The sequence below is a fragment of the Manacus vitellinus genome, unplaced genomic scaffold (genome assembly GCF_001715985.3).
Source record: "Manacus vitellinus isolate BGI_N305 unplaced genomic scaffold, ASM171598v3 scaffold_15_pilon, whole genome shotgun sequence".
Classification (NCBI taxonomy): Eukaryota; Metazoa; Chordata; class Aves; order Passeriformes; family Pipridae; genus Manacus; species Manacus vitellinus.
In genome coordinates this window covers 1069910-1201518 of record NW_021939122.1, presented here as the reverse complement: position 1 = coordinate 1201518, position 131609 = coordinate 1069910, and the positions used below count along the sequence as shown (strand labels likewise).

The following is a 131609-nucleotide window of genomic DNA, read 5'->3' as shown; positions in this document are numbered from 1 at the left end:
AAACATTTTCCAAAATACATACAAAGAGTTTTATAAGAGTTCACATTGTTCTGATGCTCTGTCTTGCTGGCAGCAGCTTTAAATTGAATAGATGGAAAAAAAGTAATTTCCTTGTGTAACAGCAACTATCCAGTGGCCAGAAGCAAGGAGGACACACATGTAAGGGAAGGAGCTACAAGGGTCATAGTCTCAGGCTTGTCTTTTCTTCCTGGCCTTGACATTGTCCTGTAGCAAGTTCTTCAACAAACAGCTCTTTTTATGGTTCTTTCTCCATCCCTGTTAATCTTCTTCACAGTTACAGACAAACATATTTGCTGTTTTTCATACTTCCTTCTAATTAGGCAAGGTTTTTAACAGAGTTACATCACTGTAAATCTCAAAGTCCTCCTTAGATTTCCATGTTTGAGTGAAAAAATATTAAAAGGCTTAAAGACTGCAAATAGTTATTTTACATGAAAGTAAAAGCGATAAATAATTCAAAAGTGGAATTCAAGCAATGGTCACATGCTGGATGCACTCAGCAATTGCTGGGAATAACAGTAATCACCAAGGGTCTTGAAAATGCCTGTAGAGTTTTTCTCCTTCAATCCTAAAAAGCTTACATTTATATTTTATTTTCTATTCTTTGTATTCTGCTTCTTTGTTTTTCACATGCATCATTATACAAAAAAGAAAGAGAAGAGTTTTCTTATTTTTTTCTCTTCAATTAAAAAAAAAATGACAAAATAGGGGGCAGAAATGGGTTTTTATTTACTTTATTTACTTTGTTTCTCTGGCCTTCTGCTTGTAGGGTGCATCTTAAGGAAATAACAGTATTTTTTCTTCAGGTTTTCATTTGTAAGGTATTCCTCAAGATTTACCTGATATTACTTTTTTCTGTCTAAAAAATTTTCTTCAATTTTCTTCCCTTCTCTGCCCTTCTCACAGAGAGAGGGAAAGATGCTGATTTATTCTGGAACAGTTATCAAAGAGCACCAAACCTATGCATCAGTACAGTGAAACTGAATAAAAAAAGCTCTAGTGCACTTTAAAAGGGAGACATGAGCTGAAAGGTAATGAAGGATACTTCACTGGTAATAAGAAACCCACTCTGGGGACCTCATGCATATAACAAAAGACCAGTTAAAGAATAGAGTGCCCTAAAATGGGTGGATATACAGGACAGGACTACAGGATGAGTCAGTCTCTGCTATGTCACCTTAATCCACAAATGTTGCTGGTATCATGGAATAAAAAAAAGAGAGATTTTGAAAATAGAGGCTACGAAAGGCCTGGTTGAGTAAAACAGTCAGGCCACAGCAACTCAAGGCAGGATGCCAAGCTGGGGTGAGACCCTTCCCTACAAAGCTTTGTACCAGTCATATCACCAGTTGTCAATGAAGAAAAAAAGAAAGGAACAGCTTCTAAAATAAAAGCCACTTCTGTGGCTAAGATCCTCTATGATATAACATTTTTGCTCTCCCTTTCAGCTTGATTTGCTAAATAAATGAATAATTGGATTGTGAAACGTGGCAGAAGAATATTAAAGGCTATTAGCATGTGAAATGAGCTGTCTGCTGGTGTAGTTCTAACCCTGTGTAGTGCAAATCTATGTAATTCATACGGGACTGATGGATAATTAGCCCTCAGTGCTGCCAGAAGTCTCTGATGTGTGAAAAATTAGACAAACTTTCAATAAGCTTTCTTCTGCCACTTCCTCCCCAGTCACACCAATATGTTCCAGTTACACACACATAGATGTGTCACAAGGTTGAAAACCAGTTCAAAGGCAGACTAAGTAAGGCAGCAATCCAAGCAGCTTCCTGTATTGCTGGCTATTAGCCTCCCTCTGGCCTGAGCTCCACTTTCTACATTCTGTTGGGAAAAGCTCTGGAGATCTGTGAACAGATTGTGCTGCATCAGCTTATCCAGATAAAACATAGAAAAGTTAAAGTTCTCACTTTGTCTGTGCTGCTTGGCATAAGTCTAGCAAAGCTTACCCCTTCACACTCAGCCAGTGCAGCTGAGTTTAGTTTGGAGATGAAGCTAAGACTCACACAATGAAGCAGAATAAGAAACATCATGGTAGAGCCCTTTCACAGCTCTGAATGTGTCAAGGTATGGGAGCCATGCCTGGACCCAAGGGTATCCAGACTCAAAATCTCCACTTTGACTTGGTTCCTTGTTGCCAGGTTCCCCTTTTTCTTCCTTTCATGTTGAGGCCAAGGCAGGCAGGAATCCAGTGATGCCCCACAAAATCTGGATAGCACGTTGTACTTTTGTATAACAACTGGTTTAGTGCTTCATAAAGTTCTGTACAGATTTTAAAAAAAAAATTGCAAAATTTATTACCAAATAAAATATCTTTTCTTTTTCCTATAGAAATATTTTTTTCTAGCTTCTTTAGACTAGGGAAGCTAGAGCCAAAGGACACACACTCTTCAACTCCAGTTCTTTACTGTGAGAATAATACTTATTCAGATTAAAATAAAAGTTTCCATTTTCTAGACTGTGGCAAAATCTGTGTGACAAATGTTCCTGCTGATAGATTCTGTTGCTATGCCATCTAAAGAGACCACACTGCAGCTCTTCACATTCTACCATCTCCCAACAATACTTTCAACTATGCTCTTATTGCAATAGAAAGAGCTCTTGGGTCTCTACAGAGCAGAGTTGATAAGAAGACATTCAGATGTACATGCTGTTCCCAAACTCCCACTTTTCCCTGCAGTACAAATACATAATCTAGTACTGCCTAAAGTCCCTTGGAATCCATAAACTACTCACTGTATAGACAGTGCTGTTTTATCTTTTTCTGGGTTAGTATTTTGCATTCTACTTAAGTCTTCAAGAATTCAGTGTGTAAAAGCAATAAAATACAAACTGCTTACAGAGAAAACAGGGTGACAAATTCAAACAGGTGCAATTTACATGAACCAAAAGCACCTTACAAAATATTAATTGATCAAGAAGGAGACCATGACAAATTACAAAGTTTCTAGAGAAACTGAAAATCAAAGAGGAAGACAATTTACTCTGTAAAGTAAGATAAAGAGCTAGCAGAATAGCTGGTTTCACATTGACCTCCCTGGTTTCTATTTCACATTTTTTTGTTGATATATGTGCAAGTATACATATATATATACATATGCATATACATACACATATGTATATACATATATACATTAGCAAAGAAGCTGAGATTTTCCAGATTCAGAGGGATAATGTTCATTTATTTTATTCTTCTAATCTCTTGCACTGTGTAAACATTTGCTATTGGAATATCTGGAAGAAAAATCTCCAACAAGACAGTAATATGTCAAAGTCACAGGAAACTTTGTAATCCCTAACATTGGTATATATTTTGTGGTATATCTAAGGACTCTCTCATCTTATATGAACTTTTTACTTATCTGAGCTTGAAGAAAATGAGAAGAAATAAAAGAGCAACAAAGGAATGAGAAAGGTTTCAACTGCATTTGCAGCCTATTGGGAGATCCTAATTGCCCTAAGGGCTGCTGGTCCCTTCCTCTTGGCATTGGTATTCAAATGGCTGCATGAGCCAGGGTGTATTTGATAGCTACCCAGCACTGTACTATTGCCACACTTTAAGATTTATGGAGTCTGTCACCATCCACAAGTTGATGATCCCTTTTTATTTGGATACACTGGGCTCTTCTCATTAGAGATGATATATTTTAACACTTGTGATAGTAGTAGGTAGCTTTATATTTCTTTCTTCCTGGAATACAGTTGCTTTGGGAGTTAGTTTCTTCGCCTGAACTTGCAAGATTTAGTACAATTCACGTTCTCGACATTTTGTTGGGCATATAAGTTATGAATCTGATCCTGCACATGACAGAAATACAGATTTGCTGAGCTACAGGGTGATCAGAGTAGATCAAAAGTTGCACCATTCCACCAACCTATCATCATTTTGCTTTAGTCCCTTTAGTTTGGCTGAAAATTATTCTTTTCCACTTTTAACTCATAAGGCAAGTATACAGTAAGTTACTGGGGAACAGCTTATGGGAGGGAATATCTGTGAGCATCCAACACTCTTGTGCTTGTGCCAGTCATCTTGTTTTACATTCCCTGCAGCTCCTTTTCAAGCATTAGGCTAGTACTGTAGGTTAATGCACACATTCACCCAGCTGAGTTCTAGCCATGTAGCTGCTGCAGACCGATTCAGCCAGAAAACATGCCCAGGAAGCTAAATCAATATTCAGGCAGTGAGCCCACACTGAGCTCCAGTCTGCCACAGCTCTGCTGATAGCTGTATTTCACTTGTCAAGTTTAAAGGCAGCTTCTTAGCCTGTGTGTTAGGTGCAGTGGTGGCAGTGCTGAAATGCTCTCAGGGACATACTGAGCACAGAAGGACAGGATTGTTTCAGGTAACCATGCAAGAGATGTCCATATCCTTCAGAAAGAGTCACACAACATCTATTCCTTGCCTATGGCACAGGTCACAGAACAGCAGCATGAAGGTACTGTAGTAGGAATGTTTTAATCATAATGTGCCTTAGGAAGGGAACAGGAGGGGTCAAGAGAAATCACAACTAGAACTTAATGAGTAAAACTTGTAAATTACCTTAGGTAGTGATTGTCCAGAGAGGGAGGGGGAAGCCTACAGTGGAACTTAGCCTCATCTGGGACCTCCTCACCTTGATTGAAGAAAATTACTTGAAATAAAGGGTGGGCTCTCACCTGAAAATGAGAGTACAGGTTACTACGAAAGAAATTTGAGTTTGATGTCTAGCTTCTTAGTTCCTGGGGCTGAAAGTGTTTGACAATTTTCTGGGAAATTGCATCCACAGCTCTCTGCCAAGATGATTTGGAATGGAGCAAAACCTTGATGAGACCCAGGACCCCCATTTATTCCAGTTCTGACACAGTTATATTTAGCATAGATATGCTATCTTAAAAATAATAACAAAAAAAAAAATTCTAAACTACTTGCCAAATAAAGTTTGTGCCCATATATGTGATTCTGTGTCATAACAGCTCAGGCTCTGCTCCGTGTCTTAAATGGAGCTCATGTGATATCAGTTATAAATGGGAACTGCGAGAGCAAGTGACATAGTGTATCTGAGAAGGAGTTATAAAAAAATATGCTAATTCTTGGAAGATTCTTGGAAGGAAATTTGAGTATGTTGATGGAACTCTACAGAAAATAACATATTCCTCCACAAAGAGCTCCCTGTTGCCAAGAACCTCTTTTTACCCACCTTAAATGATTACTTTATGTAAATGCAGAACTGGTATGTATTTTTACAAAAGAAAGAAAATTCTATCTTAGCTGCTGCACAAGCTCTTGGGGATGCAGAATCTTTAATCAGCCATTGTGTTATGCAGCCTTTCAGATGTCTCTTTATCTCCCAAATTCTGATGACTGAAACATGTTTAGAACAAGAACAGCTATAATTGTAAAGACTTGTGCCTTTTTGAAAAGTCATGGCTAATGATAGTTTTTTAAAATGAGCTTTGCAGCACTCTGTATCCTCTAGAGGGCTGGTGGGAGGAAGGGATTACAAGAGTTCATGGTAGCTCCTGCTAGTTCCTCACTCTGCCTCCGAAATCTCTTTTATGGCTTTCTGAAACTAGCTGTTGTGGAAAAAATACATGGAGAACTGAAGCCCTTTGTGCATTTATCTGTTGCACCTTAACCTATTTGTAAAAATAGTATGCTTTGGAACCTGCTTGACTAAATAGTTCCTGTGTTCCCTACCTTGACTGAAAATAGAAAAATGGCCAAAATATTTCAGTTCAAACAGTTTTGTTCAGGAAATGATAAATAATCAGTCAGATTTTTTTTCAAGAATGCTGATTTTACACAGGTTGGTTTGGTTTTATATGAAAATGGAATACAGTTTGTTATTAATTTTAATGTCTTTCTAAAGCATTGTTCTAGTGTTTCATACTGCCTGAAGTGTGTGTTCTTCAACTTTTTTTCTCCCCCATGAGCTATGATTCCTTACTACATGTCTATGCAATGGTCAAGACTCCCTATCAAGAGGAGACTATGGTGTGCAACTACAGATTTAATTTATCCAGTACCAGCTGTACAAAACCCACACTAATCCATTTCAAGATGGAAATAGAGCTGTTTTCATTCACAATGTCAGATATATTATTTCCTGTGGTTTTCATTAACACTCACAATGCAAATTTGGTCATTGTTCATATACCAGTTGAGATGTAGTGTGGTAAAATCATTCCTTATGGATGCTGTGATATGCAACCTAATTCATGTGATACACTTTTGGTTCTTTCATAAACTACTCAAAATCTTTAAACACGCTAAAGACCAATGACAATGTTAATGAACTAAAGCACAAGTCCAAACAATTCCATTGGTAAAATTATGGTAGCAGCTTCTCTCTCTGTCTTTTTTGGGGCTTCCAAATTGCAGAATTGATCCAGGGCCATTACTATTACCTCTAGACACCTTACATGATGCAGCACTGAGAGAGTGAAATATGAAATAATGAAAATGAAATCCAGAAATTGATAAAAATCCCAACAACAATCTTGTTTTAACAGCTAACATATTTCTGCCAGAAATTAAGCCTCCCCCGCTTTTTCCCTATGAAGATACTGATAATTGATGTCAGAGCAACACAGTGAACATGCATTTCTATTACCTAAAATATTTGACCAGAAATTCTTCCTGCTCCTTTTTAACTCAATAAACATCAGGGGAAAATACACTAGTTTGGTTTTTTTTTGTTAATGCTAGTCAAATGAAGATGAAGAATAACATAAACTGCAAACACAGAATAGGGAATAATCCCCCCATGTCAATTAAATGAACAGTGTATGGAAAAATGTTAGTGAGTTTACTATTCATTTTACAACATTTCAGCTTGAATAGTATATCTGGGAAAGCTTCCTATGTCTACAAGAGGTTTTTCCAGAAGAGAACATTTATTATAGTTGTCTTGGCAACATGAGCTCCATGGAAATAGAAATCAGAGCTTTTTTTTTTTACAAAGGTTTTGTTTTCAAACTCTGAAATAAAACAGAAGAAAAATGAGGCAACTGGGTGAGCAGAACTTTATTATCTGCTCTCCTTTAAATGCATGAAATGACCAGATCCATTACATGTTAAAGTATTCCACCTTCCTTTGTGCTGATGAAACCTTCAGCGAGGTACAGTCTTAAACAGGAGTCAGGAGCATGGAGAAAGCTGTAAGCAAGCTGCACACATTAAAACAGGGAACAAGATAATAAGCTTAGAGAAAGAAGACCCTTGACCAAGTCAGAAGGAATTCAGAGTGGGAAGTAGGAGACTGAAAGAACCCATGATTGTGATTTTTCAAAACCTAAAATGTTGTTATAAAAAGAACAGTTATAAAACAGTTTTAACAGTTATAAAAAGAACAGTTCCACATGGCCATCAGGATCCCAGCCCTGAGAAGCAATGCAGGGAAAAATTCAGCTGAAGCGGAGCGAAATTTTAAGTTGTTAATTAATGTCTTTAAACAAGGTGACAAGTTGCCTAGAAAATCTCCCAATATAATTAGAAATTTTTAAGCACAGACTAAATATGATATTTTGATTATTTGTTCTTTTACAGTCATAAAGAAATTGCTTCAAAGGTTTACAGAATTGTAAAACATTCTGTCCCATCCCATCACATTTTTTTACTGGAAAACCAACAATCCCTTCCTATTATATACTGGATGAGCCTTGCATGAAGCAGGGTGTTTACAGTGCTGCCATCCATGTGCCAGATAAATAGGATACAGCTCCACCTGAGCAGGCACACAGCCTCTCCTAGAGAAGGTGCTGCTGTTGCCATTGCCTTCATATAAACATTTATTGAGAATCATGAACTTCAAACTGGGAATCAAAGTCTCATAACCTTTCTTCTCCTGTTATTTTAAGTAAAAGTCTCATCTAGCAGCAATTGAAAGGGAGAGCAGAGATGATGTGTGACCCTGAGGTAGCTGAGCCTTCAAGAGCTGCCCCTACTCCCATCAGCAGTTGTGGTCCAATACCACAAAGAGGTAGCTGAAACATTTCTAGCTACACAGCATATAAACCTAATTTCAACAGGAGACAGGCACTGAAGTGGCTGAAAGACAAATTCATTGACCATTTCAAGACAATTTTGTCTGCACTATCCAAGACCTCAGCCCTGCCATGTCATGCAAAGACCTTATTTCCTGTTCAACTTTCTGGACAGCAGCAGTAGTATATTTCTAGCTTGGCACCAATCTAACAAGGAAAAATATTTTTTCTTCTTCAGTCAGCAATCACTAGGAAAATGACACAGGAAAGAATCAACTAAAATGCACCTGACACCGACCAGAAATCAACCAAATATGACAGGATAAATGTCATTTTTGTGATCTTTTTGATGCTGTTACATTTAAAACTAAACTGTGATCTGAAAGGAACAAAAAGGAGTAGTCGAGGACTGAAGTTACTCTAACCCAGTGAGAATTTCAGAAATTTCAGTAGCAGTTTTTTCATAACTTTTGTCCTTTCTTGATCTCATAAACTAATCTCATTATAGCTAATGTTCTCAAAACACTCTCAAGGACAATGACAGATGAAACTTAACACAGAAGCAGCATGTCTGGATAGAAATCACTCAGTGTCCCATTAAAACATTTCTGTTCTGTCTCAAACACTCAAAACCTTCTGATCCTCAGGAACTCTTAACTTATTTCTGTAAAGATTAAAAAAAAAAAAGGAAAAAAAATCAGTGTCTCCCTGCACTTTTCTTTATTGATCTTTCTCCTTTACCACCTGTTAACCTACAATGTAACAAATCACCTCTATGTTGTAGGGCAGACATGCAATGCACACCTGTGATGTTGAAGCTTGCTCTTGTCTTCATTTCAGATGCAGTGAGGGACAGTAACAGCAGCTACAGGAAATGTTTTGGCTTTTCACTTGTGCTACACATCACACAGAACTGACGTGCAAAGGGAAAACCACTCCAAAACACAACCCACTCGGCAGAACAAAGTCCAAGTATAAAGATGCAAAGGACATAAGGGCACTTACTGAACCTCTGTGAGGCAACAAAGGCTTCTCCTACTTGAAAGTATTTTTTCAGGAAGCTGCTATACTTTAAGACCATCCACTGACGCAGGTCTGACTGTTGTCTACTCACTGGTTGAGAATTTGCCTTGGCTAACCTTGTTATATTTAATCTTTCTTGAGGCAGCTGTTATATTTCATTCTTCTGTGCTGCCCATTGCTAAAGTATCTATGAAACTTAAAATTTGAGATGTACTTGTCTTCAATGCATCCCAGTGAAACAAAAATAAAGTACAATTTTTCCCATTTTATTCCTGGTAACAGAGACAAGAGTTATTTAATACTGTACCTAGAATCCCAGGAAAACTGGCAGAGTGAGGAAAAGAGCTCCACTCTTCCAAATTTCCATCTGACATGTGAAATCTCACTTCATATAATGTTTTTTCTCTTTTTTTCTCTTATTTACTACACAGATTTACAGTCTCTGAGTGACTCTTTATAGCAACAGTAACAGTGCAGGGGAAATAAAACCTAAGATACATTTAGATCTCAATATCCAAAATGGCAGCATGATGACAGATAAGCACAGAAGAGAATGAGAAATAGAAGCACTTGCTCTCTATTTCAATCTCCTTTCATTTGATGCTTGCTGATGATGACACTGTGGATGAAATCATTATATTTCTGGTGCAGAACCTCCAGCTGGAGACTCAGAGCTGTAGGCTTAAGAAAGAAAGAAAAAAAGTGATGTTGTCCACTATTCTTCTGATTGTCAAGAGATACTCCTGCTTTACTAATGGAATCCAGTACAAGCTTGTTGGAGGAATTGCCATGCATGGGAAGATAAAGCAACTAACAAAAGAACTTTAACTTTACTCCAAACTTCATTCTAGCTGTTAAAAAGGTGTGCAAAATGTGAATGATTTCTGGAGCATCAAAACAGCTACATGCATATGAAACCAAATCCTATACTGATATTAAGGTTGTGATGTAAGCATGAGCTAGTATGAGAATATCTAAATAGAAGAGGTAGAAAAAGAAAATAAGATGTAACAAGATGGTTATACACATTCCCTTTGTCTGGCTGCAGTCTTTCTCAAATTATTATACCTCAGAAACCTTAACTATTATTGATAATACTTTTTTTTCTTTCAGAATTCATTTAAACATCACACCACAATATAGGACATAACAACTCAGGTGTTACAGCTAAAAAATGTCATCAGCAGGGCTGTTATCATAATGCTGATACTTATCATCAAAGTGGAATAAAGATTGTATTAGTTAGTATTTAGTGTTATGCAAGCACACTAGTTTTGTGATTAAAGTAGTGTCTTCTAAAGGTTTTGTGCTTTTACCAAGTGACAACTTATTCTTGAAGGCATTTGCAAAGTATAACGTGGTGTGACAGTTATAATCCTGGAATGAAAATGTAAAAGATGCTACACTCCAGGTGGGGAAATGGCCTGTTAAGTGATTTCTCCATTCTTTCTTTTTCTGATTTTTCTCTATAAAGCTCTTTCCTTTGGTCTTAGGATTTCTATAAACCTCACTGATTTTCAAGTGTTGGCATATTAAGAGACTTTTAACAATTCTTTACATTGACTAATTGACCTTCTCTCCAAGTGACTGCTTTAAAAGCAGGGGCTATGTTCATCTAGAATTCAACATGTTGTAGTGTAGAGTTGAGATTTTGTTTAGTCTGTTAACCCAAGAAATGCTACCTAACATAAAGAGCTCTGACAAAAAACCCTCTATTCCTGGCATCTACAGAACTAGATTGTCAGAACTAGGGAACAGGGTTAGAATGAATAAATGCTTTTCTCAGGTCTCCACATGTAAGGTATGAATGATAGCATTCAGTTTATCTCATAGCAACAGTAGTAAGACAAATTAATGTTAACACACAGCTGCGATATTTTAAAGACGAGTCCATAGAAAAGACCATGAGGTAAGGGGATATGGTGCCACTTTGCCATCACAATGAGGTAACAGTAAAGGTGCAGTAAATGTTATAAGGAAAAAATATTTCCTAAATGATTTTTCATTACTGCTTGTCTATTGGGGAAGGTCAGCATGAAAATAAGCAATTTCTATGATAAACTGATTTTGGACAGGTCTGTTGGCTGATCTGTTTCAAGACAACAATAAGATTCACAGAATGCAAGTCCTTCCTGGCAACAGCCTGGTCTCAAAAACCACACCACTGGCAAACTTCTAGGCATAAAGGAGTCACACTGAAATTTTACTCAAAAGAGCCAAAGCAGGAATGAACTCCTATGGAAAATGCATAGAATTAGTAGAGCAAGAACATTCCATATTAAGGTTAACGTGAAACCTTGTTTCCCTGTACAGCTGTGTTGAGCCAGCACATCAATGCAGCCTGTCAAATACTTTGTCAAAACAGGTGATGCTGTTACAGGTCTGATACACATTTCTGCAGGAGTGGCTTTCAAGAACTGTTCTGTTGGAGCCACATCAAACTAAGGTTTTCAAACCTATTAAAGATATTACTTCTCAATGTGGTGAATTAACAAGGTATGGGAGGGATCTAACTTTTTAACCTCAATCATTTTGGTTGCAAAGACATTAGTTAAGAAAATCATAGAAATTATATTTAATGATAGAACACCCCTCTCCTCCTTCCTCCCTCACTTTCCCCTAGTCCTGATCAGAATTAGTTTTGCTCCACCAAGCTTATGAAGTTAGTGCTCATACAGACAGTAGTCCTGGCAAATAGCTTCAGAATTATTACAGAAAGTTTACAAGCCTTGACCATCACTGTTCTGGATCCTTCAGGAGGAGTGGTACCTAATGCCACAACAAAACTTTCTTTCTTGATTTCAGAAGAATGCAGGATCACACCTACTGGGATTAAGGGTTTCCTGCTAATTATACTACATATTATGTAGCATAAAATGAATTAGAGGGACTGTTAATGCTCTGTACAACACTGGTGTCTTTGAATGTGAAATGAACTCAAAATTAAAACTAAAATTTTCAAATCCTAACAGCATTCCAAAATTCTAATGTATTCCTATATACTGCAAACTATGCAACATTTATTCCTTATGTTTGTAATACATACCATATTCTGATACATTCTAAATACAATGAATACATAATATAGCTCATAATGGGAAGTTTTGCTTACCAGATAGGATTCTATCTTGATAAAAACCCCACACTACTATGCATAAAAATCTCTTGTTAAAACACTGTTGGAATAATAATGTACACACACAAAAAAATACCCCTTAGCATAAGTGCTTTTCTTATTACAGCTAATGGCAAACCCTCGTTGATTACAACCGGAGTTCTTTTGAGAGAGCTTTTCTGCTTACTTTTACTGCAGGCCAAATTATACCTCTGTAATCTCTGGAACCCTTAGTATTTTCCATTGCCACATCAACAGCTGCCAGCCTTTTCTCAAGTGCCTGAGTCTCTGCTGATGTCCCCAGCCAGCTCGCTCCATGGGGCCACATCTGAAATATACACATTCTGCTGTTTGAATTGCCATTTCCCTCCCATCTAATGACTAATCTCTGCAGGTATTTATACCAATCGAATGAAAGATGTACAGAACATGGATATTTAGGTGTAAATCTCTGCATACACTCATTTTTGGGATAATAAATCAATTTAATAAAGATCAGTGACAAGCCTGTTTTAGCTAAATCAAGATTAATTACTGAAATGCTAAATAATAATAAACCCACCAGTTGAAACTAGACAATGTTTGTTTTCAAACACGCTTTCTGTTAATTTGATTCCAATCTGTTTTGATTAGGTACCATGTAAGGGCATGGAAGTACAGCAGATGACTCTTTTCCACACATAGATAAACGATGCCATTTGTCATATTTTCTAATTAAAGATGATTAAATTATGGCTCATTATTCTTGCCTTCTATGAGTACGAAGAATGGGATTTTTTAGTTGGTTCACGTGGAGATACTGAATTCCAAAACTCCCTACCTGTCAGAATCAGTTGTTTTCCACAAGCACAGTTTCCCTCCTTTTCATGGTCACTTAGGGAAGACAGCCAAAATATTCTAGTTCATGTAACCAAATGCAGCTATACACAAAATAGCATGTATTTTTGAAATTGTAATGGACCCTGGAGGAAAAAAAAGATAAAATATTTTAAAAATCACTTCCCTTAGTGTGTTTCTAAATTGAAAGGCTTCCAAATAGAAATATACAAAAAAGATTTACACAAGTTTACAGGGAAACTACCATTTGAGATCTCATCCAAACTTCCATCTGATGGCTATAGATGTAGACAGACATCCTGTTTCAGACTGGGGTCTCAGATACCTGCTTTAAAGGAAGATGTAAGAAACTATCTACATGAATGGGAAGTTCTGAAGAAAAAGAAAAGCCTATAATGCTAATTGCTTTCCAGGCTCTGAAAAACCCTTGGCCATGAATTATTTCTCATTCAGTTAGCCCAATCAGAGAAAGGCGCTGATTATGATAAATTCCTCCTGTCTTGATGCAAGTTATTTTCTCCATTTCTGAGCTAAAGTTTGTGTGCTCTATTTATTTGTTATCCTGAGTGAAATAGCCAATATTTTGCTTTTTTTTTGCCAACAATTCAGCTTCTTTCATTTCTCTGAAGACGACAATAAGTTTGTTATTACAATGAAGTGACAAAATGTACAGTCCTTTTTCAGGCACAGGGTATCATTTATAGTGATGCTAGCTGGAGATGCCAAAGGTACCATTAACCAAAGAGGGGGAAAACTCAACAGAACTGCAAAGCAACTAGGAAGATACATTTTTTGTTATTATTATTTAGTCTCTTTTAATAAGATATGTGTTCAGTGAGCCGTGCCAGAACAAATACTATCACCAAACTTCAGCTACATCAGAAAAAATCTATTATCATCACAGTCACAGCTTTACCAATGAAGTCTGCAATAACAATGTACCTTGTACAAAGATTTGGTTTCTTAAGTTGTAACCAGACAAAGAGTTGAAGCTATTATCTGATTGATAAGGTTGCTGACACAAAATATGCAGACAATTATTTCAGCATGTTGATGACTATATTTCTCATATACATTATTTAAGCATGACAGTTGCTCTTTTCTTTTTGATGCCTAGGTGTGATTCTCATGAATATTATTATCAACTATGCGGAGCAGCATATAACCTTTTTGGATTCAGTTTGCAAAGGGTTGGACTCACACTGTTTTGTTATTATTATTTGTTATATATTCTGTACAAATTCATATTCACCTGCCTTGTTTTCTTCACATTCCATTAGGTGCTTCTGCAGAGCCTCAAAAACTGTGCTCGGTTCCCTGCTGTCTCATTGAAATAAGAACAAGAAGCCTTGGGGATACATGAGACAGGAAACCCACTTGTGGAGTTTACTAGCTAGACGAGGATGGCAGTAACGTTAGCACAAACCAAAGTGGACGTGTATGAAACCAGTAGGAGAAGGATTCTGTGGCCAGAACCAAAGTGGGATGAAAGTTTATCTCAAAAGCAGTTTTCATGTCAGAAATATTGCTTTGAGAAGTGGTCAATTAGATAAACACCCCTCAGTTCCTGTCAAAAAAAGCTTAAAGAAGTAAATTACTTCAGGAAACAATGGTCAATGTCTTGTTTCACAGTGGAATGCATATTTTAAATTATTTCATTACATTTGTTGCAGAAGTATTAACCTAAAAATGGTTATACTGGATAAGAGCAATAGCCAGACTCACTCACTCTCACCCATAGGGCAATTAGTGGGGGCTTGTGCAAGAGCACTGCCCAGGCAGGGCCTTCCTTCCCCAGGTATTTCTTGTCTAGAGACAATAGCTTAAAATCTGCTTGATTTGGAGGTGCATGCAGTTCACATTCAACAGTCATTGATGGATTCATGATCCAAAGATCCATCTGTAAAACCAAGTCTGCTCTTCATCCCCATAAATCCTGCAGCAATAAATAGCATAAATGTTACTTTTTTTGCTCTAAAAAAAAAAAATAGTTCTTTTGTTTGCTTGAAAAGTATCTTAGGATGGCTCTTATATCTACACACAGGCAGAATTAAACTGTTAGCTATGAATTACATGAGCTATACACATATATTTCTTTTTTCTTTTATATTGCTTTGCATTTCCCATCCTACACCCTGTAGTTGACTTTTGAGCTGATGTCTTTTTGAACATGAAAGTAAATAATCTCAGATCCTGGCACTCTTTACTCTTGACACTGGAAGATTTCTGCAAATAACACATCTTTTATGGTGTCTTCAGTTTAATATTTCTCCAATTAATGCATGGTTTAAAAAAAAAAAAAAAGAGTACTGCTGAAAGAACTTTTTTGATCACCTTCTCCCTGAATACGAATGCAACCAATATATTCAGTTTTTCAGCAATGGCTTTTATCTCCCCCGGTTGCTCTTTTTATACCTGGATCAACAGTCTGCTCCAAACAGCTCTCTCAAAATCTTCCTAAGTCCTGATGTGATAAAACCAGATTTTGTTACAAGTTTTCATATCTCTAACAGAATAATCCAGTTTTAGTTTAAACTAGCAATATTCATGGTTGCTTGCAAGGGAATAATGTCTACTGGGAAAGATTGTTTTTCAGGTTTTTTTAAAATTCTTAATTACTTCCTTTACATGGCTGTGCAATCATGTTGGCCTTTGAAGGTCATTAAAATAAAATAAAATTCTACTGCAGTGGGTTAGTTTCAAAATTTCTCCTTAAAAGAAATTCTCCTGTATAGAATATATCTGCTAGATCTTGAACTACTATATCTCACTTCAAAATGGCAAGTCACAGCACAGAATGGAATGCCATATCCCACATTATGCTCATCATGCCATTTATGTAAATGTCATAATGTGCTGTGAAACAGTGCATTGTTTTATTTTTAATAAATAAAACATTTCTTTAATGTGATACACGTTGACACCTCTTATCTGATTTATTGGATATTTGCGATAGAAGTCAACACCAAATACAATGAAACCATTTGATACGAGGAAGAAGAAAAACAGATAAGCATTCAGTGCACTAATTAGAGGAGCAGCTATTTTCTGGATATGTCTCTTAGCCTGGAATAATTTTTCTAGGATATTCAAAACAGATGCTCTTTTAATTAGAAGCAGAAAATCTGAGTTTCAGCTAGCAACACCCAAGAGTACGCCTGACTGTATTGGAGATAAAACACAAACTTTACGTAAGTCCTACCACCTTCTGTTATGTAAATGTCTACTTATGAATACATCTGCTAGATAGCATCAGCTCAGTCAGAGTATGTGCCTCTCCCTGTGGCTGCAACAGTCTCCCCTGAACAGAGGAGGGACTACTAATCAATAAAATAGCATGAGCTGCTGTTCTTGAACAACAGTGGTTGAGACCTGCAGCTTTTTAAACAATGGATCCTGGATTCTAGTGCCTGTGCTGTTTATATGCAATTTAGTTAGCTGTTGCTGTCTATGACTATATATAGAAACAGATTTATTACTATGGGTGTGTTACCAAGAGAGAAGATCCAGCCTGATAGGAGGAAAAATATTAATTCCACTCAGTTCAAAAACATCTCCTGTAGCCTCCTTATCCTTCTCTTTTCTTATAGTCACTACAGCAGTAATAGATGCCTGAGAAATACCTAAGCCAGAATAAACCTCAGTAGAGAACCCAAAATGAAATGTGACCTCTCAAAAATTTTAATTTTATGACAACAAAAATACAATGGCACCAAATTGCAAATGACAACTTCACAGACATAAAGAAACCAAACCCATATTATCACCATAGGTCATTCCATGTCTAAATGTGGACAACAAGAATGAGAAGGGAAAAGCACAGTCTTATTTACAAAACTGTCTCTTGAGGTTTGGGCAGCCATTCCAAAAATAATAGCCAGCAAGTCACAGTAAAAAGTATGGCCAGGACCTTAGCTATGTTTGGCCCTACATAAGGTAAAAGTTAAGTATAGCAGTTTTATTCCTTCACAGTGCAGGGTTGTCCATGACAACATAGTTACAACAATTCTTCTGCATTGTTTTGACTGCCTGAAGTTGCATTCTGTTCACCGCATTTCTAAAGGCAGAAATATCCTAATGTTTTAACCTTCCCCTGGTCCAAGTCTCGGTTGGAATCTGCAAGGTAAGTGTTCAAGAGGTACCCTGTTGGTTTAAGATGACACAGTCGATCATGAGACTTAACTAAGCTTAGTCAAGAGCCAGTATCTTAAAAACTGAGAGCCCTAGAATCACTGATGTCTACCAAAGACTGGCTAGCTCTGATAAAAGGGAAAGACAACTTCCTCTTAAGATCTTAGCTACTTTTTAGAATTAGAAGAGAAAAAAGATCTAATGGAATAGGTCTTTAATTGGCTCACCGGTGCTAATGAGACCTGCAGTAATTAGCTTGCTCAATACCTTCTCTCTGGATTTAAATAAAAAAGGTTGGGTGTTCAGGTTGTCCTGCCATATTGAGCATATGTACCATATCCAGACTAGCTTGCAGACCGTGGCCCTAAGCAGACCACAAGATATCTGAACTCAGACTGTAGCTGCTTGTTACTATAGAGAGGACAGTGTGGGAGGCAAGCTGTAGAGTTTTAAATAGGTCTTTAAGACCTAGAAAAAAAGCCTGAGTCAACTGCAGAGAACAGGGAGAGTGAAGGGAAGGAAAACTGATATAGTGAGATGCATAAGCAGATTGGCAAGACGTGTGACAGTTGGTGCTTTCCTTAGAGCTTCAGCTTTCAGAATTAAGGGTCTAAGGAGAGAGATTGATTTAATTTAATATTAGAGTACTTCTAGCTCTTGTCCAGGTCATTTCAACATTAAATTTGTAACAGCCTCTCTGAAATTACGCATTAGTGAAAACAGTGAATCCTTTAGAAAGGGGATAAAAGTTCAGGAGATGTGTCATTTATACAACTTAGCCATTGAGAAATAAAACTATCTTTTCATAAATATGGTCATGTTTTGAGTTTGACTACTTTGACAGAATAACATGGAAGTATCAAGGGAACCAGAAAGGTTGTGGAGAATAGAAAGCTAAATGGTAATAAGATAAGAAAATATGGTGTTTTCCTTCTATTGTAGCTGCCTTGATATGCAATATTTAAAAGCTAGCTTCAAATTGCATAATGTCATCCAAAGAGAATCTAGAAATCACAGTAGTTGGGGCTAGAAGTTGGAAGGTGCACTGTAGATGTGTTCTTCCCAAGGAATGATTTGATCTTTTCTAATGTAAAAATCTTTTTCTTTTAGAATTCGGAGAAATGAGTAGTGAATATATGCATGGTTGCCTGCTGATCACTAAGACAGCTCTAAGAATCCCGAAGCACTCTGTAAATACAAATGCTTTCTGTCACACACAGGAGTTGCAAAACCAGCCTTATAGCTACATTACAGAAGCTAAATGGTGGTCTGGGCACACCATATGACAAGCTCAAGGTCACAAAGGAAAGGAGGAGCAGATCTTGGAATAAACCAGAACAAGCCTATAATTCCTGGTCCCTCTTGGTTGGCATTCTTTCCTATTCCTATGCTCGAGTCTGATGACTGTACAGCACTGTAAATACCAGCCAGTCCTTCAGTACAGAAGGACAGGGTTTGCTTTAATGCTATTTTTAGTAAAGCAGATCCCACTTTTAAATCTGCAACGCCTTCATTTTCAATATCGTGATTATGTTTAATGTTCCATAGGAAGATGAGGGGATTAGTATGAATCAGAAAGCACAATGCAGCGTAGGCAGTACCACGCTGCCTTCTGAAACACCAGCACAGAGCAAGCAGGAGCTTCGGTGAGGGTTTTACACGGGTAAAAGGCATTAGGCAGCTGGACGTGTCAGCTGGGTGCCTCATCAGGCAGCTGGTATGAGTGGAAGGTCAAGAGCACATTTACTGTTTACTGAATTTGTAAATTACTAATTATTCAGCTCACTAAGCAAGGCAGGCTCATTGCCTGCGCGTGATATTCCCCCTCCCATCAAGGCTAAGCGCATATGGAAGAGTAGGAATTCTCAGCTATATTTTGATAGATGGAAGCCATTAAAGTGCCATAATAAAGGGCATAAAGAGCTATAATGGGTAGGTCACTAGTAAGCATAAGCACACTTCCATGTTTGTCAGAGAACAGGTGTAGGAGATAAAGTCCAGCTGAGCACTGAAAACAGCAGTTCTCTGTGTCCGCAGAGAGCTTGGGGGTTGCCTTGTTAACCAGAAGATGGTAAGAGGTGATGTCTGTGTCCATGGGGAGCAGTGGCTTAGGAGGAGTTAAAGAGGGGTCTTCACTCACATTCCACTGTGGGAGACAGAGACAGGAGCCTGACAGACACCATCTCGGAACTGGGGAGATTTCAGAGCTACCGGCCAGCAGAAACTGTGGGAACTACACCACAAGGAAGGAGACCACCAAGAAAGGAAGTAAGGAAATTGTCTGCAACATGAGGGTCAGAAAAAAAATTACATGGTGGGCCTTGAACCAAGAAAAGAGATTTGTTCTTGCTGTCCTGTCTGTCAGCAAGAGAGATAATTTTGGAAATAAGCTATTGGAGAACTTGTAAGAAAGAGACCTGAGATGGAATGGTCATCATGACTTGAAAAATGAACAAACTTTGATGTCTTAGTCCTCTTAGATTGGGGCAGTCAAAGATGGCTGACATAAGGCTGCTTGTGGTACCTTCAACTGAATAAACCCAAAAGAAAAGAAAGGAATCTTCAACTGAATAGACCCAAACCAAAGGAAAACTTGGGGAAAGCATATCTAGTTCTTAGCTTGAAGTCACTTACGTTAGCTAAGTGGCCAAATAGGCATGCCTTCCCCTCCAAAAGTGTATCCTTGTACAGAGAAATATCTGCCACAAGAAGAATCAAAATGTGATACTTCTGGAGTGAATAGGTTAAAACCTCCCCTACCCAGTCTTTGGTTGCTGCAATACCTACCAAGACACTTTATGAAAAGGGAAAAAAGATAAACCATTGCCTGTATTTGACTGCTCAGACATGATTAGGAGTGAAAATGAACAAGTTACCAGATCTTCCCAGACTAAGGACAAGGAGGGTCATACAGAAAGCTCAAGAATAGAGGAATTATAGCTAAAGTCAATGGAAATAAGGATCAAGTATAGCAGATTAATGAGACTGTGATTTCCAGATTAGAAAAACAGAAGCAAATACTCTAGATGGGAGGATGGACTTGAAAACAAACAAAATTTAAAAACCCTAAAATGCTTAATTTGGTATAAAGAAACAAGGCAGCAATGCAGATCAGTCATTAAATCCAACACAAAGACTATGAATAAACTGTACTACACCAAGACAGTTCCAAGTATGCCACTCAATGTATACGTATCCCTAGAAGCCAGGCTTTATAGGCAGTGGGAAGCAGGGGAAGTGAAGTAATGAATTGGTGACAGGAAAGTGAAGAGTATTCTGCTAGATATGGCAAAAAGAGATGGGTTTTGTGACGGCAACTTTTATTTTTTGATTCTGGCTCAGATAGTTCTGCATCAGAAAAGAAATATACACCTGAGATGAGGTGACTTTGAAATGACAACACTAAGTAGCTTTCTCTTTTTTTTTATTTTCCTTATATTTAGAGTTGGACTACTTTAGTAGAGACTTCCATGGAGACAGTTCAAGACTTTTTCATTCACAGTTTGATTTCCAGACCCTGCATTATCCTAAAATGCATGAAATTGCATCTGACATTTTGAAAGATCTGTTTCAAAAGTAAGAGGCACTATTGGCTTCTCAAAGCATTTCATGCAGCTCAATTCTTAGTGGACAGATCCTTTCACCAGGGTGCTGCCAAAGCATATCTCAAATCTTGCAACAAATAGAAAATACATATACATATACTGTTTTAGATTACACATGAAGCTGTTCCTCTAAGCCTTCTCAATATAATTTATGATACTAATGTGTATCTCAAGGTTTTTGTAGGTGCTGTTACAAGTTATCATCCCATGTCAATACCTGGTTTCCTACCATGGCACTGTGGTAGGTAACCCTGGTGAGGTTTGAACAGTGCTGCTTGTAAGGACATTTGAAAAACTCCATCAGTCATGATGACATGCTGAGTAGTACATACACAGTACCTGCAAACTGTTGTTCATAATCAGTGTTAGGATACTCACAGGGTTGCTGCACACAGGTCAGCAGGGCATTAACTCAGGATGGGAGCTGACTCTGAGTGACTTGGAGGAAGAGGAGGGAGGCAGTGGCTCACATTCTATCTAATTAGAGAAAAGCTTTATTTTAACTACTACTTTAAAAGTTGTCAGGTTATAAAAGAAATAACATTGCCAAAAAATGACTAAAGAGAACTATGGGACAAATTAAACTGGCAGAACTACTGTGTAATATAATGCAAAACAGCATCATAAGAGGCAGAAAGGCAGGCAACTATTTCCTATGTGCAAATATGTCTAGAAACTGCTTCTCCCTTCTTTTCATCTTCTCCCAATCAGAAAAGGGCTAGGGAAAAATCTAGACAGAGATGAACACCACAGTTACTAGGCAGTTTCCATATACCCCCTGAGTTTGAGCAGTGACTTGACTCCCTTGTGCACGTCACCTTTTTTCCTTATTGAAATATATTTCATCTCAGTTCATTTTTTGGGCTTAACAGAACAACCAAGAAGTGACACTTAAAAGTGAAAAGCAGATTTAGATATCCCCAAGCTGTTGAATAATGTGATTGTGGATCTTCAGTTGTTGGAAGGAGCAGCAAAATGTGATGTATTAAGTTGCAATGATTTTAGCACATCTTTTCAGCAAATTATACATGTGCTATAGTTTTCATCTGCTTTCTACAGAGGAAGATCAGTTCACTTCCATCACAGACTGGAAGTTTCTTTTGGAAAAGAATGGGCAATTCTTTTTGGTGAGCTTCAGAGTTTGTGTGAACTGCCGGTGACCCCCTTGGCTGTTCTGTCAGAGCCTCTGCGGCATTGCCTCTGTGCCTCACCCATCCCCACGCTGAGCTTCCAAAGGTCTCAGAAATCAACCGCAAAATAATTACTGCAGTGCTTGGCTCCAGCTCTAACTGGGAAAGTGCTAAGTCATCAGCTCTACAAGACATAAATTATCTGTTTTGGTCAGTCTCGATGCAAAAGTATAAAAGCCACAGCTTCTTGAAAGCACATCCAGGCATATCTTAAGTCCAGTCCAAACAAAATAAAAACACATGATGGAAATGTGTAATGCTTTCTCCAGTGGTTTGTGGTGCCTTTAGCACAATGGGGCAGATAAGGATGGCTTTGAGACTGAGCAGTGCTCATGGCATCCTGGGTATGTTGGTTATGGCCTAAACCTGATCTGAAAAGCAAAAAAGACTTTTACAGTGGAACTTTTCCATATTCTTAAAATAAAATAATCTTGAACATTTCCCTCTCCAGAGTTCCTTTCTTTATGCCTGACTGCAAGGTAAAAGTAACATCTAGACAGTAATACTGGTCCCAGAGATAAATGTACTAGAAAAAATATTTTGGTTATGAATTGCTCATGAACATTTTCTGATTTTAACACTAACTAATATTCTCTAAGTAATTTCTGCAATAAGTTTTTGGCCTAAAGACTGAGCAATTTAATTTTTTTTAAACCCTAGCCTTGCAAACCACTTAATAAATAGCTCATGTGAGCTGTTTCCATTACTTTGAGTGAAACCAGGCTCCTTTTGCAAATAGTTGTGTCTTAGAGTTCAACATTTGCCTTCTTTAAATACTTCTATTTGTTTAAGATTAGCTGTTTCACAAACATTCTTCAAACCTCTTTGCTAAAATACTGTTGAGAATACTGCTCATAGATAAAATTCTCCATTTTCTTAAAACAGAGACAAAATGTACTTTCAGTTACTTGTTGAACTGCGTTAACAGGATATTAATCAAACAATTTAAGGAAAATTTATCCAGTTACTGTGCAGAAGCCAGTACTATTGCATTTAAGTACCTCGCAATCTTATCCAGAAAATGATTCCATGCAGAAAGGATGTATCAATACTCCTATTTTATAGCCTAAGGGCAAAGCCTAGAGAGGCTAAACGACCTTCTAGGGATCACCCAGAACTTTCAACACAAAGGAAAACATAAACAGAGGCTCCACTGGAATACCTTTCCTTTCCTGAAGAAAAAGGAAAACTATTTTACTGAGTGATCCTTTCCAACCAGCACTGCTCAGTCACAGAGCACTGATGCTTGTCGGATTCTTTCAGGAATATTCCAGGCACGAGTCTTTGTTTTAGTCTCTCTGACACTTTGTCTAGTTTCTGAATCCCAGTGGTACTGAGGTAGGATGTATTTTGGCACATACACCGTGAAAAGTCCCAAACTATTGTGAAAGATTTATAGATAACTTTCTGTAAAAAATGCAAGAGACTTTACAAGTATCCCATTTACTTCTAACTTAGAAGTTAAAAAAATCACAAATGCTTTAGTTAGCTAAATATTTATAATAGCTTGTCTTTATGTATGCAAGGCATAATGCCTTCCAAGTGCTTTAACAAGCTAGAAATAGAGAAACATTGAAAGCTGAAAGAGCCATATTTGGGGTGAAAAATGGAAATTGTTTAAAAACACCACATTCAGTTAGAAGAGAAATGACACATTTTAATGTATGGGCTATTTTAAGTCAAGCAGGCGGTAAGGATTATAGCTAGAATTTGGCCAGAATATCAGGCCAGGATATCATACTTGCAGAAGAAAGCAGCTGTCAGTAATAAAAGTAAATAAGCAATAGGAGCCCTCCGAAGTAAGAGACATCTGCACCCATGGCCAGACTGGAGGCTGAGCTCAGGCATGACCTGGGTACAGCAATTTTGGTGCTTCTTCCTGCAATGCCCTGGGTTTCCTGGTGAGGAAGCATCCCCTGAAATAAACATCTACTGTCCAAAACTACCCAGAAGATGCCCAAGGCATATAATCTAATTGTGCTCATTTGTCTCAGGAAGTTCTTGGAACATGGATGCCCTTCCTTCACTGTAGGTTTTCCCTCACTCAAGTGGCAATGCTCACTTTTCTACCACTTGGATTTCTTCCCTGAGCACTGCAGCGCTTTGGCATCAGCCAGAACAACAGCAATGTCAACAGGTGAGAGCTGTGGGCACCTTCCAGCACACTCCTACAGCTTCTGCAGACATAAAACATCTTTGTGAGAAGTTCATGATGCTGGCAGATGCAGCCAAAAGATGTGTATTCTAGTGATGCTATGAGCTGTCAATATTGCCACCTGACAGCAGTTGGCAGTAAAGCTTATTGCTGCAGGCCTGACCTCAGCCCTCACTGCTTTGAGTACTCCAAAAATCAACTCCCACATCACTAAATGCTATTTTCTTTACTGGGGAAGACTGAATGGGGATACTTTTGCTCTGCAACCAATACATTTATCTGTACAGTCAAAACTTCGGGCAGAGAGACTCAATTAATCGCCTGAAGTGCTTGAAAATTTGTACTAAATACATTTATATTAATTTCATTAGTCAATTTTCTACAACTTATCTATTTATGTATTATGTGTGTCTGAAAAACGCAAAGTTTTACTCCCTATAAATCAGAAATTGCACTGTGGCACTTGTTTTTTCTCTGGTTTTAAAGTCTGTTTGCCAGAGGCTGTGTACTTGTTTGCTGAAATTTTGTAACAGACAGGCTGGTAGTAAGGCATTTTCACAAGCAATGAAAATGCATTTGACCATTCTTATGGGATCCCAAAGAACTCAAACCAGAAAGGCAGGGCAGGGAGGAGAGCAGGGAGAACCACTGCTTCTCTTACGTCACTTCACTGTTGAGACTCAACTGGATGCTTTTCTGTGACCGACATATAGCACTCTGTATTTTTGGGTCTCAATTGCTGTTTCAGCAGCTCCAGGCTACCTGCTTTCACCAGACAGACATGCTGTCTAAAAGTTGTTACATTAACATTTTCTTCCATGTATAGCAGTTCTGGAAATTTTCCTATCTGGGCTGCACAGAGGCCATGAATGAGATCACCACCTCTTTCCACAAGGTGTCATACAAACTTATGGACCAAAAGCTACAGCCTGTAGTCAACAAAACTGGCAAGTGGTGTTATTCCTCACCCAAGTGAGACAGAGAATGCTATTTCTTTGGGGGTGGGTCCACATAATCTAGATGGCCCAGGAAGAAAATGCACTGAAGAAGATATATATAATCTGGGGCAAAATTTCTCAAGCTGGGGTAGATTTATGCCTGTTCAAGGATATTATAGCTGTGATATTTTTTCCTTTCCATTCAACTCTGCTGAGATTTTCATGGGATAGCTAATGCCAAATGGGGCTGACTCACCTAGGACAATAAAAGGAAGTCTCCATTTCCCAGAAAGGGGAGACAATTTTCTGAGTCCCCACCTAGTATATTATCATACCTTCCTTCCTTATTTCTGCATCTTCCAACACCACAGTACATTGAATGCAACCTTGGCTTTGAATACCTTTTGCTAATCATGATACATATCAAGGGCTTTGAAAAGTATAGAAAACCAGTAACTGAGGTAACTGTTTCAAAACCACATGGCTGACAGGAGACTCTCCCATTATATAAATATGACATATATGTACAGCTATGAGTGAGCATTTCTTTGTAAGCACACACCTGACATATCCCTTGTGATCTTCATCCTAAACTAGCGTAGCTTCAGATGCATTTATTCATTTAAGCCTCAGTATATGCACTGAATCTCACTTAGTTAAAACAGAAAGGCAGCTACTATGCCAAAGGGAGATGTTCTGAACTGCTCTCAGCTGGGAGTCTCATTTTCTGCAGCTTACAGAAAGGCTTCTGGAAAGCTGCACATTAACGCAAAACACAAATGGTAACTGCACAGGGTACAAAGAGGCTGTTCTCACAAATGTCTCATCAATAAACATCATAAAAGACTTGCGTCAAGAAATAGTACTCCATCCACCAGTATACGCAAACCATAGTAAATAATGAAAACATAAATAGGAGAGCAATAAGGAAGGCAGGCAGGGAGTACAAATGATAGCGCTGAAACACAAATAAAGCAGCAAGGTTACTGGTGAAAACAGAGGATATTTTTTATATAGGAAATTGTGCATATCTTTCTGCTACCACAGAGATTAGTAATGGGGTGAAGAGTAAAGTGATTGGATTCATTCTTTTGTCAAGATGCTGGAGTTTAGAGAACCGAGTCCTTTGAGTTTGCAAAGGGTCACCTGGGAAAAATAAATTGAATTTATTTTTAATTGAAGCACTTGCAATGTGAATCAGAATTCAAGGACCTTTTCTTTCTGCAGTGTAACTCACTTCAAAATGCCTCTGTTCTTGAATGAGTGTATCAACACAGTCCATTTTGGTTTGTGCAAATTCACCTGACTAGATTAACTGTCTGAAGCACCTCCACACAGACAGACAGTAAATAAGGAAAAGAGATGCACCATAGACAAAGAAAAGAATAAGATGGGAGTACAAAGCTCATTTTATCTTGTGCTGCAGGCAAAGCTTGCTTCTAAAGGTGTCAGGTGAGTAAAAATGCAGTCCTTAATTCATCCAACAAATGTACAAACCACATCTGCACAGAAAATGAATAAGCTAGCATTCACACAAGAAGAGTATTAAGAAACTAAGGTAAAGATAAAAATTGGATCTATTTTTTCTTGAGTTCTTAAAGGACAGGCATTTTCTTTAATTAGAAGCAAGCATCCACATAACAAGTGCAACCTTGTCACTTCTAATAGCTGAAGCATAAGCATAAGCATAATCAGTCGTGGTGGAAATTCCAGATTGCATGCTCTCATCTCTTGACCTTGTTTCTCTCTATCTGTAATTAATACCTTTGTATTAGGGGGGCAATGACTTTGTAAGGAATGTCAATAAATACACACAGTCTAACATCTTCCATATTGTCACAATTGCCACAGACCACGTTTGTGTTTAAGGCTGCTGCACCCCGGCAGCTGTGCAGCCAGAGCTGCTCTTTCTGGACAGAAAGGACTGACCACAGGAGTTCAGTGAGCACACACCATTTGCAGGCACAGTGAGGAGAGCACGGGAGAGCTGCCCTGCATCATGCAGCTCCTGGTCATGGACTCGCTTCTGTGACTAATGAAAGGGGTGGGATGTTGCTACATAGTACCTGTTGGAAATGAAGGCTGTAATTTCAATGCATTTCATGCTAACTGGAGCAACCAAATGGCTGCACAGCAAAGACCAATCTCCTAGTACCAGATGGTGGTATATCTGAACAAACTCCATTAACAAACTAAGCACTCGTGGGCCAGACCTTTCTCCTTCACTTTGCTCCCTTCAGTCTGCAAGTTTCCCAAAAAGAAAAAGTAAGCAGTCACAAAAAAAAAAAAAAAAGAAAAAAAAGAAAAAAAAAAAAAAAAAAAAAAAAAAAAGAAAAAAAAAAAGAAAAAAAGTAAAATGTTTACATCTTGTTGGAGAAGGGGATTTATGTCTGTCTCTGCCCTTCATCAGGTTAAAACTAACTGATGACTCCTCCAGCTTTGGCTGGAGGCCATGGCAACATCAATTATGTGGGACTGCCCAGCTTTATACTTGAAGAAACTCATCTCTACCTCCAAAAAACCCCACAAACGTAGAACAAACCAAAACCCAACACAAAAACCTCCACAAATGCAACACCAAACACATAAAGAAAAGAACCCCCAACAAACCCACAAACCAAAGAGCACCAAATTTATCTTTCATCTGTCTCTTTGTATTTAAAAAAAAAAATGTTTGTGCCCTTACCCTCCCATTCCTAAACATCAACAACGGGCAGCAACAAGTTTTGCCTTTAAGCTGTGGAAGAAACTCTATTGCCTGCAATGGCACTAGAGCAAGAGCTCAAAGTCTATTCTGGAAGACCAGAAGAAATACGAACAGAATGATGTGAGGAGTAAACTCAGAGAAATGCTGATTGTGAGATACTAAAATGTTATTTCCTGGAGCAATTATTTGCCTCAGTGAGTGCACAGAAATCAGCCACACTTAAGGTACTACGACACTTCACACAGCATTGTGCAACAGTTCTCCAGTTAAGCTACATCCTTCTCCTCTTTATGGCATCATTTAGAGTATTTTATTAGCCATATTTTAACATCCCCCTCTTGATTTCTTAAAAATTGGTCTCTATTTGCCTCTCAGCTTTCTATCTGTGAAACAGGATACAACTTCCTATCTGTAAGGCATCTGTAAAAAAATATTAAGCTGCATGAAAAGGACTCTATAATCTTCTGGGATAAAACACAGACCCTTTCAAGAATCAAAAAACTCAAAAGAAAAAAACCTGCCCGTGCAATCCCATCTGGTGCTCTACCTCTCACAGATCACTTCACTGTTGAAAAGCTTGTTTTAATTATTTTCCTGTTTGAAGTAACAGCTTTCTGCCCCATTCCCTCTCTGTAATGCTAGACTTTGTACAAATACAAACAGGTAAGGCACCCATAAAATCCAGGTAATTAAAACAGTTTTACAGCACAGTCATAGTATCAAAGCAAATGAAAAAATAAGAGTGTAGCAAACAGGGGTTCTGGGGCCTCCAGCAGGGTGAAGAGAGAAGCAAGACACAGCCAGTGTCTCAGTCCCTTCAAAAACAGCAACCCAAAATGTACAGAGCAAGCACACAGCAGGCAGAGCTGGAGTGCAGCCACACTCTACTCGCACCAGGGCAAGACTGTTGCTTGTGCCCTTTGATGGCAGAGGTTAGCACTGCCAACAGGGCACAGATCACTTCAAAACCTGTACACAGAGGTGTCTGTAACTTGAATAAAGAAATTTAGAAGAGAAAGGTCATGGTCCAATGCATGGATCGCAAAAGGAAAGGACATGTAGCAACTTCTCAGGAGGCACTGGGATAATCTGCATACGCTGCATACAAGACAGCAACACATGGCAGAGGAGCTTGTTGACAACTTAATGATTGTATTACTTACTCCAGTGCCTAAACAAAAGAAAGATGCAACTCAGTAGTTTTATTAAGTAACAGGAAGTTCTGTAAGTCTAACTTTGGAGGCTAGTATCTAAAAACGTGCATCTTGTTAGTGGGAAATATGCTATTACCTTTGAATTCTGGATCTTTTAAAGCTCAAAGTTAATATAACTAGACAGTGGTATTTTGTACACTTGTGTCTTAGAGGGCTTCCTCCACCAATTTGTATGAATATACCTTAAAGGACTGAAGAGAGCTCTGAATATGTCATAAAAGGAAAATGCAACTCAAGGTGTATGTATGTTTCCATAACGAGAAAAGCACTGCTTCTGTGAAGGCTTATACAACAGTGACTTCTGCTGTGAAAACCTTGTCAAACCAGCATATCAGTTATTAAGGTTAAAATTTCCTGGTACTGCTCTTATTACTCAAAATACTGAATATGCTTAAAATAGAACTTAACAATATGCTTCTGACAGGATACTTGAAACATGAGAGGCCTCAGTTCCTGTTCTTGCTCCTATAGCAAGGGATAAGGTGTCTCTATTTTAGTGGGACAAGGATGGAGGCATAAAAATCAAACTGTTCACTAGTCCCAAAAGAAAACCAAAACTTTTTCATTATCATGAAATTGTGGACACAATTTTGAACACAGGTGGATTCAAAAGAGTTTACAGGACTTGCATCTGACATCTTGATCTGATGCCATTGCATCTTACCTGAGTTAAAAGTAGAGGCAATTTTGGTGAACCTCTGTTATGTCTGCATCCTAGGGACACTTAAAAGATTTTCCTTCCAAGGAAGAGTGCAACAACACCTTGGACAACTTTTGCCTCTAAGAAAAAAAACAGAACATAATAAACTAACAAGGCTTTGGAGGTTTGAGAAAGTAATTGTTTTTTTATTTTCTAAAAAATTGAGTGGTTTCAACTAAGAGCTTTACTTAAAATAAAAGAGCCCATGAATCCTCACAAATTTTAATACAGGGCTATCTTCTGGAAAAACAATTACTAATGAAGAAAAACCATCTGTTCCCCATAAATTAGAACTGGTTAAATGTTCACTGGAAAATATTTGACTAAACAAAAGAACTCTCTGCACCCCTCTATGTTTAAAGCCAATTTTCTTGCTTGTGTATTCACGAATAGGTGGAAAATAGCTCTGTGCACAGGCTATACGCATTAAGTTAGTCAGCATAAACTGTCACAAAGGCTTTCCATTTTAAGTCATACCTTTTATAAGTAGGACTTGACACTAAGCCAGTCAGCCTGATGCTCTCTCATGCTTTTTGCATACTTTAGAGACTAGATTATTATTGTCTGGTCTCAACAAAAGGTCTGTAGCCATACATGGCTTAGTATGCCTTCATCAATTTAGAGTGATTCTTACAAAATAGCCCATAATAGGTGTCTGAATTTAATGCACTAGAAATGTTGAATTTACAGATAAGAAATATCCTATACTTTTCAATCTCTTCAGAACCACCACTATTTGAATTCCCTCTGATGGTGCATTACAGACTGCAGCACACATCAGTTTAAGAATCAGTTACTTTGTTTTTTCATGCCATGCATGGAAGCTGTTGATTTACATCATCACTAGGGCTGCAAGTTCTCACCATTGATTCTGCCCATACTTTCTGTTTATGGAAGAAATGATCATAGAATACACATTATTTTGATTTTCATAAACCTATAGTGGTTTGTTTTCTTTTTTTGTTATTGAAGTGCTTTATGATTTACAAAAAAACCAAGAGAAGAATTTACTGCCAGACTTGTGACCTTGAGGAGGACAGTTTGAAACTCTGCTCCTAATCTTGCAAGAAAAACAATCAGTGCTATATACAGCATAAAATGACTGTAAATGAGATGTTCTAACTATAAAAATAAATAGAGTGTCAGAGATGTTTGATATATGAGTTTGCATCAAGGGAGCATTTCTCAAATTTTAAAAGAATAATTTGATAAATGCAGGTCATCTTCCATGTATTACCAAAGAAATAATTTTTAGTGCTTTTTTTTCATCTGTTGTAGCTTTTGTACTGACTGTATTAGCATACTGGGAATGGAAAGATTTATTCTCTCTCACATGCCAGAAATAATTTTTTTTCCTCTAATCATTACATTCTGTACTACACACAGTAAAAACTCCCAAACACAACTTTTAATGGTGAGTAATTATATAGTCTAACTCCTGTTTTCAGCAGCTGGCTTGAGATGTCTTTTAAAGGGTCCTTTCTTTTTCAGAAATTAATCAATATTTTCATGAAAATTGTGAGTGCCAAGATGAAACAGAATAACAGCTTTCCTTTTGATGAAACTTAACGCCTTATTTCAATGTTTATTAAATGAAGTATCCCCCTCCAGTGCTTTTACATTTTCCAAATATAGCTTTCAGGCTAATAACACCTTTTTAAGGCAGGTATATTAAAAATCAAAAGGCTAAATAACTTTGGGAGCATTGCAATTTTGGGTTTTTATGTGACCCATCAGCTTAATTCTAAACAATTTTGCCATTTTTCTAATTCATGTTGACTAACAAACCATGTATTGCTCATTTACTTATCTGTGGTACCACTGCTTTTCAGGACACATCCTTGTGGGTGTAGTACCTGAAGAATTAGACTTTTAAAAATACAAAACAAAACAAGAGAACAAAAGAGCACACTCACGAAACACAGGAATATATATATACACTGAAAGGAAAATCCCACATTGGATAGGTTAGTTGACCTAACTTTTTCTTTGCCCCCACTGAGGAATAGGACACTTCAGTTTGGAGTGACTATAGAACCACAACTTCTCACCATCAAGCTGGATGACTCAATGGGTTATGATGGAACAAACCTTTATTTGAATCAAAAACTACGTCCCATAAATAGCAGGGGATCGCAAAAAGTCATAAAGCTCAAATCATTGAAATAGTTGAGGATTACATCTAATAAAACAAAAGCTGAAAGTCCTCTGAATAATGAAGTACATACACTGCAGCAGAGAAGTTAAAACAGTATTTTTAAAGGAACAAGTATTAAGGTGCCACAAATGCTTTTGGTCTGGACACCAGATTTTTAAAAATAAGGGAGTTAGATGTTGAAAGTCTCATTATGAGAGCGCTGAGGACAAGAAAAAAAATTACTTTTCAACTCTGTCTTAATTGTTTCAAGAAAGGATTCTGTTTCTGAGTAGCTCCTGCTGCAAATAAAAGAACTGAAAAGGGCCCATGACTTGCAACATTAAACACTGGTTTGTTACTATTCATGTTCTTTCACCATATTGTGTATTACAGACTGCCTACATCTTCAAATGGCTGATAGTATTGAGAGTGTAAAATAAAAACTAGGGTTTAGGGCAAGAGTAGGCTGGAAAAAAATCAGGGAAATATGGCTACTTCTATCAAGTTCCAGAATTTCGGAACTCTTTATAAACTGGCTTCTCGTAACTTCAGTAATGTCCTGAGTTACAGCAAAACAGGTTAAAATTAGAATAATAATAGTTTATTTCTAGTGAAGGTCAGGCACCATTTGAGGATCTTAGTAATCTGCGGCAAGTCAATTCAGCTATACCTCTGCACACCTTACCAGTGCTGCGTTATCACAGAATCACAACAGAGCAGAGGGAAATGCAAATTAATTCAAAGATTGAAGCCTCTGTAAGTGAGCAGAGGTCATAAAATCTTAAGGCAGGTATGTGAACTTTCTCAAGTCATCTTCTGTTGCTTACCGAGTAGGTTCTTTTACAAATGTACTGCTGACACTGCTGGAAACATAGTAAGGCATCGCTTTCAGAAACTGCAGACATGGAAACCTTTCTAAAACATTCTCTGATATTGCAGGCTGCTGAATGCTGGAGTTGATCAACCACTGCTGTTCACGAGATCATCAACAGTGAGTAAAACAAGTGTCTAAAATCAAATCAGTAATTAACACACAACTGCATAGTACGCTTTATGAAACAGACTTTACATAATGCCCCCAAATACTTTAGCATTAGATAACAGGGCGAGGAAGGGAGAGATTAAGTTGCATCAGCAATGGAAAAAAATATCTTTGAGAGTTTAGACGTGCAAGTGAAGCATGAAGCAAGGAAATGGGGCAAACAGGAAGGTTGCACTCGATGGGAGACACGCCTTGAAAGAAGATTTATCTACTAATGATAATGAGATTATAAAGCAAAGGGAAACTAAAGCTGCAGATAACAGTAAAAGAAGGGGAAAGTTTGTGATTGTATCCCCAATATAGTTCTCACACTAACTAGAACCTCACTTCTATTCTGAGAAAAATTTCATGAAGCGCTTGCCAAAACTAGGCCTGTGTATGGTTACATAGCAGAGAATGGACAACTGAAAGGAAAAACACAGCAGCAACTGCTGATCAGAAATCCCACTTCAGCTCTGGAAGGCAGAGAACTGCCCTATGGAGCCAGGACTGTAAGCATCTCACTAAGGTTAACTCATGCAAAGACTGAAGCATTACAAGGTATCCCATGGAGGAGCACAGCTGTGGCCTGAAGCCAGGGCAGGCTTCCTTACTCCACACTGCCAGGAGACAGCTCTGATCACATCCTGTGCAGGACGACAGAGCAGTGTCAGCATCACTTAGGAATTCAAGTGTCTCTGGAAGCTCAAATCTTGCAGCCCTGAAAGAAACTCTGCCATGTAAGGCCAGGAGGAGGGAGGATATCCAATTCATTTTTACAACTTCGCTTGAATTATTTTGTAGCCGTAAAATGGTCACTCTGGCACAAAGTATGTGGTACCACCCTGAAAAATGAGTTCTAAATAATTAAACTGAAAATCAGTCAGAGCAGGTCCCAACAGATCACACTATAATTGCAGCTATTAACCACACATTTTTTATGACAGTGTAAGTCAGGGTATAAAAGTATGATAATTCATTTGAATTCTAGAAATACATTTGCAGTCAGAAGCTCTGAAAAGCCACACAGTTCAGCCAACCCCAGATATAAGTGATACATATTTGCCACCATGGGATCAACCTTACCGTTTGCTGAGGATATGCAGCTTCTATCACCTTCCTGGAATTCAGCTCCATGTGTTTGGTTCCTTCAGTAATTGCACTTACTCATCTTTGCATCACAAACCTACTTGTTACTATAATGCTGCAAGCAATTGCTGGTACTCTCAAATTGTATCTTCACAGCAGAGAACAATTTTCTACCTCTTACCTTAGGTTCTTTTGACTGACTTCACTGGAATTACCCTCTCAAAATGCTATAACTAACAGTTATTTTCATCACAGAACTATAAGACAATCACATTTAGTCTTCTTACACGTATCTGGACAAAAAAAAAATGCATTTTCAGCCTTTTATTGCTTACACTAGCCAAACAGACAAGTTTGAAACCTAATACCTTACGTTTATCACAGGTGGCCCACAAATACCATCTTAATTTGCTTAAAAAACCCAATAACTTGAGCATCGAAATGCTAAGCTAAAATGCTAAGCATCTGTGGACCAAGCAGATTTGGCAAATGAAGGAATTAAGATGATTTTAATTGATTGGTGTAATTGCTAATGAGATAAGATGAGTCTGCAGGAAAAGGAGGTCCAAGAGTTGCAAAAAAACCAGTCACTTACTCTGGAGATCAAAGTCACCATCTTCAGAAAGCTGATCATTCCCTGCCTTTGCAGGAAGGGCATAGGGAATATTACATAAGGAGCATCATTCACATTTGGACTGAAAAAAACTTCAAAAGAAAAGAAACTCATTGCAAATACAAGTGTGATTTTATCAACAGACAGATATTTTTTCAAGCTATTGAAAGAATTTAACGTTTTGACAGACTTGTTTCTAATTTTGGAGAAATATGCAGTATGTATGTGAATTAAGAGTAAACTATCTTTGTTTTAAGAAATTTTAATGTATCTTCAGGAAGATAGGAAGGACATGAAATCATAAGAAAGCCAAACTGGACACTGTAAGTGTAGTTTGGTGGGAAGGGGGTTGTTTTATGCATTGGGTATGGAGGGGGGAGTGTTGTTCCAGTTTGGGTTGTTTTTCTTAACTAGCAGTAGTAATATTCTAGCTCTTGGACACTCTTTATAGTGTGAACCAGTGAAGGAAAAGGGTCATAAAATCAAGATTCCATATCTTTGAAAGCTTCCACAGCCATTGGTGCTATTTTCTTCAATATGACAGACATAGAAAATATCCCAGTGAACACATTTAGCATATAATGTACTGTTACACAGCAGTGACAGATAATTCACCATCATATTAAATGACTAGGTTACATAGTACAAAGATTTTTGTGATTTGCTTCTTAAAACAATGATTAGATCTCTGCCATTTCCCCATTAACAGGTGCATTCTATAAAGGAAAAATAATTAAAACTGCTTAATTAAATGAGATCTAATGAAATCAGAAAAACTTTATTACATCTCTCCTCACTGTTTTTCAAATGAGTTAAGTAATAAGATGAAATAAATATTAAAAAAAAAAATGAAATATTTTCCATACTAGAAGTCTATATAACTTCCAAAACTGAAAATGTTTTGAATTTCTTTAGTTACAATATGCTGTCTATGCACAATTTGCTTCAAGAAAAGGCTCCATGTAGACAACTTTTAAATATAAAGTTACAGCATTTATCTAAAATCACAAATAATGTAAAAAACCCCCCACTCTTAGGAAAGTTTATAAGGAATTGTTTGTTAAAACAGAGTTGAACAATCCCAAGTTAAGCTAGTATGTTCACACCTATCACTTGATCACTGATCCTCTGTTCATCTGGTTTTTGGATTCATGCTTGCATCACTTGTGTTGTGCTAGCAAAAGCATCTCTTGGTATTCAAAGAGAGAAAAAAGGCAAATTAAATAGGTAAAAAGTTTGCTATCAAATATTATCAAAAATTTACTTTTGCAGTGAAGAACATCAAGACATTTTCTAAGCAAAATGACATAGATGGAATGTTGGAAAAAATAACTTCTAAAACAACCAAATGAATAAGAAACACTCATGGACAAAGCAGCCCAAGAAAACTTACAGGAAGAGGCCAAGCACCTTTTTTATGCTGTTCAGTTTCTACTGCAGTTCTGGAACCTTTATTAGTTGTTACACAATACCTAAGTCTGCTTTGCTGGGTATCTGTATTTTTCACAGTAGTCTCTTGAGTTTCCAAGCCAGTGCACATTTTTCCAATGTCAGTCTATTTTAATAGAAACTGTCCATTGTGAAATGGAGGCAAAGAATTGTAGAAATTACATGGAGCCTTAGACACAAGTCTAGAAAAGATTACAAGATTTTACTTTAACCACAAATACATCCCTCTCAGATTGAGCTGGGAAAGCTGTTCAAGACTGCTTAAGGCAATGCTTGCATTCGCTAAAAAGGATCATGATATGGCCTCCAAATTTGTCAGGCACTGAAAAAGAACCCTTGTCTGAGGTGGAGAAGTTGGCAGCTGTCAGAGTGTAATTCTGATCTGGCAAACACTTGCCCTGCAATTCAGGTCAATGTGAACAGAATGCAGAAGTTTGTAAGCAAGTAGATATTTGTCAGCATATTAACAACAGATCATACATACAGGCTGAAGTATCTTCAGCCACTTTATGTCAGTTTAGCTATGGAGAAATAAATTTAAAAGATGCTGATTTCTAGTTAACTGTTTACCTGCAGCCATCCATTCTAAATGGTGGCTTACAAGCATAAGGGCTGAATTCTCAACTTTGTGTTTCTAGCTTTATCATTTAGAACTATTTTAAAATACCCATATAACTACATTCTTTATTTAAAACATCTGGACAAAGCTACTTGTCCCAGAATAAGGGCCAAATCTAGCTCCAGTATGCAGTAATATAAAAGAAAATGGTATAGCAGGAAACTCCTGATGTGAGCTGAAGGAATCTTTGTAGTGTTCAATCATGACTTCAGTTCTGCTTCCTTGTGAAGTAGAAGATATGCAATGTATGGCTGTTACTGACCTGCCAAAACGTACCTATTCTCATTTCCTTCATCCTCTCTTAGAAGATGTTACCACAGTGGTTTTTTTCAAGAAAAAGAGATAAGGTGCAAGTCCTGTCTTATGACTGAAGGCTATTACTAGGTTTGCAGATTACAAGAAGACTGACAGTCCACCAATTAGGTTCATGTTGAAGCTCACTATTTGGCATCTGAGAATAAAGCAACAGATGAAGCAGAAAACTTAGTACACAATAATTACCTTCCCTCTAAGCTTTCAGGTAACTCAATGAACAGAAGAGGCTGGTCTGTCTGAAGTGTAAAAACTGAGTCAGAGCATTCTGCAATGTGTCTCTAAGCTAACATTCACATTTTTGCCTATGTTTCCCCCAGTTTCCAGTGACACTCTTGAAAATAACAGTGATAGACTCATTCTTCAGATAAAGCCTTCATCCAATCAATTGCATTTCCATCTGAAATCCTTAACACCTGGGCCAGAATGTAAAAGATGTTAACACAAACATCTAACTTCTTGTGTCCTGCAGTTTGTGAAGGTCTCTGGTATTTACGTATGCAAGGCTGGACAAAAGCACAAAACTGAAGCTTATTCCTCTCAAGGTGGGTACTTGAAAGTATGTGCACCAATTTTAGTCAGAAATTTAAACCTTATGTGAGGGATCAACTAAAAAGAGTCAAGAAGATCGAGAGCTAGATGCACCCATTACACACAAGTGAAGTTACAGAAATTGACCTTTATTTAGTAATCAGTTTCTTTAACTTTTTTTTTGATACAAAGTGACATTTTCATTTAGTACAGAAAAATCCATATCAGAACAGTACCTGTCTGTTTCAGTTGTACCACTGGAGTCTACTCTGATCTCAAACTTTAAAAAACAAACAAACAAAAAAATGAGATAAACAAAACCCAACTTCTGTCCCTCACCATGGGAAGCAGGTGGACTAGTAATTCATTGATACCATTTCATATTTATTAATTTATATATATAGTATTATAATAGTATGGTATAATACTATATAAAATACTATATATATATTAGATGTTTTTATAGTTCAAAATACTCTATATAGTTATAACTATATAAATACTATAAAGAGTATTTTGAACTATAATATAGCAACTGTAAAACAGAATTTAAATTTAGGACCAGATCTTTCTTTGAAGAACTGTACAATAAGAATCCCTTTTTTTAATTATAAAAGCTGCAAACAGAAGCAAAATTACAGCCTGTAGTGTAAAACTAGAAACTCTACATAATGAAATGTTAGAAACAGTGGCTGAGAAGCAGTTCTACTCAAATAATATTTTAAAAACAATTAAAATACAGTACCCAGGAAACATGGCACAAGAGACAGAAGAGACAGGTACAAAACCTGTGTTAGGAACACAGAGTCAGAAGTGCAAAAAACCAAAAAGGGAACCAATATAACAGAGTTTGGTACAACAGCTAAATAAGTATTGCAACCAAAACTAAACGATCACTTTTTTTTGACAGTGAAAACACTAACAATTTAGTACCTTTCTAAAGGCTTTTAGTCAAAGCCCTAAAACTGTGTCTGCTCTTAAATAAAAACAATCTATGTGAATGCTACACACTGAAGTACAAAGCTTAAGAATTACCCTGCAAAATTGCACCGACATAAGCTTTCCATATTTACAGTATCTAAAAGTGACAGAACACAGCATGCTAGGCCTAGTTTATGACTCTTCCCCACCAGTACTTAATCCAGGCCCAACAACCAAAAATTATTATTTCTCGACACAAGTTAAGCTTGGATTGTTCAGATACATTATGACATTTAAATATTAGATTCATGCATAAAACAAGAAACGATATCTTTGACAGACAAGCATCGACAGGATACAAACAGTGGTCTGCCCTGTGTAGGAGTGTACTTACTTTTGAGCTTACTCCCAAGACGTACCGACTCAATCCCACCTTATTACCTGGTTGTCAAGTCAACAATGTGCTTAGAAATGGTCAAAATCGTAACTAAGAGTCACATTGCCTATAAACTGACCGTTCATATTCAGAAATTTCACTCCATTTTGGAGAGCTACCTCATTAAGTGAAAGGACATAGAGTTAAAAAAAACAAAACAAAACAAAACAAAAAGACATTCAAGTAAACAGCAAGAACCAAATACTTTGAAAAGGTTTTTGTAAACTTGTCATTCTACAGGGTTTTGCAGCATTGTTAAATTCGTTACTCATGGACAAGTACACACAGGTCACAACTCCTCGTGACAATCTGTCATGTGTACACGTACGACGGTAAGAGACAAGCTCGGTGAAGTGATCTACCCCTTTCCCACATGCCTCATCAGGTCCTTGTGTGTTCAGTGTTATCATTCCCCTTCATGAAACAGAAATCACCTACGGATAACTTTATAAAGACAGAAATGAACAGAGTCCATTGGATAGAAAGTTAGTTGGTTATTTACATCTGCAAAGTAGTTTCACAGCGCAATAATCTACAGCGGGCCAGCTGGAATCCACAGGACTTTGTTTTGTTCTTGGTTGACAGTTGTCATAATCTGAGTGCAAATGCTTGAAAGGGCTCCTCCCTGGACAATGACTGGAGAAGAAGAAACACCACACACAAATGAGACTGGAACAAACAGTTATGACTAATTACAAAGAGCAGTCTTCTGCATTTATCTGCAAAGTGTTTATCAACAGATCAGAATTAAGCAACTCAATTCAGTATTTGACAGATGCATGACTCTACTAAAAAAAAAAATAAAATAAACAGAACAAAGAGGTCAAGCATTAAATACACAGTTTCTTCTGCTAGCTCTTAAAACAGTCCAGGGAAGTCACAGAACTAATGGCTGTAATCAACTAAGACAACTGTTCTGTAAGAGGCCTCCATGTACTATTTTCAGAGGCATCAGGTGGCAAAGTTTAAGTCTAAAGATGGTCAGAACCTGCTATAATAAACTTTCTCTGTTCCACATGTGGCGTTAAGAGTTTTATATTTACAGGGTAATATACATAGAGACTACAGCTGTAGCAACTAGACACTATTTACAAATATTAGAAGTAAATTATGAGGCAGCTCACAGATCATTGAGCTAAATAAAACAGCGGTCGTTGCTACTCCAGTTCTTATTGTCAACTACATTTAAGAAACAAAAGGCCAACAGCAAGCAACTCCCTGAAAATCAATTAAAAAGATAAACGAACACCTTTTATTCTACCCTTGCTAAACATAACAGTCATAAAAAGTAAAATGCCAACACTGACACAGGAGAGGAGAATGTATTCGCTTTAAGACTTAAAAAGTGAGGAACTTCATGACTCAAGAAATATGTCAGCAAAGCCTCTGGCCACAGCTACCATTAATGCTAAAAAAATATGGAAATGCTTACACAGCTTAAGAAATAATTTTCCTTAAAAGGAGAATTTGATGTAACATCAACTAATATTTGACTCTGCAATATATACTACAATTAATGATGTCAGGTGAGTTTGGATATAGAACACAGTAACTGACAAGGTCTATGGAAGGTGAAAGAGCAGGGAGGAAATGATTCAGACTACACACTGTGCTCACAATACAGGAAACAAAGCCAACTTCAAAGAGTCATCAATCAAAAAGTGTACTTCATGAAGTAGTCATGGAGCTCAGGTCAGAGAGCGTGTCCTACAGCTCCATGAGTAAGCTACCAGGTACAACACGCCTATCTACAGGTTTATTTTATGCACAACACTATAACTCCAACAAGCTTAAATGTCAATGCAGTTTGAACACCAATCCTCTCTGACTATCAGCATCTGGAAATGCTGATGACTGCTGGAGTCCACTGTACTTGGAACTAACAGAGGGAGGACCTTCCCACAGGGCATATGAGAAGATACACGTAAGACTCTCTTTCACTGACTGCCACTTCCACTATCAGGGTAAAATTAAAATGCCACAAATGACTAAACAAGAAGCAGAAGATAACATATGGGGATGCAATCTGGCCACGTGCATGTCAAATTCTGTGAAGGTTTAGTACATACCATGTAAAAAACATTCATATGGCTATTACAAACAGGTAAGTGATTTTGTTGAGAACGCACACAGGATGCACTGAGAGAGCTCCATACTACATTGACCCCCTTTCCCTCTCCTACCCTTGGCAGTTATGCCTCAAAATATTTCTGTAAGAAACCCAGGGGATGAAAAGTTCAATTTTGGCTTAGTTTAGTGTGTCATTTTGGTTTTCTTTTTAAGTTTTGTTGCCATACACATCAAGATGCTTAGAATTTTATCCCCACTGTTTGAATGTATGTGGAACCAAATGAAAATACACTCTGAAACGAGCAGAGACAGTCTTCAAACACCGTTTTCCTTCTCTGGTAAAAATACAGTATTAACTACAAACTAATACTGATTTCATACATTTTATGAAGTTAAAAAGGCTTCTAAAGTTGAATTTAATTATTCCAAATCACAATGCATGCTCAAGAAATGTTGGACAATTTTTTTGCTTTCTTGAAACATTTAAAGTATGTCTCACAAATCACAAAATCACAGAATGGTTGGGGTTGAAAGGGATCGTTGGAAATCATCATTTGTTAATTTAAACTACAGCGTTCCTCTGTTGTTTTGTTTGATTTTTAAAATTACAAAAAAACCCTTATATTCCTTTCATGATATAAAACTGGCATTACTGTGTCAAATTATCTTGACCATACTTCTAATACTACTGACTAATCATAAAACATTTTCAGAATCTCTTCAGGTCATAAGATTCATAACATTCAAAACAAAACTATGTAGAAGCAGAGAATAATACTTCTAACTTGACATTTCATCTCATAGTAAAACAAAACAACAGAACATGAGTTTGCCAAAAGGGAAGGTAGAATGAAAAAAAATCAAGTGCTTATTGAAAGAATGTAGGATCTTTTGAATTACAGTGTAATTGGGTTAAATCACCACTGTGCTCCTAGTGAAAGTTTGATTAAATACTAACCTGTAAAATACTTGTTATACTCTTGTTCTATTTTTTGAGCTGTCTCAAATTGTTCTTTGGAATGTTTTTGTGTAACTTTGTCCCTCAGGAAGATTGGGTCTTTCTGCTCTCTGAAAAAGGAAAAAAAAAAGGAGAAAAAAAGAGAAACACCTTGTATAAGAGTAATTTTTTTTTAAAATGGACTTGAAAAGATTCCCTCCAGTTGGGTGAATACAAAGCCTAATTCACGTGCAAGTAGACTCCTAGGCCCAGAGTGCCATCTACCGAGTTTCAGCAGTATCAGCAGTCATCAGGATCATTTCAGTGCTAATGAATTTATTTGCTGTCAGACCAAGACAGTAATTCTTTAAAGTTTCAGACACTGAGAGGTGGTTGTAGAAGAAAGAATATAATTTTTTCCAGTTCATGTGAATCATCATCTCATATACACTTTACTACTCCCTACACAAAGCTGGGCACAAGTACCACTCTTTTAAGGGCTTGTGAAATATCAAACATCAAGCAAATAAAATATTTCTGTTATCATATATATAACACACTTTTGAGATGCCTCTTTTTCTATTAGAGAAGCTCTTGAAACACAAAAAAACATAGAGAAATTTACAAATGGTAAAAAAAATATTTTAATTATGATCAAGGTTTGTAACACCCTCCTCCAAATGTGACTTAGGGCACCCAGTAGGGAATTCTGTTTAAAAGGAAGCAGAATTTATATTCAACTACTAAGGTCATAAGATACATACTGAAACAATATAAACATAGTTTCTTATAGCAGTGAGAAAATCAGCACAATTTAAGTCTACAAATAATTTAAAAAAATTTACTAAACTAACCTATCGCTGCTGTGGGGCATTTCAGAGAATGCCAACAGAACCTGTGCTATATGAAAAATGCTGTTTGGAAAAACCTTTGGTGCTCACAACAGGTGGAGAAATGTACCACTGCAACTTATATTGATGGCTGCTAGTTTGATCACTCTCTGTCACTTTGAAAAAAAAAAAAAAAAAGGGAACAGCTGTAAAGGTCACCATTCCATTTCTAATGGGGGTCAAGACATGACAGTTCCATTCATCATTCAAGTGCCCAATCCTACAGTGGTGATGAAATACATCTAATGCTCTATGTTTTTCTTCCGCTTTAAAGTGGTGATACTTATCTTCTTTATTAAATAGATAGTAATCAAATTTACATACAGATCAAGAATATAAGAAGTCTTCAATTTTAAAAATGAAGATAGCACAAGTATAAGATCTCTTAGCAAAAGTGTCTTAATATTCACGTGGGGAGATTATGTCACTTCTTGCCAAATCAACCTATCAAAACATGTGAAGGTTTACTCAGACATCAGAGGAGGGACTGGGGTTTGTAACTCCCGTGTTCTGTTCCTGGCTACATTCAAGCAGAAAACTGACAATTACTGAAAGACATGGCTTGAGAAAACTACAATATACACACTATGTGCAAAAGGGGACTTCTTTTGCTTTTTTCACTGGAGAATGAAGGTGGGAAAGCCGAGGTTGTGAGGCCAAGGTATACCCTTGGCCCTGCTGAGAGGACAAAGAACAGCTTTGTCATCGTCACCACTAAACCCTCAATGGATCTGCCCCATATCTGCCTTACAGTTTACTACAAAAGGGAGCAGGAAAGATCTGAATCCCGCTAGGAGTACGTTCAGTTTAGTCTACACGGATTTCTTGAGAAGATTCACTTAATTGTCATGCAGCCCAAATGGAGTTATGACCATATACCTCATAGTGGTTTTCATGAGGATTAATTTCCCCATTTTAAAGAGATTTAAGATGACTTGGATGAAATAAACAATAAAGGTAAAACAAGCTTATTTTAAGCTAAAATAAACATCCCTGAACTACACCCCTCACAGACTTACTTGATTTGTTTAGCATTTTTGTAGCGAATAAAAATTACAATAGGGTAGATATGAACACTGTGGAGCCGTTCGATGGCATGAGGAGCGATGTCAAGCAGACAATGACAATCCTAAGATCAAATGTAAATGCAAAACACTCATTCAGTTAAAGAGCACAAGCACACATGCAAATACCCCATTTCTCCCCCTACTTAAATCATAGCAACCCAACAGAATTTGGCTATTCATTTACCACCTTGGCACTATCGAGCAATTTGTACCCAAAGGATTTATAACAAAAGACAGAAGATGAAAAACTGCAAGAAATTCCATTCATAATACCAAAAGCATGCATTGATAGAAAAAAAAGTAGTTGAAGAACTAATGAAATGAAAACTAAAACTGAAATATATGCAATATATATTTTGTCAAGTTTAAACACTCCTATTAATTTTCTCTTTCAAAAATCATAAGCAAACACAAGTGTTAATAGGACTTTCTGTGTGGTTTGATTGGAAACTGTAAGGAATGTGCAGACTTAAGGTAATATCTATCTCCAGGATTATTAGGATGTTTATTTCTATACGACTGCATTAAACTGAATAGTTAAAAAAAATTAAATCCTTGTTTGGCGAGGGTAGAGGGTGGAATTTAAGACAATGATTTCTAACTTTATTAAATAATACTGTAGAAAAACGTGGACATTTCTAGTTTCTATAAAGGTGAGTTTGCATAAAATAATCTTTAAACAGTTACATGCCAAAGTGAGGTAAGTTTTATTTTATTCAGTGGCCTGGGGAAGAATTCCCTAAATGTCTTAATAGATGGCAATAATAAGTTAATTTCCACCCCCCAACATAGTCTGACTTCATATTGTAAACTGTACAAAGAACTACAGCATTAAAATTGACTCACCTTTTCTGTTATCTCTTTTATTGAGGCTACAGTTGTCACATCAAAATGTCCACTCCTCCGTTTATAATCAATAAACAGACAATCCTTCACACCTCGTTCAATGGCTTGCTGGGAAGCTTTCATAACCTCTGTTTCATAGAACCAAAAGAGATCCACCTTCATCATTACTATTCCTTAGGCACAGAACAAAGCTAAGAAAAAACACTGTCTGCAAATTCAGATTCTTGGGAGTTTTATCCATTTTGGTTTTATCATTTAGTTAATTTATATAGAGGTTACTGTCATGTATTCCAGGCATGAATAAATTGGTTATATTTGCATACTTACCAAGAGGACATCTACGAAACTTTCCCGGGCATTCTTTGATCAACATGTCTTTCACAGCATCAATTAAAGGTCCTAGAATAAGGACAGGCCTAGGAGAAGTACAGTCCACTTTCTGAACACGCTGATATGCCAAACTTGCAGAATCTACACACACAGAAGAGATTTACTTGTAGAAGTATAAATTATTTTCCTGGAATTCCTCAAATAAGCAGAAGCACCCTAAAAGTAATTATGAGAACATCTCCCTTGCAAGGGCTAAAGGCCTTGACAAGTACAAAAAGTGTTCAGTCATTATTGCAATTTTTCCACTTAATGGCTTAAAATAGACATTTTTCTAATTGAACCTGGTGTTCCATTAGAAAAATTGAACTCCCCACCTTCATACAGACTAAAACCAATCATCCTGGAACGTGTAAACAATACACAATATTTGGTGTCTCTGGCTTGACTTGTCGAGCTCTTAAAAAGACGTAAGCATTGCAATCAACATGATTTTTGTAAAGGAGTGAAGAAATAGAAGTGTAGATTTTTTTGAATGATGTGCAGAATTTCTCTCTAGACTAAGCAACCTGGACAGAAATAAAATAATTGAAAGGAAGATCAAAACTATGCTTCAAAAAGAATCTCCCTCTCCAAATGAAATAGTATGCCAATAGGTCTAGGAATAAACTACCAAAAAATTATTTTGAAACACTCTGGCTTGTAATTTAATAGAAAAAACCATGTTATTAAAAGTAATAATCACCATTTGTATTCAGAGCAACCAGAAAGTAACATTATTTGTTGTGTTGTGCTGCAGTTGATTAAAAATGAAAGAGAAGGAAAGGAACTGCCTCCCAAGTGTAACAAAGGTACTTGCCATCCAAGAAAGGAATTGAGTCTGTACTGATTGTATCAAGAGCCAGTAAATCTTTTCCATCTTTGGAACCACTTCGCTTGTGTTTATGCTTTCTTCTGAAGAATGACCTCCGTGCTGCTGCTGACAATGTCTTAGATGAACTGTTTTCATCTTTAGCCTCAGACATGCTGTGTCTCCTGTAGAATTCCTGATCCATCCTATAATGAGACAGACCAAATGGATGGTATTTAAACTTATATTTTTAAATTTTTTTGACAGTATCACTGCTGCTTTTGGGACATGAAAAATGAAATGCTTCTCTCAAGCCTTGGCCTGAGTATCATCATAGAAACTCAATCCAAAACAAACAATAACATAAACCAAATAAAAAGCATCCGAAAACTTCACACTGCCACAATTTCCTCAGAATTCTTGTAAATAGCAGAATGGCAAAGAGGGTGATCACTCTGATACAGGTAGGGCAAAATTCTCAAGGGCAGAAGTGGTAGTATGCACCTATTTGCCAATAAAGGCAGCCTCGCATAGAAGTGAAGATCCCATTCTTTCTGTGGAGCTGCATGTTATGCTCATCCTCACAAATAATTCATTAGCAATACAAAATAACAGTTTTGTGCAGTCTGATTTTATATCATCACAAATATTTTGGCCACATAACAATATAGTTAATTCAATGTTATTAAAATATGCATACTTAAAGTGATATCTAAGAACTACTATCTCCCAGAAAGAACAGAAGCAAACAAATATTTTAAATCACATCTCTCTAGTCGGACTTTTAAAGGCAAATACTTTTTAAAGATAAATACTGTAACCGAGGTTACTTACATATATTTACTTGGAATCTGTCCTCTTTCCAGCTTCTGAGCATTCTCATCTAGCTGCCAAGCCATCCAGCAACCAAAATTTCCCTGTGGTAGAGTATCATCCACATACAAAATGTCATCCTTTTTAAAGCTTAAATCCTGTTCCACCTCTGCCAGACGGTCATAAAGTGCTCTGGAAAGGAAGACATAAATAGGCTCTACAACCGGTCTCCATCAACTCAAGGGAAGAACACACATACCTTTTTTGAAAAGTTAACAGATCAGTGGCACGTTCTACATTTCAAGAACAAACAAGTTTACAGCAAAACATGCAGACTTACTATAAGACAGATTGTGTCCTCACCACCAAAGACTAGTTAGGACAAATGGGTAAACTTCAAATTTTAAAAAATGTGGCAGAACTGATGTACCACCTATCTCGTGGTGGTCAGCACACTATCCTAACAGCCTTATGCTGTCATTACCAGTCATGCTCAAATACCTGATGTAGAATCCATCTCCAGGAAGCTCTTTTATTTTATTAAACTCTTCTATTCTGTATTGAGTCTTTATTTTGATGTTTTCTCCAGGTTTCAACATTTCAAGATAAGCTTCTTCTGCTGTTTTATTTCGCATATCAATGGACCCATACTGCAAAACACAAAACAGAAACCCCTGGGTGTGAAATTGTATCTTAACAAGCAATAAAACCAGGTGAGCTTGAAAAACATGCAAAATTACTTCGTTTTTCTCACTGGTAGGCTCTATATACAAGTAAATCTTGTCACTTAACTCTAGTACAGTTTGCACCTTAAGATGTCTAGCAGGAGACTGAGACATTACATTGGAAAACAAAAACTGAAGTGCACACAGCAGACATGCACAGTGAGAGTGCCTGCACTTCTTGAAAAAGTTTTCCAAGTGTAAGCTGAAAATTGTAAAATTCACACTGAAAAAAATTTAATATTTTTAGGAAAAGCAAGTGGTCTGAAGGAAGTCATAAACATGATCACAAAGCAAAATCTCCATCTCGGTAGTAGAGGTGCAATGGGAGAGTCTCAGTACTCAGTTGCATCTGAAAAGCTCATAAATACATATGTGTTTATCATCTTAGCAGTCCTGACAAGTAAATGAATATTCAGATGCAGAAAGCAGAGTCAAAGACACATGATATGGTTTTCCCTAAAGTCTCATTAGAATTTCACAGTAATAAGATTATTATTATTCTCTGTTTTGCAATATCTTTCATATCCTTGCCTTTCCCTATGTACAGCAATTGGATTCAAAGACTCCTATTTAGATGAAGGGAGGAGATGTTTATAATTCCAAGTGGTCATACGTGAGTCCTTCAAACTTTCAGGCATCTTGTGCCATCAACAGTGATAATTCTCCAGGTCCACATCATCCGCTTCTCATGTGTTGCAGCCAAAATGTGGGTTATACATTCTCATCATTCTTACCCAGTTTTGGGGCAGGAACTAAAGATTCACAGAACATTTCCCACTGTGGGACAGTACAGCACTTGGTACCTCCCTCTTTAGACTATCCCAGCCACTTTGTCAGTATGCTGCACACTTTTCTTAAGAGCTTACCTCAAGGATCATGTCACCCAAGACTAGTCCATCAGGTCCTTTTGCTGGGCTATCATCATCTACATCTGAGACAAATATTCCATACAGGTTTCCACCACATATCTGAATCCCAAGATCGACTTGGGATTTTTTAACAACAACAGTTCTAGGTTCAGGAGTCCTTTTGTTTGTGTCCACAGGGCCCCTTGTGACAGAAAGAAATAACATGTATACTAGAATTTAAAAATTTGCATTGCATACAATCAACTAGTCATCTGAATAATATATATTTACATAAATATTATTCAGAATAGGTCACCTACAGACACAATCTTACATGACAAACATCACCGTTTCAACTAAACCCTTCTTGTAGTAAACTTTCTTCACTAACAGATCCCATCTTTCAGAAACTGTCTGAAAACATGTACTTTTATCCTGGGGTCTACTTAACTTGCCTGCTGGCTTATTTCAACCAGACACAGCATTCACAAAAGTCAACTTTGTTTTTTAATACCCTCCACATCCACTCTGACCGTTTATTTTCCTTTAAGAGAAAAGTTTTGCTCTCTACCTTAAGGAATTTCGAGGACTTGTAGTTGGAGTGGTTTGTTTGGATGGCGGTGTCATTGTTCCTTCATCCTGTTCACTCACAGTATCGATCACGGAATGATTGTCAGGTGTTGCAGCTCCACTGCCTTGAGGGGTGGAATGATTACTCACAGGTTCTAGGCGAGAACTGTGAGGGGAAAAATGACAGAATAAAAGACTGGTGGGCTAATGCCAAATGTTTTCCACTCAATTTTTAATTTGGCTGTAAATCAATTTTAAATTAAGGGTGAAAAAACCCAAACCAGCATGCCACTCTAAGTCTAAGAGAAAGATAAAGCTCTGTTTCAAAGTGTAATCATGCATCAAAACAGGATGGGTAATTTCACTAAGTCATATGCCTTCTCTAATTAGCTTATGGAAATTCCAGTTATGAAAAAAAGAATAAAAAAGATTTCAAGTACTACAATGTCACAATTCAAGGAAGAAGTCATCCTGGGTTTTAGTTTAGTATATTTAAGGATTATGCCCAAATAAAAGAGAAAATGTAGTTAGATGCATCGAGCATTTTTCTTTTGTTTTTGACAGGCACATATTCACACATTACTTTTCTAAGCAATTACACTTCTCATCACCAGAAACGTGCTCACGTTTGCAAACATATTACATGTACAGAAGTTGGCTAAATAATTGCATGGACAGGAGAGCTGTCTTTTTTCCAAGTCTAGGCAGCCTTACCTTGATCGTGAATGATTGCCAAGCTGATACATATGTGGGTTGTACTGAGCCAGAATAGTGATGGTGTCGCACTGCTGCCCAATGATTAGTCGAGCCTGTTGCTCTGTAGCATTCCTCAAATTTATTCCATTAAACTATGGAAAAATTGCACAAGCCAGGATGTCAAGCTTTCTAATGAAAACTAGCAAAATCATTCTTTCAGTGTTCTAATTAGTTTCATGTCTAAATGCTGACTTATTTCCACAGGAGTAAATAGGACAATGAAAACGTAGCTATATTATGATTCCTAGAGTTTACTGCTTGGAAGGAATCACAATAATTTTAAAATGTTTGGTAACCTGACCATGAATTTAATAATCTTTGCATTGTTAAAAGACATGCATTCTGAGTTGTGCTATAATTTGATATCACTGATTAAACAGAAGTTGATTCAGATCACAACTCTGAGTATATTCAGAATTTAAAGATAAATTCAGATCTACTCAGGTCTATTTTAGCATCATAAACACACTGTGCAATAGAAGATGCTTTAACATGATCTAACATTTACAAAGCAGCTCTGTACTTTACAAGATGCTACTCCATGTGTTTATCTAATACCCTAGGCAACAACATGACTGAGCCTACCTGAGTAACTTTTTAATTCGGTGTCTCAGCTAAGGATATGGCACAGCAACAGCAGCATGAAACTCGGTAAAAGCCAGTTGCTGGAATATTTACTCACCTTACCAGGCAGAGTATGGTGTTGAGACTATATTGTTTTAAGTACTGAAACTAGCTTGCTTAAAAATTAATTACATCTATATAAAATGGAATGTAGATCTACCATCAAAAGACAGTATTTTTATGATAAAGCCTGAAAAAAGTTACAACAATCACAGTTATGGAACATTACAATACAGAGTACTGTTCTCTACATCTCACAAGCTTTCACAACATAATGTTTTGGGGAAGACAGTTATGGTTGCAGTCATAACAATTGATTCATTAAGCCATAGGAATAGTAAGCAAACAATTACCTCTAGTAACTGATCACCATACTCAAGGCCAGCTTGATGGGCAATGCTCCCACCTGTCACTTTAGAGACAAATATTCCACCATTTTCTCCGCTCACAATGGAAATTCCTAGTGGCTCAGAACCCTTCTGCACTTTAACATGACGTGGCTCTTCCATGTAGGGCCTTTTAAAGGAGATAGTTAAAAGTGATTTGGAAACAGTTGCACTCAAACCATCACAAATGTCCAAATACATGCAATACTTTATGTCTGTCTGAACTGTAACAGTAAAATAGGTTTAAACAGGTACTTAAAAAAAACCCACTACTGTCAAATGTCTTAAATGCATTCCTTTAACACCATGCAATGTACAGTGGCAGAAGTAAATGTATACCAGGTACATGACTGCTCTAAAAATTATGGCAAATATGAATTATAAATCGTATGGTCATGAAGTTGGCAGGAAAAAAGCTTCCAAATGCATATTATATGAAAGTAATTGAAACACTGTATATAATATGTCATTTACAAACCATATTCCAGAAAGGTATGTTACAAATAAAAATGTTGGGAGTCTTCATTGCCAGTGAAAATAAACATAATGAATAATAAGGTGGCAAACCAAAGGACAACAATGCACAAATATCATATTTCATATTTGTAAGCTGGAAAACATAAATTAGTAATGAAAATTAAGCAGTTGCAAACTCAAGCCATTAAGACAGCAGTTTGCATGGTAGCATTACAATTACCATGCAAATTCTCCTCAGGGCAATTATCCAAACATGTAAAAAAAGCACAAAGTGCGCAATACTGCTCGAGAAGGACAACCTTAGATCAGGCCAACCTCAAACTCCTTAGTGATGAGAACCTAGGCCTAGGAGCCACAGGGATTCTCAGAAAAGACCTATTACGGAACAGATATCTGAAAGATGTAGAAGATTTGAGAAGACAAGAACACTTAGAACAAGACAAACAGCAGTAAGACACTAGTAAGTATAATAAGAAAATGGCTTATACAAAAGAAAACTCGGATACAGTCCTCTTTCCTCCCCCCATATTTGGGATGTATCCACCTGTACAAACAGGGCTGGTCCATTCATGCCATTTATAAAGAAACAGTAGCCTTCTAAAAAGTCCTGGTTTATACTACTATAAACTTAATAACGTCTGCACAGCAAGAGGCATCACCAGATATTAACAGTTGAGTTCACTGTGAATGAAACAGCTTGGGCATCATGTGTGGTGTATTTTTTATTTTAGTACCACTATAATGCATTTGACATGCATTAATTTGAATATTTTCTTTCCTAACATTTCATTATATCATAGACATTCTCTAAATTGTGCCAACTGCCTAAACTATTTTATTGTGCTGTTCAGAGACCAGAAAAGTTAACTGGACTTTATTCACTTCCACTAATGTGAACCAGGCTGAGGAAATGTATTTTTGGGAAGAATAGAATGTGGGGCTGGGGGTAGAGTGAAGGGGACATTGTTTCATAATTATGCATGTTGCCACAGTCTTTGAAGGTATCCATCTGGTAGCCTTAATAATAGTTTCCCAGCTTATGAACGCAGATATGATAAAGACTGGTTGCTGACACAAAGGTAACTCTTTGACACAGTCATATCACTGTTACAGGTAATGCCCTCAGCACTTGTCTGAGCACTGAGCACTACATCTATCAATGCAGTGAAGATAAGATTTACTTATTGCTGAAGCTCATATTTTTTTGCTTGTAGCCTAAAATAGCTAAACTCCAATAACTCACAGAAAACGAGAATTTATGAACTTTATTTTTTTTCACTCATTATGAGCATGTAAGCCATGATGTTATATGAAGATTCTTAATGTCACAAAACTTATCAAGGCATACTATCTCATTAAAAACTAAAATTACATCTTTCTGGATTTTGTTTATTGTACCTTTCTGCTCTTCCATCTACCCCACCCATCTTCAGCTTGTTTGCTTTGGATTGGAATAAGAAGGAATCAAAACAATACAAATTACACAGGATCCTATCTTAGAATTCCAGTAAATACAAAATGAAAGATAACTATGCATGTAGTAGAGAATCAATAATAAAGAAAAAAAGAATGATAACATTAAAAAGGTGTCTTACTTGGTAAGCAGTGTTATTAAAATCAAGTGAAGCACACTTTTCTATAATATTTAGACTGTCTGCCAGAATCACTAAACACTGATTAGAGCAAAAGTCTTAATTGATCAGAACTTTTAATTTTCATTTAAATTAAAATCAACAGGACAAACAGAAATATTGATTTATTTTTTTAATCTGTATTATTATTAATTTTATCTGGGGAAAGGCCAAGTGAGTTATTTGTATTTTGTGGGGAATAGAAAGATTATAAGACAAAAAAAAACCATTTAAAATACTATGTAGACATCTTCAGACATTGTCTTAGCATAGATTTAAGTACCTACTTTCCTAAATTAAGAACACTTTGTGTTTGTTAGTTTTTTTGGTTTGGTTTTGTTGTTTTTTTTTAAACCCACAAGTAAACCTTAGAAGTATAGTCTTTTCAGAAAGTCACTCTAGAGTATGGTTTGTACATAAGCATGGCAAGAGCAATGGGGTTGGAACCTGGAACTTCAATCATCTGATCAACATTGATAGAAATTTGTTATTTCCCAGAGACCAGAAGATGTATCTTGAGCTCAAAGACACAAAGATATAGGGGTGTCAAAACCCCAGCTTGTTCAGCTGAACACTAATCATCAGTCATGTGAAAGAGAAAAGACATCTGACTTTGAATTTGCAAGTGACAATTAGAGGAACATTTATAAAAGAACACACTGAGTATATGTAGTAAAAAAGTCACACTGAAGTAAGAAAGAATGAAAATTCACAAAAACCTCTTTACATTTCCTTTCAAAGAAACACTTTCCTTTGTACATAAGACATTCTAGAATTACTACAATAACTTAATCACAAATTCTTTAAACGAGACAAAAGTTTTATATAGCATTTTGTGGATAACTTTTTATTACTACCAGAAAAGTCAGAATACAGAATATCCTTACTACTTTATCATTCACATTTTTTATGACCAGTGCTTTTACGTAAATTAAGTATACAATGGGGTCTTGAAGTCCACATAAATGTAATCTATTCCAACATATCATAGCTCCTTTATACTGCCAGAATGGCATTCAGCTGCCTTATTGTAAATAAATACCTGATCCAAATTTGTATCTTACTGTTCTATGTTTTGAATTTGTACAGACTTTCATATATTCAGTTTAGCCAGATCGTGATAAACTGAAAACAGATGTCCAAGACTGATACCATAAACAATGTATCTTGAAAAGGCTCACCATGAGATACAGGCAGTCATTAAAACACAAAGCACATGTTTTTAAGAAAACCATCAAGTCAGATTCAAATTCTGCAGGCAGTTACACATATACTTAATGCTGCTACTAGCAGTGGTCCAGGTACAGCCAAAGGGATCAGTCAAGATAGTAAAACTGCATCTGTACAGGTGGATATGTTCTTCCACAGTTACGTCCTTAATTTTTCATGTTATCTGGCTACATTGAATCAAGGCACAGTGGTTAGAGCACATATTCTGCAATGCTAAGGCACCTGATATTTAGTTATCAGATATTACTAAGTCTTAATTTTGTTTAGATTTCCAGAGCACATCTGAGGTAGTTCAGCTGAAGGAGTGTATTTCAGTTTAGACACAGAAGAAACAAAACCTTTATGGAATCACTTATTTTAAAAATCCACAAAAAGTTCTCTTACATACTTTGTAAAGAAAATAAATACATTGACAAACAGGACCTGAGACGTACCTCTGCACCTACATATTTGTAATTTAAATTAAATTTTCACGTTCCTTCAGCTTAATAAACACACAAAATTTCCTCAGATACATTTGTATTAAAACCAAAAAAGGCAGGGACCTTACCTATCTTTCCTACGTTCTCCAATAGATACTGGGCTAATGGAAATCCTAGGTAGTGTAGAAAGAGAGTTCTGAGACTGGCTGCTGGCGAAGGAAGATGTTTCCAAGTTAAGAGGTGACTGGGGAGGAGTTATCAAGCTGGGACTGCTACATTCAGAGTGTGACAAGGAGCCTAAGAAAAGTCAACAGTTGAGTTTTAGTATCCTGTATCTGTCACTGTTTGCAGATCTACACAGACACAGTGAAACACACCACACCCATGTGAGACAAGAAAGAGGACTGACTGTTCACTAGTTCTATTAGTCATGCAAGGAGCTTAGGGAGACCAGGTAACTAATTTCAGACAGTGCAAATTTACTGTCCTTCATGACTACGTGTTAAATCTGTCCTCTCTAAGTGTGCATACAGCTACTGCCATTCTCAACAGGAGACAAGGTTACAGACAAGCTACACCATAAGCATGTCTAAAAAGACTTAGTAAGGCAAAGTTAAAGAAAAATAATAAAAAAACAGGAAAGGAGAAGTAAAATAAAAATTTAATATGTAGGTTTATTTTCAAATAAAATATTTATGTGCAGCTCTTCCCTTTTCATAGGAGATATATTATTCAAAAAAATAACAGAACCCTAGCATCCAGCATGAATCATACACAGAGACAGGAAAGCTCTGAAATTTCAAACCAGCTTGACATGACTTTGCATCCTTACCCTGGTTGTACCCTCCCTAAGTAATCTACTGAACAAATGCCCTGACACAAACAGTTTGCTTCCTCTGAAAAGCGAGAGAAAATAAACCTCAAATTACTAACCACAAATGAAAACCATTTTTAAGAATTATACTTGCCCAGTTAGGAAAAGCACTGCATACAGTACTTTAAGGCTACAGAACATCTGAGCAGTCATGGCAGCGAGGAGTTGCCAATTGCTTGTCAGCAAACCCTTAATTCTACAGCATTCCAACCACTGTTTGTATCATGTCTTTAAATAGTCTCCACCAAGCAGTTTTGAGTGAAGTACTGAAATATTTTCACTGCATTTCAAAATATAATTTACAATCAGTGATGTAATAGTAAGAAAATAATATACTTAAAGAATGAAAAAATGCAGGTCATTTCACTGTTAAAACTTTCAAGGTATCATTCTAGAAGAAAGTACAACTATAAAAGATACTCATACATAAGAGTAAGCAATGCTTACTCTTACTTTTTGTCTGCACTTTTACTTAGTGTGCCATGTACTCTAGTCAACTAACAGAAAAAACAAGTTTCATTAGAAAGTTTTTTTTTGGTTTTTTTAACATTTCTGTGGCAAAACGCAGATTTTGAAACCTTAATAAAACTGTCATTTTAGATTTCAGCGCCATCTGATTTAACAACTGCAAAGACTTTGTATTGGTAATACAGAAAACAGTGTGACTAAAATTATTTATGAAATAATTCACCTCTGTCAGAGCCCATCATGGACCTTGGATATCTTGGTGTTAAAGGGATCTTAATTCTTTCTGTTCTGTATTGCAAGTTACTTGAAGAACCTATTTTTAAAACAAGGAAACATTACAATGAGAGAAGTAAAAGTAACTACAAACAAAAAAGTACATTTAGATTCTACTTCTTCAATGAGCATTAAAATGGCTTTTGAATGATCAAGTCGTAATTGTGAATATCATCTTTCTAGTGAATTATCTTGATTACACAGTCAGTATAAACAGAGCACAATGCAGCTATATAGTATATATGCACTGTTCATTCCTGTATGAAAAAATATGTTGAGTATTTTTCTATCAAATGAAACTTAACTTGAAGTCCAAGCAAGATCTAACATCTCTGTTTACTAAGAATCCATGGGACTTTGCAAAAGACATTTAATTATTCTGATTACATTCTGCTTGGATGAGCACATAGTCATTGATACTGGTTGCAAACCATTATGCCCCTTTTTGCTGTGGTTACAAAGCTACCATGCTCTATTCAGATGCAACTGCCAACCACTGATGGAATACAGGGAACACAAACATGCACAAAACCCCCAGTTATTACATAATTTAAAATTTAAATAAATCGAAAGTGTTAAAATATCACTGCCACAAAGCATGCATTTGCTTTGGTATCATTAGGCTAGGCATAAACAATTTTACATGTCAATCAACTAAACATAAGCATAACTTATCTTCAAACAATACAGTTTACATTAGGTCATTAGTCATCCTTGAGTTTTTGTTCAGGGGGCTCTCTCCTTTTCTTTTCTTCCCTCTACCTCACTGAGCCTCAACCTCTGGCTGTGCCTCCCTTCTCTCTAAGGGTACTTTCAAAGAGTAACAGGCACAGAAAGGAGAATCATTCACACACACAGAGCATTTCAAAGACACTGTAAAGAACTGATTAAACACAGCTACTTCTGGGGAACACTTTTAGTCATAAACTCACAAAAAATGAAGAAAAGGAACACAGGAAGCCTTTAAGCTTTGCTAGCTATGACAATCCCACAACATGGGCACTTAATGAATTTTCCATTTATTATTTGTCTCCAATATATAGGAGTCCCACAGGAAATTAAACAGAAAAGCTAGTTACCAAGTCTGGCACTAGATGGTAATGAATTTGAGCCATGAGATGCTCTTGTACGTGAATTTTCAGAGTAGTCATTGGAGTGTTTATGACTTAGGTCCAAACTCAGGCGACCTTGATGCTGGGAACTACATCAAAAGAAAAGGACAATAGGGCAACAGTTAGAACTGGGCAAAGAACTGCAGCAAACAGCAACTGGCCAACAAAAAATTTTGGTTAGCCCCATGCTACCGAATAAAACAAATGCTTCTCTCCTTCCCACTTCCCCATTGTCCCATCATTTTATGAATTTAGAGAAGTCAGAGGAAAAAGAGTGCAAAGTACTATAAAAAGGGGGAAAGGTTTATTTGTTTTGGCAAGAACAAGAAAAAATATTAGAAATTAGTTAATTAAAAAAATTAATTTCTTCAGTTAATTAAAAAACTTTGTCAGTATCAGTCAGTAGGACACAGTGAAACCTAATCCATCAGTTACTGAAAAACATGAAAGCAACTGCCACACCACCTCTATGCATTAATGGTTTTGAGAACCCTGGATCAAAATAACACACAGCAGCAGCATGTTTCAATCTTCACTGTATCAAACTACCAGAAGCAATTTCATCCTAATGAAAACAAAATGTTAAGGAGATACAAATTTCAAAACACCTGGGATGCAGATGCTGATGACATATCTGGCTGGCAACTGATGGGCAATTGCTGGTGTGAACTCTATGGCTCCAGGCAGTATAGATTGGATTTCTCATGACAGCAGTCACTGCAGGGCACGGTGCTAAGCTTCTTGGTACTGTCCCTGCTTAAGATGACAAAAGCACATTCTTACCAACATTATTAGCATATAAACTACAGATTTAAAATATATATGTTTTTATAATTATGTATTCTAACATGTATGTGTATGACAAATAAAAATATTGGCATACAAATAAGTTATTAAGTATGTAGGACACCTTTTAGATAATTTATGCATATTTAAAATCTGGTTTATAATTTTGTAATGAGGCAGGAATAAAGTGGATTATATTACCAAAAATGAAGCCAATCACTGCATATAATTTTAATATGCACTGGTAAATAAAAGATTTTCTCTCTTTTCAAGTATGGAAGTTTTTTATACAGCAACAAAAATTCTGCATTTCTCTTTGAATAGTCATCTGACTGGCACACAAGTTTTTATTTGGTACTTGAATTGACTGCAGCTAAAATTATTCTGGTTCTTCTCTTTTGTTGCCCCAATGACTCCTAGTTCTAGTGTGACTTGAAATTCTAGTATTTCAGTATTTATTTATGAAACTTAAACTGTTCTTTTAAGTACCCTCATCCTTCAGTACTCAACCAAAGTCTATCTTAAAATTTCCACCTAAATGATTTGGTAGCATAGAATACAATAGCAAAAACTTGTTCTCATTTCAAGACAGACTCATACTGTCTAATGTAGATTTGACTTTACTCAGTTATTGTGCAAAAGTATCATACTAAGATAAAGATTAACTAAAAGATTAGAAATAATACCTTTAAATACTTTTTCTATCATTAAGAGAGGGAGAAAATGAGAGAAACGAAGAAAAGAAATCCAACAGAGTAAAAGTTTCTTGATCTGAGCTACTCTTGAGCATGTCTTTACATTCTGAACTGATTGGTACACCATGGTTTGAGACTATCCATGGTTCCAGATACACCAGTTACCTTCATGGTCTCCAGTAAGAATAAAATCTTCCATAATTTCTAGAACTTGCAGGAGTTTAGGGCTTTACTAGAATGGAGAGTACACTCATAAAAATGAATATTGTTTTCATTTGAAATTCAAGATTAATAATACAACTGCTGAAAACTGGAATCTAAGATTAGACACTAAAGACTGAACGATTTACCAAACACTTCTTGACTATTTCAAAGTAACTAGCATATGATAACCTAATTACCTCCTCTAGCACTCAGTTTAGTCTGTGCCAATTCTAAACCTGCTGACATGAACTTCAATACCAACAACTGTTGGATCAACTGAGACAATATGCTGTTTTCTGTTCCACCTGATTATACTGATATATATATATATTTATATATTTTTTTTTTATTTTTTATAGATGTATATATATAACTGCTCGTGAGTCCTCTTCAGCATCTCAGCATGGCAAGCACACTCACATTTAACCTTTAATTAAGATCACAACCAGCTTGGACACTCGACTTCAGATACCCCCAACTATTTGATTTCCAATAGGCAGAACTTAATATGTTGCTCTTCCTGAATATCAGATCTTTTTCCTTGGAAGTATTTCAGAAATTAAGCAGCTAAAGCCTAGGACACCTGCATTTACTGTTCACTTTCAAAAACACTGGAAATCTTACTTGTCTCCCTAATGGACAGGCTACACCTTTTTCTCCACTAAAGTATTCAAAACTTCTCTGCACAGAAAGTGATGAAACACAGCTGTCTTAGTGGTTCTTAAACAGGTTTCACTTCTTTACAGTCCAAAAGCTGAGCAGGCCACGTTCAGACTACAACAGACCATGGAAATATGTTTTGTGAGTTATGTTTCTTCTTTACTTACAACAAAAAATCTCCAATACAGACAAGTCCCTTGGGGCATTCCTAGGAAGTACTTAGGAGGTGTGCCACTCACCTGCTGACATGCTGCCAGTGTATAAGGTAGCAGGCACAAAGCCATCACTGTGCCTTGCAGAACGTTTTGGTGAATATGGTGCCCACTCCTGTAGCTCTGGAGACAGATGTTCCTCACTAGCTGGAGCATATTTCTGTGCCTACAAGATCAGAGAAATTTGATTACAGGAAGTTGGAGATTCAGAAGAATAAAATGGCAAAACTGTGAAGGCAGCAAGCAACATCAAACTTTCTAGCATCTGTTCCACAATGTGCCACCACAGTGCTTCTTACACCTCTGTCTTTCAATGATGCTGCTCCCTTCTACTCATTTTTCCTCCATCCTGCTTTGTTATTCTTTTTTATTGTTTTGTAATCATTTTAGGCCAATATTTGCAACTTAAACTCAGCATTTAGACATATTTCTCCTTTAAAACAATGCTTTCACAGGACATTTCAATTGTTATTTCAGCCACTACTACTGCAAGCGTTTGCTAAAGAAGATCTGTCTAACAAGCCAGAAAGTGTTTCCCTCTAAGCCTGTAGATCCAGATACATGTGGAGCAACCTCTCTTCAACAAGCAATTCAGGTTTTGGAACCATCACAACTTCTGCATGTAACAAGTAGACACTGGTGAATTAAGAAACATGATATTGACTGTGATGCTAGAGAGTTGCAAGTGGCAGGGCTCAGCACATGGAGTTTACACATTTCAAATGTACAACATAAAATATTAGATTGGAGTATGTAATAAGTGAAAAATAATTAGTGAAAAGATACTTACAGTTTTTATGATAGAAGTATTTTAATCAAATGAAGAGTTAGTGAGAGCACAAAGACTCTAAAAGGCACACCAGTACCTGATCATGTCCACAGCTGTATTAGTAATTGTACCACCTACTATTCAGGGATTAAAGATCACTCAAATTTATCAGCTTATCAGAGTACACAAAATTAACTGTGTATATACACAACTAAGGAAACTGACAACATCCAATATGGTTATAAATTCAACTACACTGTATTTTGGTATTATAGATACTACCTGGGGAGTGAGTGCATGCTGACTGGACCCTACTATCACAACAGCCCAATGTAGGTGCAATGCACAAGGACAATTCCACCAGAAAGAAATTTTCAGAGTGAGTTATGTCTACATTTCAAGGCACAATATCACTTGTGCTCTTCAGTCAACAATTTTAGAGTTAAAAAGCTCTAACTACTTTCTGGGCAGACAGGGGAGAAATTAAGGAAAGAACAATAAAAAACTTTTGTAGAACTTACTCCTAATTTAACTCTAGAAAAAAAATTAACTAATACAGTAAGTAACCTTAAAGAAAAAAATCATCACTTCGTAATTCTATTATTCTTTAGCTCAAATCAGCACCAACTTGACATCTGTAACATCGCTTGGGCACCACGTGGGAGCAACCACAATATGTCCCTGTATATCCTTTCTTGTCTCTTAAACAGTGACTGCCAAAACCAACCCTCTGTTCCAGCTAACAAATCTCTTAGGCATAAGTCCCCACCTGCACCCTTGTCACAGTTGGAAACTCTTTACTCACAACAGAAATATTACTACAATTATAACCAGGGGAGTGCATATGCTCCTGACAATGCACTACAATGAAGCATGGGACTATCAGTGCTAATGGATCAACTTGATATTCCACATAAAACAAACATCCCATCTTTAAATGTGTTCAGTATCTTGATCTTGTTTTGTTGTTATATATGTGCTAAAACATGACATTAGAATATGCTCTTTTTCACTTTTTCCAGTGCAGTTCTCGATGAAAACTTGTGACCTTTCTCTTAGCCCTATTGCATGTCAGACCTACTCAAAATAAATCTGCTGATTTCAGCTACAACATTAAACATTTATGCTTTTCTGTCATTTGTTGTGCTGGTTTTGGCTGGGAAAAAGTTCATTTTCTGCATAGTAGGTAGTATGGACCATTTTGGATTGTGCTGGTAACAGTGTTGGTAATACAGCTATGTTTTCATTTTTGCTGAGCAGTGCTTACATAGAGTCTTAAAGCTCTCTTGTTTCCCTAAAAATGTGCAGAATATAGCTCCAAACCCTGTACTGCTTCTAATTCAGCTCTGCTGTCTGTATTGCTTCTAAAGTTCCATGAACAGGTGGGATTATTCAGGTATAAACAAGTATGGGCAATGAATATGAAATTCTAAATAATTATGATGTTATTACATAGAAACAAAACACTTTTATAAATGTCAGTTTTGAGTTGGGAAAGAAAAAAGAGTCTCTATCTGCCACCTGAGCAAATCTGAGGCAGTAGACCTGAAACAGTGTTATTGATTATGTTACTTTAGACAATGCAGTCATTTAAATAGGTTCTTCTTCCCAGAATCAAAAAAATTTTCATCCATCTACTCTGTCAAGACATGACCCACCATCTTCTCAGCACAGCTGTTTATTCTAACAAATTATATGCTGATTTTGAACTATATTATTATATCATATCCTCATAAACAATTCATCTTTTTAGTGTAATGTGCCTAACACCCTATGGATTTCAGGTAAGATGTACAAAATTATTTACACACATAGAAAGACTTACAAAAACCCAACACTATGAATGGTACACCTCCTTCCATTAAATTGTACAGTGAGCTGCGCAACCAATCTGACTTTTGTAAAACTTCAGAGGCCCTATTTTCACTTTTTCTAAGGCTGATGCTTTGTATTTTTATTTACATTTTTTCAGGTTGTCAAAAACATACAAGAGAGCCCAGATCTTCCAACAAATGGCATTAAAATCTAAGATGTGGCTGCTAAGCAGAACTCTATAATTCTGTTTGGTGGTCACCACTGCCTGTTAAATACTGCAACTCCATAAACTGGTTTTGTATTTTGAGACACTGCCAAGTGCCAACTGAGCCTCAGCTCCGGGGACCTGGATTCTGAGGGTAGGCTATGCTTCTCTGGCTCTGGCACGTAACTGGGCTCCCAAAACCACACTGAAAATACACTTCAAGGTTTCTAGTTTTGTGTTTCAATAGATCAAGCTTCTACCTGAAGGGCAGGATTAGGAATGGGCACAGGGGTCATTTTATGCCTCAGAGCAGGAGCCGATTTTGGCCTTGGTCTTTTAATCTCTGGCTCTTCAACTCTTTGAAAGCCAATGTCATCTTCACAGGATTTCCTTGAAGACAAATGAGCGCAGTCAATTCCCTCCTCCCGATAATAATGCCCAGCATTCCTGCTGTGCCCCTTGAGAGTAGCAGAGTCCTGTTTAAGTGCCAAGGAAACTGGAGCTTGGGCAGTGGCTGGGCTGGTGGGTGGTGATCCAGTTGTAACTGTAGACTCTGATGCAGAGCTTGCCTGCTGTTTATGTTTAAATTTGATAGAGTCACTTCTCTTAGGAGGAGTTGGAGGAGTTGAAGCCACTTCAGCTTTTGATGGCTGAGGTGAATGGCCTGTCACCTGATTAGGGGAAAGGTACTCCAGTTTGGGAGGAGTTGGTGGCCTTTTGAAAGTATCAGGGTCAAAGATAGATTTTCTTTGTTTTGGCTTTTTGTACACAGAGAACTTTTCTGTTTCTGTTGCTGAGATATTAACCATGACTTTTGGCCAGGTACCACCACTATGCTTAGTTCCATGTCCTTTGTCAAATGCTGTCTCAACCATCATACAGTCAGCTCCTGTAGGTTCATAAGGCAGTCTCCTGCTGTCCAAGTCAACAGCTCCATAGCCTTGGTCCCCATATGTCTCTGGGCTGAAGGAGCTGAGACTGTGTTCTGAATTACTGTGGCAACTGTGCACTGTGTTCCTACGAGAGTCTACTCGTAATGTGTTATTAGGGAAAGGTTTGTGATCACAAAACGAAGCGCTGCCCTGATCACTCTGGTCCTTCTTGCTGTCCATGATGTCTGGATTGAAAATGTCAGTCTGGGTTGAGCTGTTGAGCTTCAGATTTCTTTTGTTTTGGGCTTGTATCTCTGATGCATGAACCCTACAGTTTGATATTTTTTCTGAATCCTTCAAATTTTCAAATATATTTTGACCACTCCAAGATGAACTCTGAGGGAAAACCTAAAACAAAAAACATGTGTCATCACTTTATTATTTTGGTTGATTTCTGTTTAGTATGAGTCACATCCTAACCTCCTTGATTTACCTATTCTTGAATATACACTAAGACATGTATAGACAAGTTGGGAAAGGTTTAATAATGTCTTACAATTCAAAGCACAGAACTTCAGATAAAATGAGGCTAGAAACTTTTTGTAACTTTTTCACAACAATTCCAAAAGGACAACTCCACATGGCAGCAGAAGTACTGACTGAAAGTGAAGGGACCTGCATTCTACTTCTACCTCTGATAAGTGATGATAATAAGACATCTTTCACTGCCCATTTACTTTCAAACATTTCATCTTTTTACTTTCTTAAAACCTCAAACTCTCTAGATCTGAAATTATCACTCTCAAAGGCCATGTGACAGGCCCAGTATAACAAGATTCTACATGCAATAAGCAAAACAGAATAATACTTCTATAGAAATAAGCCTGAAAAAGAAAGCCCTGTACTTCATCTTCATGACAGCTTAAGTTCAGTTTTCTGCGCAACTCCCTCCTAAGTAAAAGTTAAGTCAGGAGGCAGTTTATCTTTCAGGTACAAAACCACTGCAGCTCTGAAGCAAAAACCAAGAAACAGCAAGCAATTGAGGTAGCAGTCATTTCATGTGACCAGCAAACAAATGGGAAAGAAGACTAAGTTAGTCTCATTTCCTACTAGATGCCACAAGAGCCTTACTTTGGAAATAACTGTTGAGTGACTGTACCAGCAGTGAAATGCATCCAGGTGGTCTTATTTTTACCAGAGACTTTCCCATGTTGATGTATTCTTTTTTTTCCATATACTCTTCCCTGAACAACTAAAGTAATTCCCTATAAGTTCAAGAAAATTCTGCAAATTTCGCTTCTCCTACTCACCTTCATCAGTGACAGGGTAAGGGAATCCCTACAGTTCCGTAGCAAAGCTTCACATTCAGTAAGCGACTTATTATCTAGTGCAATGCCATTGATCTAAACACAAAGAAACCCACAACAGACATCTGTAAATCAAAGGTAACAGGTGGGCAGGATCTTAACATAGAATGTCTCTGAGACAGGGAAAACACTAGTTTTATATGTTTACCTGACTTAAGTCTGGTTGACCTTTATTCCCACTTTCTAAATGAGTGGAGAATGGTAAACATGTAACTACAATTTGCTATTCCTCCCAGGGACATGGTGTAAAAACACTTGTTCACTGCACCAGCCCCTGTGCAGTTGTACACAGACTGTAACCACCTCACGTTTCACTGGGAATTAATAAATTACAAGGGTCAGTTAAGGCTGCAAATGCACAAAGGGACAGACTTCCTCCCCAGAACAGATGACATCTGTGATAGCAAAATTTAGAAGATAAGAAACCTTTCATCCAATCAAGGGATGCCTTTTTTGGAACTGACCTCTCCTAGACAATATAACAATCGCGAATATCATTACATATAAGCCAAGTGTGAAGAGTTAGTGCTTCTGTCAAAAGTTGTCATATGAACTAAGCACAACAGATAACCCACAGATTATGTTAATAACTCAGCATACAAAAACATTAATTTAGAATAAATACTTCGTGAATTTACAAAAAGGGTTTAATATTGTAAAAGTAAAAAACTGATTGGAACGTTTAGCATTTTAAAGATTAGCATCAATGATAACACTTCAAAATAAATAAAAATAAGAAAAGGCAAATGCATTCTTAAGACTTACAGCAATTATTCTATCTCCCACAGTAAGGGAACCCTCTTTGGCAGCTGGGCTTCCAGGCACAACAGCAGCAACAAATACTCCATTTTCTAGACTGACCCCACTATCTGAAAATCACAAAGAAGAATTTACTCCTGCGATTCAAATATCTTGCTCACATGGCACATCTAACCTGCCTGCACAAGAAATAAATATGGCTACCAAATCACCTGAATTTCAATTTCTGAAAACCCTTTTAAAGAAATAATAACACAGAAGGGAAAAGCGGGGATTTTGAATATCACAAAATTTAATATAATCAAATGGGTGACTGGGTTTAACAGTCTTGTTTATACTCCCAGCAGGAGTATAAACTCCTGTATAGCCTCCAAACAGGCAGCTAACTAGAACAAAATATTAAAAACCTAAACCCACCAAAGAACAAAAAGAAAAGCTATACTTACAGAATAAAGCTATCATCAATAATAGCATTCTTAGTTTGCTAAAAAAAACGTAAAATAATGAAATCCCTATCTAGGAGGCCATAACAGTTTAAGTGGGGTTTAAGCAAAGGCTTTGAGAACATGTACCTTTATGTCAAGCCATTTCTGGTTCAACAAACATGTATCATGCTTGTTGAACAATCCTTTACAGCCATTACCTTTATGTCCAGAAACATTGATGTGAAGAGGTGTTATCACTCGCCCACCTAATGACTTCCTTCTTCGAACCACCATATTAATAACACCTCCTCCATTCAGAACAGCTTTTATAACTTGCTTTTTATCCTTATTGGTAAGATCCACATCATTTATCTTCAGCAACCAATCATTCACTCTGGTAGATAAAAATAAGCAGGTCGGTGTTGTAAGCACACTTTGCTGGACACAGCACATGAAAAACATTCCATGAAAAGGCATGTAATAGGGCTGATCTCAATAAACTAATCCTTCATTATCTGGAGTTCTCCATTCCTGAAAAAGCATTAAGTAGCAGCCAAATGAAAACCAGGACTTCTAGTCTGTGTTTCACTTGGAAAAATATATCCTCAAATCACTAATGATTACTTCTTATTTAAAAGCAACTCTGTGGACTGAGGCCAGTTACTAAAAACCTTCTATCAACACTAAGAACAGGAGGTGGTTTTAAATGAGCCCTTGCTCTACTCTCCTTTCCTCTAGCTCTCCCTCAATAATTTACTCTCATGTCTTTCCCAAAATTTAAATAAATAGATCTAAACTTAAGGACATAATAAGGGAGTAGGTGGGACACAGTGAAACAAAAGAACATTTCAAATTCTGTTGAGTTTTAAGTGTTGAGTCAAACAGTGTTTAATTTCTGTAATGCTTTTAGGCACTGGTCTTCTCAGTGTGATTTCCCAACTAACAAGAACAATATACACGTGATCAGTGATAAAAAAAAGAACTTTAAAAAAATGGGAAATACTGAAGACAATTTACAATATGCTCATATTTAGTTTATTATGACCAACAAAAGACAGGTATCTTCCAAAGTCAAATCCTACCTTAACCGACCATCAGCAATGCTTCCTTTGTCTACTTTGGTAACGAAGATCCCACAGTCTCCAGGGAGGTATGGCTCGTTCACACCTTCTGCCACATCAAAACCAAGTGCTTTCAAGTCCATGTCATCCTAATAAATATTAACAAGTGATTCAATTGCACTGGCAAATATTGTCAGTTAGCAAGAGGCATTACTGCATGTTTGCACTATGCATTTATATTTACAGTGTTCCTGTACAAGGCAAGTTTTTATTTTTTGTACATAAATATATAAGCTCCCAATTCCATTAGTTATTAGGCATTCTCTGGCATTAGAATGATCCTTCTCTCTCAGATTAAGGCTGAAATAATACAGAAGGGTAATTTCACCCAAGAAGAACAGAAAAGCAGAAGAGCATGTGAGAAAGTATGTTCAGACTCGTATAACCTGCTTTAAGGTTGATGACAGTTGTGAAATGAGAGAATAAGGACATGTTCCCCAAGAATGGGCACTACTTGGGGAAAAAACAATTGCAAAGGTAAGGAAACAGCAGTCTTAGTGATGAACTCTGACAGACCTCTGCTTTGATATGGCTACAGACTAGAAGTAAACAGAAAAGAAAGCTCTAACATTAAGGGAGACCATTTCTAAATACAGATTTAGAGGTGATATTCTACCAAGCCTGACCCAAAACAGATCATCCTTTCATTTAGCTGTTACCACACTTGCTGCCTACATGTGTGCCTACATGTGTGCCTACATGTGTGCCTACATGTGTGCCTACATGTGTGCCTACATGTGTGCCTACATGGTTCCTCCCACAGCAACAACAAAGAACTAACAAGACCTAAATCATATTTTTAATCATACCTAGTACACAACGACTATAATTGGCTTCAGAGCTATCCATTACACAAGACAATGCAGTTTATGTTTTTTACTTACTCTGTCTTTTTCAAATTCTACCACTTCTGTTTCCCATTCCAGTGAATCTGTGTCTATGGCTGAGTCATGGGAACTATGGGCCATCAATTGACGAAATCTGGCCTCCTTTTCCAACTGATTCTCCATCTTCTCCCTAGGCAAAGAAAATAAATACTTATAGACACCAATCACCCCCTTTTAAATTGAAAAATAATGTTATTATTGACCTTATATTTGGGTTTCTAAATCAAAAATCCAAGCTCTGTCAAAAATTTCCCACATGCTTCTGTCTTTCAGATATTCTTAGTCTGGTATCAAATTGACTTTCCATTTCTATAGATTGTCCTAATATAGCCTTACATTTTTTGCAATATTTTTACATGACTCCAGTGCACATCTAAGTTTTTAATTTCTCCCAAAATGCATTTAATTTACCCTCAGATGAGCTGCATCCCTATGCTCTGGACAAGTGGGGCATGATAAATAGATGGCAAAACCTCTTCCAGAACCTAATGAGATGACATATGATGTACACCTTGCATTCTTAAACTGGTGATAATACAGCTGGGAGGAACTAATTGGAAGTTAATCTCACTTTGGTGAAAGAATCCCATGTTGCTGAAGTGTATCTCCACAGTACAAAGTCTAGACTATGCATCTCATTAATAAGATAAAAAGGTTAAGATAGTGAAACTCAGGGTCCTGCCCTCCATAATAACTTCCATAACTAAAAATATAGGCAATTCTTCCACAGACAGTAACATGACCTGCTGCCTAGAGCTGTAACAACCAATGGTTCACTTACAAACACAGGTAATAAACCAAAGATTGTATCACAAACTTTCATGCAGTTTGAACACTTCTCTAACATACTTCAGTTCCTTCAGCTCACGAACAGCATCATTTTTCTGCTTTCTCATGTCATCCAGATTGCGAAGAGCTTCAGCCAAGTCACTCACAGCTCGGTCTCTCTCCCTCCTTAAGTTGTCACACAAAGTTCTTCAAAAGAAAAGAAGTTGCAATTTAGATACTTAAAACCCCATCAAAGTAACAAACTGGTTTAGCCACATTGTATAGTTAATGCAAAATTTAAAACACCAATTTCAAAAGATATCTCCATGCAAAATAAAAAAGGATAAGGAAGAAAAAAATTATATATGCTAGGTCTTAAGAAAATGCTGGCAAGATAACAGAAACTTTCTTTGTCCCTCTCAGAACTTTATTTCCACTTATCTTCTTTAAACTAGCAGAAAAACAAGTCTTAAATTTAAGTATTTTCCCTTAGTTCCTTATATCTATTTAGTAGCAAATATGTTGGGTATTTTTCATGAATGCCCCACAGGTAAAGAATTATTTGCAGGACCATAGCAGGATTAGGCATAGCACACCTAAAAGAATGCACAATTTGTTGTTCCTACACAGCAGTGCTATTACACTCAATGGTCTTTACTAGAAACATACTATGGTTATGAAAGCCCAGAAAAACACAAGGATCTTGTAAGGTGCCCTCAACTTTTAAAAAGAAAAAAAATCACTCTGTGACAGCTAATGTAGAGAAAGTGCTAGAAAAATCCAGCAAGTCCTCGAATTGCATCAACTGCACACAAGGTGTCACAAAGATCACTCATGTATCATTTGTTTACCGTATACTTTCCCTTTCTGCAACAATCTTATCCCGCTCTTGAAAGGCCCAATCCCTCCTACACTTGGCTACTTCTGCTTCCTGGACAGCTTCCTTTAGTTCTTGTGACATGGCCTCATATTGTTTCCGAAGCATTTCAATTTCTTTGTTTGCTCTTTCTATGTCTAGGGTAGCAGAATCTTGTATCTAGGAATTAAGAAACACAGGTAAGTATTTTAGGCACAATTTTTAAGTACATATGCACAAACAGCTTTTACTATATGTATGTTGCCTGATGTATTCAATTCTCATGTTTTCATGACACATGACACGTTTATCTTAGCAGAAACTTTTTTTGGGGGGGGGAAGATAAAACCTGCTGTAATACATTTCCTTCAGTAGCATACAAATTTATGCAACTACATGAATAAGAATCCTCACTTCAAAATAGCATCAGTGAATATTTCATGTTTCAGAGATGACATTTTATGCTTCTCTCTTGTTCTGTTTAGCAGACTGAAAAAATCTTCAAGTATACTTAGGAATCAGATAAACTACTATAAGCAGTTACAACATAGATTTCCTGCATTAACACTTGTTATTTACCCTGGCACAACCAAACATATATATTCCTGCAAAGATTGTGGATTCAAGCAGGTCCCTTAATTCCAAAACAAAGCAATAGAATTCAAAGAAAATTTTGATTTAATGTTTCTTGTTTTGGATAAGAATTACTTTATTCTTAAATTAACTTGCACCTTTAAAATTCTCTACTTTGAACAACAGAGATGGTGACAACAGTAAGACAAATACACAAAGAAAACCCCAAGCTTGCAGCACAATAATACAAGCCAACTACAAGAGTACAGCCCACCACAAGCACTGGAGGCTGTGCACTTGCAAACAACTGTGTGTGGTTAATTTCAAGAATCATAAATAAAACTAATGAATCTGACTAGATTTATAATTAGGTAAAATATTAAACTTTTGTTATCTATATTTACAAACAGAAACCTAGTATTTACAAACAGAAGCTCAATATGAAGCACAAATGTACCTTTATCAAACAAAAAGTGCTATCATGATGTCTTGAAGACCATACATGCATTCACATGTAGGTATTCTAGAGTGACTTGAGAAGAAGGGGGAAGACTCCCAATGTGTCCAGACCTTTAGCTAATCTCTCTCAAATTACTGACCCCTTGAAACTAAGAAAGAAAAAGGCATCAGTGAAGACTTGCAATACCTGACGAGCTTGATAATATTCCCTTAGGAGGTGGTCTCTCTGGATGATAGCTTCTGTTCTCTCTTTTCTGGCAACATCTCTTTCTTCCTTCACTGTCTCTATATCCTTGCAAGCCTGGTCAAGTTCCTTCTGGGCCTCAGCTTTGTCCTTCACTTCATGACAGTATTTTTCCAGTAACTCATTCCTCTCACAAATCGCTCGATCTCTTTCCACTAGAGCCGAGTTCAGTTCCTAAAACAAGACCCATTGTTTGCAGTAGGTTAAGTTCAAAAGGAAACAGTTCATCTTTCCAACTGGATACACGTCGTGACACCTTAAAAGCACAGAGAGTTTACCACTCATGTTCTGAAAAATGGGAGCAGATCACATTACATACAAGTAAGTACTAGCAAAGAATATTAAATGTGGTACTAAAGATATCACACCATCACATTAGCACAGTGCTATGTCAAAAGTAAGCAAGATTCTGGGAGCGCTCACGGTTTTAAGGAACCTAAAGGTAATTAAGAAAGGTAATTAACCAGACAGATTTGGTGTTCTAAAAAAAGGCTTTAAATGTGGCAAAGGGTAAGAATATATTGCAAATATTTTTAAGCAACTGCCTCAATTTTACAGGACTGAAATAATTTAGACAACCCAGCTACATAAGCATCTTATAGCTTCCTCATAAGTTTTAAAGGCACATCAAGTTATATGCCATTAAGATACTAATGTGCTACAGAATAATCAAAGATAAAACAACAATATTAATCAAGCAGAATAACAGTACATCTTATTAAATGTGGAATTCAACTGCATTGTCATAAAAAAGATAAGGCAAATGTGGAAGCGTTCTAAAATAGAATCGGTCCTTTTAAAATTGTTTAAACTAGACTTCCATTGGAAGAATGGGGCATTGAAACAATTTAATTTCATGCCACTAAATTTTCAGATGGTTCAGCTCTCTAGAAGCATTAAGTTAATGGTTACAAAGAAGTCCTCTGACATACAGGCACTCCTAGCTGGAAAATACTGATGTTTTGATCACAAAAAGATCACCAGACAGGTGACTTCCCAAAAGCAAAAGAAGGAAAGGGTCCAAATACTTATGTAGAAGACACCATGTCACAAACTGACTTCTATTCTATTTACCTCTACAGTTTACAAGGAATAAAATTGAGTATTTAAAGCACAGATGACAATTTCATTCTGCTGTACTAACATAACTGTTTTTGACATATGCATGTAAAGAAGGCTAATAACACTAATACAACAGTTCTGCAATGACATGAAGAGTTATTTTTGCTGTAGAGTAACAGACAAGCACTAGAATTAATTACTCACTCTGGGAACTTTAAACATATAAGTGAATGTCAGTTACCAGAACACCCAAGTGTTTCCAACATCAGTAAGACCTTTCCTTGCTCAGTACCTCTGAAGAGAGAAATCACTGAACCATCTGTTGGTGCAGACAAGTTTTAGTACTGGAAATAGTATTTTGCACAGTTTAACTGCATTTTGTATAAAATGTGCATTCAAATGTGTGTATAAAACTTACTCAAAAACATTAAGTCTTTTCCCACAGGCAGCTGAGATGGAAGTCATTAAGGCAGAGGGAAAGTTCTCAGAAAGTATTTCATTAAACAAGAATTTACAGTTCTTTAAAGTGATTGGAAAAAACACATATTACTACAGTTTCTCCCAGCAGGCTCGATACAAAATATCTGAATAAGAGCAGCCATTGCCTCCAGTGGTCAGTGGTAAAATTTCACCTCTGTCTTTTTCCTATGACATTTACACAAAGTTACAACATGACAGCACAGGGAAATGTACCATTTGGCTTTGAATAGAACAGTTTCTGTTTGAAAACAGTAGAGCAGTTTGGTTTGAAGAATGATTCTGAATTTGTGAAGAATTTTTATGTTTTAAGGAAGTTCTTGCATATGAATGTAACATAAGGACAAAATACAACAGGTCTATTAAACAGAGGGGAAAGCTGACTACCACTGAGATGAAACATGACATTTTGAGTATTAGCCAGAGCAAAAGATTATGCCAAACAAAAAACACCACTGGAGAAAGTAGAGGGGGAAATCTGTAACATCTAATCCCTAGCTTTGAGCGGCTGAATTTGTGAGAACTTAATATGAAACTGTCCATTAGTGCAAAAATCATGAGCTTTCTTCTATCATTTATAAGTGCCAGAATATTAGTTCATTTTAGAGGTCTATTAACCCATTAAGTTTGGGTATGTGCAACAAAAGTTTAAATGTCTAATTGGGAAATTGACTGACTGACCTCATCAGTAGCTGCTCAGACACAATGCTTAAAAATCAACCTCTTCCCAACTTCAGTTGCTTTACAATTTCTTTGGGACACAAAAGGTAGCAAACACACTAGCAAACAGAAGCTTCAGGGAAGAAAATACATTCCAAATTCCCTAAATGGATTCAGTGCTGTGTCAACCAATCAGTGAGCACTGTAATAAGGCACTTAAAGGTGCTGTACATCACAAGGAAAGTGAAGACCATTAAGTCACCTTTTTGGAGAGTGCCAGACCAAGTATTCACTGACAGGATAATCCTACTTACATGGGTACATGTTTCAGGACACTATTTCGAGTGAATCAATATACTGATCGATACATTTTTTCAGTGTTTTAAACCTTTTCCTTGACAGAATTAGAAAATCCCTCATGCACTGAATGCAGCTGCAGCGAGCTATGTGACTACATGATACAACAACATATCTCCTCACAAGCAGAAGAGTCATAGCTACTGGAAAAGAAAGTGTGAACAAAAAGACAACTCACAGTACTGCTATTTTACGCCTTTTAAAACATTATAGAAGCAGTAATTTCTGCTTTCTGATGGGCCAGGTCTGAGAGTGAAGAAAAATGCATGTCTCTGCCCTGCCAGCACCATACTCACGCTCTTTCTGTTTCTCACATTCAAACACCCCTTCAAGTCATCTAGGCAAGAATACCCATGTATTTAAAACTTTAATTCTCTGCAGCAAATTACTCATAGTGCCACAATGACAGGTATAACAAATTGGAGTAGAATGACTAATTGTGGCTATTTCCATGAGTATTGCTTATTACCTACCCTGATCCCACTGAAGTCAACAGACATTTCTACTGGCTTAAAGGGTTTGATGGAAGTAGAAGAAGTACGAAACATATTAAAATCTCACTCACTGTAGAAGCTAAATTACTAAGCTGACAAATGCACCAGGCTGAAAAATATGGATTCTTAAAACCAGAATTTAGTTATATTTAAAAGCTCTGATGCCACATGTCACAATCCACGTTATGACCCCCAAAAATGGTATTATTTATTTTAAAAAAAGCTCCATGACCTCATTATTTGTAAAGGGTATTTTGTTCAGATATAATGCTGTGAAAAGAGTAAAATGAGATTTATAGGCAATGGAATGTCTTTGTATTTGCTTGTATCTGTTTCATGCTAAATTAAGTATTTGTAAACCAAAGAGTCAAGTGAATGCACGTCAGCTGAAATGAAACCAAGCAGGAAATTGTGTTCTGGAAATTGTAACAGCATCATTCTAATATGGTTGTGATATAAGCATTTCAAGAACATGTTGCTGAAAAATACAAAGTTCTGGTTTCACACATTTTAAGGCATGCCTGAATCCTAGAGAAAAATATTCAAAATATTCTTTTTAACTTAAAGGCAGAAAGAGGGCAAATGAGTAAGAACATGCATGTAAGCACAGGCTTTGCATAAGTATTAGAGATGATTTGATCATGTACCGTCTTAAGCCACAGTAGATAGTATCCAGTGGTTCCTGCAGAGGTTAGAAGTTAAAAATAATGAATATTTACAGCTATATTTTTACAGAGAGCATTACTTGAGAAGGCACACAAGACTAACACAGCAAAGAAAATGATTTATAGTAAGTAGAACAGAATTAAGTCAAATGAATACGAAATTTCAACGGGCAGGTATTCAAACATGGACGCTTGATAAACTGATAGTAAAAAGGACTGCCTTAGGAAAATATCAGAACTTCCCCTTTGCAGTGCATTCCTATTTTCCATTAAGCATTTCTGATTCTAACATCAACAATGCACACTCATTTCCCTTCCCCAATAGGGAAGAAGCAATAGGTTAGTACCTGTCTTAAAGCCTCCATCTCTTCACTGGCCACCCGTTTCTCAGAAGAAGTGTTCTTCAGTTTGGACTCTGCAAGCTCCAGTTCTGTTTGAAGTTTATCTACCTCTTTGATTACTTGATCTCTCTCACTCATTATGAGGCGGTATTCATTGAAAACTGAATCCCTTTCTTCCTTGTATTTTTCTGCATCCTTCGTAGCTTTCAGCTGCATTGTTTTGAACCTTGTCACCTCTGACTGTAATCTCTCCATCTCTCTCTGCAACTCTTTGTTTTGTGCTGTGGCGCTGCTCAGTTCCTGCTGTGCTGATTCAAACCTAAAAACAAGTGGAAACACCACTAAGACACTTGTTACTCACTTTCCTTTTTCATACATTAGGGATTCTGCTAGGTAACCAAATGTATCCACTGGTAAAACACAACCACAGAGGACTTCAAAAATGTATTCTCTGTGTTGCAAAATAATAATTGCTTTATGAATATTAGTGAACTTTCAGGAATATTAGAAAACCTCTTTAGGGAACTGAAACATAAAAATTATTAGAAACAATTTAATTATTAAAAGTAAATTTATAAAAAAAATTCTAAAAAGAATGAAAAACATTGTCATTATTTAATAGCACAAGTTTAACTTCATTCACTATTTAGGTCTGTTCATCTTAGAATTTCTTCTCCCACCACACACTCTCAGACATGTGGGAGGAAGGGTAACAAATGCAGAAACTGGAAAAACAAAACTTCCATAAGTCGAAATATGCCACAATGGATTGGTTAAAAGAGAATAAAAGAGTGGGTTTATGATAAAAATGCACACAATGGAGCTAAAACCAGGCAATTCAAAAATTCAAACATTTCTGTTTGTTTTCATCCATAGGTAAAATTAATCCAATAAAATCAAAATGCATAGTATCTTACAGCTTTATAAAATTACTTTTGATAGTTAATATAGACAAAAATGTATGTATTTTACCACTAGAAAGTACTGAATCATGGCATGATCAAACAAAGTATATAAAAAGTTTAATTACATTTATAAGCTTTTGGTTTTATATGGACTAAGCATTCTTAAAAGTGGTGAGAATATAATTCCATACACAAATTCGTAATTTGGTTTCACAAGAACTTCTCCTGAGAACAGTGTTTTACCACAACTGGGCACTAAGATTGCCTTGCTTTTTTTCCCCAGAACTCACAGGTAAATGTCATTAATGAAAACACTGTAACAAATTTGATGGACTTCTAGGGTTATCCAAATTTCAGGTGCCCACAAACCTCTGGCAGACTTTGTTCTCTTTCTCTCTCACATACACACACACCCCTTCCCCCTATGTTGTATAAAAGTGCAATTTCTTGTCTAATCCAGCATGTTGCCTGACCTTTCCTGAGAGAGAGTTGTAAACCAAATTTCAAATATTCCCTTGAAAACGTCAGTGTATTCAAAGCATTGCCATAGCTTTACCAAGGCATCTGCCAGTAGTTTCAAAACCATCACCCCGTTCTTTTCACAAAAGTCTTGAGTTTAAGAGGTCATCAGGTTGGCAGTACAGAAGACCTAACATATTACAACCTGGATTTAGTTTTTCTTTTCAGTACTGTAAGGATGAAGGTAAGAAGAATACACTAGGAGAGAAGAACAAGTAGGTATCAGGAAATCTAAGAGACTATGACAAACCACCTCATTGCTATGTGAGAACCCACAGTACTGTTGCAAAGTATTTGGAGGTCAAATCAAGGACAACAACAGGAAGATTCAATCAAGCAAGGAGGAGAACAGATTTAAGGCAATGTTTGCCAAGCAAAAATATATCACCAGCAAGGAACAAGAAAAAAAAAAGGCAGCGGGGTGAGGGGGAAGGAGTCTGGAAACCAACAAAACAACCAAACTACCCAGGGGAAGTGATCAGAGAGAGAAAAGAAAACCTCTGCCATAGAAGGACATTCATATTAAATAGTGATAACTGAAGAAACCTGAAAGGAAAGTTTCATCTGGAACACCTTGATCCAGCCTGACCTTGCATTGTAGGCAATGAGGTCAGGAAATACTGAGGCAATACAGATCCCATTTTCATAGATGCTTTCACAGTTGTGAATGGGTTGCAAGTAGCAGGGTCAGTAGCAGTAAGCACGGGACTGTCCTGTTTAATCCAAGCACCATGGAGCCACTTGCTCACTCAGAGCCAGAAAACTCATGGGTTGAAATAAAGACAATTTAACAGGAAAAGCAAAAGCCATGCATGCAAGCACAGCAAAACAGGGAATTAATTTTCCACTTCCCATGGGCAGGCAGGTGTTCAGCCATCCCCAGGAGGGCAACTGCTAACTTGGGAGGACAAAACCATCACTCCAAACATTCCCCCTCCTTCCTTCTTCCCTCCACTTTATATGCTGAGCATGATGTTATATGGTCTGGAATATCCCTTTGGTCAGTTGGAGTCAGCTGTCTGGCTGTGTCTCCTCTCAACCTCCCATGCACCCCCAGTCTCCTCACCAGCGTGGCATGTGAAAAGCAGAAAAGGCCTTGGCCCTGTGTCATTACTGCTCACTAATAACAAAAACATCTGTTATCAACCCCTCATTCAGCACAAATCCAAAACACAGCCTCATACGAGCCACTCTGAAGAAAATAAACTCTAACCCAGTCAAAACCAGCACAGTTGCTCCAGTTTATAAGGAGCAAATAATACTGAGAAGAACCCTAACCAGGACTACCTGCTTTTTATTCAATGCAATTGCAAACTGCAGGTAGATCTGCCTGAGTACCACAGCCCACATTCAAAATGCAGCAGCACACGTGTAGGTTAAGATGTAGCACACAGGAATTAGCTATACCAGACACCTGGAAAAAGGCTGAAGACTTCTCTGATATTTTTTTAAGACCAAAGATTAATTCAAAATGAGACCTCAGCTATCATGGGAGTTCCCGTTCTCTTTAAAACCTACTTTGATAGTGTTTACAATGAGTATTAATTAAAAAAACTAGTGCTACAATTTATGACCCATGCATACTCAAATACAAGTTTGTTAAGTTTTTATATTCTGAAAAGTATACATGCCTGAAATGCATTTTAATTTTTTTTTTCCAAAGAAATATAGTTTAAGTTATGAAGAAAGGGTATAAAAATAACACAAATAAAGCTTTATATAAATACAAATAAAAAAGAAACTCAGACCTAAAGGCAACTGAATAAAAGACAAACATTTCTTAACCTCGGTTATCTTAATTTAGTTGGATTGCTGGTTCACAGGAACATGCATACTTTCATGGAATTCTTAAAACCAATCTCTGATCAGTATCAAGCAACACTTTCCTCTCAAGAAGGAGACCTAAATCACAAGGCCATAACGAAAGCATGTTGAGCTTCTGCATGTACCAGCATGTTTGCAGTGTTTCGTGTAGTATATGTTAGGCTTTTCATCCCTTTCAGGAATCCATGGCAGTTTCAATTACATAACTTCGTGTGTACACTATTATCTATGCTCAATCTCACCTTTTGGAAACACTGAAAGTCTATGAATGTGGAAAAAACATTTTTTGGCTTTGGTCTGTGGGAGTTGAGTATCACCCCTAACAGTGAATGAAAACATTCCTAACACACCCACGGATGCTCTTTGGAGTCCTTGTGTATACTGATGGTCTTCCTACCCCATATGGTTAACTGTGTAGGCTTGGTATCAAGAAGGAGCAGAGAGACAGGATAAGTGTGGTATGACATAGTGTCTGTGTTGTTTTATGACACTTGCACTGCCCATGGTGGCATCTTCTCAGTGAAGCAAGAGTCCCAAACACCTGTATCCAGTGAACTCTGCTCCCAGCCTGAACCCTGTCTCAGTCTCTCACAGTCAGCAATTCTAATATCATGAAAAGTTAACTTATGCTTGAAATTTTCATTTGCCAAACACTTTCTAGAAATTATATTCTCTTACTGACTCACTTTTAGCATTTAAATAAGGATATACATACATATATATATGTATAGGCATATATATATATATATATAGGCACATCATGCATTAAGGAGTTTGTTTGGAACACTAAGTCTGAGGTTTAACAAAACTGGTTATATGTGACTCCTGTCTCTACAACTAAGAATAGATATAGGTTGAAAAGTAGAGTATCCCTATCTCTGCGGTAAATAACGGTTAAAAATTCGTCATACAATTCCAAAACCTGGGAAATTCTTTTCTCAAGAAAATGCACCATTTCTCCAAATAAACATCCTCATAAACATCTTCTAGGACCTCCCAGAAAATTTTATATAGAAACACATGCTTACTCGTCACAGCAAGGTAACATATACCAGAGAAAAATTTTAGAAAAGAGATGAGAAAGGTATTTGTGACTCCACCACTATGAAAATAAGATGTGACATTAGAACTGCTAATGACATCACAGAATACCTCAAAGGTATCAAAACTGGATTATACCTCCTGAGAGAGGACGAATATTGTTGCTGAAAATGAATGGCTGTGTCCCTTTGCTTCATTAACATGTCGATCTGTTTCTGCAGACGCCTGTTCTCCTCCTCAGCCTGCTCCAGGCGGCTCAGATCCGTATTGTGGCTGGCGATCTTCTCGTTGTACCGTTTCCTGAGGGCATCATAATCCTTCTTCACACCCTCCAGCTTGTCCATGGCTGTATCGTAAAGTTTATTCAGTATCTCTGAGGATCCGTTTTGCTTCATAACCTTAAAAAAGTGCCAGAAACGCCATCAATAACCTTTGGTTTTCATCAGTTCAATAAATATGATTTAAAATACGTACGTAAGAAACAATATTAGAACAAAAATATATTAACCAGTTTTGGTAATCATTCTTTTTAATGACCAAGGAAAGACTGAACTGCTCTAAGTGCTACTGTTACATCTGCTTTCTGTTAATTGGGTTAAAAATCTGTTTTATCACAACTTAAAGTGTACAAGTTTATGCAAATCTCTCTCTAATGGTAACTGCTATGGACAGTATTAAACCCATGTTGCTTTCTAAGTATTTGTAGTTTTAACAAAAGGTAATCACTACTTGAAGATGATAGTGGTAATTTAGGAAATGCCCACGAGGTGGCATTCACGACCACCATGCTTGCCTGTATCCTCTATGAACAAATTAAGTAATTAAAACCCCTAAGAGAATCAAATCTACTCGAAATATGTAATATATGCAGGCATATTATTTTAATATTCATACGATACCTCATCTGACAACTACCCACAGATGTTTGTGTTTCAAAAGCTATACATAAAATATGAACAAGAAGAGGAAAAGTCCATTTAAATGTGAATAAAGCCTGACCTGAATCTTAGTTTCAAATTAATTTCCATCAACGTAAGAATCCTGTTGCAAATAGCAACACTGATGACAAATGACCAGCAACAACAAAAGAAAGCCCTAATGAGCTTCAGCAAATCCAGTCATTGTTCATTCTCAAAAGGCAAAAAAAAAATTGCCTGAAATGAAGCCTTATCTTTTTTTATTCCTTTTTTCTTTTATTTTCTTTCTTTTTTTTTTTTATTTCTTTGCTCCTTTTTTCTGGTTTTGCCTTTTAAATTGAAATCTGGCCCTGATAGAGCACTGGGAAGAAAGAGGAATGCTCTATATAGAGAGGTGCCAGTAATTACATAATGCTAACATTAGCCTACAAAGGTATGTCCCTAACTACCTGAAAATAAAAAGTATTAAAAAAAACTAGAAGGAAAAAGAGACAGAAAATATGAGCTCTATAAAAAGTTGAACCAAACACAGAGCAGCTATCCTGCACAAATATGCACAAATTGGCTCCTCATCTTCTTTTGTGTCTTACATTCAGAGTAAGGACCAGTTCCTGAATATGGAAGAACCTGGATGCTTGCAGACTAAAATGAAAGGAGAGTACAAGAGATTGCCTGCTTTTCATTGTTCACAGGTAGCAGAAAACACCTGTCATTGTTAATAAACCCCTTTGCTACAGAGGCAAGAAAAGAGACAAAGTTCTTCAGCCTGACATTGGTCTCCTTTAACTAACCAGGATACGTAAGAGGAGTGAGTTACTGTTCATAAAGTAGCCCTTGAACAAGACTATACTTCAGCTATTTCCACATACATCCCAATCCTCAGTGGATTCAGCAGCATAATCTGCACAGAGGTGGACCCATGAGTAGCCAGTATGCTTCAGTGAACCATTTCAGATAAGCTAAGCACATGGTAAACTGTAGGCATATGTAAAGTGTAAATACACACTGATTTAAACTCACTCAAGGAAGCCATTTTCCTGAACACCACTTCCCAGAGCAGTTTGAGAACAGGTTTAAGAACTAATTATTTGAGAAGCCAAACAGAAACAAACCACTTCTTGCTGTCTAAAGCAGATATGGAATGTATTTATGTTGCAAACACACTAAATAATTAAGAAAAGAAGGACTAATAAACAAGAAACTGGATGGAATTCAACATAAACTTGCTAACAGAGATTTCACAGAGGAAGACAGAAACACCAGCACAATAAAGAAGGTCCCCCATTCAAAATCCTAGCCAGAGAAAAAGTAAATAGTCCCAGCTGGTCCAAGGAAGACAGCCGTGGCAACATGAGACTTCCTACGTGAGCAGCAGAAACTTAAGCTGGTCAGCTGCTACACAGCAAATCCATGACAATCCTACACAAAGAGTAATTTGATCAAAAGTTTTTGCTCTCTGAGGCCACCAAGATGTATTTTGTTATGGTCCAACAACGAAAAAACACATCAGAGGGATCAACACAGAGTTAGACTCATTCATACAAGAAGTGACATGGACAAGATAAGACTTTTGGCACCCCTTCAAGACACCATGACTCACTCTGACAAGCTGAGAAATGGAGTTACACAACGTTCTCACTGAGAGTCACATACACAGTTTCCTTTAAGGGTTTAATCATGACGTTGACATGAGACTGAATTTCTTTAAATCAATACTGACAACGACACTTCAGCCCCCTGTCCTTCCAGAGAATTTCAAACCTCAGGACAGATCCACAAAATACAATAGCCTTCTCTTGGAGGTTGTGTATCCCTTCTTTGCAGACTGGGAAACTGAGGCATAGAACAACTAAGCTATTTGCCCTCATTTACACAGAAAACCATTTCTGCTGTCTTCTGAGCCAAGCCACTAAACCATCTCACAGCAGAGCTTGCAAGATAGTGTTAGAGGAATGGATAAAAAGGAAGAACAAATCTTCACTCCCCTTTGCACTAGACCTCAAGCACATGCTGAAGTGCCATTCAGCACATCCAGCTTGCTTTGACCTTTGCCCCTCCTACCCTAGCAAATAATTATTTTGGTTTGCATAGATTTTGCTTCTGAAGCCTAATGTTTGACTTGCAAGTTTGCCCTGTGAATCAGACTACACACAGTCAACCAAGATACTCTGTTTAACCATTCCACATGTTACTGTAACAATTCTAACTAAATGATCAAACTTTTCTGTAGGTGAACAGTGGACCTGATAGGACCAGTTACTCCTTAGTATTACTATTGCTTTTTTATTTTCTGAATATGTGAAAAACACTGACCTGAAGACAGCCTGTGGTATAAAGTTCTGAAATATTTAATTCTTCCAGTCCTGAAAATTTTGTCTCTTTTTGTTTCAAGCTCAAAAACATTAATCAACCTGTAGCTTTTTTCTAGCTGAATAGCTCAGTCATTCCACTAACCTTTATGGTGTCATTAGAATAACAAAAAAAAAATCCCCAAACCAAACTCCCCACACAGACAAAAAAACTCCATCAAAACCAACAAATAATTCAAACCTCCAAAGGTTCTCAAAGTGACTGTCACTCTTTTTTTTTAATTGTGATTCTTTCCAAAAAAACAAACACAGCATGCAAGTTTAAAGCTATCCCTGTCCCATAAAATACCCTAGGAAAATAGGCATCTTTTTAATGACTTTGCAGTTTCAAGTAAGATTTTTGATGCCTCTCCACCCACTTTAAAAATATATCATGCATATACAATCCTCAGGTACACTCTTTCATCTCTGTATCAAAATTCCTTAATGCCATCTCATATTCTATACCCCTCACTCTTTATGCCAGCCAGACACAGAAAATCAATTAGCATCCCAAGATGTCATTTTCTCCCCTAGTACAGTAAAACGTAAAGAAGATGTTTCAGAATTAGTAAGACATAAAAAGCAGCAACTCTGCACGTTCAGATTTGTTTATCAAAGGAACCATCGACGATCCCTTCCCCCGGCTGAGCTCACCTGCTGCTGCTGGCTGCGCAGGTCCGTTATCTCCTTCTGATCCTCGTCGTGAAGCCTCTTCATTTCCTCACAGGACTGCTGGAGGTGATTATGTTCTCGCACCAACTGGGTGTTTTTCCTCTTCAAGGTATCCATGTCCTCCTTCAGCTGGGACTGGTCACTCAGCAGCCGACTGTGCAATGTGCTGTCACGGCACACAAAACATGCTCTTAGAGCCAACTTGCAAGGACAAAGTCCTGGACTAATTCATTTCCTACCAAGAAAGCAGGTCAAACTAACTCAATTCTGCATATTTGTGTATTTCAAGCAGCAGGGAAAAAAAGAAAGCAGAAACAAACAGGAAAGTAAGTATGAAAATATGCAAAAATACACAGTACTCCTAAACTGCATCAGATGATGGATTTATGCCACCCATCAATGCCATTTCATAGCCATTAAAAGCAGGAAGGCAAACAGAAATGGCATAATATGAACGTAAGATAATCCTCGAGATAATAGGAATTATCCCACTAATCATCTCCACTTTCTCTCGGGTCCCCCAGCAGAGCAGCAGCTAACCAAAAAACAGATAAAAAGTACAAAATTCTCCTTGTGTTCTACTGTTTTAGAAAGAAACAAAATCACCCAAGCTGTCCAAAAAAACACCACAAGCAACAAAAACACACTATGTACGTTTCAACTACATTCAAGCAGGTAAAAAGCTATGAAAGTTCTTCCAAACCTCACTGTGCAAGCCAGAATTGTTAAAAGAAATACACTCTCACTTAAACAACTGAGAGTCACACAAGGAGGCTATCATTCAGATTAAAATTCCAGGTAGCAGTCCAAAATTAGACCAAATCATTGCTGAATAAAAGCAGATCAGTCAATATATTTTATTATTGTAGATTAAAAAGAGTGCCTTTTGAATACTATAAATATTTTTATTGTTGAAACAGAACAATTCTAACTGAACTCTCATACTTGCTGGTAAAATGTTAAAAATCTGTATTTATACATATTAAAAAAACTTACTGATAAAAATCTGCCTCTTTTGCTGCTTCTTCACACCTCTTTAGTGTCTTGGTGTGTTGATTCTGCAGCGACTGTAGGTCCGACATGGCCTTCATGCACTGAATCTTCAGCCTTTCATAATCATGATTTGGTTTTGGACTAGGCCTAGCATGGAAAAAGAATATAAGGTCAAGCATCAGCTACTAAAGAGAATGAAAAATTACTATCCAATAAAAAAATACTATCACACAATTGCTGAAACTTAGGTTATATTATGCTTTAATTTAAATACTGACCAGCTCACATAAAGATGCAACTGCAAACAAAATGTCACTGACTTAAACATCTATTAATTTTAAACTGAGATGTAACATCTAATAATGTCTAACTATCACTAATACAGCCAAAACTAGTACAGAGTGTGCCTGTAACTCTCTTCTGAGCAGCAGTATTACCACAGAACAGAACAGTCACTCAATACAAGAACAAGTCCATCTCTGCACACTCGGCTTTCCTGTGCCACCATGTCAAACTCTCAGCAACAAAACACAAAGCTGCAGTGAGAGTGGGGTTGAAAAGAGGCTGCCAAAGACAACTGGGGGTGCATGGGAGCCTGGGCTAGAAAAGGCTTCTCATATAAGCAGCAGTTGGAGGACCTTGTCTATAGCTCCCTAGGAAAATCAGGGAGGGCTGGGAGAAAGATTTCCAATGGGATACCAAAAACTTATACATCTATGTTGGCAGAATCTGACCTGTTTGACTCATTGAGCATTGAATTTAAATAATTTGATCAAGTCATTCTGCTGAATTACATGTCTGATTGTGTGTTATCATGTTCTTTTAAACTATTATAAAGGATGAGAAAACGTGTCAGAATCTGCCTCACATTTCCATAGAATAACCCAAATTTTGTCAAACTAATTATTAGCAATCTCCAACACAACATTATCTCCAACAAGCAACTTCCAGTAAACAAAACAACAAAGTCAAAGTCAGTCAAAAGAAAAATTTTGACTCAAATTTCTTTTAGTATATCAGGATGACTGGGAGAGGAGAAATTTTCTAAAATCCTCTCCCTTGTCAAGCAGTTGACCAATACAGATTATGTCTAGAATGTGTGGTACTTGTACATGGTACCTTTATTTGTAGACTAGAATTGATTAGATTTGTCTTCTGGTTTTGAAGCGCTAAGCTTCTAAGAGGCTCTAAATTGAACTATTTCTCCTCTATACAGTCACAGAATCTTTGCACCATTGAATTTTCTAGTTTCAAAATGGAGCGTCTGACAGCTGTCCCTTGTCATCTCCTGGGTCTCTTGTAACACCACAGGCAATGAATAAAAACCCAACAAACCACCAAAAAAGAAAACCAAAGCCTCCATAAGGAAACAATTGCTTTCTAATTTAACTCTGCTTATTCTCATATCATATTTGCTCCGTTGCTGCACAGATCATTCTTCCTCCCTCCCACCTCACACTCTCCCAAATGGCTTCTCTGTAAGCACAGCCTGAAAAGCCATCAGAATTTTCTTTGCTTCATACAGAAAAAACTGCAGCATGGATTCTGGAACTGAAATGCAACTGGCAGTTGAATCAAAATGAAAATGGTTTTGTACTATTTCAGTGGTGAGAATTGTTGAAAAAAAAAAAAAAGAAAAAAATGCCAACCACATCTGGTTCACAGACTTTGAGGGGGAGTGTGTTTGATATGAGGTACATTTTGGCAACTCAGTTGCATCTGGGTTGCTGAGTAGTGAAGCCTTCAATTGAAATTCCTCTTTTCCTCCTTTCTCCAGAGAAGTGCTTTTGGGGAAAACAAAACAAAAAGCCCTTCCTTGACTGATAAACAATTAAAAGCCAAAATCATATAAAGTAACCAAATGTTCAAGCCATATCCACAGGGATTTTTTTAGGATATTTTTAAGTTCATTGCTTAGGGGTGCCAAAAGAAATAGCATGTTACTAATACAGCATTACAGACATTACTGCAACTACTCCAAGTGTTATTCTTTTAAAATACAAACCTAGTTAGCATAAGTTAAACTCAATTTGAAATGTTCACACCCTTGACAGAATCACTAAAACCCCAAGTATTGATTTAAATTAGACCTTAGGGTGAAGTTATTGAAAGCAGACACCATCTGTCCACCACGGTCCTTAAATGACAACATTAATTGCAGCACAGTTTAATTCTCAGTTGTAGCATTAAGCTTACTGAAACCCATTAACACATGTTCATATTAAACTATCAGGTCAGTCTGAAAGCTATGGTTAAATTTGTTCTACAAGTGTAACATCCATCGAGTGTATTTCATATATTGCTGAAGTAACACCGGCATTATTAAAAAAAACAAACACGACAAGACCACCACAAAAAAAACCCAAAACAACCAAACCAAAATAAAACCCCCCAAACAAAAACAAACAAACAAAAAAAAATCCCCAGACTAAAAAAAAAACAATGCATCACCTATAAACATGGAGACTACGCAGGTACTTACACAAGTTAGCCAAACTACACAACAAGAAAGGACCAACAATGCCACCAATAACATCCTCCATTCTAACTCATCTACATGACATAAAAACCACATGGATATCCAAGGCCTTATCTTCCACAGTGCTGTTCCAAGGCTTTATATCTCAGTAAGAAAAACAGGAATATGAAAATGAGGAATATTGGTCAGAAGTCAAAAATCAAAACTGTTTCAACAAAACAGTCCATTCAAGCACACGTAGGCTTGTTTAGGCAAGACCACCACAGTTTTATGCTAAAATGTCCCACAAAATACAGAAAATTACTATTTCAATAAAGGAGAGGTATCAGTTACTATTTTGGAAGCACTTGTTCAAATATTAACAAAATTTAAAATGCTAGTGTCTGTTTTTCTGATATTCATGTGAGAATCCTAAAAATCCTTTGTGCTACAGTGGAATTACCCTGACCATAAATCAAGGCTACAGCGAGATTGACACTTACATGTATCTGATGCTAATGCCAACCACAGCTCTAATTCTGTGGGCAATGCCTACCTAACAACTTGTGTTATCATTCACTATTGCAATTCCAACAATTACAGATTACACACAACACAGTCTCTTCTCAAAGGCAGTTTTCAGGGGTTTTATTTGTGTTGCAGCTCTCTTCTATTACTACTGTGTAAGTAAAATAACAGCAAGTTTAAGTCTCCGAAGTGCTGCTTGAGCATACGAAATTATTTGGTCAGAGCTTTGTTTAATCACCACCACGTGGGCTCACATCCATGTCAGTCCACAAGTACAGCACGAGCAATCCTACTCCTGGCCAGCAGGATGGCACATGATCTGATTCAGCACTTCTCAATCCACTGCTGTGGCTCCTCTTCCATTGCTCTAGACTCAGTCAACATGTGCTTTGGAAAGCAGCCCTCGGTTTTGCAATGCCAACCGTCACTGCCAGCAATGCCAACCGTCACTGCCAGCACAGCCCAGACTACCAATGTGTTGGGAGCTGCAACTGTTTTGAAGCACCCAAACGTGACATGTCAAGATTTGCCTCTGCACCACCTGTGTTTGGTACAGCCATAGTTAAAGCAGCACACACAGTCAGGAAAATAAAGCCTGGGTAGTAAAAGTCACCACCTACATAATGATCTCTCGGCTTTCACACTTCAGCATTAACAGTTTGCCATGTCTGGGCTTTGACTCCTGGAGGCTGAAGATTGTTTCACATTCTTTCCTCATATAAAACTAAAGTAAAATAAATACCAGCAAGTTTTAAAAACCATAGATGTGTATGGGGATGGGAGGAATACTTGCTTTTACACTGAAAGAAAAAATGTCAACTAATAATCTTCATTCATTTCCCACTCTTCAAATATTTGATTGTTTGGAAGTCTAACTACTACAATCTAACTACTGTCCGAGGACTACAAATACAATGTTCATTTTGATGAGTTGTTCTTGAAGTTGTAAACATTTATGTTTTCTACAACATACAAATCCTACACTGAAGGCAAAGGATTGAAAAGAAAAAGAAAACTAGGGCAGTCTAGAGGACAGCTCATCAGAATTTTATTAATAGCATCCTGGATTATGTAGAAGATTATTGTGAGCCATAAAATCCTCAGTGCCTAAGCTCTAGTGACTTCAAAGAAGAAATCCCTCTATGTAAGTAAGTAACTGGAAGTATGCAAAAGATGTTGACATTTGACAATCTTTTCCTCTCCCATCCCCACAATGCTTTGAGAGGGTTAGACAGAACATGATGCTCTTAAAGTAGCCCTCAGAATTCACAGGGGGAGGAAGGGGGCATTAAGATGAGTAGCTATGGAGTTAATAAAACGTCCAGATTCTCCCAATTCCAGTTCACTGAGTCAAATCTTGACCTCATCTCATACAGACAAAAAGTTTAATTAACCACCTGACCACATACAGATAGAGTTGATTAAGTAACAACCAACAACAATAAAACATTCAAGTTCAGAGAAGCTATGCATCATGACACCACCTCCCAGAAAATCTGTTCTTTGCTCTTATTTCAGATTCAGTGACAGACAATTTTTTCCCAAGGTTTAAATATATTCATACATGTGCTTACTGCAGGCATAAAGTACCTGCTCAGTGTACCCAGTAACACATAAACATTAGCAGATCTTTAGCCCTCTAAAACAAACTAATTCTGCTTTCTACTCAATAAAACCCTTTTTTACAATTAACTCATACTCTGAGTACTATCTTCCTTATAACATGTCAACACTCAAATTAGAATGAGCTACATAAGACTGCTGGCCATTAACTAACTTTGAAGACACATTATTTTAATTTGGCAGCACTCATAACTTCTCAGTGGAGGAAAGCTCCTTACTCTGAACATATTTCTGCTACACAGTTCCCCAATATATGTATACCAGAAAGCTTATGTTCTAAAAAACACATAGTTCACTCAACAGAAATCCAAACCTCTCTCTCCTTGAAGAAGCACAGGAATAGCTGAGATTTTTTTCCTCTCCTCATTTCTGTTCTCCAGCCAAGTATTCAGAGCTATTTCCCTTTCTTCTCTCTTGCTTTCAAAAACACCAAATGCTTCAGCCACTGTCTTCTTTCTCTTCCCACAACAAAACCCAGGAAGCCTAAACAACTTGTTTGCTTTCTTCTCTCAACATAGAGATGAAACCTACTCCCCTCACTCTCACAGAAAAATTGCTGGACAAAGTGAGAATAGGTCTTTAACAGGCAGCTCTGAAAGGTGAATGTCTGAAACACACCCATCACCAGGATGCAAGTAGGTTACAGGCAACATAATGCAATCTCCTTAACGCTTTACAGCCAAGTACCAGTCAAGACACTTGAAAACACTACTGAGGACTTAATTAAAATGTCACATTTCCTTTATGTTTACCTGCAGTCATCAAAGGTGGACCCAGGAGACGAAAGTGCAAGTTGCTTACGCAGCTCATCCCTCTCTCGAGTCACCTGACGGAGCTGATACAATATAGTCTCCAGCTTCTCACTCATCTGTCTCGTGTCTATCACAGGTGGTGGAGAGGATGCTTTACCAGTCGTACCTGACAAAGAGATAAGTAAATGGCAATTGAGAGAACTCCTCATAGAACAATACAGCTTCACTTAAGAAGTAACTCTAATTTGAAAAATCCTGTATTTTTGGTTGCAGAATCCCGTTCAAAAATGAAACAAGTAATGGAAGTTGGCATGAATGAGTTGAGAGAAAAATAATTCCAGTCAGATCCCACACTAGCAGAAAAGACCTGTGTTGTGAGTTAAGTTTGCATGAGTAGGTTACTTGCTCACTCATGAACTTACAAGTTGCCTAAAAGGCAAAGCAAGTTTGCAGTAACAATTGCTAAGACCTCAGGAACTACCATAGTGACACAAGTCATAGGCAAAAACATTATTTCCAATAAAGAACCATGTCCACGCTTCTAAAAAAAAAGAACAACAACAAAAAAACAGCAACAGCAGAGAAACTACTACAGCACAGGGGCTCTTTTGCTCTTCTTTTATCTAGCAACATAGACATACCACTCTGTTATGTGCTACAGCCAACATTTATTTTTAATGCAATTCTGTGCTTTCACATGTCACAATTTTTCAGTCTGGTACATGAAGTTAAAGATTTGACTTGCCAACAAGTCATGAAAAACGGGCTTCATTTTTAACAACATTGGCTAACACAAGCACATTGCAATCACTTCAACTGGACTACACATCTAATTTCCTCTAAGGGGCAGTCATACATTTAAAGTGTTCTGTGGGGCTTTTTAATTCTCAGTTGTCCTAATATCAGAGCTGATGATGATGCCTACTGTCTTCTCAGAGAACAATACCAACAAAAAGATGTCTTCTTCCACTCAAGAGATGAGAGTCTGCTATATTGCTTCATAACATGCTGACAATTAATTCAACTTTAATTTTAGTTCTGCTCATTTAAAATTAAGTTGTAAACATAGTTTTGCTCATGTGTCTCTCAAACACACAAGAGAAGACTCAAAGATACAAGTCACAGATGTGAAAGTTAAAGGTCTAAATGTATATAGGAGATTATTTCCTACCCAAAAGAGAAATTCTAGAAATAGTTTACATAATTATACAACTGAAACACGTAGCTGATATATGTATTAACTCATTAGGATGTACCTTTATTATGCTTTTTTTAATTAATGAAGAAACAAAAGATAGAATAGTAAAATAATGCTCTCTGATCATTGTCTTAAGAAAGAATTTCAAACAAAATTATTTCCCTGGTTTAAATGGTAATGAGTTGCAAGGATTGGTTTCTTATCTCTAAACCCAGTTCACGAAGGTATTGCAGAATGTAAAAACTCCAACTTCTCAATAGAACTACCTGTGCTTTCAAATTCCCACAACAAAATAATTGCAGTGTCAGGGCTATCACACATACAGCATCTAGAGTAATAGGATCCCTGGTTTTATTCCTTTTAGCTGTTACTGTAATTATGTAATGAGAATTTATGAACAGACTGTTCTTTTAATCTAACTATTGCGTAATAATGTATGCAAATGCTCTAATAGTAAACTGAAGAAATAAAAAATTGCATGAATGACCTGCACTCTGTAGAAAGACACAAACTCTCATCCCTCAGAAGAATTCTCAGTGGAGACTGCACTTGGGCTTTTCCTACCACTTTGTTTCACTCCTCCATCCAGATGGAGTCCCTTCATTCATAAGGACTAAGGATTTCACACTTCTACAACGCAGTTATCCTTTCTTTTAAACAAGAAGCAGTCGACACAATTTCTATGGCAAGGTTTTACATAAACCAGTAATAATAGAAATGCACTATCCTGGGCTCATGATATAGGGAATAAATAAGGAAAGAAACAAATAGACAGATAAAAAAACTCAGAATGTGTATTCACTTGGAATAGTTTGGACACATCAATGAGCAAGGAATTTCACAAACAAGCTGAAAGGTAAAGGCAGACAAACCAAATTCAGGTACTGACAGGCTGCATGGTCTTGGGTAAATTCAATGGCAACATGCACATCATCTCACTTGAGCTGACATATCAGGGTATGTGTAACATGGCCAAAGTCCTTCTCATCCTTACAGAGAAGTTCAAAAGCTTATGCCATCCTGGGGCTGCTTGCAAGCAAAACAGATGAACAGGATGCAAGAGGTCAAGAGGAAGGAGGAGATGGATCAGGAAGGCTGGTGTGCTTTACATGGAGAAAAGGGCATTGGATTACCAACTGGTCCATCACTAATATCAGCATTAACTCCAGCAGCAGCCCTGTGGACAATGTCCGCTACGCAAACCTACAGCAGCATTCAGCGGCTGTCCCAGGAATCTTTAAACATAGTAAAAGCAGCCCAGAGTTACAGCACTATTCCTCCACCTCTTTCCTCCCCCCACAGCTTGGACAGCATCTGAGTGACAATCTTCGTCAGGCAAAGAGAACATTTGTGCACACAGCCCCAAAACCGTGCCAAGCAACAAAAGTCTGCTTTAAATAAAGACAGGCTAATTAGCCTTAGGAAAAAAGCTTTCTTCACTAATGTGAAGCCATTAGTCTTAGTACCAGAAAGAGTTATTTTTCATTAACTTGGCAATTTTTACAAGCCCATCAACAGGTACTTTAATCTCTGCAATGGTATTGTCGACGCATAGCATCAGCCACAAGATGTACGGTTGTTAAGTGCTGTAAAAACACAGATCAATATGATCCAGTTTTTCCCACTCTTATCCTTAAAAGAGGACCCAAAAGTTCATCTTTGCTTGATTTGTTAATAACCTTACATCTTCAATAGTTGTACAGAAGTTCTTATAAAGCTTAAATCAGATTTCTGAATGCTTAAAAACCAAACACATTCAGTAAACACCTTTTTCATCAGAAAAATTGCACAGTATTTGTTTCCTTTAGAGGAGCTTTTATAGCTGAATGCTAAAATCCTTTAGCTACATTTGGCATCTCGATGCAGCAGAAGGAAAGTGACCCATGCTTCCAGCTTTTTATTCTTTTTCCATCTGACTGCCTATTTTTTAGAGAAGTACTTCCCTTTCTGCACTTTAACCACTCAAACTGGTCTTAAGACATATGAGCCTAAAGGCTAACTCTCCATTATCCAAATTATGCCACCTTTTGGTAACTCACCTGCTTTCTCAGACAACCTGGATTTCTGAAAAGGCATTTACTGCATGTCCTGCCAAGTATAACTCATTCATCTGCTTTGATAAGCCCCACAACTCATTTTTGACAAGGCTGCACTTGGATTCTGAGAACTTGACTGCATGGGAGTCACTCCCTGGCCAGCCTCCAGGTAAGCAGCACTCCACCAACTCCTGAGACAGCCGAGAGCAGGGACGTGTCGCATGGTGAGACCACACTTGGCCCACAGTGCAGTACATTCATTCAGTCCTGAGCATGCACTGACTTAATCTAAAGCACCATTTTGCAGGAATTCCAGCATGGGTTGTATAAAAGAAAAACCTCAAAAAAACAGAAGTTGGAGTGATCATATCCTCCATATTACAGTCCAAATGCTGGACTTGACAGAAACCACAAAGATCCATTATGTAGCACATACCAAATATAATTCTTGATGATTACTCTAATTGACAATGACTGAAGAGATAATATGTCCACACAGAAACAACTGCTTAGTTAGCTTCACATTTGGGGATGGGGTAGCATATTTTTTGAAGAATAACAGACCATTTTAAGAGAAAGAGGTCTGGAAAACAGGTCATGGAAACTGCACCAAAATGTACCATAATGCCAAATAATAATATAATTTTGAGGTGGGAAAATGTGTACCAATGCATAAACAGCTAATTTTAAGAAATGCCATTAACATACTTTGAGTTATAATAAACTTGGAGAAATACACTTGTATCATGGATTCAATTAATTCAAAAGGTAATCTGTCACCAGTCAGCAGAAACCCTGAATTTTACAATGATTTTTCTTAAACCCATAAATTTGTGCTCCTTCTTGCTTCAAAACAAACCGGAGACTAATTGTACAGTCAAGCCTTTTTCATTGTTGTCTTTCATAAAACATAAAATCAACAGGGATGTTCAGAATATTATTTCTCTATAGCTCTGTAAATCATGACAGACAAGGTTAAAAAAATACTTGCAAGATGTATTGCAAAGCATGAACAACAGGGTTTCTCCCCAAGCTAGGGAAGGGGTGAAGAGGAAAGACTTATGCCTGCTGCAGGAAAATGCATTCTAAAATATTTACCTTCTTTCAATAATTTATAGAGGATAGAACAGGATTACATATCAGAAATTATCATTTAGATTCATTTCTTCAGATATGTCTTTTGAAGGGGTCTTGAAACAGCAGAGAGCACAGAACAGAATTGCAAGCAGGTGAAATAAAACATTAGTAAAACCAAACAGCGGTAGACTGAGGAAAGGAAATTGAAAGGTAAAATAAAGAACTGTGGAAACAGTTTCATCTGACAGACAGAAAACCTAATAGGTTATGAAAGCAGTGAGGATCATGTAACATGCAAGGACAAAAGAATGCGTAGCATTTCAGTATATTGTTTTAATGCAGAATGTAACAAGCTAAACAGAGCCAGTAGCATCTAAAACAAACTTTCAACTTCAGTAAGTTTAAGACTATAGAAAGAACTGAACAGTGATTCTAGAAAGGTCAACATGAAAGAAAATCTACAACCTAGTACTCGAAAATAGCAGGGGGGAATAGGGTGGGGGAGGGCAGATACATCAATTCCAAACATCCTTACAGAACTTTGCTGGGTTAAAATACAACTGAGAGTAAAATCTGTTACTGTAATCAAGGAAAATACAGTTGAAGCTTCTGGGTTTGAATATGTGGTAGCTACCTGGCTCAAACCCTACCTTTGTCAGGCTTACAACTGTGTACTGAAAGCACAGCCTACTCAAAAGTGTCCAATCTGAACTCCAGTGACTGTGATCAACCACTGCACACCAACCAAAGGGATGAGACTCCTCCAGTGCTCTGTCCTTCACACCTTCTCCTGCAGGAGTTGTGAGCACTGGCTCACCATATCACTTTACAGCCCCAAAAGAAAACCACTGACACCAAAAGGATTTCCTAAATGTACAGACTGATAAAGGGTCTCAGGGAGCAGTGAAAGACACCACATTCCAGAGGTGCTGTCTGGAGTGCAGGAGATGGGTATTCTCACGCTGCATTTCCATTCAAATCAGAGTAGAACAGAATCAGACTAACCAAATCTTCAGAAATTCCTCCAGGGAGCTGACAAATGTGAAGAAGATACTATAGCAAGTGGTCAATTATTCATTAGTAGCTCTCTCACCACAAAAACCCTACTGCCCCTTCTCCAAGACTGCATCAGTATACATGATCAAAGTTAACCTTCTAATTGTTACCATTCCTTTTTTTGAAACAGGGCATGATGTCCACTGAGTAATCTTGAGTACTTTTGAAGTGATGTAAGTCGAGAGAACCCTTTGTATGACTCATGTCAACCCATAGCTGCCTGAAAATGGATGCCAAAGAAGACAATGATAATACAGTAAAGCTATTCAGAATGCTTATTACTTAAGAGAAGATGGTTACTAACAAACACACTGAAAATTAGTTAGAGAGATTAGGGATCAATCCTAGCTAGAGTTACATGGTTCATGAACAGAGTAAAATAAGAGAGTGAAGTTACTTTAGGTGCGTGGAAGAAACTGTTCATTTCCCAAGTTAAAAGTCTTGTTTCCAGTAAACTAAACCGGTAGATTACTACATTGGAAATAAATCTATAGACAGAATTTTAATTCAATCACTGAGATAAAATTTTACAGGAAAAGGACTTCTGAATAGAGAAACTGATGGGTAAGGAGGTGGACAGTCAAAGGCAATTACTGCAGTACAGAAAAAGATTCTGATGTGGGCTACTGGTAGTGCTCCCACTACCTTTTCTTATTCATTCATGGCCTTCTAGCAAGTGTAACATTGTCACTTGTCCCTTTATCAGTATGTGTTAACTGTCGAGGTGTCTTTAGCAAACAAACTTTGTGTTAGTAAAAAAAAAGCAAGAAATAAAATGGAGATTCCTATAGGCTGTCATGGGGGAAATAAATAACTCTTTCACACAAGGACGGTGTTTGTCTTTGACTGACTGAGCATCATAAGCCACACCTGCAACCGAACTGTTCCTATGAATAGTGAAAACAATTACTTTGTTATATACAGCTGTAGAAAGCATGAAGCAATACACTGAAATCACAACAACATGAAAGGACACTTGTCAAAATGGCCAACATGAAAATGGGGAATGAAAAACCAGATATTGTTGGGAAGGAACCTGCTGGGAGGGTGGTAGTGTTTGCTTTGGAGTAAGAATTAAGGCTCTCAGATTAAGCAACCTGAACTGCAATCAGTGAAAAACTATCTGTAAATAGCCTGTCAGGCTGATAAGTTAATAAAGTGTTAAGCAAGGAATACTCTCAGCTGAAGTCAAAGCTGGACAAGCTTAGTGGAGACAGATATATGACAACCTGATGGCTGCAAGAAAAAGGTATAAAATTGTAGAGCCAGTGGTGGTGCTTGTTACAGACTGGTATGTCCACGGCAGGGGGGTTAAAACTAGATGATCTTCAATGTCCCTTCCAACCCAAACCATTCTACGATTCCTTTTAAGTTCCCACAGGAAAATGCAGTGATATGAACAGAGAAGAGTAAGAAAAAATACTTAAGATGAAAAAGTGACACCGTTTGCAAAGAACTGAACAGGTGGAAAGATAATAGTCTGTTAAAAGTTAAAAGATAAAGGTCATAAGATGCAACATGGAGTGAAGAGGACATAAGATTGACAGCTGTAATCAAAACAATGCAAAGAGATACGGCTGTGGAAAGAAGAAATTTATGCATGTGAAAAGATGGAAGGTCTTTTCCATTCCAGAAAACCTCTCATTAGGAACTTAGTATATTTTCAAATAATGGAAGAGTATGCAATGCCTTCCTATTAAAAAATTATAATAAAAACTATTGTGAAGAATATTCTCAGAGCCCTAGCCTGTCTCCTGCATGCAAACTGCTGGGTTCCATTAAATAAGATTTCTTAAAAACAAACAAACCAACCAAATCAAAACAACACCCAAACATCTGTGCATTGAGGAAGGGAAGAAAACCCACATTTTTAAAGCACTAAAGGGAAACTCTGAAGCATCATTATGGTATTAGGAGAGGTAAAAAATGGCTCAATTCTAAAGCATAATCCTGTTGTGGCATCAAATGTCAAGTGACTAAGTGCACTATACAAACTGGTTCTCTTTTTTTTTAACTGTTTTAGAAACAGGGTCTTGATTCTGTGTTCTATTCTTCTCCATTATCATGGCTGGTCAAGTGGGAGACTAGCCAGCACCTGTCACATATAGCTCTGTTACTGGTTTCTATCCAATTCCTAAGTGACACTGTTGTTCCGTGCTTGGCACGACAGGCACTGAATCTCCATAAATAATTATTCTGATGTCAGAGACACAGGATTGTAGCTCCATTCAGAGAGTCTGCTGGGCATGGGGAGTGGGCAGAAGAAGGATGCTTCTATTTACACACAAAAATCTTTGTCATTAGCCAAGAGCAAAGAGAAAGGAAATACAGAGAGAGACCATGACAATAGGGATTTAATAAGGATTTAATAAGGATTTGTTCCTCTGGGGGGACAAAGGTGGGGCTGAAGGACAATGGCAGTACTACGCTATTACAGCAGTTTATATTGGACCTCTTTCAGAAATAAACCATGAACATTTACTCTCTATACCATCAAAACTACCTATTTTACATGTACAACAAGAAAAAAATAAAACATTGTCATCTAAACTAATTGTGAATAGTGAGGAAAATATGCATGAAAAGCATGCTGTCACTCTGAGGTTTTATTTACATACAAATACAAATGAAAAAGGTAAATACAACTACAAAGGAGTTTCTTCTCCAAGGCTGCTAACCTGCTATTACACAGGTGGGAAAACTCAACTGCTTATGCTATCACATGCACATGAGGATGGAAGTTCATTCTTCTTGCATCCCTCGTGCCCTGCAAGCCCATATAGGCAGGAAAAGAGAAAAAAAGCTTGGCTGGCAACCCAGTACTCAGAATAGACTAGCATTAAGCTCATCTCTGAGTCATATTATGCAAATTACATCACTCCCTGCTCTCCTCTTGTACTGACTATGAAGTTACTGAAGACTGAGAGAACCCCAGCAGATCCATTTGTTCCCCATACAGAAGCTGTTCAATAAGTCTTCATCTATGCTGCTGCTCTCCGTGCTTGTTGCACTCTGCTTTCAATGAGACAATCAGAAGTGCAAATACAGTGAAGACTTGGGCACACCATGGGTTTATACAATAATAAAATGATGTTGTCTCATCTTTTCCTTTCGAAATCCTAACACCAGGCTTTATTTATTTGACTGAGACTCAGTACACGTTTTCTCAGAACTATCTTTTAAGAACAATCACCTTATTTAGTTCTTAGATTAGATATTTAGTTCTAAGATTAGATATTTAGATCAAGGTCTTTTCCTGAAAAATAAGGCCATTGTTATATATATCAGCTTCATAAAATAACTCAGAAACCCAGGATAACCATAAAACATGTAGCATCATCTCCATTTCACAACTTCCTGGCTTACTTGGAAGTATTTCAGAAAAAGATCATTTCATTAAGAATGCTGGCAGCAGAAACCATCTCCAACACTAGCTAGGGTAAGTAAGGCTGGGAAGAGAAGATGAAGCACATGAAGCACACTCTTCTCTAGTTACATTTACAAACTATCGAGTCCAAACATTACAAATGAAAGATTGTACTCTCTCTCATAGTTGGATGACACTAAGACTAATTCTCTGATGGTTTATCCGGGCATAATCACTGGTCCCAATACCTTTCTCATTTCTGTCATATACCTCAATCTGTTTCTGAGCTGTTTGACAAAGAGAAGCAAGGTATTAACTGAAACCAGTGTTTTGAGCTCAGGTATAATAAGACAGATCCCCTATCTATCCTGTCAGGAAGGTCTACATGACTGAGGAACTCATTCATTTTTCTACATGTGTGTGTACATATAACTATCTATATCAAACTGAACATATTCTAAAGCTTACATTGTCTGCAAACCATGAGCTATTTATCTTCTTTTGCTGATGCATTCATTTCACAGGCTAAACTTACCACTTCCACTGCACAGAACTACCCTTGTGAAAATTATTTCAGTGAGTGGGGGACAGAGTGGGGGGAAGATGTATATGAAAGTCCTCAAATGCTACAGTACCTCAGTATTTGTTGGGATTCCATTCAAAGAAGTCATATGAAGCCTTAGGGGAGCTGGCATGCAAGTGCTTTTAGTTATGATGGTTTGTCATTCAATAAATTAGTCAGTATTAAAATAATCTGACTGCAGCTTTGAAGTGACTTGCAAACACATCTATTAGGATATGTTAGTTATCAAGCAATTTTTCTACTGATATTATATCACATAAAAAATATTGTCTCTTGCAGAACAAGATGTGAGGGTGAGAAAACGGTTGGGGGAAAAAAAAAATCATACTCATTAATAACAAGTCTATAACCATACCATAAAATAAACATGCCAGCTTCAAACAAAGAATTCCCCTGGCTGTTAATTTATTAAATATTAAATTCCTAAAACCCATAAATAATTTGAATAAAACAAAATTATGGAGATTAGTAGATCACAAGTTTTGTTTAATAGCAAGGCACTTAATTTTCAGGTTATAAATAATTTTGATTACTGCACACTCCAAAGGCATATATCAATTCTGAGGACAGCTTTTTATGTCAAGTACACAGATCCAAATTCAGTATGAACTTCGATATCTTAAAATACAAACAAAAGCTTTTGGGAAGGAACATTAAAAAAAAAAAAAAAAGACTTAAGTGTACCATTCCTTTTTAAAATCAGCAACACAGAACTAGAAAGGACCACCTGCATTTCTCCTATCTCAGCCATCACTTCATCCCATTATCCCGCAAACTTACTGGATTTCACCTTAGAAGAACTTCCTTCTTTGGAAGGCTCCTTTTTGAGTCTGCTTGTCTTCAAAATTTAGGAACTTATTTCTTCCAATTTCCAGCCCAAATTTACTCATAGCAAATTACACCTACCCTTCCTTCAGGTAACAGTATACAAGTGTGATCTTGATTAAAATCAAACTAACATGTCACAGCTTCCCGTGTTTTCAGCAAATAGTTCAGTCAACACTAAAATCTTGTTCCTGCATGCTGGAGTTAAAAGTTCAACTCAGTGACTGCAACAGATGTCTACCCACATCCCTAAACAGTCAACTGACTTGCCTGGTGCTGTCAGGGAAGCCTACAGATGCCTACAGATTGGAACCTTAAAAATGCAAGAGCCTGCATTCCCTATCCAGGGGAAATGGATTTCACAATAGAATGTATTTGTATACGTAAAGAAAGATGAGGAAAACTGACAGCTAATAGAGCTCTTCCAAGATCATCTTGTGGACAAAACACCTCTAATACCCTTTCTTTTACCTCCAATTTTTTTCTGAGTATTTTGTCTTTCCCAATGATTTTCAAGGCAGAGAAAATGAAGCAAATAATTGCATGCAGGAAAACAAAAATATTAAAGCTTGTAGCCACTTTCAAAAGTTTAAGAGGCCATGGCCTTGGGCTAACATTATTTATAATTTCTATGATGTTTTTGACTCTGACCACAATTTTCACATCTACAAAAATAAGTACATACACATATACATATGTCTATATATATATTTATAGGCACAGACTTGTATAAACACAACATTTCCATTTTTACATCATCTCACTAAGTAACTCAAAGCATAGTTACATCATTTAATGTATCTCAATGTTAGAGATTTTACTGGCAACAACTGCAGCCCATCATGAAAAGGCTCAGCTTGCCCTGTACAAAACAAGTATATTTTTTCCAGATGAAGATGGATATTTACATCTTATAGTTCAATTTATTTGATTTTATGACCAGAATACCAGAGAAAACCTTAAAAATTTGTTCTCCCAAAGACACACTCAACAAGTTCCTAAATACTTTACTCACCAATGCTGCTCAGAGAACTGCTGCTTTCAGAGTCAGAAGGCATTATGGACAGCACACTGTAAGTAGACCCTAAAATCAGGAAAATAAAGACAGTATTACTTTCTTTCTCCCTTTCCCTCTCATCAAGCCAAGCTAATGATCCCTTTCCTTGATATTGTAGATGTCAAACACACTAAATTAGAGAGAACACACACCACTGAAGCATAAAAATCTAATAGCCAAAGTATAATTTGTAAATTAACATTACACTGTGCACTGAGTAGAAAATCATTTTGGATGAAATGGTAAAAATTAGTTCAGTATTGATACATTGGTTATTTCAGATACACTGAAAATACAGTATCATGTCTATAATAGGAAGACTATGTGTGACAATAGTCAGAATCTATTTTGGTTTCTTATGTTTCTACATGTACCAACTCCTAATTCATTGTGTAATTGATTTGTATTCTCATCCTCAAACATCATTCAGACTTGAAAATTTCACTTCATTTGTAAGTAAAATTTGCTTGTATCCATTTGCAACTTGAGGTATCTAATTTTAAAAGCAAGGACCTACAAAGCAGCAAGTTTTTTCATGTATTAATAGATCAACAGACAGAGAAGCCTTTCATTTTAGCTATTTTAGAAGTATGCTAGATTTTACTTACCAGAAGAACTAGAAAAACAGGTCCTACTTCAAAACATTAACTAAACAGCTCCACCATCCCTCACAGACAGGATAAACACACCATAGTAAAGACAGGGAATGACTGTGTGCAAAAGCCATTAGAAATTTGGTCCACTTTCAGCACTAGCCAGAATGTGAAACCTGTCCTCACAACAGCCAAGCTCAGACAGTTTCAATCCTTTCAGGAGCTGGCTTTCCTATAGCCCCTCTTTCTTATATTCCAGTAGTTCTTCCTTCCTTTCTTCCAGTTTCTTTAGGAAATAAAAGCTGAGAAGATTATCTGTATGGATCTACCTTTGAAATAGACTGAAGAAAGGACAGGCTAGAAAATAAGAAAGAAATCCTAGTTTTTGCTCGTCTCCTCTGCTTTTTACTAGAGAAAGACATGACATCTGTAAATACCATGATGTTAGATGAAGGAAAGGCAAAATGTGATAAAATAATTCTACTAACAACATATATGACAAGCTTGTCACTGTCACAGTGGTTGGCTTCAGAAAAAAATCTGCTGGGCATTTTTGCTTCCATCTCCAATATTTGCAAATAATAATTTAGGTTGTATTCTTATTTCATTAAAGCTTATTAAAAGCAAAATAATTTCTGCATTAATTTTACTTGCAGTATTTCTTGCAGTCTGAACTTAGATTAGAATCATAAGGAAAGCTAAAAAAACCAGATCAATATATTAAACAAAGTAGGACATCTTTATGACAGACAATGTGTACTGAGATGGTATCAAAACTGCGTGGGACTCAAGCAAAACAAAGTCTTGTGCCAAGAAGTGACACTTGATTATACTTGGCAACTTAAGGCAAAATTGCCCACTTCCTCTAAAAGATTACATAGTAGTTCCACATCTAAATGAAGTTTCACTGATTGTTAGTTGTTTTCACTTTTAAGAGTGGAGAAAGAAAAGACTCAAAATTTTATCATCTTAACTGATTTTTCTCTTCAAGATGTACTGATCCTCCCTGTATTCTTTTCCTGCACATTACAAGCCTGAGCCAGGACTTAAAACGAGTTAAAATCTGCTCCCTGGAACAGAAAGGTTTTGTGAAGCTGACTTCATCAATGGAGAAATATGACTCTCCATAATCATGTTTTTAAAACATTAGCTGAGATTTGTAAATGCAAGATCCGGTATGCATGGCACGTTATCAAGAAAACCTACAATTGTGAAGAGGGGAGGAATCATCTGACCCATTCATAATTCCTCACTTGGAACAACAACAACAACAAATCTAGCAGCATTTGTCTGGTTTTGGTTTGTTTTTAAACTACAGGATATGAGTCCATTATCTGTGACATGTGCAACCTTTCTCATCAGAAGCAGTATTAGTAAGCATTAGAAACAATAACCAGAGGACTCTACACAGTTTCACAATATTAAAATTTGTCTTTAGGTACTGTGCTGATATACATCCATGATATTCAATCTGATATTCAATCCAGGCTAAAGTGGCATCGTACTTGGTGTATTCTGCTTGATCAAACCAGCAATACATCATTGGTACCTGCAAATGCTCCAAGACAGTGTTCCCCCACTCTATAGGATGCCTCCTCACATAAATGAATACACTCAAAATCAACCCAACAGCAATTCAGATACATGTAAAAAGGCAAGGAAAAAGGCCCAAGTTAGTTTCTACCATGAAAGGCACCAGAACACCCTGTTTATTCATGAGCTACACAACCATGGTATTTAAAAAAATCTGTTGCAAAACCACATGCCTCCAAACAATTTTTCACTTTATTTCATATTTTTAACACTTTGACTGTCCATCTTGTCAAATTGTACAAAAAATAAGTTCAGAACATTAAACCTAACAAGAAGCCATGGATACCTTTTAAAGTAAATGTTGAAAGTACTTCACACCTAGGAGTGCACATGCCTTTCACCATACTTTTCCAAATGTTTGACTTTAATATTTTTCTGCTAGTATTTACCTTGCATATTGAAGTCCCACAGTACTAAAACTTGCTACATTTGATCTCAATGCACTGATTTAAAACAACTGCTGACATGTTCCTAAAGTTCAAAATTACAACTTGAAATGACAGGATTCCAAGAAACATAGTAGAATCTACTCATACTTAAATAAAAAAAAAAAACAAAACACACCAAAAACGACAAAAAAACCCCAAAACAAAAAACCCACCCAACAACCAAAAACAAAAAAACCCAAAACCCAAACAAAGAAACAAAAAAAACAACAAAAAACCCCAAACAACAACAACCAACCAACCAACCCAAAAAGCAAACCTGTCTTTTGCAGATACACATTCATACAGAGAGGGGAAAATAGCATAAGCATCCTGTCTTTGTATGGCAGACTTGCTTTCTTTTTTACTCATCCAGACATAAGCTTTGGATCAATTCCTGGCTGTATTAAACAGCTTTGGCAGGGCAGAGGGATTTAGAAACTGCTTCAGTAGATACTTGAGAACCTTAAGAATCTCATTTCCTTTTATTTTCAACAATTAGGGCAAGTCAAATTTCTTTGAGTTATTACTGTCTTTATTAATCAGATAACAGGAAGGCCACTTAAAGAATCAGAAATTCAGGAAAGGAACTAGTTACTTAATGTGGAAGCTAACTCCAGGGACAACAGAGAACTGTGTTCCAGTTTGCCTTCATCTTGCACACAACAGCCCCATAGAAACAGTGACACCTTCTTTCCTTGTTAAGAGAGGCAATGACGCTGGAGGAGGAATAAAAAAGGAGAAAGAGAGAAGAGTTACATGTCCTAAGAAGACACCAGCAATATTCTCATCAGCAGTGCCAAATCCAGACTGATGGAATTAAATTATTTGCATAAAATTAAAGTGGAACATTTCTGTCTTTCTAACTTCTGAATTGTGAAACACCATGTAACACTGGCCATCACTTGTACTTCAAGGAGAGACTAAAAAAATCCAAGTCAGATAAGCTCAAAGTAAAGCTTCCAAAACAAGCTTGAACTTGATCCCTTCAGTAAGAAAGCAGTACAAAGGATCAAGTATGATATCTCCTAGGATATTATTGAATGACTTGTGAGAAAAAACACACTCTGTTCAAATTTCATTATATGGAGATAAACTGACTGTCAGAATTGCCATGGCTGCACAGAAACTTCTCATCCTCCTCCATACAAATACACATATGCATGCTCTGCTCATGGCTTTAAACTGTAGTGTATCCAAGGGGACTGTACTGGCAAGACACACAAAACTCATTGCACATATGCTTTCAGTCCACTAATTCTTTTCTTCCCCCCTTATCTATAATCCAACTCAAAGAAAGATATTTCATCTTCCAAACTTCACTATATTAACTAAACAACTGTGTAGGAATAAGAATAATTACTCCCTCAGATACACACCTTCAACACAGGCCAAAGAGACAACTATACTGAACCTGCTGCAGTGTGTGAAGAACTAGGGGTTTATTCAAGGAACATTAGTTGTTTCATCCCACAGGATGGAGGTTGCTCTGATCTCAGCTACACAGCTCTTGGCAGGTCATCCATCTCTAAAGATTGCATTTAGATCTGCAGTATGGCCAAATCTCAAATTAAGTATGTTTTCTAAGTAGGACTGAGCCTGGAAGGAGTGCTTGGCCTGCACAAATCTCTTCTGCTACACCTCTGTGTTCAAGGATGATGTAAACAACCCTCCATGCTCCCTGGCTGCAAATTTCCATTGTTAATTAAACTGTGCTCTTCCTCCCACCTCCCTTCCCAGTGCAAGGACTGCCAGCTGATTCAGCTTCTTGTCAGCAAATGATTTTTCTGATGGAAATCCAATGCACCAGACGAGAGGGCAGCATGACAAACATTGTTTTATCCACATCTCCATGCACCAAACCAAGTTGACTTTGGCAGGAGTCCTATTTGCTGGTGGGGGGGAAGCAACAAAGTTTGATTAAAACCGGAAATGACCCAGATTGCAACGTTCCCATTGCCTTTACAACAAATAAAACTGCCCAAGGAGCTTAGAACCACACGGGTCTCCTATGCTCTGCCTCTGATGCTATTCTTTTCTTGGCAGCCTATGCAGCCAGGTTTGTCAAAAACCACACGACATGGTAATTTCTTGCCATTGTGTGACGTTCAGATGCTAAATTCTGACCTCATAAAAAACCTTCAATTGGGTATTTGCTTCCATCCATGTCAAACTTATTTCAGATGTTTCACAGTCATTTACTTTTAAGAATATGAGTAACTCCAAGAACAAAGGTACAAACTTAGCAGTGACTGTTCCTCATCTGCTTTTAAACATGGCTTTATTACTTATTCTGTAAACCTATTTTTAGGGCACCATGAAAATTGAATTAACATTAAGCAGCTTTTAAATAATCAAGCAGCTAAAAAAATCACATTTATTTCCCAAATGCCTCAGTCTATAACAGCTTCACAGAAATGGTAAGGGTGAAAAAGTTTATTTTCCTTTTCAATGGAAAAAACTTTTTACAACAACCTATTTATGAAATAATAAGATATTAAAAGTGTGTTTTGGAAAATACAGATATTTCATTGCTTAAGTAATCCTTGAATTCTAAGTGATTAAGAATATACTCTTGTTAAGGACAGAAAATGAACAAGGACTTTGGTGCCTTTCTCTGGAACACTTAGTAAAAACCAGCACTGGAGACAAAGTCAGGCTAATTTTGATTGAATATGACAATTTCTGTGTAGGTTTAGATTCAGAAAAGTTAAGTAACCTGCCTGAGGCCAGAGACATCAGTAAAGAAGCCCTGAATTCAGATGGTGAAGTTCCCACCTGTCAGTCATACAATCAGTACAGCATCTGATCTTGAGCTGCTAAAAACAACACTAGACAAATACCTGTCAAATTGCTATTTTCTTAGCAACATCTGTTCAAAACACTTCATAGTAGAATAAACCTACTGACTGATATTTCTAAATATGTGTTCCTAAGGGTACCCTCTCTAGCAACATCTACACTCATTGCTATAGATTTCTTTTCTTTAGCCAGGAAGCAATACAGTAAATTATACTGAAAAGAACTTACAATCTACCTTTAAGAGGAATCTAAGCTACTATACTACTGTTGCACCTCTTACTCCAGTGTGAATTATGAAAAGAAGCAGACAAGATTGGGGTCTTCAAGAGCGGCAGTGAGAAAGATAAGAGGAAAGTACAAGAGACAAGAAAACTTTATCACTTCTTCATTAGGATACACTTCCTTCTGTCCACATACTTCATCAGCATTATTTGTTCTTGTTTACTGTAATCTGGGCATTGGGCCAAATCATCCTCTTTTCACAAAAAGAAGTACAGAAATTATTAAAAATCCTGACAGACCTGAATTTGCATTGCTAGAGTCACAAAACACGCATGCTGACCATGCTTCAGCTGACAAAGAATTCAAGCTATTTTGCAATGGTCATGATCACAGAATTACAGAATATTTTGAGTTGGAAGGGACCCACAAAGGATTCCAACTCAAGTGAATGGCCTGTACAGGGACTGAACCTGTGACCTTGGCATTATTAGCACCATGGTCTAATCTCAGGGTTATATGTTCTTATAATGTCCTAAAGAGGTGGGACAGAAGCAGTTTACAAGAGCAGAATTACCATGAATTTTTATTAGTTGGATAGCAGCTATTATCAACCTATAACCAGAAGCAAAGAGGTACAAAACCTTATGATTCCTTAAAAAAACCAAACAAACCCAAATCCAAGCATATCAAGTCAGTTAGAAATAATGCCCTTTGCTACCTTCCAATCTTTTATTTCTTTCTTTGCAATTTATAAAATTACTAATTTAATCTCTTGCACTCTGTGGAACCATATCAGAAGTGATTAAATCTATCTACTGGAGCTGTAGGACCAAAGATGAAATCATAATTGCTGCTGCTATTACTTATTCAAAAAGTCCTGCAGCAATTCAGGTTCTGAACCAGAAACAACTGCTTTAACCTTTGTGCTTTTTGAGTGGGATGGCTTTGTCTTGACAAGTTATTTGTCTCCCACACTGTAGGAACTGTGATAGTGTATGCCCATGCCCTCCTTTTACAGCCCTGAATAGTTCAATGAGATGGGTGATGATTTTTCAAGTTATTTTAAGGCTAAGAGCAAAATACCTCACTACCATGAAAATATTACCATGCAAACCTTAATTACTCACATTTTGGTAAAAGAACAACTTAAAGTTTGTAGACCTACACACATTGTCCTCACTGCTAACTTTATTATAAGAAAAATGTATATTTTTATAGTCTGATGTGCCAAAGGAAGAGCAATGAGTAAGTGATTATGGATTCTTTAACCTCACTATTTAGTACAGATGTGAAAAAGCTGCATTTAAAGACAAGTCCTAGTAAAAATTCAATACAGGTAGGTGAAACAAAGTGTCACATATTTCAGCTCGTGGATTGTACAGGTGGTCCTCATGTTGCTATCAATGCAGCACTGCCGTCTCCATTTTAAAACATGATGTGGCATTACAGCTGACCACCTGATCAAACAAATACAGGTATCATTTTTATGAATTACTTTTAACACAGATGCTTTAACAATTCCCATTAATATACTCTGAGGAAACCCATCCCATTCCACCGGTAAAAAGGCTAATGTATCCATTTTTTCCACTTCTAGCCATCGGGAACATTACATTTGTTTGCTGGATTATGTATGATAAGCCAAAGGCAAAAATAAAGATAAAATATAATAACATTTTCCTTTTTTGACAAGCTTCCTGAAATCTCAAAATCTATTTCTGTTTGTTATCTCCTTAATCTAGATTACTCACGGAATTATACATAAGAGGATATAATTAATTTTGTTTATTAAGGAAGAGAGATGTATGTTTTCATGAAACCACCCAGATGCCTAAAATACAGTAGAGGATGTTCACCAATCCCTTTCCCTCCAGGAAGGGAAACTGGGTAACATAGAGCCTAAATCCACCTGGCAAGCATGTGCTCCTTCAGTTCTCCATCTGCACAGTGTCCAGCAAAATGTCATTCTGACCATTCACTGGATATTCCAGGTATTGCTGAAGGGCCCATAGACAGATGATGAACAGAGTTACATGTCATTACCTGCACTGGGAACAGATACCTCTTTAAATTTCCTCCTTTTTTATTTAACTTTGACAGAAATAGTATTCCCTAATACCTTCAAATTTCCTCACTAGCTTTTTTTAACCCCAGAAAATAATACATCTTTTTCCTAGCACACTAACCAGTGCTTAAAGTTTGAAGGACTTGGTTGTCCGTTTTGTTATCAGCACTCCTTCCAGGGAAAGCTCATTTGCAATTGACCCTAGACAATTTAAGTGAAAGTAAATTATGTTCAGGCAATACCCACATGCTATCCTATGCAGTCAAAAGCAAGAAACTGTTGTGGAAAGAAGGTAGCAAATACCAGATATCTACAAATGCATTCTCTATCAGCAACAGTTGTCTTACTAAATTTGCAATGGTGACAATTAAGAAATTCAAACTTCTTTTAGTTAGCACAGATATACACAGGGCTTTGTAGCATATTATTTCATCAAATAATAGTACAGTCAGGTAATATGAATGGCAAAATAAAATTTAAGAAGTAGCATTATTACTACAACTAAGTGCTATATTTAAACTTTAATTTAAAGTTTGGAAATAAATCAAAGTAACCACCTAATTAAGTTTGTAAAGAGGTCATGCCATTAAAAAACAGAAAAAAACTACGTGGAAGAACAAAGAAAAAAAGAAACTAGAGGTATTTAAAACTGCAGGCACTGGCATTCCAAAGACTATAAATCTACCAGGTAACAAGGGAAGCAAGTATCAACTTCTCAAGATCAGCCTCCTAATGCATCCAGTCCTTCCATTAACTCACTGTAACTTGCAACTGGGTGTTTCCTCTGCAAAAGCAGTTGGGGACACGCCTGAATCTGTGGGTGACTGGACCATCAGTGCCTAACCTGAGCTTTTTGCTAACAAGTCAAACTTTGTCCATAATAAATAAGCATTCTGGTTCAAACTATTTTTTTAGGAGAAGCCATCAAGAATACACAGATACCTACACCCATCCATAAATGGATGGGTACTCTAAATGTAAGACCTGAACAGCTTCAATGATAATGGTACAGTTAAAGTCGCATTGCTTTCCTACTCTGCAGAGGCTCTCAAAGAAGGGCAAATGGGTTTATCATAGTTCTAGCCTCCCCCTGCACAGAGAATTAGACACACAAGGAGGAAGGCACCTCAACACAAACATAACTGCAATCACACCACAGTGTTGTGCTGTTTATAGCTCACGGAAATGAAGAAGCCCATTTAGGCCAGTCCTTTGTGATTCCAAGCAGAGGAGTAACATATCAAAGTCCAAAGGCTTTTCTCCACTCTCCTGATACTATCTATCTTATCTAAACTCACCTGTGTACAATTGAATCTTATAAAGCTATCTTGTCTGAATATCCTGATTTCTACAACCCTAGCATGTTGACAAGTGCCAAACTTCTTTTTCTAACAAGAAATGGAACAAAGTAGTTGGAATGCTCCTCTCAGAAAGCAGCCTCTGTGAGCACTCAAGGACTAAACCAGCAACTGATTCAAGAAGTTAGTTACACAATACCTCCTCATATGCTGCTCTCCATATTTAATGCTATAAATAATAACTGATTTAGAAAACTTATGAGCCTGTTGGTTTTAGTCTGAATCCCCCGCTTTGCTGCAACTTATAAACCAGTTCATGTCGACTGCTCACCAGGATTGCAGGAGATGCATCTATACAATCATCCAAGTTGGGACTATGTTTGAGTCTACACTCGACACGTCTCCTTTGAAATTCAAGTTGTGTTGGGAGATTTGACTTTTTCAAACCATGCATCTCTAGAAAGAGTGGTTCGTATTACTGGCATAATGCTCAAGAAACCTCGTTTCAAACTTGAAAGAAGACAGTATACTCCCCAACTAAGCTCTAAAAAATGAACTCTTTATATTGCTCTTCATAGTGTGCTTCAATATTCAGCTCTAATCAATTCTCACTTAGAAAAAAGAAGATGAAAGAAATGTCTCAAGATGGTTTCATTAAGGTAAGTCACAGAAGGGCTTTAAACTCAACTTTGCTGTGTTGTTACAAAGGAAAAACTATACACACTTTCATATGGAAGAGCTTGTATCCAAGCTTCTCCTGTCTCTGTTTACAGCAACTGTAACTCAAAATGGTAATAGAAAAGATTATCTAAGCTAAATCTACATTTTCTTGTCTCCTTGGCAAATTAATTTTTCCCCCAATACTCTACTCCATTTAAAATAGCAAAAGTAAGCAAGAATAAAAAATACAGCTCTTTTTCCTCTTCCTAATGTGTAGATCAGGAAATCCTGCTGCTAGCAGTAATTCCATATTAAATACATATATATTTGTTCTGTAGGCACAGAGCTCAGTAAAAGGGATATAAGTCCCTGTTACCCACAGACTTCAGGCCTAAGTGCCTTTCAGGACATCTGCAATTACAGGAAGGTCATCAGAACTGTGTGAATGCTACTAGGACACACCAAGTGCTGCAGACAAAGGAAATGTCAAATCCATGGCAAAGTGATTGAGACCACTCTCTAAACTCAGACAACCTGCAGCAATTATTCTGTGTGTAGAGATCCTGTGATCTCTACAGGGTCTTTTCAGAAATGTACCAGTTTTCACAAAGGTAATAGCTTAACAAGACAACTCTTGCAAGTTCCAAGCACTGATACAACCTCAGAAGAGAGGCTGGAAAAGGTAACAATATCAATTAAGAATGTATTTGAACCATGGACTGTAGATCTTCAGAAGACAAACACACAGATATAAAAAAAGAAACCACACCTATGCTCTCATTCAAACAATGCAATTAAGTATGTCCTTAAGTGCTCTTCTGTACTGAATGATTATTACAGAAGTCTATTACCTATGAACTATTTACAAAAATAGTTTGTTGCAAAAATCCCCAAGGGTGAACTTCATGCCTCTTCTGGTTACAGCTGCACCACCCACGAGAACTTTTCATTCCTCACTAGAGGTAACCTTCAGCTGTGATGATGGCAGCAACAGCCTGATAACCTCCTCCACTGGCACAGGCAGAGACAGAACGTGTATGAGCTAACCTGTCCCTGACACACACAGGGAATACACAGAAAAGTATTGCTTAAGCTTCCTAAAAGCAAAAGTAACACGTGTAACTAAATAGAACAAAAAGCCACCAAGTAGCAGGGTGCTCATGCATTTAAATGCTCTACCTGGGAGCTAAGAGCAGAGAATGCTGGTAAAAAAGGAAGTCATCTGGAAGAACTTAGGACATGCATTCCCCTTTTTGCCTCTTCTCTGTGGGATATGAGTGCTGCTCCTTTTCTTTCTCTCCTGGTCATGGCAGGAGGGGAAGAGACAGTGTTCTCAGCCTCTGCTGCAGCTTCAGAGGGCAGGGAGGCAGCCATGCAGGGCTTTGCAATGCTGAAGGAGTTTCCTTGCTTAGACATAGATATTCCCAGTAGCTTCTTTGGGCTTCTTTTACATATCACCTTCATGACAGACCCCATTTGGAGACTTAATCTATTTCAGAGTCTAGAGAGGATTTTTCCTACATAGTCATGGCATCAACCTGCTAGATGGACCTTTTAGCTTGTTTGCAATGATTATTTGGGGAGAAAGCAACTGCTACTGCTGCAAGTCTAGCAAGTCACCAAGTGGCTAATGACTTAGTTAGGACCTTGTAAGCCACAGGTCTGGGTTACCAAGCAAGCAACTGCAGCGAGCTGACAAGGAATGTGTGGGAACTTCAAGTACTAGTGACAGACACTTCTTCGTAAGGGGAGAATTTTTAGAACTCAAATATTCACCAAGAGAGCAACTCTAAGGGGTGGAAGGGGGGATGCCTGCAATACAGGTAGCCAAATGCTATTGGCCCTATCAGTTCTGGAAGAAGTTCTAAAGCTTACTGCACTGACAGTGTACCTACAAAAGACAAAATCACAGTCTGACCAGGAGGCAGTAGCAGTAGCATTACCTGCCAGCACACACTGAGCCTAATGTGGTGCAGCAGACCTCCCTGGAGTCTACAGAAGAGACAGAGCCTAAAAATTCAGCAAATGCACTCCATGTTCAGCAGGCTATTCCAAATGCAAATGCAATGCCCTAGTCCACTAAAACAGCGACAGGAGAGAAGATAAAAGAAAACAAGACTACAACCAGAAGAACACTATATACTGAACAGCACAAGTCAGAGCTGTTGAGGGGAGAAATAGTGGCCTCCTATCCAAGAGGGGTGACTAAGCCAATAAACAAGTCAAGACCTGTTCTGCTTGGAAAGTCACCTGTCTGTTAGAGAGGTCTGGTTTCCCCTTAACCATCTCTCACCTACATCTCTGAGAGCAGAGGAGCAGATGAGGATACTGTCTCCCCATCAGCACCACTTGTCAGGCATAAAGGTTGAGTGAGGACAGTTTTACCGTTCAGGTTCAGCTATTGATGCCAGCACAAATGTGCTGTAAATAATCATGCCAGGCAGTCAGGCATAGCAGACTGTGTAACACTTTGCAACCTCTTCATTTAACCGTATAAACATCCACATTTCACTGATTCCACATCAGCAACAGAAGAGGCAGTAAAAATTGTGCCTCCAAAGGTAGCCTTGAACAGGTTTTGCTGTGCAGGTTTAATAGCAGGCTTTGTCACCTCTTCTCTACTTTAAGCCCTCAGAATATCAGTCTTCATTATATCTTCCTCCTTGAACGGTTCTGAAGGTACTGGGGATGTTCCAGAAGGAAATGGTATCAATAAAAGCAGCTGTCATCAGGATCAAGTGTTTCATTTTGATTCCCATTTCAACAGTAGCCATGAGAGCAGTGAGGTCAAGGGTGTGCATGGGACAGAAAAAGCATAAGGAGAATAGCAGTGGGTTTAAAAGAAAAGAAAAAAAAAGGTAAACATTCATTGCATCTGCTGTTTTCCTCACACACATACTGTTTTCAGTATGAACTGGACATACAATTAAGCACTGATTAAATCATAATCAAAACCATGCAATGCCTATAAAGTAAAAAAAGGTTTCCCCCTTAAAAAAATCCCACTAAAAAACCCTAAGTGAGATGAATTACAATGCTACTGTGTCTGTAAGCCCCAAATATGTGAAAGTCATTACAATGAAGATCAAATTCAACTACTCTATAACATGAAAGAGTGCTTAGGAAATGACAATAAAGACAGAGGTTGAGCACGATCACTGTTTAGAAGCAGCACAGGATTAAATTCTCCCCTGTCATGAATTACAGCCATCTTTGATACTGCAACTCTACTCTACAAGACAAGAAGTTTTCACTATTTTTTTCTTAATTCTTGCACAGTACTCCATTACCTCCTATTGTTACAGAAGTATTCTGATTCTACATTGCCATTAGATAAATCAAGAATATTCAAGATATTTAAATTACAAACAAATAGGTTACATTCAATCCACATCCATCTGTTCTTATGTTGCTGCAGGATTGTAATGTTAAGAATACATGATGGAAAAAAAATAAGAAGGAAGTCTAATTGTGTAATCCTAAGTATGTAAAAGCAAACAGATGACTGGAACTCAGCTCAACAATTCCATCTTTTCTAATCATATTGTAAACCACAAGTTCCTCAAGGGAAATAGTACATCTCTCTGCTTGGATAATATCTTCCAAAATTGACATTTTGAGTACATTAGAAGATATGTCAGAAACAAGTGTGACTATTAGTTTGGATCCATTAGAAAGCGGTTCACATTTCAAAATCCACAATGCAACAAATCCCAAAAGGGTTTTAATTTGTACAAAAGCATATAACCACCTCTTCTCTTTCACAAATAACATCAGAGGAAAACTTCAGAGAAAATTTAAATTCTTCAACTGAAAAGAGAGTTGATAGCATGTAGCTCTTTAAATAATTTCTTTCCCTTCCTGTGCTACACTTTATCCTGCTGGGAAAATAAATCCTGCAACTTTTCACTTGAAGGGCTAAATTTGCTTTTTAATTAGAGATGCTTATGCTGACTCTGTTTTATTTAAAATGCAGAGACCCTTCCAGAAATATTTAATAAATCAGTACTTAAAAAAAGAGAAATGCACAGAAATAAGATAATTGAAAAAAGTAAAGGAAAAGAAAAAACTTGTTTCCAGCCAGAAGAAATATTTAAAACTTCATACACTTTCATCTTTTTGATCAAGACCAAATTCAGATAACCTACATGCTCCTATCTTCAGTATGAGAACAATGGAATAAACAAGTAAGATTTAATACCATGAGCACTCCTTTTATTTTTGCATGTTCTCTGTATGTATCTACTCATGTATCCTGACAGGTATGAGTTTGAGGTTGGCCATATTCATTTATTTTTCTGCTTCATAAGGGATGTTTTTCTCCATTCCCCAGACAAATTATCAGAGGGAAGGGACTCAATGCACAAATGTAAATTAATACTTGGGAAAACAAATAAAATCCCACACAAACTCTCTTCACCCACCCAAAAAGAGTTGCCTATCTCAGTCCTCTGCACTATTAATAAGTACAACCATCAGTCATGTAATATAATAACTAATACAACAAAGTTGCTACCTTCAGGTAGACTACTAGGAGAAAAAAAAAAAAAAGAAGATGGTGACTTGCCACCAGCTGCACATATATAAAACACACGAGCTGATCATTCAGTATTTGCAACTCTCCGAGACAATTTGAACACAAGTATCCTCCCAGGCTTACAAGAGGCTTTACAGTTCAAAACTGAGCTCAGTTTGCATCCAAGAAGATCTGAAATCTGTTCATTCTATAAACATCAGAAGTTTCCCCATCCAAAAGCACAGCCTTGAGTGCTTTTTGGTGATGTCATCAGAAGGCAATTATGATATGTAAAGAGAAACCATCGAGAAAGTTCTGAAAAATTACACCTTGAAGATCTGAGCTACTATGGCCCTTTGAACAGGTGAGCAACATCCCTTTACTGAAAACCTGTATTGAGGAAGTATGTTGTTTTAAACAAGACAGAAAGTGCCCTACCTGGTTACAGCACTTACCTTCCTCCTGCTATTTTTAAGCTGAAACTCTGTAATCATGCCTAAAAGTGCAATTACTAAGCACTTCCATTAATCACTAGACGTTTGGACACAGTAGATCAGCATCGTCTGTTTTTCAAGGCAGGATGATTCTAGTCAGAGTTTAAGTGTTTTTAAAATGTCATCTCCCCTGTTCCTCAGCTCACTGCAAGAAGGGCAAGTATTTCCACAGATTAAATCATCACCCACCAATTCATGCCTGAATAGCAAGTACGTGCCCTCTGGCCAGCAAGGTCCAGAATTCATCACAACCAACATGTTCACAGATTGGGAACTGGGATGATTTGCCACACACAGAAACCTAATTGCACATTTATCACCTACACAAATTAACAGCAGATACAAATAAAAGCAACATGCAGCAAATAAGTAGCAAGTGATAATGGGCAGCTAAAGAGAACAGAAGATTTAAAATGTTTCAAAGAAATGATGACAATAAACATTCAAACAGAAAGACTATAAGTCACATGACCAGGACATGATGTTTTACTGGCACATCTAGTGAGGCACCGGAATTTGTTTACACAAGTACAGTGGATCTTACAAAGCATTCCCCTCCAATTAGATAGGGAAGAAAAACAACTACTAGAACTGGTAGAAACAGGGTAAGGAAATTCACATTGGCATCAGCAAAGTTATTCTTGGTCCATTAGGACTCTGGAATACAATGGACAGTGACAACCACACTCCTTTATGTTCCCCCACTAGTGGAAATGAGAACCCTAAGGAACCTGCTGAGCCCTGATCCCTCCTAAGTAGAGGCGTATCCTGTCTTCTCCTTATATCTCACTATACAAACAGATCTAGTCCTAGTTCTTAATCATCATCTTTCATGGCTATCCAAGTCACTGTTTATCTTCTTACTGAAGCCTCTTTAATTTTCCTACTTTTTAATTTTTGTTTGTCTTAGCGAGAAAAAGGTAAGAATTGTCATCACTGTGGGGAGGGGAGTTCTCGTGATTAATATTTTTGGAGAAGAGAGAAAAGTTCTATTCTGAAGGCAAACTGACCAGTTTTAGAGGACCAGAAAGACCTTGATATGGCCCTTGGCTCCAAACACACACATCATAATCTTTCAAAATATCCATCATCTCTTCAATATTCCTGTTTCCTACCCAGAAATCTAGTATTCTATTTTCAAAACTAGAAACCATGCCTATATCTTCTACTTTTCAAGCAATGAGGTAAGGAAAACACTTGCTCACTTTTCTTTGTTTTCTTTTAAAATATAACACTGTATCTGGAGGATGTATGTTCAGCAAGTGGAAAAACTGAAGTCTTAACTGATAACAAGTGGTAGCACACAGACAGGTGGATTGTGTATTTGATTCAATTTACCAAGGTGTATTTTTGAGTTATGAGTTTAACAAACAGATGTCACCTGGAACAAATGATAACATTTTTCTGTTGCACAGGACAATAAGGTGTCTTGATTAATTTCTTTAAAAATAAATTTAAAAAAAATTAGAATATCAATGCTGATACACAGAAGCAAGACTATGTTTAGGCTTACCTTCCCAAAACTATGAACTGTAAAAAAAAAAATTCCAAATCTCTATACCTGAGGTCAAGATCAACAGTATGTTAAGCCAAGTGCAGTACCCCACATTCAGAAGAACATGAATATGCATCTAGCGATGACTGAAAGCATTATTACTTGTTTTAAAATTTCAGATTAGAATTTCTGTCAAAATACAGTATGTCCATTCATTGTACACTATACATCTATTGTTCTTCCCACAAACAATGAAAATATAGAAGAAAGATAACTGATGGTTTTTGACAGACAGAACTTTCAGTCAGTAATATTCGACATTAAAAAAAATAGAAATCAACCTTAAAAACGGTTAAATTACTGGGTATTTTCCCCAAAATTAATGGGAAGCAGAAAGCTTTCTGAGGAACAGTCAGCACAGTATATATCACTCACAGTAGCTCAGTCTGTTCTCCAATGGTAAAACTATCCATAAAATACTGTGCTGTAGTGAGCGACACAGGCATAGAAGAAGAGGATAAAAAAGAATGGGGAATACTCTATTTGCAACACAGCATGCTAATCAACAGCAGGAATAGGTCTGGAGAAAATCCTGTGGTGTGAAAGGAATGCTCACCTATCAAGGAGTAATACCAATATTAACACATTCTTCAGTGTTGTGCTCCCTATGCTGAACTTCCAGGGCACTTGAAGGAACCTCCTGTGTCCCTGTGACTAGAAGGTATGAGCACAGACAGCATCAAGTCAAAGCAGGGCAGAGAACAAGGGTAGGAGGGATAAACAGGGAAGTTTTCTCACTCATGCACTCTGAACTGCATTATGGTACAAGAGCTCTCCTGCCACTGTGACCACCGATGTCATCATGACAGCTCAGCCTGAAACACAGCTCTCAACTGTACACATCCACAACAAGAAGCAAGTATAGTATATCAAAAATTTAGAAAACAAACCACGGCCATGCAAGGCACAATAAATCTCTAAATGGGTGACATTTTTTCCATGTATTGCTATTATGCTAACACTTACTAAGTTAAAACCTACACAGTAAAACACCAGTTTGAAAACTAAAAGTTAATGTTAGCATATGGGCTTTTTTCTACAAAAAAACTTCCAGCAACCTCAAAGCAAAAAAAAAAAAAATCCTGGATAGTACAGCCTATAATTGCAATTTAGCATGCATATGCTTTCAACGGGTGTAGTCAAGCAACACTAAAGCTCTAACAGCATGTTTTAAGAGAAATAAGATGCATGAACCAGAAGCCCTAAAGAACAAACCACAACTTTTGTTTAAAGAAGTACTGTTGCCTCTCTGTTTAGTTGTGAATGACAGGAAACCTGTCAGCATGGCTTGTGTACACACAAAAGAAAACTGGAATGATAAAACCCAGTCTGTTACAAAGATAGAAGCTCCAATATGGCACTACCGTGGTTGTTACACAGACAAGCCTATAAAATTGTGTTTATTGTCTGAGTAAAAATACTACGGAGAAACTGAATGTAGCAAAAATTTTCTAAGACGGAACTTTAAGAGTGCTTTTAAACTGCTGACAAAGGGATGACATTGAGAACCTGGAGAAACCTGATCTACAGCTGGAGCCAATGTTCATTTGTCTCAATACTCCTGTGTCTGCTCAGACAGCAAATGCTGCCACTGGAGCAGGTGCCAATTGCCATTTATTAGACTGAAAGAGAAATGTATAGTCTAACATTTAATCTTTTACCAAATCCATGAACACGGTAAACTAAAACATAGCAAAAGCATAATTAATTTCCCACATAAGATGTATGTATCATACAAATGAAGTTTGATGTCAGTGAAGCAAACAGTAAAGGCAAGAGCTCTTCGCACTGCCCCAGGATTCTGCCCCTATATTTTGCTGTGCACTGAGAAAAATGCTGACTGTTCAAATCTTAGTCTTCACACCAAGGTGACAGAGGTCTCCATTCTGTTTATGTTTCATCAAGAGAGACAGAAGATCTCTTCATAACTTGCAGGAGGCACAGCCTCCTCAGAAGCTGAGCCTCAGTACAGTCCCAGCAGAAGACAACGGTAGCGTCCCATCTAATGCTTATTTTCATCTCTAGTGACTCTTTTTTTTGTGTGTGTGGAATAAGAAGCTAATATGCAGGATGAAATACTATTAATGTTTCCAAAACTTAGAAGTATGACAATTTATTGCAATTTGCTCATTCTGAAATCTGTCCTCACTACTGAAATAGTACACTAACTAGTGCACAAGTTAAAGAACTGAGAACGGATATTATTTTGGCTTCATACCTCCAGTAAAAGCATAATCTCCTCATCTGAATGTCTTATACTGGTGTACATTACAACTGTGTCTAGCAACCCGTGTGTGTGTGTGTGTAGGTACAAAAAACTCTGGCAATTGTGTCAATGTCAGCTACACATTTCACTTTTCTCATTAAAAATATTTTTTTTTTAAATAAGCTCAATTATGAATGAGAGTTTCAAAAAAAAAAAAAACCAGCAGCCCCACTTATGCCTTCAATCATCCAGGACTTCTAGAAGCTCCAGAATTGATGCTTTCAGCCATGCCCCATTTGACACACACTGTGCAGAACCAACATTGTGGTAATAAATTAACTTCCACAGCAAAAGTGAATTCCCCTGACTTCATCCATAACCTAGGCTGTGGCATGTCCAAAACACAGCAACTTCTACTGGATTTCACAGCTGCAAACTCAAGACTTCCTTACAAACACTGCCAGTACAAGCCCTCCCATGGGGAACAAAAAGTTCCACCAGGCCTTTAAAACAAAAAATAAAGTAATTGGGGGTGGGGGAATGATGATACAGAAATTAAAACACCGTGTCTGAGGATGCTAACCAGCAAGACCTCTGTTCACATAGAACACTTGGAGAAAGCCCTAAATGCCAAAGCCAGGTTTGCAATACCTTAATTTTTCAGCCTCAGCTGCTAGTAAGACTATATCCTCTAGACATGATTATAAATGAAGGAAGGTATAAATTGATACATCACACTTGTACACTCAGAACTTCAACATCACATTTAGAAGGACCTTTCCTTTTTATATCAAATTCTATGTTGATATGAGACATACACAGATCAATGACCTGCTTGAAATTTTTTTAACATGCCACTGTAGGTATTGGCAACCTGTCACCAGACATCACTTAACAGTTTGTCTCCAGAAAATCTGACTGCACCAACATAAGCTCTCAGAAGCTATCCAACTCGATTACCTGCTACAGGTCCTATAAAAAAAAGAAAAAGGTAATATGGCTCAAGAAGAAATTACTCTACAGCACATATATGATTATAGAACATATATCCTGGGTTGGGGGTGGGATGGACACAACAAAGACCACAAATATTTGTCTCGCAATGAAAAAAAAAAATTCTCTACCCCCACACGTGGCTTTTTATCGGTCTCCAGACAACCACAGGAAGTCTGGGTGGTTGGGACTTCAGCTGAAGAGTTTCCCATGTTACTGAACTGAAAGAGGGAAGTGGGTTATGACACTGCCACAATGAAACCACTAGAAAGCTCTGATTTCGGTCTCAGAACGTTTCACACTTTTTCAGGTGCAATTCTTATCAAGAACCACATAAAGTAATGGCTTGATCGAATATCAGACCGATTTGCCAGTCAAAATGTTTTTTCCTTCTTTAATTTTAATTAGTTTTTGCCTGTAAATAGCAAATTTTTGTATTTTACAGCCAACTTACTGCAAAGAATGGCTGAAATACAGCTGTCTGCTGTTGAAGATGCAGATCAATGCTATCAAAAATCAAATCCCTCAGAAAAAGAGAAAAGTAACATTAAGGAATTATGAAAGTAAAAAAGAAACATTACTCCAAATTTTTCAGAACCTTTAACCATTTCCTTCCATAACCAAGCAGAAAGCCAAAAGAGCAGCTGACAAAGAGCCCATAAAAATACTCAATACCAATGCAACCACTCAACTTTCCAATACCTTTCAGTGCAGCTTTACAGTAATGCATTTCTGCTTCTTCTCTCTTCCAACTCATCTTCCTTCTCAACTCCAAAGATTACAAGTCGATTGTACAGAGACTATCTCATATATGCTGCTCCCAAATCCTCCCTACCCAGCTAAGCTTTGTCATTATCACATTGCTATTGTTTTCCTCATCAAGTCCATGTTTCACAAACAGGTCTCTGACTAAAGCCAGACAAGTTTACTTAGTAACCATAGTCATTATCACCTGGTTTCAGGTGCTGCCCACATAACACTTCATTTTCCTTATTTCTACTATGCTATAGCCATAATTGTATTTGTTGCACTCTTCAGCATTGCTTTTGGGGTGAATGAGATCAGCAAGCAGGTACTCATGAAATGAAATAAGCCCTAAGCTTAAGTTAATGCAAGCTTGAAAACAAAAAGAATAAGAAACTATCAAAAAGCACATGGGAAGTCTTATTAGAAGCAGCCATACTACTTTTTCCAAGCGCTGTACATGTACCAACATGTATTCTATGCCTATGTATCAAGCAATTTAGCTCAGTCCCTGTGATTTAAAAATACAAGCTAATGCTGTGGGGTGGGAGGGTTAAAGAAATTATAGTTATGTACCCTGAACACCCAGCTATTACTGGAACACTGGTAGTCAAGCTGCAGAATGTACTTATATTAAAGTGTCAAGAAGCTATAAAATCACCACTAAATCCTAAGAGCAATATCTGAATAAATGCAACACAGATTCATGTCTTGCATGCAAATCACTTTAAATACAAGTACAATATATTTCATGTGCTTCCTGGCATGGTAATACTCTTACAAAGCAACATCTTTGTAACCACACAAGTTTTTCGTTTTTGAAACACCTGGAATCAGAAGACAGTGTGCATATATCAACATTTTTCTGTTTAAAATTTTATTCTTGATACCAGAACATTTATCTACACAGGTCTGGAAAAGACATGCTCAAATTAGTTTCAACTATAAATGAAGTCTTTGTTCAAGAGTGGCTGAAGAGAAGCAGTTAAAATAAAAAAAAAAAAAGGAAAGCAAACAATCAACAAAAACAAACTAACAAAACCCCCCCCAAAAAACCCCAAAACTCAAACAATTTTTTAGTAAGCCTTTACAAGAAACATCACTGGTATAAGCTAAAGCATAAGCAGATTCCCTGCAGTAACACAGACTGAAAAGTTTAAGTCTGCTAACCCACCCATGAACTACTACTACTATTTCAGGCACTACAAGCTGTGCATATAGCACAGAGCAGGCACCTTCCCAGCCAAAACCAAACAAAACACACTGCAAATATTCCCCGGACTTTGTGCTACGAGTGGGAACGTAACCCAGAGTGCAGGCTCTGGTGCCGTGCAAGGCAGGCCGGCAGCGCTCGGTCCTTAAGCAGCGTGACCAGCCCAGGCACAACAAAGGGCTGTTGTTCCAAGGCAGCAGCAGGGCAGCAGCTGAACCAGTTGGCCCAGTACCCTACCGTGGTCTGTGGGACATCAAAGGCTGGTTGTGACCTAAGCAGACAATTAGGATGTGTGGGTGTAGAGTTACAGAGTTCCAAGAGGTCACTCACGGATGAATTTTAGCGCTGCAGTACAACCCCTTTATAAAGCAGTATTATTGGCTTTTTTGTGCAACTAGCCTTCAGGCTGACCCCAGATCGAGGGAAATTACTGCAACACTGCTTTTTTCTTTTTCCTATATAAAGTTTACTGCAAAAATTAAAGTGCAATTCCTGAGATGAGCTAAGCAGCTTAAATATATGTATAACAAATTTACTTTGCAAAGGATAGATACCGTGGTTCTTTCTCTTCAATAATCAGGTAACCAAGTTAACCAAGACACTGATGAGGAAGGGGGTGAACAGCTGTGGAGTAATTAGCAAGGACAAAAATCACACCCTATTGCCAAAGACACTCAAGCTGCAGCAATAAGGTACAACACTCCTTTCAGAAAGTATAATCAGCACAAAGTAAGGCTTGTGAGCTCTATACATATGCCATAAACAAAAATTCAAGACATATCTCCTTACAAAGAAGCCCAGTTGTGCTTTCTTCTCTGTTGAAGACGTCACGAACATCGACACCATCTATCCCATCACATGGCACTGCCCTTCTCAGCAGTTCAATCCCATGGTTCTGTCCCAGAAGGACTATTTCCTCTCTCAGTAATGCTGCTCCCCAAAACACAACTTTCCTCATTTACCCACCAGTTCTATATGTGCATGCCAAACTATTAAAGACAGACCTGAAGCAAGAAAAAAATAGGGCTGAGATCACAACACCTCTATACAGAATCACAGAATATTCTGAAGTGGAAGGGACCCCCAAGGATCATCGCCCTGCACAGGACCATCTGCCAGAGTCATACCATGTGCCTGAGAATATCATCTAAACACTTTTTGGTGCTGTGACCACTTCCCTGGGGAGCCTGTTCCAGTGCCCAATCATCCTCTGGGTGAAGAACCTTTTTCTCATCTCCAACTTAAACCTCCCCTGACACAGCTTCAGACCATTCCCTTGGGTCCTGTCACTGGTCACCACAGAGAAGAGATCAGTGCCTGTCCTTCCTCTTCCCCTCATGAGGAAGTTGTAACTGCAGTGAGGTCTCCCCTCAGTCTCCTCTTCTCCAGGCTAAACAGACCAAGTGCCCTCAGCCACTCCTCATACAGCTTCCCTTCAAGGCCCTTCACCATCTTTGTTGCCCTCCTTTGGACACTCTCTAATAGCTTGATGTCTTTCCTATATTGTGGTGCCCAAAACTTCCACAATATTCCAGGAGAGGCCGCCCCAGTGCAGAGCAGAGCAGGACAACCCCTGACCAGTTGGCATGCTTTGCCTGATGCCCCCCCGACACGGTTGGCCCTCCTGGCTGCCAGGGCACTGCTGACTCATATTCAACTTGCCATTGACCAGGACCTCTTTCCACGGCACAGCTTTCCAGCATCTCATTTCCCAGTCTGTACATATACCATACCAATCTTTTAATCACATAAAGAGAAAAGTTCTTAGATGATGCAGTAGTAAAAAAAAAAATCAGATTTCTTTCTTCTTCACTCTTAGTATGGCTCCAGCAGTAAGGCTGCAGATCACTTGCTAATCAGAGATTATCTTGAGTCAGCTACACTGAACAGTCACACAGCCTTGTGGCAGATCTTCACACAATCCTGGACTTGAGGGTTCACAGTGGCCACCTCTGAACAGCTGTACAACACTCTACCCTGCACATCAGAGTTACTTGACTTTATTTTCCTTCTGTGGCAAAACACAGACCTTGTGTACATTGTGTACACAAAAGTTTCAAGTAACACAGAAATCCTGAGTTCTGAAAAATTTCTTCAAGCTTTTGCTTCAGTCCAGCAACTTCTACCACATGTAAGATGATTTCCCTGCAGGATCTTCAACAAGAGCAAGGAAGCACTAAGCCTTAGCATTTAACTTCCAAATGCTGCCAAACTGGAATACAACTCACACTATGAGAAAGCAAATTTTGCTTGCAAATTATTGTATCAGGAACTCAGGCACTGGTTTAAAAACATTAGGGTCATACTGAATCATCTTAACTCATGTAAGCAACAGTATCTTTATACAACCCAAGACAGGAAGTGGTCTCTTGCTGAAGAGGAGCATATGCTTATGCACCTTGTTAAACTCAACTGCACATTTTAAGTGATGCTGTTTAAGGAAGGTCTATTAGGAAAGTCTTTAGGACTTCCTCCTTTTTTTTCTTCCCCCTCTTTTTTTTTAAGACCAAAGCGGTTATCTTATCGAAAGGTACTTCACCAGAAGAAAAATCTCTTGGGATCAAACCACTGTTTTTACAGAGCTAAAAAAACCCAAGCAAACAAACAAAAAATCCAACATCAAAACAGTTCTAAAGTTACATTGTAGCACTTGACATTCAATTAACCCAAATAAAGTTTAACTGTGTATTTTCCTTCTTTTTCTCCTCTTACACAAATCACTAGAGCAGATGGAATTTCTCTATTAGTTTTCACCAAATTGCATCCTGAGAGTTCCCAGACTATGCTAAATGTTAACTCCTGTACATTTAAATAAATTCTTCCAAACCACAACTTTTAGAAACAGATCCATTTCAGTCGGGACACCACCAGAACATAAGAGTTAAATGCAACAACCTTACCATAATAGTTCAATCTTAGTAATGTAGTTCAAGAACTGAATCATGTCTTTCTAAAAAACATTATATTTTCCAGAATAAAATGTGATTTATTACACTAAGTAAAATATTTTACACCCAACACAAAGGGATTTGGCATATTCATATTAGAGCTATGTTCAACAGCAGTAAACCAAAACATAGAACAGCACTATTCTTCATAACATTCAATAACCTTTGAAATGTTACCGTGAACACAGAAAAGTCATTTCTACTTGCTTTTTCCTTCTAATTAAAAAGCCAAAGAGCAGTAAGCAAGATGACAGAAGCCAAGAGTAAGATGAAGAGAGAAATAAAGCAGATGGCATGCAAATATATTTATATGTACCTAAGCTATTCCCGAATGATGAAAAGAGAAAGATCAAAATCTTTTCATTTGCCCCATAATCAGTGTTCTTTTCTAAAAGAGTTTTCAGATATTTTTATGTAAAGTGGATTGTGAATTCTAATTAAGATATAGCTGTAAGCCAGGATCCTCCGTCATACAATTAATCTTAAATCCAGCCTCCAGCCAAGCAGGGTACAGATGGAGATAGACAGATGTAATTACAAAGTCCATCAGCACTAAGCCACCGGGAGAGGTTGCAGGCTTTCCTGTATTTCTTCTTTGTACAGGGTGGTAGGCTATTTTTGTCAAAATATACCAGGAAGACACAGCTACTGTGATACAGTCACAGCACTTTATTATGACCTTGTGTAAGGCACTAATTTTGAAAAAAATTACAATTACAATCCTATTTCTGCAGGCTACGCTGCCTAACAGAGCTGGAGTAGGTATTGCATTCCCAACTTCATTTCTGTCCTTCAAGATAAATTCCTCCCTTTTCTGCTTCAAACCTCTCCAACTGTATAACTCCATTTTACCATCATTCTGAAGCTGCTAAGTGAGATTAATTGTTGAAAAAACATGATTTTGAACATAAATTCTAAGGGGGAAAAAAAAAAGTACCACGTGATCTGCTCTGACATGGTGTTAGCATGCACAGATAAGTCTCCTCCGAACGACAGAAACCCTCTCCACACTTCTTCAACTCATTACTGTCACTAAAACCCAGGCATTCATGGAAATTTGCAATTTTTGCCAATACTGAGAAAAGATACAAAAATACCTTGTTTCATCTAAGAATCAACTTCTCACATGAAAGTGAAAGACTCAGAGGACAAATCTTGTAATCCTATGTCTAAACCTAGCATAGCAACTCTAACTCAACTATACTCCTATAATTTCTTACAGCAACAGCATTGAAGACGAATATCCAATAGCAAGGCATAAGACATGTAGTTTGACATTTTCCACTAACTGGAAACCTATAAACAGTTTCTGCTTAGTGTCTGGAAACAGTACTAAGATTGCACATTTTAAATGTTATTGAGTTTCCATTTAAGATCTGCAAGTAGCATTGAAGCACAGCAAAAAAGGAATATTCTGTCTTCATATAATGCAGTCAATTCGCATTCCACCATCATACACGAACCATTTCCTTATCTGAAAGCAGCAGCCAAGATTAACAGTAAATTTGCATTAACCATTTTACCATGGTTATCCCACCCAAGCTGGGGAAATCAGCTACATCTCCCATGCCCTGCAAAGGGCTTTCTTTATGAGTTTTACACAGGAGCTGAAAAAGCAACTATGAAATAGATGGATGTAATGGAAGTCAAACCTGGTAAAACGTTCACAGGCAGATTCTTAGCTCTAGGGCCATGAACTGACAAATTTAAGAACACACTTGAGTTAAGGGTATTCATACACATTCTCAATTACAAATCACTGCAGATCTGGCCATGCCCAAGTCCCAGACAACAAACATCCTGACCTGTAACTTTTATGTTCAAACTGATATGCCAAAACCAGGTGTACTTCGCTAGAGCAGCAACAACTACAACAGTACTGGAAAATAAAAATATGCGTCAGGGAATTCTTTGTGCAAACTCTAACTAGTAGTGAGGATAATCTCAGCTAATTTAACTGACTTTGTATCAAACAACTAGAAAAAGCTCACAATTGCCATCACAGAGGAAGTTCAAGTTTTCTCTCTTCTCTCAGCCACCCTCTCCACCTCTCAGCCCTAAATCTCTAGAGAGCTCATCATCACTGCACCCATACTACAAAGCAGAAAGACCCCATGTCCAGGTTGGTTGGTGTTGCTCTCCTCTGACCCAGTGCTCATGGAACATCTGACTTGCAAGGCAAGTTGAAAACAGTTAAATCCCACTGCCAACCCGAGCCTACGAAAGGTCACCTAGCTCTGCCAACAAGCTCAGGGCTTAAGCAAGCACATATAATTGCCCACGATATATTTTTTCCCCTTACAGAACTTCACCTGATTTTCATCACGAAAGCAGTCCTTGCAATGAATTGCTCATACTTCATTAACAATACATTATTCCCAACCTGCTCTAAATACACATCGCTTTCCCTCTTCTCCACAGCACAAGTCTCTGGGTCCTTCAGAGGTGATCATTCCTTTAACAACATTCTCACACCTACCTCCACGATGTTTATTCCTTATTTTTGCAATAGGAAACTAAGGTAGAGCAATTAACATCAGTAATGTTGGATGTTCAGCTTAGACATTCACAAAATGGCTGAAATTAAATTAGCAGAAGGTGGCTAGCAAAGAAAGCTTCTCTCTAAAGTGCCATTTTTAAGCAACATTATTTGAAGCTGAAATTGTTTTTTATACTAACATGAAATGAGCATTTTTAGCTTAAGCATTAGCAGGTTCACTCTTAATGAAGCTAGTAATGAACACAGAGCTAGAGCTGTTTAGAGACTCAGAATAACAGCTTTTCCCCGTGATGCCACTTCCAGATAAAAATGCAGACCTGCACCATATCTGACAGACACAACAGAATGAAACTTGCTAGGACTCAAAGTTACTTTATTTAAATCTTATTCTTGATCTGAAAAAAAAAAAATTATAGGGAAAACTATATATATATATTTTATTATTTTCATTATGATAATTAATCCACGCTAATGAAAATTAGTCTTCGGGTAATTCCTGTTTAGGAAGAATTCTGTAAAGTTCTCCAGGCTGATATAAAATTAAGACAAAATACCCACAGAGCATTTGCTTTGAAGGGAGTTTTAAAAAGAAGGAAAAAAACCCCTGTAAGTTCAGAAAGACCTGTGACAGGAATAAGCATTTTAGCAAACCCCAATTTTATGTTCAGAAGGCTGCTGATATACATATTTAAGATGTACTTATTAAAACACCCACAAACAAACAACAAAAAAACCCCTGTTGGAGCAGAAAGACTAACTTCCATAATTCACTTATGTCCAGCATAACAAGTAAACTCAAGAAAAGTTTTATTTCTTCAAAAAATTTCAAAAATCCTTTCAGGAAATGCCTAGCCATTGGTGTACCCTGTAATCCGATCACCAGACACAGACGATTCATTTCCACTTCCCAACATGCCACACCACTTATTACCTTTATTTATAAATGCTCAAAACAACTTTGTTAACCAAAATACATGTTCCTAACATGAATATCAGACATTCGTGTTCTATGGAATTTCTTCAAATCAAAATTTATTTAATTTACAGAAAAGTATAACTTCTTTTTGAGTCTCACTGAACAAGCTGTCCTTAATATAAGAATATTTCTTAAGGGAATGCAGTGTTTTTTGTCCTATTAAAGTCTTTCTTATATGTTTAACTGCTATAAAGCATACAGATAACATTCAGATAACAGGTCCCCTACCAGCACCATCATGGAAAGACACTGAGTGCTCAGTGGGGAAAGCCAAGCCTATCTTCACAATACACCACATGTAAACTGAAAAACAAGAGGACAGCAGGAAATAGAGAGCAGAGATTAGCCAGCCAAATGAGACTTCACTAAATAAGTTAACAACGTTCTGTTGAAGTTATTAAGAAAATTAAGCACACTTTTAGTGATTTTCTGAAACAGATCACACAAAATGCAGATACTACTCACATCAGATACTAGTGAGAATTACATCAAAGGCCAAGGCCTTGTGATCTAATTGACAAGGTCAGAAATCCTACAGTCCCAATGATGCAAAGTCACCTTCTCTCACTGTCATAAGACCAGGGAATTATTCCCTAACATTTACCATCTTTCACAAGCTACTATTTCACCACAATGTCCTATAAAATGGTTTCAGTGATTACTGTGGGTTCGTGTCTTACACAGTAACAAATGCATGCAATCATACTTCAGCAAAGCCTTTAGTTTTGGGGTTCATTGGAAGAAAAAGTCAAAATATTTTGATAAGAGAAAACTAGTCCTTAAAAGTCTCATCTACTTTCAATATAAAGATTTTTTTTCCCCAAAAAAAAGCATTTCTCATTACAAAAGAAGCATCTACTATAAGTTTCCATGCACAAATGTACACATACAATGCATTTGATGGGAAGAATTCACAAAACTTTTTTACGTGGATTCCCTACATCAGCTACTACAACCCTCAGATACGATCTGGCTTATGTGCTCAGGAGAAAGCTACACAGATTCAGAGCAAAACCAATAAACTTGACACTGTACTATTGCAATGCAGACTCGTAGAAGAAAACAAAGAACCTTCCAGAGGTGCTGAGCAACACTCAGTGTAGCACCCTGAAATTCCTTACAAAAGGGTACAGTGTAGCACAGAATATGCAGCAAACTGCTCATCACTGTAGCCAGGCAATAGCTATGCTACAGTCCTTCCACTTTCACCAGTTTACCTTCTGGTTATCACTGGCATGAAGAGAATCAGAGGCCCCAAAATACTACAAGTTCAGCACCAAAACCATACTAACAACCTGGCATTTTGCAGCACTTCAGAAATTTGCTAAAATTAACTTGAGATTTGACATTCTAGAAAATATAATGGAACACTCCCCGACAAATGAAGTTTTATGCAAGTCATGTATGCACAGCATATCACTGAAGATCAACTCAGCCAGAGATAGAAAAACAGCTCAGCATTTACACATTGTGTTTTCTTCCAGTCCAGCACACATTACACACCGGTTTCAGCCGAACAATGCTGTAAAGAACAGGACTGCCACCAGCCCTGACAGCCAAATATTTCTTGCCTGTTTTTACTGATTTTCATATTAGTACCAATACTTCTGATGTCCTAATCATGTCCTAAAATCCCAAGGTAGAAAGTATCTCTGTCCTTAGTATCTGAAACTACTTCTCAGTGTTACCAAGCAATGTTCTGCTCAGTCAAAACACTGCTCTGACACTTGCAGCAAGGCAGCCCACAAAATATTCCTGACTACTGCAAAGATGCCAGAAAAACAAGACAGGTTCATGAACCAGGGTAACAAATGAATATATTAGAAACATGAGCTAATGTAGTATACCTCAAAGTGCTGGCCTACACATTTTCAAGGCCAGTGATTTAGAAAAGTAACTCACTATATATCTCAAAGTTCATGTCTGCAATCTATACCTAAGTCAGCCTTGTGTTACTCAGCAGGAAGGGTAGGGGGGTTAACCCATTAAGGCAAACTAATCAGACCCTTAACCTAAAGGAGTCAATGCAACCTACAAAAAGTGTCCTTTCCTAATATGCCCTAATGGATACTAGAAGTCTCAAAAACCTCAAAAAGAAAGTACTGCTTATGCAGTGTCAGAGCAGCAAAGGAAAGCTGTGGCAGTACATCTAAATAGAGAGGAAAAAACTAGGCAGTCTGAGCATCCCAAGGTCCAAAGCCAGAGAAAGCAGAAAAGGGGCTGAACAAGAAAGTTATACTTCTGTTAAAATGGAGAGAAAAATACCAACACTTCAAGGTGAAAATAATATAATTGAAAGTGAAAGCCCTCTTGAGAATACCTCTTCTGTGATCTTGAGTGGGTTTAGTACTGCGTTTTGTGATTTTATTATTACTAAAATTCAGGTACACCTACAGTATTCATTCTGAGTCTACCCCTGCTCCAGAAGTACCTGATGGAGCAGCTGACAACAAAAACCAGTGATCAATTATAAGGGAAAGCCTACTGTTGTTTAAGGCTTTTTTTGTTTGTTGGGATTCTTTTCCTTAATTTTTATTCATTTTGTTTTTCTTTCAGACCTTGGCTTTTTATATTAATTTTAGCCACACCTACTGAAGTCAAAGGGCCTTTAACAAACTGAAAAATCCGTTAAAAATACAACACACCCTATCTTCAATTAAAGGTTAAGCGAGCTCTCAAATAATATCAGTCTCAGAAAGGAAAAACCAGACTGGACATTCATGACTATTTTAAAGACTGAGAAGTGAAGTTAGTAACAGAATATTTAAACAAACACACACTTGCATGCCACCTAAAAATCACATCATAGTCATCTAAAATGTGAAGCAGACCTTCTTAAAAATCATTGCAAATGTTCACAAGACCATGCATTAAGTGTTTAAGAGAACTTTAAAACTGCATAACAAGATTTCCTGAAAGAAGTCATTAAAAGAAAAATATCTGTCAATCTTCTGTCAACTTCTAGTTGAAGAACTCCCAACAACTCAATCAACCCATCCTTCTGCAAGAAGATCATAATTGTGGAAGGCAACCTCAAATTATATAAGTGCTCCAAAAAGAGCAAGATCACATGGTTACCCAAGACTCAAAACTCTCCCTAGAGTGATTTTCCCACAGAATCATGCAACGGGAGAAAGCTATCTACAAGAAAACCAAACACAAACAAGAAACAGAAACAGTAAAGAAGATATAGTTTCATACTTATTAAAATAAAACATGAACATCTATGTAATGATTTAGGCAGCTGTACTTGGTAATTTTGATATTTTCTACACCAGCTTTATTTCCTCAACCTAAAAGTTCAGATGCTTTTAAAGAAAACAATTTTCAAGAAGACCAACAGACTTGTTGGTTGGT

The 131609-nt window shown here is 37.3% G+C and overlaps 1 protein-coding gene and 1 long non-coding RNA gene across 5 annotated transcripts; one reads left to right on the top strand and one right to left on the bottom strand.

The window, feature by feature from the left end:
• The first annotated feature begins 23949 nt into the window (after positions 1 to 23949).
• Positions 23950 to 37406, top strand: LOC108639012. The gene is made up of 3 exons (XR_001920200.1): positions 23950 to 24033; positions 32687 to 32738; positions 37323 to 37406. It is a non-coding gene; the product is annotated as an uncharacterized LOC108639012 (long non-coding RNA).
• A 109-nt stretch (positions 37407 to 37515) lies between these two features.
• DLG5 (discs large MAGUK scaffold protein 5) lies at positions 37516 to 100471 on the bottom strand. Of its 4 annotated transcripts, none has more exons than XM_029958490.1 (33): positions 100408 to 100471; positions 89251 to 89416; positions 83893 to 84036; positions 82879 to 83062; positions 79095 to 79354; positions 74674 to 74986; positions 70555 to 70785; positions 69331 to 69515; positions 68561 to 68686; positions 67709 to 67841; positions 66786 to 66913; positions 65922 to 66097; positions 65285 to 65388; positions 64463 to 64555; positions 62541 to 63560; positions 59519 to 59657; positions 57543 to 57690; positions 56902 to 57023; positions 55773 to 55862; positions 54336 to 54504; positions 51240 to 51317; positions 50415 to 50577; positions 49396 to 49529; positions 48683 to 48847; positions 48130 to 48313; positions 47040 to 47188; positions 46560 to 46730; positions 45735 to 45931; positions 44876 to 45019; positions 44549 to 44676; positions 43655 to 43764; positions 41767 to 41876; positions 37516 to 39374 (listed from the first exon to the last, which is right to left on the bottom strand). In XM_029958490.1, the coding sequence occupies exons 1-33, from the start codon at positions 100448 to 100450 to the stop codon at positions 39271 to 39273; spliced, it is 5811 nt and encodes a 1936-aa protein (XP_029814350.1). In that variant the 5' UTR covers positions 100451 to 100471; the 3' UTR covers positions 37516 to 39270. The 4 variants fall into 4 exon arrangements, with proteins under 4 accessions (XP_029814350.1, XP_029814351.1, XP_017924455.2 ...); XM_029958491.1 differs by having other exon boundaries at positions 57543 to 57687; XM_018068966.2 differs by lacking the exon at positions 51240 to 51317.
• Between the last annotated feature and the right edge of the window lie 31138 nt (positions 100472 to 131609).

Excerpts from the sequence above, each read along its gene's own strand:
- DLG5 (XM_029958490.1), bottom strand. The coding sequence starts at position 100,450 with ATGCCTTCTGACTCTGAAAGCAGCAGTTCTCTGAGCAGCATTG. Across the intron at positions 70,786-74,673 it reads AGATGGAGGCTTTAAGACAG|GAACTGAACTCGGCTCTAGT; the intron begins GTACTAACCTAT and ends GTCTTGTTTTAG. Across the intron at positions 65,389-65,921 it reads CAATGTTTCTGGACATAAAG|ATAGTGGGGTCAGTCTAGAA; the intron begins GTAATGGCTGTA and ends TGTGATTTTCAG.